At 41.1% G+C, this 120,672-nt stretch overlaps 1 protein-coding gene across 1 annotated transcript; it reads left to right on the top strand.

Moving 5' to 3' along the window:
- Window positions 1-31,663: 31,663 nt before the first annotated feature.
- On the top strand, window positions 31,664-93,348 carry adgrl2b.1 (adhesion G protein-coupled receptor L2b, tandem duplicate 1). Its single transcript, XM_070919321.1, has 22 exons — window positions 31,664-31,739; window positions 46,078-46,291; window positions 50,160-50,269; window positions 52,476-52,490; window positions 53,670-54,470; window positions 63,496-63,795; window positions 65,535-65,635; window positions 67,211-67,396; window positions 70,283-70,321; window positions 73,321-73,504; window positions 75,081-75,203; window positions 75,802-76,007; window positions 76,544-76,717; window positions 78,229-78,438; window positions 79,712-79,932; window positions 80,725-80,791; window positions 83,514-83,605; window positions 84,996-85,164; window positions 86,300-86,428; window positions 87,340-87,436; window positions 88,486-88,611; window positions 92,229-93,348. The coding sequence occupies exons 1-22, from the start codon at window positions 31,664-31,666 to the stop codon at window positions 93,089-93,091; spliced, it is 4,503 nt and encodes a 1,500-aa protein (XP_070775422.1). The 3' UTR covers window positions 93,092-93,348.
- The last annotated feature ends 27,324 nt before the right edge of the window (window positions 93,349-120,672 follow it).

A 120,672-nucleotide genomic window follows, 5' to 3' on the forward strand; every position in this document is an offset into this window, starting at 1 on the left:
AATGCACACAGCAATCAAATACATTTTATTATTATTATTATTATTAATTTTATTATCATTGACTCCGAAAATTGATCAAATTGCTGTGAGCCTTCAAAAGTATAGGCAGTAATCAGAAGCACCCCCTCGGTCTGACTGCACAAAAGGAGTGAAATTAAGACCAGACCAGACTGTGGACGAGGCTTAATCCACAGCAGATTCTCCCCTCAGCTTGAATAAAGCTTTGCAGCGTGGCTCTCCACTATGTCTGCTTGCTCTGGTAACAAGCCTCTTCTGTGACCGGGGAGAAAAAATTCATAAGCAAGGCAAAGGTAGGGATAACCTCCCTCCCTTCCTCTTCAAATAGAGGCATGCTGAGCTTCACTGGAGAGGGTGGCGGTAAGGGCGGGGGGCACTGGGGAGCATTCAAGCCCCTCTCCCCCACACTCCTCAGTTTTTAACCAGGCTTTTCCACGACCCAGTGTGCACGCAAGGCAAGCCAAAATAGATAATGAGGAATGTCAGCCTAGAAACAGAAAATCACCTCTACCAAGACCAAGCTGTTCCAGAGGACTGGATTGCATTCCACAGCAACTCTGAGTGATTTATTACTACAAAAAAAAAAAAAACAAGTCCCCCAAAAAGACATCTAGCTACGCAGCTGGTTAATGCCAACTGGTTGTGACTTGTGATGAGTAATGACATCCCTTTGAGTCAGTAGCTTTGTTCTGTCGTGTCTGGATGATGGATCATTCTTTTAAATCCGTTTTCAAGATGTGCAGATTGTTCTTTTCATAATCATTATTTTTTTTTAAAAACGGAGCCGAGAACTATGAGAAGTAATTTTCCCCCTCCGCCAGGTCAGTTGTGTTATCACGATCCTGCGGAGCACGAGTAGAAGCCGTAGATGTCCGCTCTTCACTGTGCTCATCAACAGTAGATGCAGGGTCCATACAAACCCAATTAAGAATCAATTTGAGCCAGTGTCAGACAGTCTGGCGCCTGGAGAGGGGTAAATGCTTTTAATATGAACATTTTATCGTTGTCTCACAGTCTTCCATCGTCTAACAGTCTGGCATGTGTAAAGTATCTGTCATGAAGCCTTATGCTGGAGTACTACCACAGTAGTGCATCCACAGACCTCCACACATGGCAGGCACATGAAAAGAAAGGTAGAAAAACTGATATGTGAAACAATCCCACTTGAAAGGCACAAATCACGAAATGCTCCAGAACAATGAGATTTTGACAGTAGCCGTGATTGGCATATTTATTCTTCCTGCTGTTCAGTCTCAATTTAGTCCCAAGACAAATGTCATGGCATGAAATGCGCTCTTGAATCCCGTCAAACATGTTTGAAATGGGCCCAGATTGATGTGGTTGCCATGAATGCTTTGAAAAATTGACACCTTTGCCTCTCTTATCTTGCAAATAGCCTGAGTAACTCCCTCCTACGTCACATCTATCACAGCTCAACCGTCAGCACGACTAACGGAGTTGAGTATGTATATGAATGTGAATATCTTAGCATTTGTTTATTATTGTCATAGCTCCTTGGAAGGTCTTTAATGCAAGTGTAATTACACCAATTTCAAGTAAAAAATAGCACGTTTTATGCCAGCACAACTAACCAACTAAATAGAAATGCATAAAGGCACTATATCAGGCCAAACAACCATGTTCACTACTGTGTGTTTTCCCGGCAGATATATGCCATTTATAATGGAGCTATCAAATCAATATCATACTATACCTCTGCCTCTACTCCCACCAGGTACCACACTGTACCTGTATTTTCCATCAATTTGTAGCATTTCAGATAACAAGAGCCTGCACTTAGAGCATGCTGCCTGAAACCGGTGCTACAACAGCCTCTTTCCGCTGCTCTCTCTCTCCACGCTGACATACCTGTGGCTGTGAAATGCCGTGATTATCATTTGAGGCAACGGCGTGAAGAGATGATGGCTTCTAATGGCTGAGTGGCAGTCAAGAAATGAGTCATGTTTTCTGAACATATTCACCTGAGCATGAAGGTAATTTTTACACAAAGGCTCTCAAAGTCATAGATGGCAGTGATGCTTTTCATGCTGCACAATTAGGTTCACTTATTGATTGGCTGCATGTGTTTTTGACAGTTGTGACAATGTAAAAAATATATTTTTTTTGTTCCATTGTCTACTATATTGTTTATTGATATTTTGGATCAAAATGTTGGCCATGTGAAAGGGCCTTGATGACCTACTGATAACACCCTCTGGAGAACCGACATCCAGGCTAGCTCGTGATCTACAAGCGTTTGATAAATAGGACTTCTGTTATTGGTCCTTCTGGAAAGCTAAAACACAATACTGTGGTTTTCTGTCCATATTCCAAACTTAATGGGTATGCACTACTTTAGTGCATAGAAAAATGTAAACACCTACACAACTACAGCTCCCATGAGGCTTTGAAAGTCTAACGCTGCATGCACGCAATTTTCACCCATTTGGCTAATACTATCATGTTACATATTAGTAGCAGTTACAAACAAACAGTGTACACCTTAATTATCTATACTGACTAAATTAGAGTTAATGTTGGATTTTATTTTAATGGTTATTTTAAAATAACTGCTAGCAGTGGTCGCTATCAGAAATTCCCAATATCTCTGACTCGGAATTACAACTAGGAGGTGATTTTTCCCACTGTAACTCAGTCTGAATGATCTGTGGGATGAAAGGTAGCAATGGGATAGATCACCGATCACACATTAGACAACTGAAGACAGTCGTATCATTGCAGAGATGGTCGTGTAATGGTTAAAAAATACTGTGCATTGATAATATAGGGCTATATTCATTTCATTTGGGTTTAATTACCTTGAACAGCAGGCTTTGTCTGACCTGAGGCAACCATATTTGTTTGCTTTTTCAGGCATTCAACACATTATTAAGAGCCAAGTTGAACATCTGAGTTTTCAGAATAAAATAAGATTTCCAATCGTCATTACGCATGAAATGCAGTCCAATTATAACTTTGATGTTTACATGAACAAAGCTTATTGACAAACTCCCCAATTGTAGCATATGACTCATATGCCAAACTTATCCCACACCCATAAAGGCGTCTGTGTTGACACCTTTATGGACCTCTGTTCATGTTAAACTTGGGTGGAGCAATGCTGGGAATTAGGTGACTTTACTGAACTACTAAATAAAGATGGTAAAGGTGTAATTTGTACTGCCTCAACAGGTGCAAGACAACAAACAGGACAGTGAGGGAGATGTCAATCAAACAGTTTGTCCACACCCACCACACAGTCCTGGGTAAATGTCATATCAGGGGTTACTTTAAACACCTACAAAGCTTGGCTGAAAACATTTTTACTATCCAGTACAGTAGCAGTTAAAAAAACACATTATGAGAAATATATTAGGTAAGTGGAACAGAAGCTCACTTGGAAAGAGGGAAGGACTATATTTGAAGTCTCAACCCTCTTTAAAGATTGCTTGTGTTCCACTAGCATCTATTGCTCCATGCATTTTGGCATAAAGGGTTTATTTCACCCAATTTTCCGTGTGTGCTGCTTTGCAAATTAATGACTTCCAACCAACCCTTGAGAGGATAATATCTTCCTGTTTGGTGGATTTATTATTTATTGCGTCTGAGTTTGTGTCAGGTTTAAACTGTATGGTATGCGTCTGAGCTCCAGGTACTAAAAATAGAGGCACTCCCAGAGCTCCTACTTGAGTGACAGGATTCCTTTCAGTGGCATGTAAAGATGACCCATTTCCTCTTTTCCTAAAAAGTTAACCATACTGTATGATGTCATTTAAATAAAGTTGCTACTTTATTCAACTACAGTTTTTTCTGTCAGACATGTTATTTGAAAGTTGTTTTTAATATTATATAGTGTATTCTCTCTGTATGTTTTTAAAGAAAGGTTTGGCTTGGCAAGTGAAAAGTTCAACAGTGTGAATGTAACTTTACTATCAGCTACCGTTGAAAGGAATCATTAGATGCTGTAAATCTTTTTTTTTTTTTTTCTTCCTGTCCTTTTCTCTCTGCCTTTTCACACTGGAACAATAAGCATCTGTTTCCATTTTTCAATGTTTCAGCCTCTTTGTGGAAGAGGGTAGACTCGCTGCGCAACAACAGAGCAACAATACTTATAACTACACGCTAAGATAAACAATCACCATTGGAAACTAAATTAAAACAAATGTTCCCAAGTGCTTTACCAAATGCTTTAAAATGCTCATGTATAGATTGAGATGTTTTGTTCAGATAAGCTTGTTTTTGGGCTGAGGCACACTTGATATTTTTGGAGCAAATCACACAGTTGGAAGGCAGTGACTCCGGTACATTACATTTATTTGTTCGCTGCTTTTCACCGTATAAGAGCATTTTTACAGACGTCCCAAGGACAGAGGAAAGGCAAAGTTCTGTGAGCCAAAAAGATCTAGTGAGGAGACAAGTCTGGATCCATGTTGCTTGTCAGATTTTATCTATTGTAGAGAGTTGAATTCGCTTTCTATGCTTGATCTAACTTCTGTCAGCTGAGTCTGCAGTCGACACAAGTCTCATGAGGGGAAAAAAGGAGGGCTACATAACTTCCAGAAGGGAGAATATACTGTATGGTTTGGAAATTCCAAGCCACCTCCCAAGCAACTTTAAAGGTCCAAATTAATAATTGAGTAGGCCTACCCTATTTATACTATGACCAACAGTATGTAGCTTCCAAATTAGCTGGTGTTTAGCTATTTGCATTTTTGCCAGGAAAAGATTGATATAGAGTAATATAGGACCTATTTTTCCATCCACAGGATGTTTTGTATGTTGGATGTCTGCTACTATAGGCTCAGAAATTATCTAGAGGCTTCACACTTCAAACTTAGCCTAGTTGTAATTTAAGTGTTTACTGGAAATTTACAAATCACTAAATTAAAAGTAGTTGCATCTCACAAACTAGTTCTTACATAGAGATGAGTTTTTAGTAAATATTTACACCCCGTAACTTAACTTAAAAGTGTAACTGTTAGCTAAAACGTTAGCTTGCTAATATACGACCCATTTAGAGTGAGTAAGTAAAAAAGGCAATATGAAATATGGTCAAAATACCTGACCTACCACTTTTGTTTATTAACAATGTAAACTGGGACATTTTAGATTACTTTTAGCTAAAATAACAATATACCTGAAATAACAAAACATTATGCTAAATAGGTCAGGCTAACTGTCAGGTACGTTAGCAAGTAACGTTACTTATTTATTTATTTTCCACTTGCATGAATACTACTAACTCAGAAACACATATTTCTCCATGGATGCATGTATAAATAAAACAAAGTAATGCTTACATTTACAATACATTGGCCTTTAAGTTTACTGTATTGCTTGTCCCCTAAAACTGTTATTTTTGGAAATTATGTTGTTGATTGCGAGGTGCTAGCTAGCTAATAGCTAACATATTCCTTACCTTCTAATTGTGCAACCTGATTTAGTATATAATTGTGAAACTAATTAGTAGTTACTAAGAACTTAGGAAAGACTTTACACACAATCTAAGTAATGGATTTACAAATAGTTGGTGCAAACCAATACTTCTGGTCTCTATTGAATTAAGTCATTGTCTTATCATGAATGTGGTAGAGTTCACTTGTGGTTGAGCCTTATAATTGAGCTTGTTCCGTCATGGGAACCGCTATTATATGACCATCAAGATCATGATAATTCCCACCCTTTTTCATGCTGCCCTATGATTACAAAACTATAGAAAGCTACTCTACACAAGCTGGGAAATGAATGACGCAAAGAATTAGCTTCCTCTCAATGCTGAGGAAAGAGAGTCTTTCTGTCTCCGTAGAACAAAAGCATTTATCAAATCCCTAAAAGAATCCTCAAAAAACTCAATTTAAATCCTTTGATTTTTCTTTTTTCAATAAATGGCTTTTTCCCTTTAAGGTTTGAGATCGCCTTTGAATTTGCGGCTTTTGATCTTAATGAGTAAAACCACTTAATAATGACTCGAGACATATTTACCGCAGCATTCCCAGCTAGCCTCTTATTTACCGCTTGAATGTTTGTTGAAACACCCCACATTATTACATGCGGTTTTTGCCCATAATGTGAGCAGCACATTTGGAGGGGGGAACACACACAATGCAAAATCAAAGACAACATGTAGAGGTGAAGGGACTTGAATTCTGAAACTGTGTCTCTCTGTGGGGTCTTCACGGCTACAAAAATACCACAAAAACTCTACCACCAAAAAATTTTAATTATCACTCCCATAATCCAGTGTAACATCTGATGTTTGGATTCACAAGAAGTGGAGTTGACTTTGTATTTTAAGGCATGTGTGGGCTGCTGTTTTCTCGTGTTTCTGGAGCTAATTTTCAAGTAAAAGAACCAGCAACATGGGTACCATTTGAAAGCAATGGGTGTGCCATTATGTGGATATTGTTATAAATCAACAACTAAATGACTAAGAAAACGAATACAAATCTGTAGTCACACAACAACACAACATAACCACAATGTATTCGTACAAATTTTGTATGTGATGCTGAACATTGTACAGTAGAAGGATGTTTATTTCTGTCTTACTTTAAGCTATAATGCAGAGAGTGATGTAGGTGATGTAATGTGTATGTATGTATGGATGGTATTTATTCTCCCCAATGTTGATTAACACAAAGAGAGAAAGGAAAAGCTATGTGGAAGTTAAGCTATGGGGAAAAGTGATAGTATAGAGAAGTATACAGAAAAAAGGGAGCATGTTGTTTTGCCGCTGCTATAATTTCAACGTGGCTCAAGTTGGAGGTTCATAAAGACCTATAATTTACAGCATGGAGTCTGTTCATATGATAATGTCTGATCTCTCGCAATGAAACTTATTTACACTCTTTAGATGAGTCAGCAGCAAAACAGAAACTCGCTTTTAGTTCTTTTGTGCTATTACTCAGGGTTTTGATTGCACACTGAACGCAGGCAAGAATGACAGGCTGCAGCAAAAAAAAAGCAAAGTCTAGCACTTTCTGACAACTTCATCAGTCCTCAAAAAAAAAACAGAGAAAAAAAAGAAGAAAAAACAGAGACAAGGGCCGGCTGTGTGTATTTACATATATACTGTATTGACCACAATGAATAAAACACCAGCAAGCCAGGCTCTCCTGGGTCAGTTCAAATGAAATAGAGAGTTTACACTTTCAGTAGTAGGCCATACACAAACATTGTTTCTCTAAATAAGAATATGTGCCAGTGGATCAGCATCTTTACATCTGTTTTCTTTTACTCTGCTATTCTTTATTATGTAAAACTACGCCTCAGAAAACATGCGAGCTCTGCACTAATCCCCTCACTTTCCACCTGGTGAATTTGACCCAAATTCACATTTCCCCTGTGCGGCCAGGGGACTGTTTTTTATTGAAGCCACGTGTAACGGAGACCACTGACCTGGGTATGTACTTTGGCTCATGAGAGGAAAAGAAGAGAAGTGATATTTAGGACATTAATAGTTCCAAACTTGGCGATCGAGTGTTTGTTCTTAGACAGACTTTTCTCTGGAAAATATGTCCTTCGCATGAATTTGCACCACTGAGGTAGTTCTTTTATTACAATGCTGAAAAGTAAGGATCTAAAAATAGGAGTAGTGTTGGGGAAGAATGAAAGCTCCTACTAACAGTATAATATCATGTTCAAAAGAAAGCTGCATGGGGTTGAACTTTAGAAACCTGAGGAAAATGTTACCATAAACCTGCTTCCAGCTGGGCCGATCATTCTCCCTCCAGTACATCGATTGTTGAGAAATGACAACAGAAACTTCACATGATATTTAGAAGAAAAATGACAGAGCTCTGACAGCATATTAAAAATTGCTTGTTGCCTCTGCAGAAAGGTGGCTGTGCGGAGACACCTCTGCTCACAAAGAGGACACAGCTGCATATACAGCACAGGTAGACATTACACATCTCATGAACCATTAGTGTGCTGTGTTGCTTGGGCTGTGGCTGTAATGGTTTCTAATGATAGCCTTAGTGTGTTGACTGAATAAATCAGAACATTTTGAAATATGGTTATTTTATTCTTTTTTTTTTTGCTCCTGTTTTTGCAAGACAGAAAGATATGTAGCCTGCAGCTGTCATATCCAAAGCAGTCAACAAATCATGACTAAATAATTGGGGATCAGCCGTGCACAAACATGCGGTTGTCCAGTTTGTCATTAAGATTATATCATATTTGTTCGCAAATGGCAATTTAATGCTAATGTTTTGCAGCTTACAGTAAAATCCTAATGGGCTTTCAGCTTTGAAGTGTAATTTCATCGACAAAGCCGAATCATTTCCAGTCAGCTCAGTTTTAGTTTCATGTTTTTGGGGTGCCAAGTCAGTTACAATTCTTGTCTCCATTCACGACCGTAAAATCAGGATTCAATCTCCCCTCCTCGCCATTGTAACCAACAGAGGAGGCATGGTGTGCTTTAAAAATGAAGGCAGGGCTAATGCTACACAATTCCTATTTGTATTATAGGTAATTTCTTCAGCATCTGTGGCAATACATTTCACATAAATATATGCATAATGGTATTCTTCCATCCAGTAAACACAATGACCAAAGATACAGAACTGTAGTCCATACAATATTCCTATGAAGACTCTCACTGTGCCTGGAGGACAATATATTGGCCCTGTAGCACTCTGTGGTATTTCTATCTCCTATTACAATAGTATTCTTACAATATTCCAATAGGACATTATGCAGTTTATAGGAATGTTTGTTTTCTGACCCACCAAGCCTTTGTTTGAAGAATAAATATCAGCCACTCAACATACTCCAGCTGCAATTCAGTTGATATGATGCAGGCTTTTTAAAAACATATCCATTATCTTGTGCAAAAGAGTCACCTGAAAAACAACCTGAATTCGGAGAATATGTGCTTTTTTTTCATTTGGACTCTGATATGATGTCAAATTTCCCGAAAAATTACATTTATTTGCAGTAAATTGCATCTTTGCATGTGAAATTAAGGGACTATACAAATGGTGTACACTTAACATCAAAGCTGACCAGTTTGTAAACCATGCTACTGTATTTTAGAAATATCAATGTATTAATTCAACCATTCCTGGCAGCCCTTGATTTCTATTCATTTCCATACAGTTAACAGAAATCAGTTAACAAACTCCTGAAGCTTACTTGAGTCGTGTAATGCATCACAGTCAACATTAAGACTGCAAAAATATCTTTTTATGTTACATTGTTGAGTGGTAATTAATTTTCATGGCGGATTGATTTAAAAGTCTGCACTGCATTACCTTACAAAAATAATACAAAATTGTCAAAAGGGAATACAAAATTGTTGTTGAATGTGATGAATTACAGATCCAAGCTAGGTTCAAGTGTTTGTTAATTGATTTTCATACTGTACAGAAATGAATGGAAACCAATGGCTGCCCAGAACATTAGTGAAAAATACAAACAAGCATTGGAAAATTGTCAGCAAAGATTTAAAGTATACATGATTTGTATATTTGTGCAAATAAAACTTGCAGGCACACTGGTATGGTCATATAGTAGTCATATATATACATAAATAATGGGACTATAGTTGTGAGAATTGTAAAAAATCCTTTTACACAAGAAGAGAAAAGTACACCTTGAATTTGATGCAAAAATACAAATTGTTTATTTCTTCATATTTAAAAAGCTGCATGTGTCGAAAATGCTCACGTCCTTTGAATTCACAAGATTTTATTTTGTAAGGGACTGTAAATTAAATTAAATGTATGTAAATATTTCCATGGGATTTCAGTGAAGCATTGTAACGTCTTGAGGTCTAAATCCTGTTTCAGATGCTTTTCCATGTCGACAAGAATAACATTCAAAGGGAGGCGGTGAACACTGCAATTTCATGCCATGAGCATATGGATGGATACTGAATGTTTGCACACAACGTCCATCAGCATCTGCTTTGAGGAACTGATTGAATCACTGTGTAGTGGTAGTGGTGTTTGGATGAATATGACTACTGAACTTGTTTTAGGTTTTTTGCATTTTTACAAATATAGTAACGCTGTACATATTACATACCTGCTTGCTGGTTATTACATACCTGCTTGCTGGTTATATTGGTCCATTAAAATTTCCTGAAGCCCAAAGGGACGTCCTCAGATAGCTTGCTTTGTGTGACCAACAGCCCCACACCCAAAGATATTGTGTTAATCATCACATTAAGACAAAGAAAAGCAGCAAATCCTTACAAGTGAGACACTGCAACAACAACAACTTAAAGGATTAATCAAAATCATTTCATTAATCCTTTCAACTCTACTGTACATTCACTCATCTTTATATATACATAGGCTATATATACTCTTTGCTGCTGTTTGCACCTGATCAGATGCTAAACTGGTACTAATTTAGTTTTTTTTTGCTCTCTGGTAATATGACCCTATTATATGAAGTCCTCCTTGTTAAACAAAGTCTAATGCTTCTCATAAAAGGTGAATTTCTTATCACCTTGGTGCATTCTGCATGTACTACTTTATTCATAAAGTATTTGGAGCCAATTAAAACAAGTCTTATTTCAGCCTCATTATTTTGTGTTTCTATCATAAAATACTAATTATCCAGGTGCAGTAGAGTACCTACTGCCTACAATACTGAAAATGTGTATGTTATTTATATGAGCTGCTTTCAGTAACGTGCTTATTGGTAATGAATGGCCTTGCACTTCTGTGCTCTCTTCTGCTGATTAAACAGCTGGGGATTCTGATTAAAACACGGTGCTTTGTGGACTTTTTGGAGAAAATACAGCAGAAACTTGTTTGTGCTTTCACACGTGCGAAAAATCTGAGCACACATTAGATAAGGGTGTGATATTAGCCTTGATGCGGGCTGTCATAATTAACATTAGGATCCGGTCCGTGCCCTGCCAGGGATCCGCTCCAGGTTTTGCGTGCTGCCCTCCACAGCCAGCTGCTGCAGAGCAGGAGACCGGTGCGCCGTTTCTCCTCGCCTTGTTTGCCTCCAGTCCGGCTGTAGCTCCGACTGTCTGCGCGGCGTGTGGATGAGGCGCAGAGGGAACAACCGGCTGCGCACCGAAAGCCAGACTAAAGAAGTCATATCATCCCTCTCCGGGCTGTATCTGTGAACGAGGCCGCTGGAGACTTTCAGACAGACTTGACAGTGTGGAAGACGTGCTCGGAGTTTCATTTTGTAGCGAGACTGGGGCGCATCTCGTCTCCTTGAAGTGATCCTTTTTTGTGTGTGCAGTCTAACCGTAGCGCTCCCGTCGGAAGGAGCCTGAGCGCACGCACTTAGAGGAGGGGGGAGGAGGTGAAGTGACGATCATTACTTTTGAACAGACCTCTCGCCATGGAGCTATTCGTCCGGTCCCGGACTTATTGGCTTGAAGAAGAACAGATACCTGCCACAGGAAACCCCACCATCTGTCCGCTGTGAGGAAAGTGGAGCATGCAGCCGAGCCCCAGCCGTCTTTGTGCGACCCGCTGCTTAGTTTCTGGGGGCCTCTTCTGAAAAAAAGGAGAGGAGGGGGGATCCTGGTGTTGATCCGAAATTCACACTCCATGCCGGGATCCATATTTTGGCACGGCGCACCACTGTAAGTAGCCTTTAAAAGCGGATGTTTGGAGTCTTTCAGGGGAGATGCTGGGTTATGCCTCGGTGAATCAATACCGTTTATTTACACTCGCTGGATATGATAAGGCAAATGTCAGAGAACGGGCCCACGGGTTCCTCCAGTAGTTTAAAACTGTTGTGATGAGATCAATACACAGCCCATAGTATAAGGTGTTATTTTCTAGCGTCTGGAGCGTCCAGACTTTTAATTAATATGAAGTTGCTTGGCCACAAGGATCACCTCAGTGTGGATCTCAGTTTATATATCTCTATATAATTTAAATTGAAAGCCCACTGTAGTACATGATTTGTATCATGTATTTACAAATACTGCTATTCACATGTATTATATTCATTTCATGGTTGCAATTGGGATTCTTTGTTTATATGAGATGTACACTATGACAAAGAAAGTCCTGGATATGAATGAGAAGCCTATAAGAACCAAAAGGGAGTTGGTTTATAAGATATTCAGTGATGATAATGAGCGTGATAACATGGTGAAAAAACAGAGCTCACACAAACATCTCCACCCAGTCCAGGACACCAGGAGCTAAGTAGTTGGATGTCAGTTGCTGTCTCCATTTACTTCTCCATTTTGCGGCTATAAAATAAGATCATTTCACAGAGCATGTATAATTCACAGACCTGAGCCAGCCATGTGTGATGATGGGACGCACTCTCACACACACACACACACACATTTATACACACACACATAGACACAGAGTTTTTACAGGCTTAGGGAACCATATCTCATTCTCACGTGAAGCTTTTAGAGATAGGGCCGCATAGACCTCTGCAAGAAACCCCAGAAGAGCACGGCTGTGGTGGACTGAAATATCAAGGTTAAATAACATTTACACATAATCCATACTGTCAATTCCAAATCAGGATAGTGGTGCAACATTATATAAGCCATACTGACAAGTTAGGGAACTGAGAGCTTCCCCAGCATATACTTATATAACAGCGTTCATGTGGTAGAGGTATAGATGATGACTTTAGTTGTAAATTCAGTTGTTTTTGGGGGGGGAAATAAAAGCAAACCCAAGCTTAGGCCGTTCAGTTTTGAAGTAAGAAAACTGCAACATTATGTAAGCCATATGTACAGTGTGAGAAATTGACTTGCTAGCATACAAATTCCAGCATATTTTAACCGTGGCGGAGAAGTTTCTCTGTCGTGCCAGCCATTTTGGGCTAGACAAGAGAAGGTCTGGGACGATGTTGAATGTGGCTGCTTGATGCTGACATGCCCGTCAGTGATTCCTGAAGATGAGAAGGTCATTTTATTCCCGTGCCAATAGGCCATGGCGGGATGTTTTACTGGTGAATGTAGACGTTGCACTATGAAAATCCTGCGTCTCAGCTCAGGCTAAGTCTGTTTCTTGAAACAAATGCTGGGACGGTGGATTGTAGGAATTCAAAGAGAGAGGGGGGAACAAATGTCCTGTTGCCCCCCCCCCCCCCCCCATCCCCACCCTCTCTACCTTCACTCCCTCTCTCACCCGCCCCAGACATGCTGGTTTGGTCCATTTGTCTGTGTTGTCTTGGGAGGAAGTGCCATCTCATCTCACATTGCACAAATGGTTTCAATGCATGCTAGTGTGAATTCTAGCGGCTTTTTGTAACTGCCAATTTCCATATCAAAGTGTCTGCATTTCAATAGGGAGAACTTGAGCTACCAGCCCCCTTCCTCTAAGCAGTTTTGTTCTGATAGAGTGTTGCTGCTGCTGCTGCTGCTGGTGGTGGTGGTGGAGGCTACTGACAGGATTGCTGGACACTGCAGTTGGTTGTGTGTGTGTGTGTGTGAGAAGCAAGTGTTAGTGTTGGAAACAGATTTAGTGTGGATTGGGAGAATTTTGTTGGCCGTAATCTCTCACCGAAAGCCATGTATTTAGTGGACATTTTGGACGGCACTCAAAGACGTGGTCATGTTAAAAAGATTTTGTCTGTTAAAATATTTCCCTTCAGTGTTTCTCCACGCGAGCATTAAAACATCAACAAAGGCCTGTATTTTATTTTCAAGGAGAAAGAGAACTCGCCGTGTCCACTGTGAGAAAAAATAAGGCATAAATAACTTGAGAAAAATCTGTTTACATATTTTGACTGACCGCAGCAGTCTACATCTAAAAAGCCCCAAAATATATTTGCTTTCAAGTGCTTTCTTGCTAAATAAATGGTTTAATTCCACATTCAGTGAGAGTAGATGTAAAGACGCAGAGCAGTCAAGCTTTGTGACAGACTCTGAGTACCTAGTGGTGTCTGATTGTCTTTCTGTCGCAGAGATAATATTTATTTCCCATTCTGTGCAGCTGTTGTTTGTCATTGAAAGAATGCGGCAAGACACTGTTTATTTTGAAGCCCCCCCCCCCCACCTTTGTCTTGTGATACATGGCCTAATGTCTACAATTTTAGGTAAGTTTGATAGGAAAATAAACACTCATTTTGACCAAGCACAAAGAGACACACAAAAAAGCCCTTTCTTGCCTTTGTGCATGCCCTTACTTTGGAAGCAGGATCAACATAGGTTAATAGTGAAAGAAAGTGCAGTGTGTGAGATGTTATTACACAGAGACAGGGAATGTAAATGCCATTGGGGGCGCAGTAGGGGTCGGTGGCCCCTTCATGGTCATCCCGCTCCTGGGTAATAACATGAGCCAACTGCTCCCCAACCTGCCCGGAGAAGAGACCTTGCTCCTTCCTCTCCTTCCTTTGTTCGGACAAAATAGCATCACAAAACCCAGGGAAGAGGCAAGAGTGGGAGTTTTGTACCCAGAGAGCAGGAAGGAGAATATAAAAAGAAAAAAAAAAGAGGGCTTCACCTGCCATCTTCACTCATGGCAGGCGGGTTTGACAGCTGTCTTGTTCAATTCCTCTGACACGCTTCTGTGAAAAGTTAGACAAACAAATGGACAGAGAAAGGGGAAAGAGGGAGTGATGAGTAATGGTGGATGAGACAGTTTTGATTTTATTGGCCTTAGAGGAGAAATACTCTTTACATCGGTTACATATAATCAATTTGTGATGTTCAGTGCATTTTCTGCAGAATTGTGTTGTTCTTTTTTCCCCTGCTGCACTGACTGTACAGCACTTCTTCTCCTGTTAGTGATTTCCTATGTTTCCTACGCTGACTTCTGACAAAGCCCGAGAACAGGGCCTTCTGCATTGTATATGTGTAGGAGGGGAGAGGGCAGGGTAGCAATAGCGAGTGAAGTAAGTTTGTCGAAGCAAGAAAAAGTGAGCGAGTGGAAGCCATGCTGTGGTGTGATGAGCGAGGCCGGGTTGTTCAAATTATTGAAAAGCTGCTGAAGAGGAGGGGAACATGTATCCTGCTCTGTTGAGGCTGCTATCGGTGGAGAAATTGGCATCAGTGCTCCTTCTAAGATGGATTTCTTCCTGGGTGGGCGTTGCTGCAAAATGGTCTTGAGTCTAGAAAGTAGTCTCTGATTCTGAGGGGCTGACACCGAATCTGACATTTACCGGTGAGGCTGTGAAGAGCCCCCCCCCCCCCCCTTAAAAAAATGTTTGAAACGACATCGAAGCTGCACTCTAGTTGTTCACATTTGGCCTGTTAGCCAGAGGAGGAAGAAAAATACACCTCAGAGGAGTGGGTTTTAAAAAAAAAAAAGAAAAGAAAAAGAAGCAAAGGGCATTGTGTTTATTTAACAAAGTGCTTCGGGGTGAGTTTCTCATTTAACTGCGTAAGCCCATCGTAGCTATTTTGCGGCCTGCCTCAAAAATAAAGAGACAGATGACTGGAACGAATGATTATGCGTTAGGGTAGTTAACCCGATGGATGGATATACGGTCTCGCTCCTTTTCACTGACAAAATACATCTGAGGGAAGGAAAACTCTCTCCCATACTACCACCTCCTGTGTTTAAAATGACAGTTAACTTTCCCCCACTGGTTTAAAATGGATGTTTAATGATCAACAGAGGCTTGGAGCTTAGGTCTAGCAGTCACGCTGGCTCTGTATGCACTCATCGCCGAGCCTCTGCTAAGAAACCTCCTCTGTGTTGTTAGAAGACGCCCCGCTCAAAAGGAGGCTGGTTCTTGAGTGATGGATCATTAGAGGTCTCTTTGGGGTGTGTGTGTTAACCCTTTACTGTGTGTGCAGATCTCTGCCAGTTGGGGAGCCGTTGGCGGCGTGTGATGGATGTGTCCCGGGTCTTTAGGCTCCATATATCAGAAGATTAGCACTGACCTGTGAGTTGTCTGGGCCGCCCTCGGAGCGTCTTCTCCAACACTGACTGGCATTAGCATACGAGGACACTGCTCTATCTCAGGGGGATACAAAGATATAGTGTGCTTTATTTGGTCCTGTCATAGTATAGGTCACAGGAAGTGTGCAGATTAAAGGCTGAGGGCTTTGTCTCGGTATTAGGTGTATCTGACAGGTCATCTGTCTTCAGCCGAGGAAATGCTCCTCTCTTCCTCAAATTCCTAAATAGTATCATATAATTATCCTAGAAATTGAGGTTCAGGCCATGCTTCAGTGCAGAAAAAAACCTCTCCCCGTCCTCCTTCATGGTATTCATGAATCACATAAAAATGTAAATCACTCGGCTGATGTGGTGTAACATTGTTATTGCTCTTTTTGCCTTGAAAAGAAAGAAATTGTAACAGGTATGCACCCAAACCCATGTTTTATTTTCCAAATGAGTAATCTGCAGGGACTCCGCCTGTGAAAGACAGCTCAAATTCTTCTATTAAATGCCTTCATAAGAACAGCAGGCTTACATTTGCTTCCTGAGAAACTGGAGTATTGAAAGGCTAAATTAAATATTTTTTCAAGTTTTACAGCAGATTCTCCCAAGTGATCATAAAATCCTTCTGCATTTCTCATGCAGTGCAATTTCTGTTCAGCACTTACATGTCACCTCCCACTGCACTGCTGGCATTTGTTGTTGTTGTTGTTGTGTCTTTATGTATAAAAAGAATACTTTTAATGCCAATTCTCAGAGAGCCGTTTCCACGTTGAAAAAGAGGCCTGCGATCACCTTTAGTCTGACACGTCTTTGTCTGCCATGTCTAATGGCTATTTGATGCCTACTTGGTGTCACTTGGTGTCTTGTGATGAAGCCAATGTGTTTTCAAGGTGAGGAGATATTGTCAAAACCCTTGAACGTTCCCTTGGCTTTGATTGGCAGGTGTTGTCAGCGAAGATGAGAAGCGGTGGGAGTCACACAGTAAAGAGAATCCATTACCTAGGATGGCAAGGCGTGCTTTCACAATGTGTCAGTGCAGTCAGCCATCTTGCTCTCTCTGTGTCGGTGGAATAGTCCCTCCTCGGCGCAACGATGGAGCAGCTTTCAAGTTGAATTTTGGTGGCTGCCATAAGTAATGTCATTGATGTTTCATACTTGGGGTTTTCATACGATGATGAATTATCATGTAAAACCAAAAAACATTTAAGCGCTCATCAGCTGTGGTGTCTAATCCGTTTTATGATTGCTGGCAGTCAACATTAAAAACCAAAGTGTTGCAACGTAAATGGCATCCTGGCACCAAAAAAAAAAGCAATAAAGAACTCAAATTCAGCTGAGCCATTTCTTCTTCTGGAGTTGTGCTGATTTCCTCCATTTCAAAAGCCTCATTAAAACAGAGAGAGAGAGAGAGAGAGAGAGAGAGGCTTGTTGTTGATCAGCCAAGCAAATCAGATCTTAATATTTGAAGAGTGGAGTTGTGATTGCTAATCACTCCACTGCTGAGTTTTAATTAGGAGACTCATAAGCACTATGTCATTCCTCAGCAGAGCATAGTCAAGCATCAGATGCACTTAAGAGAACAGTCAGGGCTACAGAAACAAGCAGGGTTTTCTTTTGGTACTATAGATTAATGAATATTTTATTTTATGTACTTTGCATTGATTAAAAATATTGCTGCAGCATAATTGTGTTTCATGGGAGCTGATGTGCTTTACACATTATCTTAAATCATACCTTGACCTTATTAAGGGATAAAAAGGGACTTATTTTGAGCACAGCGGCCATGCATGGACACTTTCTGCAAGTGCTTATCAGCGAAGAAAGCCTGAATCTAATCTTGAACTATTTTCTTGGAGATGGCGCTATAGATTGGACTGAGCTTACTTTCAATGGGTAGGTTTCTGTGCTGTGCTCCGAAGACCTTTGTTAGGACATTTTAATTACAGCAGAGCTGGATGTAATTGATCTAGGCTTAGAGGGATTTCACTGTCAATGAGAATGAGCCTGGACGTTAATACAGCCGAGCAAATGCTTCCACCTCTGTGCTGCACTCACACACTCACACACACACAGGGCCGGTGGAGACGAGAGGAGATGTGTCTTCTCCTTGACTTTCCCTTAATTTGGCGAGGCGTCTGTCTTTTATGTGTAATGGTTAAATCAGCCTCGCAGGGCTGGGCTGACACAGCGGTGCAGACATGTCTTCCTCTGCCTCCACATACATCGTTGCCACCTGGAGTGTCCTCTTACGGAGCACTTTCTTCATGGTTCCGTGTTGTCACCCACAATCTTTAAAATTTTATAAGGCTGTTAGATAATGCTTCCCGATGAGGGTGAATTATTGATGGTCTTGTTTGTATGAGTGGGACAGGGCAGGCTTTTAACTCTCTGAGCTGCTGGGTCTCTTATCCTGTAACTAAGGGACACCGCACAAACACCCAAAGGAATGATGTACTGGAGGAGAAGAAGAAAAAAAAAACGGAGGCAGGGGGCTGAAAATAAAATAAAAGAAGCATGCATCCTTTACACTACTGTTGGACTAAGCCACAACACAAGGGAAACTTGGCAGCCGAGAAAAGCATTGCATCTACAGAAGCCTTTTCTCTGTTTTTGAAGCGTTGAGGATGGTATGGCGGCGGTGTAGTTGTTGCTTATATTTGTTGGATTATATGGGAGCGCACACACGCGCACACACACACACACACACACACACACACACACACACACACACAGCACTCTGGCTCTGCTTTTTTGTTTTGTGGATACAAATGTTTCAAGTTAGGTACGTTTGTTAACACAGGATGCTCAGATTGGGAGGCAAAGCTGTCAGGTGAAGTTATTTTTTTGGAGTTTCAGTGGCCACTAGAGCTGAAATGATTAGTTAATTAATCGATTAGTCTGATAAGCATTCTGATAATTGTTCAGGAAAACAATCATCAATCTGCATCCGATATCTGGCTTCTGGATGGACTTTCTGCTTTTTCTCTATTTTATATCACTGTGAACTGAATATCTTTGGAGAACTTGTGGCAGGCGTTTTTCTCTATTTTCTGATGTTTTATAGAAAAAAATACAAAAAAGGGTAAATTGATAATGAAAATAATCGTAAGCTGCGGCCTTATAGCAGCTATTAACTAACCGGGTGATGCAGAGCAGTCACAGTTCAAGTAGTTTCATTCGACTATTTAATCAAAGGCAAATTCTTTCAGAGCTTCAAAATGGACAATTTTATTATATGAAGTCTTTGTATCGTTACATCCTTGGTCTGAGGCAACATACACAGTATTTCTGAACATTTACAAACCACACAGCCAAGAGTCTTATCTGCTTTTTAAAAAGTGAGACGGGGGTCTGAGCTGCTGCTTTGACTGTGAAACATACTGCAAACACAGAATTTTTGTCTGAACATACACACATAACTGCATTTCAGTGAAATCAGTCCTTAACCGCTAAATGTACACCCGTACACCCTGACAGCTGTCCTGATTCTTATAGCACGCACTTTCATCATTGTTCCAATTCATTCTCTCTGCACTTGTATGGCCCTTTGCATTACAAAGGAGCGAGCAGAACAAACTCGTTGAAAAGCGTATAATTTTGCATGCTGAATTCAGCGGTATTGTCCTTTAAGCTTCATTTTAGGTTCCATTTTAACGTTTATTTAGAGATGTGGACATTTTTCTGTCAAAAATCGTTACATTTGACCCTGTCAACACTATGTCTTTTTGTCAAAATCTCACAGATTGGGTGCATTTAAGACATGAAGTCTGGCCAATGTTGCATTCCAACTTGTCTAGTTGTTTAGAGGTTATGTTGTGTAATTATGTTGTATTTTTGTCCATTCTCAGTTGTTAAAGCCCAGGTTACATATGTCGTCAGGTTTTTTTGTCTTCTGCAGGGATGAGTCGAACTGCTTTAAAGGAAGAGATATTTTAAGCCCACCAGTAAACCTGCAGTGGTCCATTTTGTGAAATGAAAATTAAGTGGTTTACAGCTGAATCAGTGGTAGTGATTCTTAAATAATAACCCTGAGACTGTCACGGCAAAGACAGGAAGAGAACAAGAAAGTCATTATGTACAAAGAAACAAGAAAAACAAGTCAGACCGGTTCCCATTTCCCACTGGAAATGCTGCAGATTGATGCTTGTGTCTTGGTTTCCAAAGGAACAGACAGAGTGGGTGGACAAATTAATAGAAACCAATACTGAGAAAAAAAACACTTTGAATTGAAGAAAAGCACAAAACCCATCCAGGCCTACAGCGCGTGTGTGCATATTAAGTCCATGGCTCATTTCCAAGTCAATACAGCCAAATGGTAGAGCTGGGCAATATGGCTAAAAGATATTAGCTTGATATTTTAAGCCTTGTTGAAATACTGTATCTCTACAAAAGGATTTTCCTAAGTAGAGCAGTAATTCAGAATAATCTGCCCGCAATAAATGCTATTAGATTTCAACAAGGCAGTGCAAGCATGTTTTCATTCAAGATTATAAAGCATTTTTAATAACGTTTTGACAAATTGAATTAAAATTTAAAGTCAAAATAATCAGGTTCTGTGCCCAAGCCGGTCCCTCCAGGATCTTGGACAGTGTTTTTATGAGTATCACAGCCCAAAACACTTGAAGCAGAACATGGAGCTCATCTGTGAACTTAATGTTATTTTCCTGCTTCCTCTCAAACATTCATAAAATACTTTTAATGTTCCCCAACTCCCAAATCAGAGCACACATGCTGACATGTCATCAAGCATACCTTACATTCTCTTTCACTCTTCTTTTATTGAAATTTACTTTGAAACTTTTTAAACTGAAATTAAGCACCTATCAGTTCCAAACAGAGATTGCGTGAATTGCAGGTCCATCAGCCACAAAAGCTAAAAATGATTTAAGGTGTAATTGGAAACCGTATACAAAAATTCTGGCCACATGGTGCTGGGTATTGTTATTCTTAAAAACTGACTAAATGAATTAGTTAACTTGGCAAACATTATTGAAGCTGCAACATTTTTACTTTAACAATGGATCAAATGACTACATGTAATGTGAAAGAGGTCTACGTAGTGACGTAGCGTTTTAGTGTCTTTCAGCTCGTTTTGGTTCTACGGCCCACAAATCTACTGTTTTGATTCACTCTCACTGTTCTCTTCGCATTTTGGATATTTTCAGTAAAAAACGTATAAAAAATAATTCACTGTTGACTACCTGCTCAGCACCAAACGGCAGACGGACACATTTAGAAACTAGCTGATGAACATAGCGTTTAGCAGCTAAAGAGCCAGATATTTCCCTCAGGAGCTGGTAGAGACCAAAAATAGAGCTAAAATTCAAATGTCTGCTGGGTGTGCTAACATGTTCGCTATAACTTTATAAGGTGATAATATGTAAATGTTTTGTTTACGGCTTCGGTATGTATAAATGTATTAATGCTGCTCTAAATCACAAATGAAAAATGAAACAATGAAAGAAAAGTATGAATCTGAGGACGCTTTCAAGGCCAACTTATAGGTGCTACAGACACATTTCGAGTGTGGATACACTGTAGTCACCTACTAGGATAGCTGGTAAACACAATAAAACCTCAGAATCATCATATATTTATCTAACACTTCAGCTAAATGTAATTGCCTTTTAGGTAGGTATTGATGATGATGCTGCCCTTTAGAAAACACATATTCGCCCAAGGCCAAGCCACAAACATGCTGTAGGTCAGCTGGTATAAGAAATAAAAACTGAAAAAATAAGATGATAAACATTTCTTGCACTTTTTCCTGCAGAAAGCAGCCATGAGATGTCTGCTGTCAACTGTTAAAACATGGAGGGTCTATAATAGCATTGGCAGCCATCTCGTGGGACTCATTAGGACCGACGATTACTCCGCACTGTTGTGTAATGGCCAAGGTATATGAGGCAATTTTACAGAACTACTGTAGCTGCACCATGTTTCGCAGTGGTTTCATGAATTAAATCAAATTCCTGGTATGGTTTCCCCCCGTCACCAGATCTAAACATCATTTAACATCTAGAGAAATCCTGCAGAGCAGAGTGTGGAGTCAATTCCCACCTCCTGGTTCAGCTCTCACACAAGCAGAGACTTTACTCTTTAAAGACAATGACACACTTCAGGACTTAAAGGACTTGTAGTCCGACCTACCTCTTGTTAGGATCTTGATATTTGTATATTAATAGGTTTTCACTCACTGTAGCTCTTCCACATTGATCTTTAGGTTTTTTCCTTTAAAGGTATTTGGCGTAATTAACCTTTTGATTTACTATTTCATATGCGTTTGTCATGTGCTGTGTGGAAAGTAGGTCTTAATAATAATAATCAATATTATCATACTGTAAATGAACTTTAGTGAATTCTGTTGTGGGATATTGTGATACCGTTTTAACAATATTGTTTTGTCCAAATTAACGATTCCAATCAAGTTCTAATTTAAAACTAACACAAGGAGTATTGGATGTATTGCTTTACAGATGAGTTTTGCCTAATGTAATATATAATATAACATAATATTGTAACGCAGTTAATTGACGTTAACAGAAATTTGATCATTTTAGGGCTGCAGTGAACGATTATTTATTAGTGAATCTTCCGCTATTTTCTCGATTAACTGTTTAATCATTTGGTCTAAAAAATGTTACAAAAACAGAATCCAAGTTTGTTTTGTCCGACCAACAGTCCGAAACCCAAAAATAATCAGTTGACAATGATATACAGAGAAAGACAAGGGAGACGTTTGGCATTTTGCTTTAAAAAGATGAATCAATAATCAAAATAGTTGCCTATCAATGTTCTGTCAATCGACAGATCGGTTCATCGATGAACTGATTGAAGTCTAGAGTATTTTTCATATCGTTTTGAATTATTTCGCACTCATCATGTCAGGATATACACAAGTTTAGTCGGTAGCTTAAATGGATGGTGTGTTATTCTTGAATTGTGAATGTATTTTCATATCGGAAATATATTTGTGATATTGATTTCAGTCCTAGTTTAAAATGATTTGAGCCTTTGTGACTGTGTCGTGTGTGTTTTACAACTTCACACAAATAACAACAAATTGTTGATGGTCTCGTGTACAAGCGTAACACCCGAGCAAAACTTCTGTATTGTCACTGTGCCTCTGAGTGCACATTACAGCCCCGAATTAAGGCAAATGAATGCATGTCAGTCACTAAAGACACTGAATGAATAGAGACCACACAAACCGCCTCACAGTTAGAATGCAGCCCATGTGCTGACCGTGCATAGGTAATGCAAAGCAGACGAGAACGTGCTTTAAGTTGGACAAAACTTTCAACTGTAAAATGAATCCACTGCAGGAGGACGATGAAACCAGGAGGATGGATGGATGGATGGATCAGCGTGTGTCTAGCGAGCCATGAAGTTGTCGTTGTGGCAAAACAGTCGCTGCATTAAATTGTTTCCAGCTGAAAGAAGAAGCCATATAACTTTAAATAGCTTCTAAAAGCATGATGTGTAAATCAGGATGCCAGGAGAGACACATCAGCTTGTTTGAGGGATGTAAAATGTCTGGTAAACAGTTAATGTCTCACTATATGATACTGACAGCTGTGTGGCTGGAATACAAGGAGGGAGTGAAGATGCTTTTACTGGCACATCTGAGTTCCTTGTAGTAGGTGTTACTTGAGTTTTATCCAAAGCTAACTTGAGTGGGAACAACTTTGTTCTGTAACGACTGAATGAAATGAGCCAGTGAGACTTTTCTTGATGACAATGTAGGCGTAAACTCCAGGGCATCATTTCCAATACTTTGCAAAATTCAGTCTTTTGTAAGACCCACTTTTATAGTTTCAGTTCGATTTATGCACTAAAATCTCTCTAAAGAGTCTGACTCTGGCTGTCCACCTGCCAAGATGAGATAAGAGAGGCTTTGTGACTTTTTCACCTCTCAGGCTTCATGCAGGCGTCCTTCTTACTCTCTGATTAGTGGATGATGTACCTGTAGGTCAGGTACTACTCAAGGCTTTAAAATGTTCCAGAACTAATAATAAATCTACAATATTCTCAAAATAGATTCTAGGATTGAAAATCAGTTTAAGATGAGACAGAAAGACAGACAGAAGTACTTAGTAAAGGTGCAAATAAAATATCTATCCGTCTTATCTGTCATGTTAAAGTGGTGGGGCTGCAACTAACGATTATTTTCATTTTTGATTAATCTGCAGACTATTTTATTGATTAATCGATAATCACTCGGCCTATAAAACGTCAAATAATAATCACAATTTCCTTGAGCCCATGGTGACGTCCTCAAATGGCCAACAGTCCACAACCCAAAGATATTCAGTTCACTAGAATGTAAGACAAGAAAAAAGCAGCAAATCCTCAATTTAGAAAGTTGTAATCAGCACTTTTTGGGCATTTTTATATGAAAAAAACCTAAATAGTTAATAGATTATGAAAATAGTAAATTTTCTGTCAAACAGCTTATCGTTTCAGCTCTAGTATGGGGTCTCTATCAACCGAAACTAAACGATTTTCAGTGCTGTTAGTTTATTAATAATGCCGCAATTTACATAGCATGTATAATTTTTTAAAGAATACCATTAATTGTAAAAGTTCAATAACCAATTTCGTAATAATGTGTTATTTGCTAGATTGATGTAAATGTATAAATACAGGAAACAGCACCTTCATGTGTCCCTCCCCCCTCCCACTCCTGAAACCAAATCTACACCCTCACATGCAAAAATTGTTTTTCACCGACTACTTGCTCCCCTCAAGGATTAATGGTGTTTGCTCAATTTGCATATATTTCTTAGTAAAAACTAACTGCTCTTCGCTTTTGGCAACAAACGTGTCACTTTGTCATTGTACCACTTTGTCATAAGCCCCATTTGGATGGGATTAGATTTTATGGGGGGGGGGTTGTAATCGAAAATGGAGCATGTCTGTACATTTTTAGCCCCATCTGAATCTTGCCATGTCAGTAACTTGTGCGGATTTTTTAGCGGCCGGCCAAATCTGGGACCTCCCGCGCCGGCAGAAATAACCTCTGATAAAACCTCAGCTAGTCCAAAATGACAACCCCGAGATAGTTTGCAAATATTGTGTCACTTCCTTTGGGGGAGAGAAGGACTCTGCACGCTCCTCTGGCTTTTACCCCAGACTGAGATCACTCCGGTCCAGATGCAACAGTTCTCCTCCTCTTTGTTTAAACAAGTTGCTGTCAGATGCGGAAATGATGTTTGGTTATTATGATACATTTTTTGGTGGTGCGATGGCAGCACATGAATGGAGTCCTGCAGCACTGGAGACTGATTACGCAGATCTCTCCTCGCCTGCATGTTGTTCATTAACACTGCAGATGTTATGCATTAGCAGTTACTTTACATACAGTTCGCTGACAACTAATGCAGTCCGAATGGAGCTATAGTGTGTGCAGATTTAACATTGTGTCAATGCATTTTCCCTCCAGAAGGTGTGAACATCAACACATCACCTCTCGGAAATGTGTTGAATGAATTTGTTGTGTGTGTGTGTGTGTGTGTTGCTCGTGCTGTGAGTTTAGGTGGGGGTGACGTTGCCAGGCCAATCATGGTTTCCCCTTGTAAAAATGTGTTTTAATAGTGGAGCGAGCTGGAGGTGAGCAGTGTGTGTGGGTGTGTTGGTGTGGATAAAGAAAGCATGCAGGGGAGTGCTAGAATTATGTGTGGAGGAGGCGAGAAGTGAGCCTGTCAGTGCATTTATGAAGAGACTGATTGAAAGGAGAAACCTCTCTTTTTTTCCATGCCAGTGTCAAGCTGCTCTCTGCTCTTCTCAGCTGACCCTACTGCTTAACCAACTGCTCGGAGGTCAGCCTTTTCATTTCAGTGCGGAGCAGGAATGGCTATTGAGCTCAGAGTAACCTGTAGCCAGCTATTACAAAATGAAGCAGACAATTTAGTCTTTTTTTTTCTCACACATTTTTACATTTCTAGTTCAGAATACATATTCGTCTGAATAAGCCTGAGTAACCTCAACAAAACGTTCAGGGGGAGAATCTAAAAATCAGCTTTTCTGCAGCAAGCAATTGGTTTATGTATGTCGAGATTAATATAGTAAGTAATATTTACACAGTTTGTAATAATGTCAGTCAGAGCTGAAACAAAAGTCGAATAATCGAGTAGTCGAACAAAACAAAAAAAAATAATAATAAAAAAGAAAGAACTCAACTATTTTGATAATAATTTAAGTAATTTTTAAAGCAAAAATAGTAAAAATTCACTAGTTCCAGTTTCTCAAATGTGAATATTTTCTGGTTTTATTAGTCTATAATGACACTAAAGTGAATATTTTTGGGTTTTGGGCGGTTGGCCGATTTAAAGACTGTGGACTCGGGGAACCTGTTATAGACATTTTTCACAATGTTCTTACGTTATTTAGACGAAATAATCAGTAGATTAAATGATAATGAAAATAATCATCAAAATGGAGCGATGCAACATCATTTTCTGTCACTTCCCTAACCACATCTGTATTCTTGCGATAATGAAAATAATAGTAAGCTGCAGCCCTGAAGTCAATATTGCTGTTGATGGATGAAATACACAGAGATAATAATAGTAGTGAGTTTTTCAGGCATTTTTTCATTATTCCGTTAACAGGTGATTTTAAGTGTGAACCTTGACGTAAACATCCATTTTTACCCTTTTTTTCCAAGCATCTGGCCCCCCCTGCACAGCTCCCCGTTCGAAGACTACACACCGCCCTCTCTTCATTTTGCTCGACACTAACCTGGTTGTTCAGTCTGGCTCTTCTTTGTTCTCTTCACTTTACTAAGCTTCTTCGCTCACCCCTCTCTGTTTCACCATGTCCATCTGCCCGCTGGCACTCTATCTTATCTACTGCCTCAATCATTTGGCCAAGAGCCGCTGAACACACCAACTGTTGTGCTCTCTCAATAAAATAGTGAAGCATTGCACCTTTCAGTGGTTTTCCATTGGGGCTTTTTGAACTGCGCTGAAGAACATTTCAACTTAAAAGCATGTTTTTCTTTCAGATGTCTCCTTTTAATGCAGAGCCATTTGCCCCCCCCCCCCCCAAAAAAAACATAAAAGCTGCAGTTTAAGTGCCTTGAATTAGAGTTTTGCATATATAAATGTAACAGGAACCCAGACCTAAACAGAAGACGTAAGATGTTCTGTGATCAATTAACCATCATAAAAACACCTGTTGACATATAAATTATTTATAGGCACTGAACCAAGCTGTGATTATGATGGAATAAGTAGCACACACTGTCTCAGAGGAACTGATTCGAAGCTACTTTTTCCTAAAAATGAGAGTGAGAGCCCACATTCCCAGGAGCATTCAAGCAAACTAGAGCTGAGATGATTAGTCGATTAATCGATTAGTCAGTCAGTAGAAAATGAATTATATATTATCAATCATTCCTGTCATTTTTTGAAAGCAAAAATGTCGAACATTCAGTGGTTACAGCCTTCACTCCGGGTTCCATATGTGAATATTTTTAATATTTTTAATAATAAACAACATCTTTGGGTTTTGGGCTGTTGGTCGGACAGAAGACTTTGAAGACTTCACCTTGGAAACGGTTATAGACATTTTTCACCTTTTTCTTACATATTTTAGACCAAACAATTAATTAAGAAAATAATCGGTAGATTAATTGATGATGAGAATAATCATTAGTTGCAGCCCTACAGCAAACCATGCAACCAACACAAAATGGAGCACAGCAACATCATTTTCTGTCACTTTTTTTTGTGTTACTGTGAAATATTTCTTCAAAAAGTATAAAAAGGGTTAGGATATTGTGTTGCTCTTAAAAGTTAAAACTGCTCTTACACCGTCTCAAGGCTCAAGTTAATCAATTGGTCTATAAGATGTTCAAATGTATATGTTCAACGTCCAACCAACAGTCCAAAACCCCCAAATATTCAGTTTACTATCAGTTTACTATCAAACCAGCAAATATTCACACTTGAGAAGCTATAACCAGTGGATTTTTTACATTTTGCTTAGAAAATGACTGAACTTTCTGACGAATTAGTCAACAAATCATTTCACATTTAGTCGAGACATTTGAGAAATCTTTATTGTCTTAGTGTATGCAGTCCTGTAAACCACAGTTTACAACCTGTTTATCTGAATAGTATATCTCATCAGCTCTGTGTTGAGAAAACACTCCCTGCAGAATGAGCTCGGTGTCGGCCCATCTCTGTTTCTGGCAGTTGATGGCAAGTTCTCTACATCGCTGGTGGAGCCAAGGAAATGACATCATGTCCCTGCAGGGGTTGAAAGCGCAGCCCTGACAGGACTGTCATGACAAAAGAGTTCCTTGGGAACATCAGGGTGCACCGAGGACAGAAAAAAAAGTGTCTGGAGGCTGTGTTTTCTTAGTTCCTGTAGTTCCCGTCTCCCACTTCTACCCCATCAACCATTTTCTGATGTTTGAAATTCCCCTCTCAAATGTGTGCCTTTTTTTTTTTTTTTCCCTGAATGTAGGGCATGGGGGCGGGGCCGAAAGTTCTCCAAATTAGTAGTTATTCAAAGAGTGGAAGACGAATCATTGTGTTGGCAAGACCCAGCTCAACAGAGCCACATCTCTATTTCACTTGTAGGTTTTCAGCTTACACTTGGACTTGCGCATTAGTTTTGTTCCAGTCTTACTTGATATGTATGTATGCGCTCTTTATCTCTCTCTTCTCGGCGTTGACAATTGAAAATAAATTAACATTCCTGGGCTTTATTTTTGTCTTCTCTAAGCCTGTGGAGAAAACTTGGAGGCGAACCCAGGAGGTCAGGCCACACTCACAGGCTGTCAATCCTCCGCGGTGACCCTACCGCCCCTTTCTTTCTCCCCCTTCCATTCTTCTCCTCCTCTGCTCTCCCTCTCCCATCCATTTAGTCCCTCCCGGCTTAGAAACTCCCAAACTCCCCCCTTCTCTCACTCTCTCTTTCATTGGACGCCTCTCCAGCTTGAGTGAGGCAGACACAAGCTTTGTCAAAGGAGACTCACATTCATTCAGCCGGCTGTTGCACAGAGCCTTGTATTTCATGTGAAGACATGTGGGCTGTCTCCTTCTATCCATTTATTTTAATTATGTTTTAATTGCTTGCCGTCCTCTTTTAAATGCTTGCTTATTATTTCTATCAGGCCAATGTGAAAAATTGGCCGTGGACTGTGATTTTCTCCATTATCTTAACTGATGATAGATTTCTCTCCTCGGGTTTCCACTGTGTATGTATAGGAGACAAAAGAAAAACAGATGTCGTGAATGTTTGCATATCATTTTTCATTTCATTGGTGGATTTTTTTTGTCTTGTTCCCAGAAAGATATACTGTTAACAGAGTGAGAAAACCTGAGGGAATACATATACTTGTATTTTTTTTTTAGGAAGAGGAGCTCAAGGTGCTGATGAAAATGAATAACTTTTATTCAGTCAGTGGTCTTCTGGTGTATATTATATGTTTGAGCTCATTAGATTCAGTGTAGGTGGTGACAGTTAGTCATAACTGTGTACCTTCTTTTTTTTTTTTACGTATCTGCCTCAGTGGAACATGATGATCATTATGAGAAAATCGCTGGCCGAGAAACAAGTAACCTCAATTCCCAGGCTTCGGGAGGGGGGTTGTGTAGATAATTCCTCATCACAATCTCTGAGGGGTTAACGATGCCTCACTTACCTCTTAAAATCATTTTCTGCTTGAGAACATCTTAGCCCCCCCCCCCATAACCATCACCCCCTCACCGTCCCCTGATGTGAAATTATGATACGTCTGTCAGTACTTGTGTAAAGCATCTTAATGTTAATCGCCTAATCCTTTTATCTCAAGTCCGGACCGATTCAGTGCAGAAATCCCACCAAACAAAACAGTGTTTTTAGGAAGATGAGCATGGCTGTGTCCTCCACCAGCTTAAGGGAGAAAGGAGGTTTGTTACTCAGCGGGGCGACGGCCGGTCAGGAGAAAGAACCCCGGGGTGGTGAGGGCAAGTCTGCATCCGTGAGGCCAGGCAGGCTCTCGCCCCCTGGTGTCTGGAGGGGCTGAGTGGCTCAGCGGGCCCAGCAGGCCAGAAGGGCAGGGGGATGTCCCCCCAACAGTTTCCAATCTCCTCCTGTCAACCACCATTATGGTTTCCCCGTGGCCCCAGGCCTCATATTTGCAGAAGATAAATGGCTGAGGAAGAAGTCACGTGTGTCTCTGGAGATTTGGTGTTCTGCCCAACATTGAACTGGTGGCAGTCTTGTTAGAAGACGTGAGAGCATAGGCAGCCTCAGTAGACTTGTGGTGCGAGACTTTCCGTGCAGGAGAGCTTGTACCTTCCATTTCGGTCTTATCTGATCTGGTTGGGCGCCACTGGCAGATAAACAACTGGAAGACAAATAAAACCACAATTCCTATAAAAACCACCCAAGTTTAACTGATAAATTATAAGTTAGCTGTATGTGTGTTTCCTTGGCTCAGACTGTGCTGCACAACTGCTCGGCCAGGGTGACCTCAAAGGAAAATAAACACTGTCAGGCTGCGTCAGGCTAGGTGCAGATCCAGTGGGCTTTTTTTTTTTCAGCTATTTTCCCCCGACCAGGCATTGGTCATGTATAGAATGAATCCAATAGTGACTTAAATTATTACTCAGTATGCTAATGTGAAAGCGTCTCATGTTTTGTGGGTTTTCGTGTTGCCAAAAATATCCGAGCGCATTAGCGAGGCCCGGAGAGCGATCAGAGCTGACTGCTCTGCTGCTCAAATTTAGGTTCATTATAAAATAATCAGGGTGGTTGACGGGTGGCTCTGGAGGAGCAGCATTCAGAAACGGGAAACATTCGCTCTCTACTGCATAGCGACCGCTACCAAGTGACTGACCCTGTTTATGATGTGGATATGTGTGTGTGTGTGTGTGTGTGTGCATTAGGGAGATGCTGGATGGCAACCACATGGAAATAAACAAGATACAATATGTCAGCGTGTGTGTGTGCTCGTGTGGGTGTGTGGATGCTATCTCTGCATGTGTGTCCACGTCAGCAGGAGTGTGCATGTCCTTGGCTATACGTTTGTGCAGGCATGCATACGTGAGTGTGTTTGTGTGTGTGTGTGTGGCATTTCACATATGACACAACACATCCCTCCTCGGTGTTTGACTTTGGTAAGCGGCTTATCTGTCTGGTGTGTTAGTCTGTCTCAGGCTCTAACCTTTTGCTGCTTCTGCGGACAAAGGACTGTTTTTGCCACCCCTTGATAAGGAAGGAGACAAATGTAGCTCACAAAGCAGCTGTGTCTCTAATGGCGTCCTGTGTGAACGTGTTGCCGGAGCGACAAGCTCTCTCCCGTGGGGATCTGGGAGTAAATGGGGAAGGTGGAACAGGGAAGAATGAGGCAGTGTAAACATTCAGTTGTAACACGCCGCAGAGTGCTGAATTAAGTGGCGAGCACCAGGCACGCTATCTGCTTTGTTTTCACGTCTGTGCCCTCATAAACATTTGAGAACAAAGTTTTGATATTTCTGTGAAACTTGGGGTTCTTTTGTTTATTCAGTCAAAAGACAGTCATGAATTTTGTTTTCATGGAGTTCAGATTTGTGTTTGACTACATTTCAAAAGCAACTTACACATGGATTCTTTTATTGCAATGTACATTCCAGATACGCCACAAATGGCACGCCCAAAAGCTGTGATGACGCCAACGATTGAACGTCCATGTCCTCCATTTTTATGCTGTTTCTTCTCCTTTTCTTCCAGATGAGAAGATGACTGGTGATGCTTCTCCGAGAACTACTGATCGTTGACATCGCTCCAGCTTTCTGCTCTCCCACTGCAACACACTGAACCACTATTATTAGCCATCAGGCTCCTGGATCGTTTGCATACGGCACACAATGGCCTCTGCACTGTGGAGGTGTCCAGTGTTTCGCTGCCTCTTGCTCCTTCTCTTTTGCTTTCACTGTTCACAAGGTGAGTTACCATGAAGTTACGTGGCTGAGAGTAGTGTTAATGTGATTCTGGTCAACCTTTCAAGAAACCACTTATTATTCAGCTTATGAATGTGTTGAATTTATTAGCACACATTGTTCAGTGTGTGCTAATAGTTCCTCTTCAGTGGCTTTACCCTTGGAGTTTGAAAGCACTGAACTCGTTGAATATTCCTGGCAGCCCATGGACACTTTCACCAATACACTTCTTCGCTTCCAGAAAAACACTCAAACGGCGTGTCAGAGACCGCCCCCCTTAAGGTTCATAGCTGCACCTTTTCCACACGATGAGCTTGATAACAGATTGTGTGAGTGTGCTTTGAGGCACTGGAGCCGCAGAGAATAGAGGCATTTTTTATTTGCGTCTGAATCAGATCGTTCTGTGCAGCCAGTACACCTGAAACCATCAAAAGCAGGGTGCTTGATTCAGCGCCATACTCTGGGAACTGGGAAAGTATGTGTCAGTGTTTTTAATTGTCTGCAATGACATCCCAAGGCTCATTTTTGGTTCCTTCCCTCACTTTTGATGAATACATTTGGCTGTAATTACAAGTATTGTCACAAAACACTCCCGTCTGTTACGTGCCCATCAAAACCACTGATGTTGGTATGTCTGCTTAATGATGATCATTACAATTTTTTCCCCTTTCAGTCCCATTGTACTGGGAAAATAAAGTAACCCAAAATCACATGCTTGTGTGCCAAGCATTGATTACAGATAGATGTTGAAGCACATTATTTTGGGGGCTTCCTTTTCAATTTTTTTCTCTCTCTTTTTGTTTTGTTCTATGGTAGATTTCTCTTCCAGTTATATTTTAGGTCTGGCCGTGGTGTACAATTTGTTAACAAAGACATATTGCTATGGAGCAGGCTATCCAATCAGTCTTTCAAGCAGAGAGGCTTTTTTTTTTGGTAGATTAGCAATTTTAGATAATATGGAAGAGTCTTACTGAGGCATTTGAAGAATTGCCCTCTGATTTGGCCTGGCTTTGAAACTGAGTTGAATAGCTCCGTTGAATTTCTTAAAGAGGAATACTGCTTTGGTATGCAGAAAGTCCAGGTTTTGGGTTTCAGTTGATGTGAGGGCTCTCAAGTCTAAGAATGCATATTTGCCCATCCATCAATAAAGGAATGTGTGTGTGTGTGTGTGTGTGTGTGTGTGTGTGTGTGTGGCTCTCTCTGAAAACAATATCTGATTCTATCCACATGCCACTCACCTTCAGCCTGTCCAGCCCTGAGGGCCTGCATCGCAGCGCTTATGATCTACGTTTCCATCAGAGTCCCTGCAACAAAAACTCCACTTGATAATTGCCTCCTGTTCCTCACCAGGAGAGTCTATAATCAGGTTATCGTCTTCACCCAAAACATTCCTCACGCTTTGAAATGCTGAAAAGAAAGCGATTTCTCTCTCTCCTGTTATTGACTTCCCCGGCCAGAAGGAAGAATAAACACTGGTCGGCCCTCTGTTTTGACAAACCTCATCAATGTGTGCAAAATCAAATGGAATCAGCCGCTACCAGGGAAACTGCAGCAAATGCATATTGTCGAGAATAGATTACTTGAGCATTTTCTATAAAGTGGCATTCATTTAAAGTTGTAATCCTTAATGCGGCTGTAATCAATATTATAAATGACAGTGTGACAATGTGAAAGGGATCGCTCGTAGTGATGAACCTACAGAGAATTATCTTTTGAATCTGCAGCTCCCTTCTGCTTTATGGAACTAGATAGCAACTTTAGCGACTTTGCGACTAAAGCGATTGTTTAACTGTCCGCCCATAACTTTACTGTGGTTCACTGCCACCGCGCTCATAGCGTTGTTTTAGGCTGCAACAGCAACTAGCTGGTGAACGTGGTAGAGCATTTAGCATCTATGGTAGATAATTTCCTCAGGAGTTGGTGTCAAAAACAGGGCTAAAAAAGAACTATCAACTCGAAAGATGATGATATGTCAAAGTATGGATAAGGTTTCAGATCTGGTTGATTTGGCGACAGCAACGAACTCTCTTTGAGCAGCTACAGAAACACAGTTAAATAAAGTCAATAAGTGGCCTTTTTCCATCTGATTTCATGGTGCAAAAGGCGCAAGTAGTTTTTCCTTCAACGACAGAGCACAGTAAAGTTGGATACCTTGCTGAGGAGTTACAGGTGTGCAGCCTTTTACTGCGGACCATTGTGGCTGCTCCTTCTCCTTCCATTACTCTCAGCAAACTTAAAAATGATGCGCTGACAAAAAAATGCAGAAAATGACAGTTTTCTTGTTTTGTAGAGACATTTTTGATGAACGCAGTTGGCGCTAACCTCTGTGACAAATACATTGCGTTTCCTGTGACTGCTTTACAATAAAAGCCTCCTCGTGTTTCACCAGTTGAATCCTTTTAATGTATTAAGGGAGGACATATTCGGTGGATTACGTTCATGCTTTGATTTCTTGTGAATTTCTTGGCAATTTTAATCCAACAAGGGAATGGCGGACCCCACCACTAACAATGAAAACTAATATATAGAGAGATAATTACAGAATGTAAGATAAAATACTGACCATACTATCAAACATGGGGTTTGATTGCATAAAATCTTAAAGATTATAACTTTAAATAATGTCAAAGCTTTATCTTTTTAATATTTTTAATGATGCAGAGAAAACATTGCACTGATTCTCCATAAATGCTATTTATGATCGAATTTGTATTCCAGTTCTTCCACAGCCTTGTGCCATTATATAACAGATCTATAAATGACGCTCCTGCTAGAGAAAACTAGGTCATGCAGGTATCAGATTTGTTTTAGATGTTTCAGACCGCCCAGTCTACGGATATGAAAGAAGACGACCAGATTCAAAGGGAGCAGCCACAAAGGTGGGGCAAGTGCACGGGCACATACCTGCTGTGAGTGAATGAGAGCTGTTATCTGAGTCTTTAGAGTAAAGAAAGACAGATTTAGGGGGGATTATGTCGCGCACTCAGTGTCAACACTTTTAGTTGGCTGTTGTGTTTAAATGCCAAAAGGAGAGCAGGCACCTCTGCCTTCATATCTAAATACTGCACAAAAGGGAAATGTAAGATTAAGTGGTTTATGTTTGATAGCTGTGGCATATCTGCAGAGACGGGGATCAGAGTAAAGAGTGTTTGTTTAGGTTGTATAGTGTTCCAGCTTGATAAGAGTGAGCGAATGAGAGACGTTAATATGCAGTTTTTTCAATAATCAAGTCAGTCGACTCAAGAATCACGTATAAGGAAAATACAAAAAGGAGCAATAGATTCAAGGATTTCCTGCTCTTTTCTGTTGGTTTGAGCTGCTCTGAATAACACACTGTACATTTCTGTGTTTGGATTGTGAAATACTCCTCGGTTGTGTTTCTCCCCAAAAGGTTGTAAAGGTTAACAATACGTCGAAGCACAACATTTGTCTCAAGCAGTGCCATACATTGTGCTGATGGAAGACCCTCCCTCGTGCCACACTGGTATTTCCAGTCCTGGGGTTGACTGAATGGGGAAGCTATTGTGCTCTAACTCCTCTCTGGCCCCGGGCCATACACATCCAGCCTGTCATCCATTGATATGCTTGGCTTGCCATTTTATAATTCATGTTGAATGCTGCGGGTCCATGACAGGGCGATCATGAATTATCAGCTAAACCATGGGAGATTCACAGATGACTGGTCAATCTGTGTGGTGAGAACAAGTACAGAGGAAGGGAAAAAAAATGATATATCAGTCTTGCGTGGAAATTCTGCCCAACTGGAAGTATTTCAAAAAATAAGGCAGGGGTTTATCATCTGGGTTGAATGGACTTTCTTGCAGATTGGGAGCCATATGGAGACAGATAAATCATTGCGTTTGTTGTGTTTTTTTTAATTTCCAATACAGTTTTGTCAGCACTTTTGCCCCAGCATGTAGCAGAATGCAGCTTTCCAGTTTTTGTGCGGAGCACCAGATATATTTTTGTATAGCATTGCGTAACAATATGCTGTTTTAATAATAACTAGGAAGACCTGGAACGTTTTGAATCATAAGAGAACATGAAATTGAAATGAGCCAGAGTCACATGAATCTCCAGGATCGGTATTTCACTCAGAGGAAATGAAATACAATATCACCCTTGATAGGGTCATCCTGGATTTATTGCAACAGCGATTTCCTGAGTGCGCTTTTGGTGAAGCAAAAGCAGCAAGAAATGTTTCCATCCAATATGCGAATGCGAGAGCAAACTTCTTTTCCCTTTAGGAGAGAAGCGTGTGCTTTATTGTGTGTTTAGATGGGATTGTAAAAGTTGCTGTTATATAGCCAGCTGATGATCAAACACTTCATTCAATGGGCTAGGAGCTATAGTTTTCTGACAGTTTGATTTCATTTGTTAAGCATGCTTTAAATCTCACTCGCTCGCAGTATCTCGGAGCCGCTCAATTCACACCCCTTATGCTAACAAGTTGTATAAACATTGGACCAGATGCCTCCCGCACTCTGTCCTGTCTTAAATGCTGTCCACACTTGTTTTTTTCTCCAGGCGGTCTAATTCAAATAATAGATGAGTCCGGCTTACAAGCACAAAGTAGTTTCCCTCAGAATCTAAACTTTTGGATTTGCTCGGTGTAAGTCACTGCTTCACAGTTGTCATAACAAAGTAATGCATTTAATCTTGAGAGGAAGCAGAAGGGTTTCAAATAAAATCAAGTCTGCACTATAGAAAGCTGTGGAGTTTTTTCCTTTCTGTGTGTGTGGGGAGGTGTTTGCCAACAATATAAATCAGGTTTGGAACAGAGACAAAAGTATTTATGGAGGCAACAAGAACCTGTCGGGTTGTAGTGTGGTTCAGTGTTCACCCAATACTTTTAAATAGCTTGGAGGCATGTCAGAACTAATTTAATCTGAACAAAAAGCACAAGAGCTAAACAAACATGCAAAAACAAAAGCAGGCATATAACATTTAACACCAAAGGGACATTGTGCTAAAGCAATCAAAGCAGATTGTTGCTCTGACTAAATACCTGCGGCAGCAAATTTTCTTTTTTCAGCACAACCACTCCAGCTGTTTTTTAGTCACATACATTTTAAGCATTCATTTGTTAAAGAGAGCTTGATTTTGGAGACACATCACTTGTGTAAAAGAACACAAAGGCCATTTGAACAAAAAGCCCCTCGCTTTTAGAAAAAGAAAAAGAGAGCCAGGCTACAATTATATGTACTTGGTGTGAAAATTGTTAAAAAATGATGCATTTGTCTCTACCTGTCCTCCTCGCTCCGTAGCAGAAATGTCATAACAGCTCAGGTCTCATGTTTTTGTTACTGCTGGTTATGATTTACACAGTAAACGCTGGCGTTAAAACTACGTCAACAGTGGGGAAAGGATGGCAATCAATAAAAGAAATTATGATGGATTCTGTAAATGTGCTTTTGTGTGCTTTGTGTAAATCAAGTGTGTGTTTTAGTGTGTGCACAGATTTTCTGATGTGTTTGTCAGACAGAGATGGAGAAAAAAGGGACTGATGTGTAAATATAAGATGAATCTGGTTCGTTTCTTGTTCATTTCACTCACTTTTGCACGGCTTATGGTCATATATGATTCGAATCGGTGTAATAACGTGTGTTGGATCTCTCTCTGTGTGTCTGCCGGCTAGCTCTCACTACGGGCCATGAATGCAGCTCTGTTGCGTTCACTGTATTAGTAATCTCCTCAGGCTGAGAGGCTAGTGCCATAGAGCATGACCACACGTTTTTTTGTCCAGGAATTAAATGTCACCTCAGGGTGGGTCACCTGCAAACAAAAGGCCACCAGCCGATTTGCAGGTATAAACAGTCTAAGATAAGGAAGCCCTCTCCTGCCGCGCAGGAAATTGAATAAGTACGCAGCAAGAAAAAAGTCAGAGAAACAGCGAAGCACAAAGAACGTTTTTGTTTGCCTTACGCTATCGGTATTGACCCCCTCTTGTAGCGTATATCCCCATTGAGTGTGCGAGGCACAATGGCCTCGAAGATGAGGGGCAGGAAACTGTCTGTCATCAAGATCTCCCCATCTGTGAATCTCTTATCAGCGCTCCTGTTTTCTGCTCGCATTGACCGGAATGCTGCTGTAAGGGGAATGGGGCAAGGTCATCACGCTCGAGCCAATCAAAGTGGTCAGTGTTCCAGAGATAGCAGGGGGTTACTGCCAAGGAATGTGCCTGTATGGGTTTTTTTTTTTTACCGACTTTCCTGATAAATCTTTAAGAGACTCCAAACGGAGCTGTATAAAAGACCACAAAGGCTTCCCCTGTTGCACCGCATGTACAGCTGCTTCTGTAGTATGCATGGGAGAATCCAGAGGGACCGCTACGACCTGCAAAGCAAGGGTAACGTGCGCGATTGAGACAGCCAAAAGTGTCTTTATGGTAGCCTTGCTAGCGTGGCTACTACTGTAAAAGAAAGTAGAAAGTGCATTTTTAAAAATCTGCACAACAAAGTGAAAAACTTTTTTAAATTCTTAATTCTGTCACCTCTGTTTAGTTTTGACAAATTGTGTTTTGAACAATTAAAAAAAATTCAAATGTATGAGGATTACAATATTAACAAACATGAGACTTTCTTTTTAGCAAGCCAACTCCTCAAAACACATTTAAAGATCCCTTCAAAATAAATGATTTTTGAATCTGCTCCTACTAAAATGTGTTTATAAAAACTCATAAAACAAAAACCACAGCCAGTGTGGTCTATTATCTAACAGTGTAATAGCTCGCACAGCCAACAGTAGTCAGCTGGCAGTAAACATGCTAGCAGATTAGCTTGTTAGTGGTAATGCTAGCTCGGCTACCATTGTCACGGGACGCTCTCCTTGCAGATTGCAGCTGTCAGAGTGTGTGAGACTCTCCCCTGTATTCATATATCAACTCTTATTTTCCTGAAACATGGAGTGCCAGCGCAAATCAGTCTGACAGACTATTATTATTTATATTATTATTATATTTTATATTTTGTTGACCAGTCCTGGTGCAGCGTATGCAATCTGGAAAAGGGGCTATAGCAGGATAAACATTGTTAGCGGGAGCTCGGGAAGAGTCCCGAGGACATTCCTGATAAGAATCATCTATTAATCTAAGTCAGCAGATTCTGCCTTAATTGCATAAAAAAAAATAATTTTAATGTGCACTAGATAAAGAACATGTGTCAAAATGAAAGAGGCAAAACATACATGAAAGGGTTTTTTTTATTTTATTTGTGTGCACCAACTAAAGCCACAAAAATGTCCTGTGTTGGGATAAAACACAGAAACACAATTTCATGCCAAAACGAGTACCGAAATTGCTCTGCGCCACCTCATCTGCATATAAACACAACCTCAACTACACCACTCCGTCCACTTTAGCACAAGTGGGTTTGTTTAGAGACACGAAAGTACCAAAATGGACTTGTGCTGAATGAAAGTGATAGCACTGCCACGCTAAAAGCTACTGCAGGCTCTGACTCTGAATGAAGACGAAGCCTGTGTCTCTTATCAGAATTGTCTGTTCATTATCGTCTCAAGGCCCTGATCTGGTCTCTGTTTCTAGTCATCCTTGTAGTCCCTGGCTCATTATTCATGTAATCCGTGTTCCAGTTGCAGCTTCTCCTGACACCTTGTCTATGTGACGTACTGAGTAAGCCTCCTGGGCTCGGCTCTGTACAGCCACGGCTGGGTGGAGGAGTTTCGTGGGGGGGGGTTGATTAGGAGGGTGAGAGACTCTGCCCCAGCAAACAAGAACAGAGACACAAGCATGTGATGACAAACCCACATCCTCCTCTTTCCCCTCTACATCCCCATCCTGAGGGAGGCACCTGACTTATTCTGAGACGTTTTCTTGAGCGGAAAATCCAGCTGGGGTTTAAGTGCAGGGGTAAAATATGGGCTTTGAGGGGAGTTAAGCATCACTCAGGGTAGATCAAACCTGTGAAACAATACCTCTGCTGCACTTGGGAGGGTTTCTTTAACTCACCTCTTTCTGCGTGTTTCATCAACTCCCCTGCAAAAAGATATGCAACAATATGTTAGATATTGAACAAGCAATGAACTAATTCTGTCAAAATGGCACTCTCCCGGGATCATATAGGTTTTTTCATCTTCCAAGTCGAACATTTTTTTCCCCTTTCAAATGTTTAGCCTCTGTGACAGTTATTTGTATCTTAATGAAAGGGTTGTTTTCTCGGTGGACTATACAAGGTGTCGAATTATACTTTGCTTTAATCCGAGTGATGTGTCCATGGACCGAACAAAAGAAGGCATTACATCTGGTAATGTCTCTGCAACTGAATTATTTTTGTCAGTGTGATTTATATTAAGCTCTGACCCTCTTTGCATTTAGAGGATTGTATGTATTAGTAATGTAATGATGCTCTCCTCTCTCCTTGCTGGCTGTCTTTGATGTGCGCCCACAGGGTCAAGGATCATCCAACCAATCCACAGAGGAGAAAACCTTGATTCTTGCGGGCAAATTAAGACACAGTCATTATAGCCTCCACTTTCCAGCTTTTTTTTTCTTTAGTGCTCACTCCCTTGGGGGAAGTTCTTCATCTGCAGTCTTCTGCAGCTGAGCCGGCTGTTCTGCTGAACCAAAATAATCCACCGTGTCGACTGTGCATCAGTTGTGACAAAACTTAAACATTTTCTGTGTGTTGTGTAATTCCAGACTTGGGTTACTGCAACTTCAAAATAGATCGTTCTGTGCATGTCAAATATTTTGTGTACATTGTTGGGTTGTTAGATACTTTATAAAGAGGTTTGCACGTTTAAAGGAAAATTCTGGTATTTTTCAACCTGGTTCTTATTCTCATACTTGTGGATATTTTGACTGTTGGGTCATGGTAACTTTGCACTGGCTACCTCCTTTGTAGAGATATGGCAAACATGACTCTGGCAAAACAGATACCCCAGATACATTTGAATTCCACATAATTAATTTCAAATTATTTTTCGGCCAGACCCTTTGTGGAGTCTGCTCCGGTTGCCTAGCAACCTCGCGGTGAACGCTCTATAAAACCACAACGTGACGTTTTTACACTTCTGAGAGATATTGTTTTAATACTTTTTTAATTGGTGAACTTTAAAGTGCAGGTAGGCATATTTTGTTACCTTTGGACAGATCCAGGCTAGCTGTTTCACCCTTGTTTTCAGTCTTTTGCGCTAATTAAGCTAACTGACGAAGCCTGAAAGCTTTAGGAGGCTCGTGCAGCTAGCCCTGATAGAAGTTGCTTTGCCAGAGTTGCCTCTCCCGATTCTTTACATTGAAGGTGGTTTGTGCAAAACCTAGTAGTCAGAAGGGCCACAATTACAAGAATAAGACCCAGGTTGAAAACTGGATTTTCCCTTTTATATTCTTGCTGCTCACCTAAAAGAGAAAGCATTACACGTTTGTATCTAGAGTGATAGGATCTAGCTGTCTCTAAATGGACCCACCTGAGGAGTTAAGAGGCAGCAGCAGGGTCTGTCACGCTTAGCCTCAGCAATTTGACAAATCCTTACCCTTAAACCCTTTCAACGAGACATGCGTCAACATGTAGCATGTAATTCTCTCCTCCCACCGACTGTGTGTTGTTTTTTTAAGTCAAGAAAACATTCAAGAGATGCAGGCTAGAGAAAAAGGCCATGGCCATGAATACTAACAGTGGGTTTGGAATATGAAGTGGCAACACTGAATCCATGTATCACCAGAAAGAGAAAACAGATATGACTCAGAGCACTTCGTCTAACCACAAATGGACTCAGTCCTATATTGCCAGTTTCTATTTTAGAATACTTATATCGGAATCAAGAGTGTCTGATAGCAGTTGTCTGGGAAAGGCGGGTGTAGCCCCGGGGTTTGTGGTCTTGTCTGACACTGTCTTTAGAAACTATTCCCAGCAAGGTGGACTAGAGCGGGGACTAAAGTGTCATGGGAAATGGTGCCATATGTCCAACTAGATTTCCAGTGTTTCACCGCATTTCGACAGTTGAAATTAAATATGAGCCGTTGTGGCATAGTGAAGAGTTGTCGGGGTGTTGTCTGTATTTGAAAAGCAGGTGTTATTTTGCGAATCCCAAATCTCCTTTCTCATCTCCCACCTTGCTCCTGTGTGTCTCTCACTTCTGATGGGCGGTCATGTACTGCATTTGTGAACTTGTCTTGCACATTTTAGGCGGCAACACTGGATGCCTTACAAATTTAGGGATGTGGAAATGGAAATACTGAGTGCTGTCTTTGTGCAGCGTAAGCTGAATCAGTCCAAGTATTTAGTTTGTCGGTTTAGAGGCATGTGCATGGACATCGAAGTGTACTTTTGTTTTATTTAATACATAAATGGTTTACTGCAGTGGTCTCTTGAATTTTATTTTTTCCGAATTAATTTTATTCCTTGGCCAGAAATCAAAATGTTCCACTGAACAGATTATAAATACTGCAGTAAAGAACAAAGGAGCTGGAAGAAAAAGAGGCAAAATGTTCATGATGCTTTGTTCCCTAATATTAAGAATTCAAATATGTTTTTCATTACATTATGAATTCCCATTGAAAATCTTTACTCCACCAGAGCAAAACAAGCTGTATGACCACTCCGTCACTCCGGATATTGGATTATGGAGGCATCCCCCGCTGTTGGTGGAAAAGCTTGACTCTAAGATCTACTCTTTCTTCTAAAGATGTTGGCTACCAGTAATATCAGGAATAAAACAACTTAAAAAGACAAACAATCTTGAAGTACTCCTGCTGTGACCACGGTGGGGGCACTCTTATTTGACTAAAGGCTACACCCTCCTTTATGCTGCAGAGAAAGCGTCCCTGTCAAACCCAAGCCCAGAACAATGGGGGCCAGCCTTGGGGAAACAGGGCCATTTGCATGCAGCTGTTTGCCGTTTCCAGGACCACAAAGGCCAATCAAAGGAACCTTAATGGAGGATGACAAGCGTCAACCAACGCCTTTGCTCTCTGTCTGTGCCAGCCCTCGCCACTCTGTCTACCCTCCAAAAATGGCCCAGTTTTTTTTTTGTTTTTTTTTTGACTGATCAAACATTCCTCCAGTTCTTTCTCCCACCGTCTGATGTCTTGACACAATGGACTTTGTAGGGTTAAAGGTTGGTTACGACTGCGCTCTTGAGAGCTAACACAACACACAGAACAGCAAAAGATGAACCTCAACATGTGTGTTTATGGTCTGTCACTCGTAGTCGCCAAATGGCATTATCTCGACACCAAACCTCCATTATCTTTTCGTTTCATCTCCAGGGTTTTAAAAGCCGCCGAGTGTAACTCTGCGGATGGTTTCAGATGCACCCATCTGAGCCACAGTGCCACTTCCAATTTCAAGGGTGTTGATAGAAAACAAAATATGTATTATGTGGTAGGGGATTGTCGCCAGTGAATTATAGGCTGTCAACTGGAGAAGAAGAAAAACTCCCAGAATGCAACATATTGAGAAGCGTTCCCGGCCCATGCTTTGCTCTCTAGAGCTCAATAGATGGCTTAGCAGGCAGGTCAGGGGGAGGAATCTGAAAAGCTACTTTCCTCACAGTCACTCGCTGACCAGAATGCATGATAAGGCTTCATGTCAACAAGGCCAGGAATAGGGATCACAGCCAATTATAGCTAAGTCAAAGTGGTTACCATGGTAATTTGACTAAATGTTCTATATAAGGCATTATTCAGTTCCCTCACTGATTGAGTAATTTAACCTTAATCTGAGGTACAGATACAGAGAGAGCAGCCCACTGGCTTTCTTCTTCTAAAACACACACGCAGGGATCGTGTTATGGATTTTTTCCTGCAGTTTTCTTGACGCCGTTTTCCCTGCAGCTGATGCCCTTCTGTCGCAGTCTTCCAGTTCTGCAAAGTTGAGCAGTCAAACAAAGCACAGAACGTGAGATGAAAAGCTTTTCATGCCTCCCTAAGACATTGACATTTGTGCACACAAAACAATCCTCCCCTCTTTCCAAAATCTCGCAAAACTTGTTTAAAAACCCAGAAAATCAACAGCGAAGAATACCTACATCCAGAAAACCTTTTGTTGTCGCAAGGTTTTTCCTTCTTAGCTGTGCTCAAATCCTTAGATCTTAAGCAACATCAAGTTAAGTCGACCAAAAATACATTCCCTTGAATTCAGCCCTCCTTCCTCATAAAGAGAGAAAAATTCTCCTTTATATGTATTTTAACTTTTCAGACAGATTTGTCATTACTCGCCCAATTACAAGTTGACAAGACTGTCATTAATGAGACAGAGACTATCTGCAGTTTGGAGAAGAAGCAATTTGTTCTTTAGGCCGCCAGTACAGTCTCGATACTCCCCCTAATTGATGTAGTGTTAGCCTATGACCAGAGAGATCCATACAGGCGAGGGAGGAGGAGGCCGGCAGGGCACAAGCCTAATCAATCGCAGGGCCACTGTTGACAGCAGCATGCCATCATGCCATAGTGGTCTGATAGATGGGAAGAGTTGCCAGCGGACAGCCAGAGAAAGGAGGTTTTACGAAGGCAGATGGTTTGTGCATGTGTGTCCGTGAGGGTGTGTTAGCCGAAAGACGGTCTCTCCGCTCAGAATTTTTAAAACCCCATGAAATGCATTCTTCCTGTCTGCTGTCTGTAGCTGCCGTGATAAACCCGTCACTCCTTCCATGAGGAATGGCAGGCGGGACGATCATTAGTCTTTGCAGTAAAGCCGGCGACTCCACTCTGTGTTTTATCATTCACCATTCTGGACAGGTTTTCTGAAAGGTTTGGGTAATTGTAGTGGTTATTGGAATAGATGGAGTGACCCCACAGCCCTCCACTTATGGTCCGGCTACACTGACGTCTCCTAACGAGGTGATAAACAGTCCAGCTAAGCAGAATCTACTGGCCATTAGATAGATCATGGTATTATAATGAAATGTCTTGTGGCCGAATGCCAGCGAATTTATATCATTAGTTTCATATTTTGTTATAGTGCTACTACTATGAGTGTGTGCAGAAGTTTCTCCTAATATGCAATGACTTCAACATTATAATCTCAGCAGTGGATGTTTCACAGATGTCTGCGTTTCTTTTTCTGTTTGCTGGTGTGACGTGCAGACTGACATACAATATCATTATAACCGAGCCAGGCACAGCAGGCTGACATGACTAGCAGACATGTGGGTCGGGGGTTTCAGGGTAGGAATTTCAAGCCGGAATCACTTCAACTTTGAGCAGTTCAAACAATGCTAATTGCGTCAGGCCCTGACTGTCAAAAGTGTGAGGATAATTAGAGTGAGGGGGCAAAGTGAACCCGGGGTGGTAAGTGTTAGTACATGACAATACTCGGGAGCCAATCGGAGCATGGAAAAGGTAACTGGCTGAAAGGAGGGCTAATTAGGAGAGAGCAGTGCAGAAAATACAAATGGTAGCTGCCCCCTCAGGGACCCACTATTGCTACAACAGAGATTATTGACAGTTCATGCAGGGCTCCGCTTGCACTTCTTAAATGGAATACATTTGCATGTTCCCCTCAGATTTTACCTAATTGTTTTCTCTGAATTGCAGACAGTTGTATTTCTTTTTTTAACTTAATTTTAACCTCATATATAAGCGATTTTTCTTTCTTCCCTTATTTTTTTATTGCTTTTTTCTCTCTTTGCAAATCTGCATATTTGTAGTTCCACCCTACTTGTGACATGACATTTTATTACTTAGAAAAAAGCAAATACTGAGGAATGACCTATTTCATTGTAATTTGCTGAAGGGGGGGCGGGCGGCGGATTTGAGTGAAATGGTTAATTTTCCCCCAAAGTAGAGCTATTTGGCTGCGCTCCCATCTGCTGTGTTCCATGTATAGATTTTTCCTCCTGTGTGGACTCCAGACTCTTCGATCGCCGACACTGTAAAATGGATTATATTACACTCCATTCTGCCGGGATTCTAGCTTTTTTTCCCCCTCTATCTTCCTTTACAGAGCAAGTAAAGCAAAAGAAACAAATGATGGGGCTTGTACGACTGTAAAACAAACTATTCGCACTCCAGATAGGTTTGGCTCTGTGCTGGATGTTCTCTAGGTGGAGGCCTTTCCTGATGCTCTGTAGCCTTTGTGTTTGCTCAAGAATTTATGAGGTTAGCATTGGTCTCCAATGACTTCGATTTGATGTCTTAGCCAACATCCAAGACCACAGAGAGATGGAGAGATGAATTGTTTCGTCTTCCCTCCATTCCTGTATCGCGTGTAATGGCCCGTCTGTTTAAAACTGTGGTAAACATTGGACTGCTGTTGCCTATTTATTTTAGCGCCAGTGGATTTTTACCGCATGATGTGTGGTCTTATTGTATTGAAGCAGTGATCCTTTTCTCTCATTAATTTTATTATTTGTCTAAAGTTTCTCCTCTGTCTTCTCTCTGTCAGGGTTCAGCCGTGCGGCGTTGCCTTTCGGGCTGGTCAGGAGGGAGCTCTCGTGTGAAGGATATGCAATTGATCTCCGCTGCCCGGGGAGTGATGTCATTATGATCGAGACGGCCAACTACGGGCGGACCGATGACAAGATCTGTGACGCTGACCCGTTCCAGATGGAGAACGTCAACTGCTACCTCCCCGATGCCTACAAGATTATATCACAAAGGTAAAGCTCCGGGGAGAGGAGGGATCTTATTTCACAAACATAACCAGGAGCTGGGGAGGCAAAATATGGACCTCTTTTTCTTTTTGTCTTTTTTTCTCTCTGTGCTTGCATTTCTGCACACAAAAGAAATGTTGAAATTGTCACCTTGCTCGTACAGCCACCTACATACATACCAGACAATTAATTAAAACATCTCACACCTTTTTAAATTTCTTTTTTATGCCTTCCTTCATTTACCCAAAACATGGAGGTGGCATTTTTGAAATTCAGAAAAGTGGGGCGCAGATTAATTCTTGACAGGCAGGAATTGACATCCGTGCGGCAGAGCTCTTCACACCAGCTGCGCGTTGTTGCTGCTGTTTGAGTCATAATCAGCGTAGCTCAGAGAGACTGCGAGTCACATGAACACCCTCTTAATTCCCTATCTGCAACATTGGGCTTGCTTTGTTCAAACACTTGTACTGCATTGAAGTGGCTTTGCCTCAGGTAGTGAGCAGTGCCCATCATCATGCCTTTTATCCTGGTTACCCTCTCGCAGGATGCTGCTTTGCTGTCAAACGACAGCACAGGAACACTTCAGCTCGACTGCGGCTTACCCCTGGAGGTGTGTGTATTTTTAAAGGGCACCGGATGAACTATTCATAAATAGTAACCAGCACAGTTCATCTTCTAATGCACTGCTCTGTCCTAACCTGGCTCCCCTTAAGCTAGCTTCTGAGCATCATCGCCCACCATCTTACACCTCCGGGTTTTTCCCCTGATTCATTCACTTCTGTATTTACTCCCATGAGATGCAACACTACAGAATAGCTCAGGAATAGATCAAATCCGCCTGTCTTACTCAGTCTTTCTAAATTTACAGCCCAGTCCCAGTACTCTCATACAATAACACGCCGCTGACAGTGAGTGTCCTGCTACATTGTGCACCACATCTGTTGACAAGTCAGACTCTCACTTTGCTGGAGCTGCACTTCAAACTTATCTCCAGATTCCCTGGAGGCAGTGTGCGAGCGAAGGCTTTGAGAAGACTGTGCACTGCAAGCCCTTAACCAGAATTATTCTAATGATTCAGATCAGAGGAAATGGGCTCCTGACCGTAATTAAGGTTGATGTGATAACCAGGGATGTTAAAGCAGTCACAAAGCTTTGGGAGACTCTAATCAGTCCTCCTTCAGTCTGCAGCAAACTGAAACAAGGAGAGAGATATTTAAACTACGTCACATTAAGACACAATGTGCTGCCAATATCAGGAAGATTAACAAAAGGCAATAGCACCACAGACAGATAAACAAACGTATTAAACAAGATTGGGGAGACAGAAACAGTGGGAAGTCTGCCGCGCAGGGTGGCAGTTTTGTTGGTTTGGAAATTGCGACAAAAAGTATTCATCAGCGGCCCGTTTCAGCACAACAAAAACAACTAGACAGGAATCAAATGGCTTGATTTTCAACAACATCTACATCAAAGTGTTTTGTCAAGAAAAATGTTTGGTTTGTTGACAAAAAACAAAAAGTGGCTGCATGAAAAATGTATGAAAGAACTGATGGAAACTCAGGTTACTGGTCCTTTTTAATATTCAGGCGATCATTCCCTCAGAGGTGTGCTATAAATGGACAGTATGTCTGACCTCTCTCTCTCGCTCTCTCTCTCTCTCTCTCTCTCTCTCTCTCTCTCTCTCTCTCTCTCTCTCTCTCTCTCTCTCTCTGCCAGCCATGCTGCCTCCACCTCTCTGTTTTCTACTAGTGTAAGGTACTAAAACCTTAAGATAATCTGAGTAAGGCAGTTTTGCTGACTCGCATTACCTTATTGGCCTCCTATTCTCCGACCCAATGAAACTAACAGAATAAATCTTTTTACCCGGTCAGAGGTGCAGCTCGTAGATAGAAAGCAAGCAGGATTCAAACACTTGAGTACCATGAGATTGTGCTCAGTGCAATAGAGATTACATGCAGTGATTTCAGTGACAGTTTAAAACAGAGGAAGCGTGTCAAAATGCTTAGCAACAACAGCTCCGTTTTCTCCAGAGCAGGCGCATCAAAAAGAAAAAAGAGCACAATATATACCAGAGTGAAATCTTGGGTGTTGTGAAAAGGGTCACAAACCCACAGGGAACACCAGTTGTTCAACACCAGCATCAGCAACTAGCTAGTGAACATAGTGGAACATTTAGCAGTTAAACAGGCGGATATTTCCCTCAGGAGTTGGTGGAGAACAAAAACAGAGCTAAAAGAGAGTGAATATTGCACTTCCATTCATCAGAAACACGACTCCAAATGAGTGCTAATGTTGCTCCGTGTCTCCTGTATGTGTAAATAGGCATGTATGCAAACACTCAGCTTAAAAGGTGATAATATGTCAGTGTTGTGTTTACAGCTTGTTGCACTACCCCCGTGTGGGAAAACAAAACATTAATGCGTTTTTAAGTAAAAGAAATGAAATGCTGTCACTTATATGTAGTGGGGGAGAGTCCATTATTTTCCTCTAAAATAAAGTGGTATAGAAGCACAAATTAGCATAAAATTAAATACACAAGTATCTCAAAATTGTACATAAGTATAGTACTTGACTAAATGTACTTTCTACTCTTCTGAACTGGTGTCAGTCAGACTTATACACTCTAAACACTGAATTAAATAGAGTATCTCAGGGTACATTTGAAGTGTTTCTGCTGTCAGTCAGTTCCCATTTTGATGCAGTGACCCTTCTCCTTCGCAGCAGCTCTCACCGCAGAGACGCCATAATAACGAATCTCTTAAGTGCAGCTGGCACCATATTGTCAGTTGTCCCGTGATGTTTAAACCATCAGTGATGAAGCTGATGCTATTTGTTAACTTTATAATGGATTTTTTGCACATTTTTTATATGATATATAATGCTTCATAATCCATTAGTTTCAAGTGAAGGGTTTTTTTTTTGTTGTGGAAATGCATTTTCAAGTGCAGCTCGACTCTTTCTGGTTAACATACATACATTTACCTTTTTATTCATTACTTTAACATCCTGCATAGTTAGAAGCGCACATTCCCATTTTGCAGCAACAGAAAAACCTCTTGAATTACTAATGGTCTTTTGAAAGTCATGTCCAATGTTGAATGTATGTCCAACTTGCAACACTGCTACTGACCTTCTGAAATATTTATCTCAAGCTTGCAAATTGTTGAATGTCCTATTTTGGTGTCATTTATTTCTTGTTTGCCTGCTTACTGCTGACATTATTCTCAATCCCTCGGCCTCAAGAGAGCTTGATTGAAGTGGAGCCAATTTCACCCTATACAGTATTTTACGCAAACTCAGTCCTCTGCTGTTTTTCTTTTCTCTCTCCCTCTTTACTTGAACTTCTTTAGCACCCAGAAACATCTGCAAACACACATCAGACTGTTAATTCACTGAGGGACACAATTTCAGACTGGAGGGCAAATGACCCCCTCATAGAAACGACACATTCACGTCGTGTTTTGTTGCGTACATGCAACTCACTAGAGGCCGCCATTCCAGTCCGCTGCACGTCACCGCCACCTGTCGAGTGTGTTTTAATCAATGTCTTCCCTTTCAATAGCGGTATGAAGACGCTGTTAAAGGAAATGCCATCGCTAATTCCTAACATGCCTCTCGCTGCTCTCTCACTCTGTTATTCATTACTGCATTCATTCACATTCATTTACTCTTCCTTAATGCTTTCATCCCTCTCTCTCTGTTTGCCAAGGTTTAAACTATAATACGTATGTGTCGTGGCCGGGATTTCGTCAATTTCTTTGTAGCCGTAACGATGAACTTTCCACTCCCTCTTTGTTATTAATGTTGTCTTTGCCGAGTGCTCTTGGTGTGGGTAGTCATGATGAAATCTCTGGTCAATCTTTTTTTTTTCTAGGTGCAACAACCGTACGCAGTGTGTGGTTGTCACTGGCTCTGATGTCTTTCCTGATCCATGCCCTGGCACCTACAAGTACTTAGAGGTCCAGTATGAGTGTGTTCCCTATAGTAAGTATCGCCATCCAAATCTCATACTGAACTCTTATTGTGTTGCTTTTAAAGTGTCTGTAGATTAGACAGATGTAACTGTAACTACAGTCTCTTTTCAGTAGCAAATATGTGTTTGTTTTACAGATGATACTTCAACTGGAAACTGGAGACTAGCATTGATAATGATAATTAAGTGTTGCAGTCAATCAAGGGTCAGTTTTGGTTTTATCTGTCCAGGTTTTGAGATATCTGTTTTTAGTGTCGGGTTTTTATAGCTGCTTCCATTTTGGATCTGGCTCCCAGTTGGCAAAATAACGGCTCAAAGGCCAAAGAATCTCTTATTGGACCTTATTGGACATGTTAATTAATGTTAATTCTGTAATGGCTTAAATGAAGTTCCTGGCTGCGGTCTGGTTAATGTGCTGTCTGCCAGCCGGTGTACTCAGCCAAAGATTGTTTGTGAGGGAAAAGATCACCGCATGGCCCTGAGTAGACTGGAAGAAGAACCACTTTTATACGCAAATCATACAAATATTTTAAGCTCATCAATTTAATAGTTGTGTTATAACAATGTAGTGATCTTCGTGTCTTTTCAGCTCGTAGCATCAGAACATTAATTGGCTGCCACTAAAATGTTAATGATTTCTGCTTCCTCCCCAGTACAACAGAAGTAAATTGTATCTGTGGTTTGTAGTTTGTGGTGCTCACAACATTGAAAAATTAAATTTAAACAGCAAAATCTTCATCAGAAACAGTGCCTCTGGATAACAGACAGAACTGTGTGAAAAGTTTTGATTGGAACAACTTCCTACTTAAGAAACAGACCCTACAAAAATGTTTTCTTTTCACTGCTGTGAGCACCACAAACCAAATTCCAGTCACCTCTATTGTATTTGGGTGGTGGAAGAAATCACCAAAGCTATCTGCATGACTAGATACCACGAGGGGGTAACTGAGAAAATATGTGTTCTTGTAATTTGGGTGAACTGACCCTTTTAAATGGCTTTAATAACCGTGACTTTAGATTCAGTGTCTTTTGCTGAGATAATAAAGGAGAGATTAAAAAGAAATGGGTACATTATAGGTCTCACAGTAGTTCATTATGTTCACTAATGTTCTGTGGAAACATATTACAGAGGATAGTAGAGTAAAACAGCATAAGTGACACAAATCCTGAAAGTCTGAGATGATTCTGCATCTTCTGCACCAAATTCCTGTATTCAGTCATGGATCGGCTTTAGTGTTTCGCCGTGAAAATGGTTTAATTAAATGTACTGTAGAGGTGGTTAAATTTGGCACTATTTGAAACTCTGTCTATGGTATCTGATTTGAGTTAATCTACCTTAAAAGGGTGTTTTAGAGTAGTTTATATGAGGAGCTTTAGGCTTCATCCCTGCCTGTGAAAGTACTTAGTATTTAAATTGATGAATTGTAAACATTTTCTTTTTCTTCTTTCAAACAGACCTCCCTTTCACCTCCTGCCCCCCCCCCCCCCCCCCAACTAACCTCTTTGCTCTCATTTTGTTTCTGGACGTCCAATCTTTCACATATTGCCCCCCCCCCCCCCCTGCCCAGCATATGCAGCTTCGACAGTCCACTAAAGAAACTCCATATTAGGCCGACTGTTCATCAGTCATCTCATGTGCTGTTGCTCTCTTTGGCTCATTTAAGAGTTTGGTCTGTAACATTAGCACCGTGTCATGTTTTATGTGTGTGGGCGAGCACGTTTGGAATCGAGTTTTGATTTGTGTTTATAAAGTTTTGAACAAGTTCCACCCTCAGTCAATACATGCCAAAAATAACTCTTGTGCTGTTTCTCTAAGAATGTTATCCATCTAAATATGACCAGGAGATCTTTTTTTTCTCTTCTGCCACTTAGGAGAAGCATTTTTAGAGGGATTTATTCTGCTTTTACCGTGGCCAATGCATTATTTTGTTGGCAGTTAAAGACGGTAGGAATGAAAGTTTAATGTGCTGGAAAGCATGGCACGTAGCTTGTCTCCGGCCATAACTTGTCTGTTTTTATATCCTAGGATGAGAGGCCGTTTCACTAACAAACAACCTTTTTTTTTCCCCAAGCTCTTCTTCCCAAAGCAGTCCTGCAGTTCATCTCATGGTCATATCCTTCGACTAATTCTTCTCTTTGTACCTGGTAGTTGACTCATGATAACCTTTCTCTCCCTTTTGCACTCTTTTTTGCTTTCTTTTCCAATGCCTGAAATAGAAGTGGAGCAAAAAGGTAAATGAGTGGTCTAGTCCCCCCCCCCAACCCCTCTGGCTCCTTGTTCTGTGGTGTTGAGTACAGCTCCCCTCACGTCTCCTCCTCCCCCTCCTGATTGCCTCTCCTGTCAAATGCTAAACCCATAGGAGGATTGTTTGCACCCATGGAGTCCAAATGAATTTCTAAACAGAATTTCAAAAGACATCCACAGTCATCGAATGTAGTTTTTTTCTCTCAATGTGAAAGAAAACACCAACTGTTGGGTGTTGATTTGTTCCAGGGACTCTTGCGTAACACTGTGTTAACCCTTGAAGAATGAGTAGCTGTGTATATATATATTCTTATTTGGCAGTCTTAGTTTGCTTGGCCCAACTCCTGCTGCACCCATAGCACGTGATGTGAAATAGCAGTGATGGCTGAGTGAGATTGGCACTAAAAAAAAAAAAGGTTTGAAAGGAAAACAAGAATTCACTATGTCCCTTTTTATCCAGAACCAATTAATTTAAAACCGTCTAAATGGTAACCTTGCCATGGCCTCTCTCATCCATCAGTGGTTACTCTTGTCTTTTTGCCACAGAAGTAGTGAAAATCCTTTACCACTGTTGTTCGATCTATTCCCCAACCTCCACTTTCATTTTACCTCTGCTTTGCTGCCGCCACCACCATTGACACAACCTGTTGTTCACTCTTATCACAAGATGTGAAGTCTGTTCCCTTTTATCATTTTTGGTTTATGACCTCAGTCATGTGAGTATGCATGTGCAGTGTGTCCATATACCCAGCTGTTCATGTGGCATTTGACGTCAGAGACAGGCTGGTATTTAAAAAAAAAAAAAAAAAAGAAAAGCGTGTGACCTCTACTTCTCCCATTTCCCCGTCTTTCATTTGCAGGATTTTTTGTTTCCTTTTTTGTTCACATTTTGTTTCGTTTTGTCCCTGTTAGGATGTAGCGGCAGACCCTTGAGATGCAAGTTCTCTCAACCTCACATTTCTCATTCTGATTTTCTTTTCTTTCCCTATTCATTGGCAATAGTACAAAAGCAATAGTTAAAAGATTCCTCCAAATTCACAGTCCCTGATCTTTTTGTCCTGCACTTGAGTTGTACAGCAGCGAGAATGATGCGTGTCAAATGTGTTGCATGTGTTTGAAATATTTTGCCTCACTGTATTTTGTTTCACTCTCTTCTCTGTCACTAGTTTTCATTTGTCCTGGGACTCTGAAGGGTGTAGGAGACGCCACCTTCCTGTATGAGGCGGAGCAGCAAGCAGGGTCATGGTGCAAAGACCCGCTGCAGGCCGGCGACAAAGTCTTCTTCATGCCCTGGACGCCGTACCGCACTGACACCCTCATCGAGTACGCCTCTCTGGAGGACTTCAAAAATGGTCGCCAGACGACCACCTATAAACTGCCGCACCGTGTTGACGGAACAGGCTTCGTGGCCTATGACGGTGCCATCTTCTTTAACAAGGAACGCACTCGCAACATTGTAAAGTTTGACCTGCGCACTCGCATCAAAAGCGGCGAGGCTATTGTTAATAATGCCAACTATCATGACACTTCACCTTACCGCTGGGGTGGCAAGACTGACATTGACCTTGCAGTAGATGAGAGGGGCTTATGGGTAATCTACGCCACAGAGCAGAACAATGGGCGCATTGTGGTGAGCCAGCTCAACCCATACACTCTCCGGTTTGAGGCCACATGGGAGACAGCGTACGACAAGCGCTCTGCCTCCAACGCCTTTATGGTGTGCGGTGTGCTGCATGTGGTGCGCTCGACCTACGAGGAAAACGAGAGTGAGGCCAGCAGGAGCCAAATTGACTACATCTACAATACCAAGCTGAGCCAGGGCGAGTACACTGACATCCTCTTCCCCAACCAGTACCAGTACATCACCGCAGTGGATTACAACCCCAGGGACAACCAGCTATACGTGTGGAATAACTTTTACATCCTGCGCTACGACCTGGACTTCGGGCCACCGGATCCTGCCGAAGGTGAGAGCTGCTCCATCTTTTGATTAGTTCATTGTCTTTGTGTAATTCTTCTATTGTCTGGTTGCAGCATGGCTTGTCACAGATGGCTGCCTTTTAATTTTGGATGCAATTCAGGTGTGATAAAGAAAAAGAGGGTTGTGTTAGTCTTGGGGAAAGGGCTCATTTGCAGACAGAAATTACAGATTCATACCTTGGAATGAGGGATAGCTCCCAGTCGGATCACGCCGTTTCAAAAACCCGAGTCTTTATTACCATGAGGCAAGTTGAGGCACTCACTCCAGCTGAAGCTTGGACCCTATCAAATTCTTTAATCTCAGGCCTCATCCAAAACCATTATGAATATATATATATATATATATATATATATATATATATATATAATTCTGGGAATACATTTAAGGAGTATTGTGCACAGTATGACAGAGGTTATCCTCTCCTCCTTACCTTGGGATTTCAAGTTGTGTTGCCATGACTACCCTCATCAACTTCACAAGAGCCATTTTTTTTGCAACCGATCAGGAGACAATTGACATCCTATTGTGGCATAATATTTCTAAAACCACCAGGCTTGAGTTATGTGCCACATGGTGAATCCAGGTTGAAGAAAGGCTAGAAAGAGAGATCAATTACAGTGAAGGATCTTGTCAGGCGGTTAGAGGGCTTAAATTAATCTGTAAAGTGCCAAGAGGCGACATACGTGTCATCAGACAGGGACCTCACATTAAAACCGATGATGGGCTTAATTACCTGACTGCAGCCACCGTACCCCTTAGAGCCGGGCTAAGTCTCCTGTATGACGTGGGGAAACAAGGAGCTTGACCCGACTTCACGTTATGTTAGAGGCTCAGGTTGCCCTCGAGCGCTGGTCTGGATTAGTTTATGATTTTTAACTTCTGGATATTCAAGAGGTGTTGTCAGGGGGGAAATCTGATTCTTGACCTGAGCTGTTGAATAGGGGCGGAGGGTGGCGTTGATGTCTCAATGGTGGCTGTGTGCTCCTGAACTCTGGCCTCTTGTCAACACGTCTGTTTGTTTTTCCTGCCGTTCCTTGGAATCTCCCCTAGCATGATAACTCGACACCCAAGGGGGGCTCCAAGTTTCTGTCTGTTTTACTGAACAACCAAAGCCTCAGTTAACTATATGTTAAAAGAGATATGAAAAATACTCAAACGTTAATGAGTTCTCCATGCATGCAAACTGCCCGCTCAACTCTTCACGTCCTGATGTATGTAAATGTAATTAACAACTGAATTATCATAATTACCCTCCTTGTCTCAAAAGAGGCTCAGGGAGAAGAGGAAAGTAGCCGTCACAGAGCATTTTCAATGAAGGGTTTAATGTGCTCTCTCAGCTACTGTAATGCCTCGGTAAACATAAATGCCACATAGGCTTAGTGTTGCCACTTGCTGCAGGAACAGTGCATTTAATCAAGGAACCCAAAAGAACATAGTTGTTGATTTCACTCATTATTCTAAGTACCCGTTTCCTGCCACTGTTTTGTTATTGGGACCCAATCAGAAACGCGTCCTTGCAGCAGAACTTGTCACTGTGGATCATTAAGTGTGTTTTATGGGAACATTTTGAGACGTTGTGAGCTCAAGAAGGAGAACGGAGGCATCTCGAGATGCCACGGCCAGCAGCAGCACGCCAGGCTTTGCGAATGGCACTTGAAAATAATTGGTTCTTGTTTATTAGGTTTTTTTTCAGATCTACACCTTTAACTTCTTTACTGTGTAGCTATTAGGATTTATTGCTGCCCATGATATGGCGTTGAATTAAACAACCTATTCTGCAGGGTAATCTAATGGTGCTGAAATAATGTCTCTCTCTCTGAAACTGAGGGGCACTTGAGGCGTAAAGGAAATTAATTGTGCCCATTAAGATTCATCGACCACAGAGTGAAGTTACCTCGAACACCAAACCTGGTGTATTTCTCTCCTTTGTACAACTCATGTAACACAATGAGCGTCTGTGTCCTTTTCTGTCAGATGCATCAACCTTGGCTGTAATGCTCATCCTGGAGAGGCGCTGAAGTGCTGGCAGGATTAGAGGTTTATATTAAGGGAGTTATAGCAAAGTGATCAAAGCAGAAAATAATTGACCTTAGCAACTTGTCTGTATTTCCTTTACCTTATGTAGAGTGTTTGTAACGCTGCAGGTTTCTTAATTCTGGCCCTGGTTGAAGTGATTAGCTAAGATCATTCCCCATATTGATCTTTCCGCTTATTGTTCCAAACAATTCACACTCATTTAAGGAAAATGTCTATGCTCTGCTAATGCATTGTGAACACAAAACAGCCGTGATCAATAGTTAGAGAGTCCACCTCCTCAGAGGTCTCTCTAAAAGAGGTGCATGCCAATAAAAAGCACGCCCAAGCGCCCGACGTTACAAAACTTAGAGGGACACCGGTAATGTATTCTCTGTGATGTGCAGAGGCATTAACTGATTTCAGTCCAATGAATTCAAAAAACCAATCAGAAGAGCCGGTAATTGCCGAGAGCATTTCAAACTAACAAGGAGAGAAAGGAGAAAATTAATTTGTCTTTGAGGTAGCATTGATCTGAGGCATTAAAGACGAGTGGCACAAAATGAATGGCTTTGTCCGAAAGGCTTTGCCACTTGGCGTAATCTGGTAGCGGTGAGCACAAGTGGGCTCCTCGATGAATTGAAATGTCAAGAAAAAACACTATTTCATATCCTGCATGCCACATGATAGATATCTATCAACACACTTTTTTTTTTTTTTTTTTGCTCAGCCATTTTGTGGCTAAACCCAGCTGTGCACCTCGCTGCACTTTGGTTTGCCTTTATATCCCTGAACGACGCCTCCAGGTGAGCCTTCAAGGCGGAGGACATTTATAGATGTATCATGCACTAAGCCTGTGTTCCACCCTCTGAAGCATGATGCTCGACAACAGAAATGGAGGCTGAAGAACAGGAGTCAGGAGATTTGCAAGAGCTGTAATTGTTCTGCTTCTTGCCATGCATCAACACTATGGAGCTTATGGAAGGAAACTGTTTAAGTGGACGTTACAGGCGTAGACGACAGAGAGTGTATTTTGCTCTGAGTGTATTTCTGTCTTCACATATATCTTCCTGTCCGCATGTGTGTGTCTTTATCGTGAGCTGCTCTGCCACCTTCCTCTGACTCAGACCGTATAGTTGTGACTGCGCTATACGTCTGCTCCTGCACAGTACTCAGTTTCAGGCCTCATAAATTACCCCGCACCGACACAGGATATGTCCGACAGAGCTTTTTCTGTCTACTGCTCCTTACAGAACAAGCACCAATAAGGCAGTGAGCCCTGCAACGATTTCTCCACGGCTTGTTTTTCATTTTTTAGCAGAAAAATTGACATATTCCGCAACATTGGATAAGGAACTGCACATGATTTGTCTTGTGGGCCTTTACCTTCCATGCCAAGCCGTGTGCTCCCGTCACGTAGGCTTGAATGAAGCAGAACAGCATGAGTGCATATAAACAGCCTAATGTAAAATTCATGTCTTGTGGGATTTGTTTCTCTGTCATTAATTACCAGCACTGGCTTTAGGTAAAAAAAAAAGGCCAACTGTAGCTCTCACACACTTCTTATCCTCTCAGACAGTCTTGTTATTGAGTCTAAGATGAAATGCACAAATAAAGACATGGATATATGAAGACACACACACATGTCTTACTGATTGTGGTATATTAGCGTGGCAACATTGGTTTGTTTAAAGTTCGACATTTTGGGAAATACTTTTATTCGCTTTCTTGGGTAGAGTTAGATAAGAGGATCACTACCACCCACATGTCTGTACTATAAATATGAAGCTACCACCAGCAGCTGGTTAGCATAGCCTAGCGCAAAGCCTAGAAACAGGGGGAAACGACTAGCCAAAATCCACCTACCATAACCTAAAGCTCACTAATTAACTGGGGCAGTGCTGGGCAGTATTGTATTACTTAGTTATGTGTTACAGTAATGTGTTTATTTTTTTCAGTAACGTGTAGTGTACAAGATGACAGTTTGCATGTTGTGTGCTTTAGCTGGCTTGCTAACTTTGTTCAGAGTTGGAGGGAACGTGAACCCCGCGGCCTCACTGTGTGCAGTCACCAGAGCTAACAAACAAGACAACGTGTTAATTAGCTTTAGATGTTCTGGATTTTGTTATCTTTGTACAGCCAGGCTAGTTGTTTCCCCCTGTTTCCAGTCTTTATGCTAAGATAATCTAACCACCTGCATGGCTATAGCCTTATATATACTGTACCATATATTTACCATGCTCTTTTCTTGTTCTTGCATCTGTTCATGTTCACAGTGCAATGAAAAGAAAAAGAAAAACAATACCACATCTGCCACATGTTTATTTCTTTTTCATTTGGATCGACAATAGGAAGTTTGCACAACATTTCATACGGTTTAGAAATGCATTCCTGCTAATTGAAACAGGGTTCTCCATCTTCCAGCAGCATGCATCTGAATCGGGTTCTTCTCCGTTCGAGGACAACAAACTTCCTAGGGGGAAAAAGAGGCGACTGGAGCACACTGATTGATTTTGCAGTCTTTAATAGTGCAAACAGACCCTGCTAATGTCGGGATTATTTTTAACTGAGCTCTGCCTATTCGATATTTCCTTTCAACTATATGTGTCTATTTGTTATTGTACTGGAAGGATTAGCCTTGCAAGTCATTCATCTTCAAAATATAAGCCAATTGATTTGGCTGCAAGTTGTCTAATAGCGGGTATTAGGCGGCTTATGATCCATTTATCCTGGCATTTGTGTGGACAGGTAAATAGTTTTTATTGCTCTGACAGTATGTGTGTAATTTGAGCTAGAAAATGGTCTTTTAGTGCTGTGGTGTAAGCTGCCAAAGCAAGGACAAACAAAATATCTAGGCCTCCGATCATCTGATTATGGTTTAATATTTTTTGTCATCTTCCTCGCAGATACATAAATGACTCTGGGGGGCTATAAAGTGATGAAACTAATTCTGGTTCATCTCTGATGTTTTGATTGATGGTCTTCCATAATGGTTTTCCTTCCTCTTTGCTCTGTTTTAATTTACACACTCTGTTTAGGCTCCGGTGACAGCCATTTTTCAAGTGTTCAGTCTCAAACTCTTCCATTATTTACAAGAGGTATTATTCAGCATATGGCAACAGTATGCCTTTGGTGTCAGATTGCCCATAAAGAGCAACTTCACTGCCTCTTGAGAGAAATGGGAGCTAATTGGTGCAGCCCTCTCTTGGTTGAGTGCTGTCAGAGGACACAGAGCTCTTACTGGACAGGAATTTGCTCTTCGCAATCAAAAGAAAATTGTAGCACGCCTGGTGAAGAGACATCAAAATAAGCCCACAAATGCATCGACATCTGACAAGCACATTTCTTGATGTAGTATTGAATAGATATGTTGTATATTTGATGTTCTTGATGTTCTTCACAATCACACTCTGATGAACCAAGACATGCTGACTGAAAACATTCACAAAGATTGTATCTTGTCTTTGATTAAAAAATCACTCAGTCGACATCTGAGTGCCCCCCCTAATTAAAACGATGTGATTTCGTGATTCTGCCTGAAAGAGTGAACACGAGAGAGACAATGACCAAGTGTCTCATGGCATGAAATAACTCAAAGCAAATTTGATGCTTTTTTCATAAACTAGAATAGAACATGGCGTCTAAATGTTCCTACGGCTTTATCTCCTTTGGATTTTGTGAGTGATTAAGGGAATTAGGGATGCTACTAAAGATTATTTTCAGTTTGATTTAATTCATATATTAATAAATACCCACATCCCAGAAGCCCCAGGTGATGTCTTCAAATTGGTTATTTTGTCCAATAAGCCGTCCCAAATCCAAAGATTACATTTACAAAGAAATAAACAGAGCAAAGCAGTAAATCCTCACCTTATTGTTGAAGCTAGAACCAGAGAATATTTAGTATTCTTCCTTGAAAAATGAAAGTAGAAATCAAAATAGCTGTTAATTTTCTGGTGATCGACTAATCGTTTCAGCTCAGAGGGAACACCAGTTCATTTTAAATGAACAAAATGATATTTCAGGACGGATAAACATTTGGAAATGCACTTATGTAACAAACATAAACATGATGGAAATTGTTGTTTAGAAATGTTTTTTTGACACAGAATAGAGCTGGAATGATAAGTTGATTGATTGGCAACAATTTGGCTTAAACGCTTAATTGTTAAAATTCTCAATCAATTCAATTCAATTCAATTCAATTTTATTTATATAGCGCCAAATCACAACAAAGTCATCTCGACACTTTACAAAATAGAGCAGGTCTAGACCGACTCTTTATAATGTTATTACAGAGACCCAACAGTTCCCACCATGAGCAAGCACTTTGGCGACAGTGGCAAGGAAAAACTTCCTTTTAAGAGGCAGAAACCTCGAGCAGAACCAGACTCTAGGTGGGCGGTCATCTGCTTTGACCGGTTGGGTTTTAGGGAGAGAGAGAGAGAGAGAGAGAGAGAGAGAGAGAGAGAGAGAGAGATAGACATAGAGACACAGATAGACAGACAGACAGACAGACAGACAGATAACAGACAATCACCTGCTTACTATGATCAATGTGGTTCAACACAAACGGTTTTGATTATTTCACAGGAGAAACATCTGTCTTTCTTTTTTTTTTCTCTCTTACTGGTTTGAAGTGGGCGGGGCTCATTTAGAAAATGCGGATGTCACATACTTCCGTGCACCAATCAGGATTGAACAACATTTGAATCAGAATCTGATGACAGTTGGCGGGTTGTTTGGTTACTTTCAATCAAATCTGATCAAACCACACTCACATAGTCCTGATGAAGCAGATCAGCTGCGCCTTTGGCCGTTAAACTCTTAATAAATATCATCTCAAGCTGTTGCGTAACTTTCATGGTTGCTTATTTAGTCCTGAATATTTAGAGTTCACACTATTTTGCGACATGTTATAAACTAAATGATTAATCAAGAAAATGAAAATAGTCATTCGTTGAGGCAGACAGATGTACTTCTTTCTTTTTCCCAGTTGTTTGCAGCATCTCTAAATTGATGAATGACTAATGATAATATATGCTATTAAAAAGCAATTGCAAGATGACGAATAAAGGTTAAAAAGTGCAAAATATTTCTCGATACTGATGATAATTTGTGCTGAAATGTGGGCGGTATGGGGCTTTGGACTCAATATGGTCTCAGGAGCAGGTTAATCAGGTGATGCAAGCATGCTGTTACAGGCAGATGCATATTAGGGTTTATATCAGCCTGTGGAAAAGCACAAGTTTGCTCAGGTATGGAGAGGTTTAATATTCTGAAACCCAATTACGCTTGCCCTTGTATTGCATTATATGCGTATATTGAATCAACTGAGTCAGCCTATGAATCATCTCACTTTTACTGAGTCAATAAAAAATCTTCACTGGCAATACATAATATATTTGAAACACTTTTTTTTAAATGTGGCATTGTTATGCTATTATGTTATATAGAGTTATTTATCCGTTTAGGAAAAAACAAAAGTTGTTTATCAAATTAAAAATAGGAAGACTGTTTTCTCCGCTAAGAACTATAATAAGACATTTCTAATCATCTCAGGTCCTTTTCTTGGGCTGTCTCTTACCTGGTTTCTTTGGAGTAATTCTGAACACCCTCATAGCTGTGGTGCTAACTGAAGGCTTCATGATCGCCTGCTATGCTAGCCGGTACTTTTGCAGCCATGCTGGCCTTGCCAACCTGTGAACGTCTGGGTGACAGACACACAATGACTGAATGAGTGTAAGGTAATTAGCCAGGGCTCCTGCCAGTGGAAAAGGTCCCTGAGTAAAATGTCACAATTCAGCCTCACTGTAGGGTGGTTTGGGGTTTATTTTTCTATAGCAAGCATCACAGGAACACGGTTCCCTCCCTGCTGTGGCCTCCTGACCACATCGCTAGATAGCAGCTTTGTAATAAACTCAGATATTTCACTGGAATGAAAAAGCAAAGATCCCCCTGACTGGCTGATTAGTGTGAAACGTGAAATGTGGGCTTTGTCACCATTCTCTCTCAGGAAATGGAGATATGTGTCTGACGATCGAGTGTCAGATAGCATGATATTGCATTTTCCCAGAAGCACCCAGGGAACCTGAAGACAGCACTGTAGTGCCTTTCACGACGGCAGACCTCATTGTGGGAAGTTGCTTTTATCTCCAAATACAATCGGGCGGTTGTGGGTATAAATGTATGATCGTTCATGCAGTATATCCATGTAGACAAATGCGCACATACACACAAACGTTCACTGTTTTGTTTTTTATTCATATCATATTGGCTATTCATATACTATATAAAATTTATAGATTTCCCATTTCTGCTCTCATTTCCCAGTTATCTCCAGGCTCCCTGCAGAAGATATCCATCTGTGCACATGCAGTGGTCTTAAGCAGGAACACACCTGAGCAATGGAGCAAACACAAGCGCGCTTACACACAATGTGCATGTGCACATTCACACTTAGATTTGCTTTGCAGGGTAGGCGTGGATTGAATACAGTGGAATCGCATTATTGCTGATGTATGGTCTTTGCTCGGAGCAATGCAGTTCTGCTTCTGCTCACCAGCTTTATCAAAGTGAGAGAGATGAACTAGGCAGAAAAAAAGTAAAATGCAGGCAGGCTTTGTCTTCATTGTTGACATTTAATCAGCCCAAGGTACTGATTCTGTTGAGAGGAAATCACTGTTATGTCAAAGGATGCCACGTTTTGTCTTATTTATGGGGTTAAGTCAAAAATAGCAAGACATGGATAATGTAGTGTCATGTTGGCAGGTTTGCCTTGATTTTGTTTGGTGGAGGAGCAGAAAGGAGGTGTGGTTACGAGTGAAAGCAGCACAAGGGTTTTTATTTCCAGGAATTATGGGAAGCAGTAACTCCAGCAATACCAACAAGCCAGACTCAAAACAGTTGCAGTTCTCCCACTGCTAGAAACAGTGGGAGTTCAAGGCGAGGACATTTATGACTCAAGCTCTAACAGCTCCACTCTTCTCTTATTCTAGCGCCAACCATTGAAGATTTCTCCGTCTCGTCATCCATGCCCAAGACCACCTCGGTTGTCACCACCACCGCTGTGTCCACAGTGAAGGGGCAGGGCGACACCACTGTAGCAGGAGCAGATCCAAGAGATGGGAGGGACCCGTTTGAGGACAGTCGTGGCTCAAGCACAGCAGAGCCCACCGTCCCCGAGATGCCTCCAACACCCAGACGCTTCTGCGAGGCGACCAGGAGGAGAGCCATCGACTGGCCCCAGACCCACACTGGAAACACTGTGGAGAGGCCCTGCCCCAAAGGGACCAGAGGTAGGCCCACCACCTGGTGTAACTGTGTTAGTGTTTGACCCACTGTTCAGTACTATATAGAACATTCATAGACTGCTAATACTTACTTAATTTCAGAGCTATAAACATATTCAGGAATAGACTATTGACTTTATGCAGACTGGTTGTACGCGAAAATGCCTCAGCTGCGCTTAAACCCGCCCCATATTAGACAAAGAGTTCTGATTGGCCCAACCTGGATCAGGCCGGATGGAAATCTGTCGGAACGGGAGGAGGGGGGACAGACACATTTGCCAGAGCAAATAAAACATGAGCTTGAAGAAGAAATATTGTATAAGCACACATTTTAAATGGCCACACTCAGAGAATGCCTGTTATGATATCATATTGTAATAAACACATAATAAAACACAAATACCAACACATTAAACATGACTATTATAACAGTAAGATGACCAGCTGATCCCAGAGCTCTGTGGGAGAAATGATCTAATTAGCGCCGCTACGTAAATAGCAGTTGATGTTTGTCAGACTGCTGTTAGAAGAAAGTCATTTTCTTCCAGCTCTGGCAGTCCTTCACGTTTTACTGCTCAGATATTTGCACTTTTTGTCAGAAGCAGCAGATGTCAATGGACATATTGCCTCTTCCAGTATAGTGTCATCTTGTGTAAGTTCAGCTATTTTTAATCATCTTGATTATTCAACACCAAACTCTGTAGGGGGTTAACATGGACAGTGTTTTCTTTCTTTTTCCATTAACAATCAAGTATTTCAAAGAGAGTCTCCGGATCACACTTCCAGCATACAAATGAACACGAACAAAGCTTCAAAGATCCTGACAAAATATGCTAAAATGGCTCTGTTACTTTATTTGTGCCATCTTTGCTAAGTCTGTGACATTTCAGCCAGGGGGCATGTCAAATTTGAAACTATAATCTTGCATGATTAGAGCCCTTCACTGTCCTGGAAATAGGCAACACGATTCGTTTTTAAAATAATGGCATTATACATTATTCCTGTTTGTGTGTAATTTTGAAATCCATTTCTTCTTGCAATGAGAGAGCATGGGCAAAAAACTTCCAAAGTCTAATGTCTACTAATTGCCTTAGTTACATTCAGACAGTATATTCACAGTTGTTTCTCGCTTTGGAAGTGTTGCAAGTCAGCAGTGAGGGGAGCATTGTGCTGATGGTCGTTATACCAGTTCAGCTGACAGTGATACTCACACAGGAATCTCTCACAAGTTACCTTAACACCCCATCACAGAGAGTGACAGAACTGTCAAAATATAAAGCAGGGCTATTGGAGGATGAAAGCAGAAAAGAGACAATGTTTTGACTGTTGGGGTGAAAAGGGAATGAGTCTGTGATTACATATGTTGTCACTGTTGTCAGTGATGAGGCATTCATTAGGACTAATCTTGCATCGCATGGGAGCATATAAAATGATTACAATTCTGAAATGTTTACAGACAATTACAAACCAGAGTCCATTGTTTTTTTCTGTCAGTTTTGCCCAAGCTATGTAGAAACCTGTGTTCCTACATAGTGTGCTTTAGTATCCCTTTTACAATTCTTTTTTTTTTCTGTAGACTGTACAAAGATCGCAGGCTTTCAAATTGTTTGGAAAAGGTTGATCCTGCTGAACAGTTAGTTTCCTGCACCAGAGAGGCTGTATGAATGAAGAAGCAGCAGGAGAAACTGTATCTGAGCAAGGTTTTTGGCTTCCCTCCAACTGTTGTGTTTATTGTGGTACTGCAGGCATCGCCTCCTTCCTCTGCACTGTGGCAGGGACCTGGTGCTCCAAAGGCCCAGACCTCAGCAACTGCACCTCCCACTGGGTGACTCAAGTGGCACAAAAGGTAAGAGATGAACTTGTCAATTCCAAAATTTAGCAGCAAACAAACATGTTACGTGGCTAAAATCAAACATCTAGTGGCACTTTTGTACCTTTTCGCTTGCTTGGTGTATTTTTCTTATACCAGCAAAGAAGCGGTCAAGGGTGCATATCATGAAAATGTCTTTTCAAGTGAAGCTAAAATACAGTGTGGTAGCAGAAAGAAACAAGCTATCTAACACATCAGGAGTAAATGCCAACTTCTGCAGTCAGTTACTGAGAATCAAAGAGCCAGAGCTTCTTTCTTCACTGCTTTGATGTTCAACAGTCATGCAGGTAGAAATCTAATGTAGCTGCACAGGTAACAGTTTCAGTAGCCTGAATGGACCTCAATGCAACACAAACACACAACATATTGCTTTCTAAGGAAGAGATGCCTTTTTTCTCTTGACCTGAAAAACACCTTCCATGTGCAGCCGGTTCAGACAGGGTTTCTGGGTGTTGGCAGTGGGCCTTTTGGGAAACATAGACTTGACTATCTGACGAACTGTGCACCAATCCCATACTACACTGCTAATTGTAAGCAGGTTTTTAGAAAAGCCTGGAAAACTCTTAATTATACAGGCATTGTCCACAGTAAATCCGCGTGATGTTTGAGTGTGAGGTTGACACTATTTTCCCAAAATGAAATGCACAAAGAACATAAAGAAGCTACTCACAGATGCAAAAACAGGAAACACATTCATGCTGGCACAATGGGAAGGATGGGAAAACCTCAAGTTATCCCAATTTAGGAATGTTCAGGCATTATTCCAAAGCACCCATTGCTAGCCTTGTAGTGATATGGGATTTTATTTAGATATAGTTGCCAGCAATGGTGTTTTTGCAGCCATTATGCCTCCGGTTTTTGACATTTATGTTGTCCTTTTTTCGCCAAGTTGGAGATATCACAGCTGTCAAAAATGTCTGGTATCTCTGACTCTGAATTACACCTTGGAGGCTGAATGGTATGAATGTTTTTCCTACTCGGCCACTTGTAATTATGGTCTGTATGATAAGACATGAACGCTGCATTAGCTTTCTGTTTGTGAGATTTAATTGGCAGTGGAATTCCGAAGTGGCATTTTGATTGATGTCTGTGCATGTATGGTTTCATTTCCTCTTAGTACAAAATGGAAAAGTACATTGATTTCTTGCAAAAGCATCATACCAAGAATATTTTTATATAGTATAGAGTATATAAAATTAGTATGTCGTATGAAATTGGGTCACAGCTCAGTCAAGGCAGGTTGAGGGAGGGTGGCTGCACAGAAAAAGTAGAACACGTTATCATTAATGCACTAGTACTGGTGTCTTTTTTCTTCAGCATGTGTGTTACAGTTATGCTACTATGGTCGCTGCTAAACATGCAATCCCCGTGTTTACATTCATTCTGCACATAATGACTTCCCTTTCTGTGTGAACAAGCACTGTCACAATGGATTATTACTCTGAGGTGTATGTGGGATACATTATTTCAGCTTCACATTGCAGAACCACATCAGGATGGTTGACGCTTCACTGACACTCCCCACCCCATTTTCTTCGTTGCTGTTTTTAGATTCGAAGTGGTGAAAATGCTGCTAATTTAGCCAATGAGCTGGCACGCCACACACAGGGCCCAGTGTTTGCCGGAGACGTCAGCTCTTCCGTGCGCCTGATGGAGCAGCTCGTGGATATCCTGGATGCTCAGCTGCAGGAGCTCAGGCCCAGCGAGAAGGACTCAGCTGGTCGCAGCTTCAACAAGGTACTGTGAAATTCCTGTCTGGCCTACACTTTGTCCCCCTTTTGGGCCAACTCTGTGTCAGCATGACTCAGGATATCCATTAGCACGACACCTACTAATACACAACAAACACAAACCTCCACATGCACTTGCTTACATGCTCAAACACACATTCTTGGACACACACAGTCTCAGGTGAGGGGGCTTGGAAGGCAGGTCTAGCCCTGAGGGGAAGCTCCTTCCTCTACAGCTCCCTGGTAATTACCGGCTTTGGAAGCACAGGCTCACCTGGCAGTTCTACCTTAAAGGAGCTAATGGCCATGAGGCCCCCACCGACACAAAGAATAACTCTTCATTGCTGACAAGTGTGGAACTGCTCTCCCCCGGAGCTTCTGCAAGCACTCGGCGAGAAAAGAGTAGGCCTAAGACGTACCTACATCTCTCAGCTGCTGGCAGTCCCATGGAGAGATGAGTGACAGTTTGAAAAATTACATTGTTATTCAGACTTTCTAGACGGCAGTTGCTGAGTAAACAAGGTGATTTGCACCAAAATGACGCCCGTCGTTTGTGCCCTAATGTTCAGACAGCTACATTGCCATTACGCATTTGAAGATAAGAGCCAACAGGTTTCTCACTGCGGGATCGATAGTGTTGCGGTGAGTTGTACATCACAACAACATCACCATGCGATTGGCTGATTACACGCAACAATGACAAAAGTTATGGGACCATACCGGTGGCTTTTATTGTCTTTACTAGAAACCACATACATTTTACATCACACCTTGATATTCTGCAAACCATGCTGCTGTGTTTTTGATTTCTTTATGGTTGTTTTTTTTTTTGTACAGTTCCAGGCAGCCGTTACTTTCCATTCATTTCCTATGAAAATCTATTATCAGAATCAGAATCAGAATCAGAAATACTTTATTGATCCCCGGGGGGAAATTGTACAAGCAGACTTACTTGAGTTGTGCAGTCCTTCATCAAGTCTGCATTAATGTTTGCCAAAATTATATTATTGCTGATTGTTAGTGCAGTTTAATTGCAGTTTGACTTGGAAAGTCTGCATTACTTTACAATAATGCAACTCTGACAAAACATAATGCAGACTCGACATTGATGTGTACATGCACAGAAGAAACCAGGTTACTTTGAAAGATCAGGCTACGTGTTTAAAGGCAGAATGAGTAGAATTTTCCTAAAAACAATGTATAGACTCATACAAAATAATCCCTCTCAATCATCACTCGAAGTGTGTGACGGTGTCTGTATCTGCAGAGGCCCTGCCCTCTGCATGTATTTTACTTATTTTGCGTAGCGACCAGGTGCCGGATCGTAAGCACGCATCCAAGAGGAAGCTTTGAGCCGGGGAGGAGGGGCCAACTTTGAATGTTGTGTTTACAAACCGCAACCGACAAATCCAACTCATTCGGCCTTTAAATACATTGTAGTAACCTGGTTACTGTAAAATCCACACATACCTGCAGTAAGTCAGTAATCAGATTTCTCCCCTACCTTATTTTGGAACCATATTGTTACAGACAGACAGCACAGTTTATCCTTATAGCACAAATTGTAGAAATAGTCAACTGTTCATCTATGGAAGCTGACTGATTTATACTTAAAGAGTAACTTAACACCCCCTGGAAACCTATATGCAGTGATGTACAGATGTACCCCAGGACCCTGTGACATCACTGTTGGGTGGTTACAGGTGCGACAGACATAAACACACTTCTGACCACAGCCAACCAGACTAGAGGTGAAACAGAGTTGAAACTTTCCATGAGAGAGGGCATTAAAACACAGCCTGTTGTTATTCTTTAAAGAGGCTTAAATGTGAACGAAACAAGGATACTTTACCAATCTGCAGTCTTTGTTGTCCACATGCATACTTGTAAAAAGATGATTAGAAACCCAGGTACCTTTATACATGGCCAAGAAATCTGCTTTCTCCACATCAGGAAATCAGGTTTTTCTAATCCCCTGCCGTGATTATGGAAACTGGTTTACTTGACATTTAAGAAGTCAGGCTACTGCAGAAAGCCGACTGCAACCTTATATGCATGTAAACGCACGTAAGACAACTCGAGCAAGTTTCAAGAGTCTGCCAAAGGATTTTCATGCCATACAGAAATGAATGAAAGCCAACGGGTGCTTGCAATGAATGGAAACTTACATCTGAAAATCTAAAAGTGCACAGCATGCATTAAACAGCAAAAATGTAAAGTTTACATGATTTGTGTTCAAAAAGCTAAAACTTACAAAACCACTGCTATGGTCCTTTAGGTTTCATGCAGCCTTTTCCCACAAATCAACAAGTAAATGCTGGTGTCCATTGGAGCAATCTTGTCCCGGTTGAAGAAACATCATTTGTGTTTCCTGTGTGTGTGTTTTCTGGATGCAAAGAGCATTTCATCTCTTTGTTTTCCAATTCTGTGCGAGAGCTGAAGTATGGGATTTTCTCTGGTTTGATTCAATTAGGAGGAGAAGGCAACTTATTTAATGCCCAGACACCAACAAAGGGGGGTTTAAGAAGAGCTAGTGCTATATTATTCTCTCCATGCCATGAAATACAAACGACCTCATCCTACATTGTTTATCTTCTCAATGTATTTTAAAGCATCACTAATGGGGAGCATCAGAATCTGGTCTCAGCATTTTTTCCTCCATACTGCTGCGCATTTCTCATCTCTTCCCCCCTCACTATTATGTGATCCATATTCATATATGATAAGCATTTAGAGCATCATTTTAAGGTTGTAGTTCATGGACCTGTGCCTTTTCTTCTTTTCATTAACTCTGTAATTTATGGTAAGTGGCATGATTTACTGCTTCCTGTTTTCTTACCACCTCTCTCTACGATCTGTCTTTTGTGCTTGGTCCTCTTGTTGTGTGGAAAAGCTTCAAAAAAGAGAGAAGACATGCAGGGCGTACATGAAGGTATAACTACTACTGTAGGCTTTCTGTGTTGCTTTTCCCCCCCCGATCCCTAACGCCTGACCAGCGGCATGCAGCACTGTCTGTCTCTATGTCCTTGATTGTCTTGTTACAGTATGTGCCTGCCTGGTGACCTGCTCGTACAAGATATGGCTGCTTCCTCATCTGCCTCGGCCGTCTGTTCTCCTGTCTTTCTGTCCATCTGAGGATGCCACCGTCAATATCGCTCCGTCTTTGTCCTGTTTTCCCCTCCTCTGTGTGCTATCACTTGTACATCTTTCTTTCATTTTTCTCTCTCCTCCCCCAGTCTTTCTCTCTCTCTCCATCTCTCTTGTCGGCTTTTCATACGTTGTGTGAATAATTGCCTTCCCACGGTCGTAATTGCACCTCCCTGTCAGCCAGAAGTGTGATCAAAGTGGCAGTGTGCTCAATTTTCACTTGCTTACATTGTACAATTTCTAGTCTCCCTTGTCCCCTTAGCAAGAAAAAAACCTCCTCTCCCGTTGCAGTTGTGTTTTATCTGTGAGATTAATTTCTGAGCCCCTTAATATGTTTGTGATCCATTCTGATTTTTCAGTCTGTCCCCCAGACATTTTGCTTTTCCTGTGCTGTGGCAGAGTTTATTTCCTCGGGTAGGTTGTGCTGAAAGACAAGGGCATGGTGTAAACACTCGGGAGGAGATGCCTTGCATGGCATAAAACAAATGATCTGATTTTGTATTTCTCAGGGCTCCCTAGAAGTTTGGGTTGTTTTTCCTCTAGGTCTCATTTTACTGAGTGAAAAGAGCGATGCATTTCCCTCGACTGATTTAGAAATGTCTCTTTAGTCGTGCTAGCGGCACGACTCTATGGATGGTAATGTCGGCCTCTCTGTCATACACCACTTTGGACTGACATATCTCAACAACATCCAACAATTGGATGGATCGATATGATGGTTTTTCTTTTTTTTTTACAGACATTCATGCATCCTAATGACTTTGGTGATCCTTTGACATTTCCTCTAGCGCCACCAAGAGGTTGACATTTGTGGTTTTAAAAGAGCGCTCCACCGATTTAGCATTACACTCCTATAACAACAATAACAGTGACATCACTTGAGGCAATTTATCAAACTTTGCGCAGCTCCCTCTGGAGCCACAAAAAGCTTTGTACAGCTTATTTCATATTTGCAGAAGTACTCTCCAAGACCTGTAAACAGACTTTGATGTGTAAAAACACAGACATTCATGTAAGGATGAGTTGTAACAACTTTGTCCAAACTGCTAAACTGTGTTTAGTACTAATTAGCGAATGTTAGCATGCTAACATGCTACACCAAGATGGTGAATATAGTAAACATTACACCTGCATGTTAGCATGCTGACATTAGCATTTAGCTCAAAGCACTGCCGTAAGTACAGCCTCACAGAGCTGCTAGCTTGTTTTGGTGTCACGGTTCATCATCTGCTGTTGCACTGCTTGAGATTTCGCTGGCATGTTCACCGAGCTCTCACCACGTGATTCGTTTTCCCCAAGTTATATCGAGCCATAGGGCCTACGCTGGTATCACCCCTGTGATTTGTAAAGTGACCTCCACCAAGGCGAGAATTAAAGAGGATCCAATCTGAACAGATTCTTTCTGTGCTGCACAAATTAGAGACAGCTCTGACTTTTTTTTTCCTTTTTGGATTTCATGGGTCCTTTGAGGATGGCTCACCAGGGGGGGAAGACCATTTAGTGTCTGTCTGGTTGTAATGGCCCCGACCCTGTAATAGCCACTACTCTCCCTATTACACACACACACACACACACACACACACACTCAACTCCCATCATAGTCACAGCTCACAAGCCTCTAGTTCCCTGCAAGGTCAGGGCCACAGAGATTGATTTCTGTGCTCGGCCCGTGATATAAAGACACGCTGAGAGCCCTGTGTCTGGATACAGTCATCATTGCTGTGGTTAATATGAGCTCAGTGGTTAAATGTTGCGGTTAATCATATATTGGTGCAGACTTTGGTTGATCCCCTTTCTTGTTATTCCAGGCAAACGGATAATCCGGTCTGTGGTCAATTAGTGTTTTGGATAATCACAGCTGTGACTAATTGGTACAGTGAGCAAGGGCTTGTTGTGGTTAATTACCGTTATTGTGGTGGGCCTTGCTGCGGTTAATGGCACCTATGGTTAAATTGTCACTCTGATTTATCACACCGAGGGTTGCTCTAGATTCTGGATCTTTCTACAACCGTCAGTGTTTGGTGGGATTTTTAGAAAGTTAGCGAGGTTGTGGTTGATTCTGTCATGCAGGAGTCATGAACTCACGCTGCCAGGGTCAAAGGAAACTCTTGTTTTATCAACATATGATACTTGTGTGGGTTTCGTGGAATGTTTTGCTAACTTACTGCTTATCAGAAAGCAGGAAATGAAAGGATTGCCATCGAAAACAAGCAGAAATTTCCCCCGTCTTGACTCAGACGGCCACTCTGTACATGGATTTCATGATAATGCCCTCTTTCCTCCAGGAGAATGGTATTCAAGGCCATTATGGTCAGATCCTGTTAGGGAAATAAGACTATTGTTTGTGGTAATAATTGTGCTTTTGGAAAATAGCTGCTTAAACCAGGAATTGAGAATGTAGCATTGTAGACAGATTAGTTCAGGGAAGGAAAAAAACATATTTCTTTTTCCCCTCAAGCATTTTTACATTATTCAATAAAGAAATTGGTCCAAAAGAGGCTTCCTCAGTTTAGGCCTATTTTTCGTAAACAGCATATTAAATAATAAATACTGCATTTTTTATCATCATTATTATTTTAGTTATCCTTGACTTCCTTGAACCCTCGTGTCTTCAGTCAGAGTGATCTTGATATTTCAGTTTCAGTTGTTGTTGCTGCTGTCACTGTTGGCCATGCATGCCCTTTTTTTACCATTTGCTGCCCAGTCCCTGCTCATTGTTATTAAACTGAAGTTATGATGGAAAGAAACAGCATGCTGACATTTCACTTGTCTCCATGAATACAGGCAATTGTGGACACTGTTGACAACCTCCTGAGGCCGGAAGCTCTGAAATCCTGGAAAGACATGAATTCCACAGAACAAAGTCACGCCGCCACAATGCTACTGGATACGCTGGAGGAAGGGGCGTTTGTCCTTGCAGAAAACCTGATCGAGCCGGCGATCGTTAAAGTACCTGCAGAGAATATCAGTAAGTTCCTCTCCAATAACTGTAAAAAAAGATAAAACTGCACATACACATCTGTCAGTCACAGCTTATGATGCTGATGGTTATATTTCCTTTTGGCTGTGCACCACCTCTCAGTAAAATTGTTTCAAACTGAGTGGTAAAATTGTCTTGATGGAATGATATTTTTTTTGGTACCTGGACAGCTATTCCTTGAGGAGAATATCATTTTAAAAATGGCCACATCTTGCTGACGTCACAATAAAAGATTTGGCTCACAAAAACCAAGCAAACGTGCCCTCTCAGGCAATTTATCAGCAACATGATCTCATTCATTTAAGTCACCTTTGTGCAGTGAACTGTCATATTTCTACTCATAGCTGCTCTTTGTTGCTATGGTTATGGTCTCCGACTCACCCTTTTTGTCTTATAAATCACTGATTTTTGATCTTTTTCATGCATAGTGAAGTCACCTCATTGAATGTGTGCTGCAAGATGAACTGTCCAGACCTCTGGGGGAAAACAAAGAAACCGATTGGATGTCATTGTTCCATTCACACACCACTCTATCTGTTCTTTCCAAGCCTTTCCCATTAAGTGGTAGTTAGCTAAGCTGATAAGGACTAGTTGCTCTGTCTCTACCAAAAGCACTGATTAATATATTGTGTAATATGCTGTATATTGGCTACTTAATCATTGCATTCAGGCAGTTTTTTATGAGCTTGTCAAGCTCTCGCTTATCTGCGCAATAGAGATAATATTCCAGTGGAGAAACATAAATTCTGCCATATGAAGAAACACACAACCCCAGAGAACAGCTTACCTGACCTCCCATGAAGACTTTGAAAAAAATGTGAAAATGATTGTTGCTCCTAATTAGCAGTTTGTCGAAGCCCAAATGGCTCCTCCAGGCGAGCATCAAGGGCAAGACGAGGGAAAAGGGGAGGGAGAGCAAAGTGGGAGCTAAAAACTAGACAGAGGGGGAGAGCAACCAGAGAACAATTCCTCATCTCCGTCTGTCAGAAGCCATCTATCTGAGGAAGTGAGGCCGTTTCTGATGGGAGGGAGTGTGCTGATACGTGTGTCCTCCTGACCCTTCAGTAATTTCACACATCAAAGGGAGCACCACCCGGCAGCTAGCATACCGGAGAGAGGGGCTGCAGGAATTTGGAGGATTTTCAGAGATTTGCTCGTCGAGCCCAGAGTTATCTGAACCCACAGGGGAAAGAAAAAGTAAAAGTAAAAGCTCAATGATATTTTTGATCCTATGAATATTTGACATTCATGCTGCAGTAGGCTGTGTGCTTGCATTTGCTCATCCTCAATCGCCGCCCTTGTTGTTATTTTTTCTTTTGCTCTTGCCTTGGAGGCTTTCACAATGCCAACCAACAGCTTAGTGTTTTTTTTTAAGTAAATGACACTCTATGGGGCCTTGCCAATAAGATTGGATTCTGTTACTGGTACAGTGAACCTCGAGTCTTTACACATACCCTGCTGGGCCTTAACGATAGAGCTGTATGAAACGCCATGTACTGCTTTTGAGTTGTTGCCTAGGAGTAATACACCTCTCCCATTCCCCTCACCTCCTACCATCTCTCAGTGTTGGATGTGTACGTGTTGAGCACCGATGGTCAAGTGCAAGACTTCAGGTTTCCTCAGACCAGCAAGGGTGGAGCGTCTCTACAGCTTTCCTCCAATACCGTCAAAGTCAACAGCAAAAATGGTGAGAAAAATACAAGTGCTGCAGAAATCATGGTTAAGTTTGAGCTTTTCTTAACCTTTATGGGTTGTTTAAGCAATGGTGACGTAAAATGACGACAATCATATCTGATATTTTTAAAGGAGAAGTTTGACATTTTGGGAAATACACTTATTTATGAGAAATATATTATAATATCTGTATGTTAACTATAGAGCTAAAGGCATGAATTATTATCTTAGCTTAGCATAAATAGCCTGGCTCTGTCCAAAGTTATAATATGGTTTTAAGGGAGCTACATGATCCTGTATTAATTGGTATCAGTTTTTGTGGCTTAAAATTAAGATCACAACTTTCATTTCACGATTTCATGATTCTGCTGCATGTCATTAAACACATCACTGAAATGAGACTGAAATTTTAAAGCCAAGCTAGCTGGCTCTAGCTTCATATTTAGCGTACATATTTTTCATTTTTCCCAAAATGTGGAACTATTCCATTATGGTTTGGTACATTCAGACAATATCAATGAATATATGTCTTTTCACTAAATAGACATTTGTACTTGTGCTTGTTTACGCTCCCCGTGTTTGTCTGATGATTTTATTATTGCCGGTTGCAGGTGTGGCCAAGCTGGTATTTGTGCTCTACAAACACCTGGGTCAGTTCCTCAGCACTGAGAACGCCACACTGAGGGGAGTGGGGGACCTGAACAAACGCAACCTCTCCCTCACCGTCAACTCCCACATCCTGTCAGCCTCTATAACCAAGGAGTCCAGCCGTGTGTTTGTGGCCGACCCCGTGATCTTCACACTGGAGCACCTGGATGTAAGCCTCCTCCTGAGACTCCCCCAGACCACACTGTAGAGCTGGGCTGCGAAAATACTGAAACGGCTGCACAGCCTTCTGCAGTGAAGGAAAAATACAGCGCTTTGATGTGTTATTGTGGTAGAAAAACTGTTGGAGTAAAGAGAAAGCATCTATAATCTGCATGTGTGTCATGGGTGGTGATTAGCACCAATCAGAGATGTATACTAGTAGAGAAGCAAGTCGAGCGTCTTCTGTGTCGTGCTTCGCCTTGTGCCTTGTAATTGCCATAGTAACCCTCCTCACATCTCAACACATTAAGATTCTGTTTTATTCCTTTATTCGGATCCCTTTCCTTCCAACAATCCCTTACATTTAAAGGATTTTAATTGGTAAAACAGACACACAGTCTACACATCGGGTACATTGACCTCCTGTTTCTTACAGTAGGAGATATGAAATATACACGTTGTGTCTGTGTACAATTATGCATATTGCAACGCATGTTCATATATGTTTCATCATTTTCTCTCTCTCTCTGTGTTTGTGTTCTGTAGAAGGAGCACTACTACAATCCCAACTGTTCCTTCTGGAATTACTCAGAGCGCAGCATGATGGGATACTGGTCCACTCAGGGCTGTAAACTGCTGGAAACCAACAAGAGCCACACCACTTGCTCCTGCAGTCACTTGACCAACTTCGCCATCCTCATGGCCCATCGGGGAAATGTGGTAAGTGGCCCTCTCCGTGTGGTTCGCACAAGCTATTTTTCTGTCTCAGTTAGTTGCTCTTCCGTCTCGCTGATAGATTTGTGCACACACGGCAAGAACAAGAATGGCATTTCAGTGGAGATAATTAGATTATTGCTGGAGGAGAAGGTAAGGGGGCGGGGGAGGAGGGGGGAAAGGAACCAGGCTGTCAGTTTAAAAGAGCGAGATTGTGGATCAGGATAGGAAGTGCCATACCGTTATCAGAAGTAATTATATTTTACCTATGGCCCGTGTCTAATCGTCCTCCATGCATATGTCCCTGAGAATCATGGGAAACGGTGTAACCTCAGCTTTAACTTATGTTTCCACCCCTCTTAAAAGTGGTGTAGGATCCATTTGGTCGGGAATGCAATTACAATCCAATTACATGATAAATAGCATGTGTAGCAAGGACCTAGCCAGTAATAAATGTGGAGGATAAGTTTGTGGTTGGTTTAATAATACGTCCCAACTCATGAACTCTGTCCCTGTCATCTGTCTTAACCTCAACCTTAACCACGGCTTGAAACCACAGCCCCGAGGCTAGGCTTAGCCTCACACCAATTCCCTGCACATCACCTCAACTGCAACTCCTGCCCTCAATAAAATTACAAATATCACAGGAGGAATTGCCTCACTTCCAGGCCACCATGTCCTTGAGTGATATTTTGTATGGTTCGGAGGCTGCTATTTTCACATTTGCCTGGTGCCCATCTTGAAACCTGCTTAGTTTTAGATTTTCTGAAACACAGCGTGATTTGACCCCAAAAAGGAGAACCCACATGTGGACGTCACATCACTCGGTCGCGGTTCTTTGTGGCCGTTTTTCAACTGATGTCACTTTCCGCAACATGGGGCCCCTAATGTGATCGAAGCATGTTCAGTTTGAGTGCCAAATGTCATCAGGTACGATCACATTAAATGATAGGCTCATCATTTTTTCTTGTCTGTCTTAAAAAAAATAGTCAGGTGCCCATATGAACAGTTGGAGTTAGACAAATCAAGTAGATATCTTCAAGTTAAAGTCTTTTCAGAACAAAATTCATTCTTTTTGTTGATATCTTTCCACTGCAGCTCAAAGGGGAAACTGTGTCTGTGAAAACACAAAGAGGGCTTTGGTAGTAAAAAGAACTTGGAAGATGTCTACTTGATTTGTCTAACTCAAACTTCTGAAGTGTCATATTAGCTTCAAATAAACTTTGGGAAGCATTTTTGCACAGAACAAGGACTGTGGATTTTGTCCCCCATCTCCTTCCATTGAAAGAGCGTTAGGAGGGGACCTTTTAATGGCTGGTATGATCAGGAGGAATGCTCACAGCTAGCAATCTTAGTGTACATGTAGGTACCTGAAATATAGGATACACTGGGGTTACCGTCAGGGCAGCATTTGCACTTCAATAAATATAGCTACAACTAGTATGTGCTTAAATGCCACCAATCATTAAGAAAAGTGCAGAGCTGAAGGTCAGCCTGTCACGTCTGTTTCTCTGCAGGGGGAGGGGAGCGTCCACGAGCTTCTTCTTACTGTCATCACACGGATGGGTATCGCCGTGTCTCTCGTCTGCCTCGCCATCAGCCTCTTCACCTTCTGCTTCTTCGGAGGTCTGCAAAGTGACCGCAACACCATCCACAAAAACCTCTGCCTCAACCTCTTCATTGGCGAGCTCGTCTACCTCGTGGGCATCAACATGACTGAGCCAAAGGTACCGTGGAAATTATACTGCAGAGGGTTTTAACTTGCTGATGAATGGGCTCATCTGCAGTGATTAACCTTTAAACCCTTGAATTTCTCCTTCAGTTTTCCTTTAAGTGGCAATAAATCCACATATATAATACCACATATCTACTCTGTACATTTGAAGATCTATGATGCTGATTCTGAAGAAATGAAGCTCAGGATGATGTTTTATTTTCTTTTTTTAATTGGCTGCACCATTTTATCAAATAGAAATGATAGCATGATTTTATACACAGTTCTCCCACATCATTTCTATCTTTGGAAACTTTGGGATTTTCATTGAAACAGAAAATAAGATTTGATCGTATTGACCAAAGCTTGGTCACAAAATGTGCATTTTAACGGTGGATTTTGTCTTCTTCTGCTTTTTTCTACTTACCCAGAATGAGAAAAATGTATGGATGCCTTTGTATGTATAATACTCCATGCTGTTTGTTGGGTAGTGATATTAGCTTAGCCTAGCTTAGCTAATTTATTGAATAGTTATGGGATCAGTACCATTAAGGATAAGAGGATACACATTCTCAAATTCTCAAGTGAGTGTTTGTAGGTCTAATGTTAACATTTTTACTAAATATCAATTTTCACAAATACTTTAAACTCATTCTTGAGTTGTTGGGGAAATTAGTGATGGAATAAATAGGTTTACAAAAAGTCTGACCAGACATCCATCTTTGATGTTTACACGCGCGTATTGTTATCTTTAAACATGCGTAAATACGATTTTTGGTCACTTGGAGCACAAGCAAGGCCAATATTTTATCTCTATGAACACTTGAGGAACATATCTGGCTCTGTAACTGCTAAAGGTTTCTCTATGTTCACCAGCTAGTAAATAAATTTGTCTGTGTGCCAGGCAGGTAGTGAACAGTAGGTTTAAAGAAAAAACGCTGCCTGCTGTGGCTGGAAACCAAAAGAAAAAGATAAAGTTGTGGTCTGTAAAACCAAAATATTGAGCTGTAAGATGCTAACAAGCTCAAGTGACCCCTTTCACATTACATGTAGTCATTTGATCCAATCAAAAATATTGATTAGAGCAGCTTTCAACAGAGCCGCTGCTTGATCCCACAGACATTGTAATCTAGCTAAGCTGGTCTAATGTCATTGAACTTTTAAACTCTGAACAAAAGCATTAAACAGTTTCTGTGAGTAGAAGTCCTTCTGAGTAACTGGGAAACGTCAGACTCAGCTAACCCCAAACTGTTTGTGTGTAACGTCTGCATGTGTCCTCCTGTCAGCTGGTGTGCTCCATCATCGCCGGCGTCCTCCACTTCTGCTTCCTGGCTGCGTTCGCCTGGATGTGTCTGGAGGGTGTGCAGCTGTACCTCATGCTGGTCGAGGTGTTCGAGAGCGAATTCTCGCGCAGGAAGTACTACTACGTCTCTGGGTACCTCATCCCGGCCGTGGTGGTAGGCATATCGGCAGCCATCGACTACAGAAGCTACGGCACACAGCGGGCGTAAGTGTGGCATCTTTGCAGAGATTCTTCTTTTGTGGGATAAAAACCAGGAACATTAGTCCTCCCTTCTCTCCATCAAGACAGACCCACACAGCGTGCATGCATGTGCTAATGATAGTAATATCACAAAGAGTAAGTCCACCTCTGCCCCCTGGCAAATTTACACCCTGTCACTGCTAAAAGAAGAGGCTGTGAGCACAGCCGCAACATTAATGAATGCGCTGGCTTGCTGCACTGGCTCGCTGGGTTTTTATTCTTTGCGTGTGGGTAATTGCCGCCCTTGTCAGTTAAAAGTTTATGCACTTCTCCACTGGTCTTCATCCAAGCAGCAAGCTTTATGATTTGTAAGACTGCAATTCTCCAATTTATTGGATTTAAGTAAATGGTCTTTTTCAAACTCCAACATTTTATTGCTGTAGTCTTCTTTTTATGTTTCCTGGTGATAAACACAGTCCGAGGTGCAATTCATTCTTGAATCCTGTCTACAATACACTGTTTACTGTTCAGAGTCTTAGGTACACTGTCCGACATCCCACATTTGTAGACATTTGCAGACTGTGAAGTCATGAGTCCAATAACCACTGGCTTTTAGACTGCAGCTTCTCATGGCAAGAGGCCAGGACTCCCTCAAGGTCGGGTTTTCTTCTCTGTGGTCAGAAGAGTCTCTATTCTGTATCTGTAGCCATCTGTCATCATCCGGCCAGCTCTGCTGGGCCCTGATCGATGAGACACAACTTTGTTTTGGCAATGAGATGATTTAATGAGCTGAGTATCACCTTTTGCACCCTGTAGATGCTGGCTGAGGGTTGATAACCATTTCATCTGGAGCTTCATCGGACCTGTAACCTTCATAATTGTGGTAAGTTGTAATTTTGTGCACGCGTGTGATAACTTTTTTTCTTTTCCTTTCAAAGAAAAGCTTTGAAAACTGTTCATAGATTTTCTCTCTCTATGTGTACTGGCAGCCTCTTAGCTCTGCTTTCACCAATCAATTTGCATGAAAGGAAAGTGGTCCCATTATAGCTGACACGAGGACATCATTGTCCACTCAGCTATGAAATCCTCTGAAATCAGAATTGGTGAGCGGTAACAACTTAAAGCTGTTTGGTCCTTGCTGTACATCTAGAGAAATCTCCCCTCCCGCAATCAGGAGGAGAAATCGTCTCAGGCATGAAGGTCATTTTCTCAGTGGGAAAACAAGGGTGATGGTGGTGGGGGTGAACATGGAAGTAATGAGTGGGTGGGCCAGACAACCATTACCACAGCTCATAGCCCTGCTGAGGATCATGACACGTCCCCAGCCAATCCCAGCACACGGACATCTCCATCTTCACCTTTTAATATTTCATGTGGTGCACTGGGTGTTGCACAATGCACACACACACACACACACACACACACACAACACACGCACCTTCATGCACACAGGAATGAATGCATGCACATTGAACAAACACACACTGTGTATCCATATTTGCACATATGGTAACACACGTGTAAATCTGTCCAGAGGCTGTAAATACATGTAAAACCGAGAGAAGTGCTGCGTCGGCAGGGACGGGGTTTTTTTGGCGCTGTATTTGGAAGAGAAGTGAGAGACCTGAATATTGTACAGGACGGTCCCTCGGTGACCAGGCATGAGGGGGGAGTCCATATGTAATATGTAGTGTGCCTCAGCTTTCTGCAGAGTGCCTCCCTGCCTCCTCGCCTCGCTTTGCTGTCCGTCTGTCTGTCTGTCCCATCGGATCCGTGTCATCTCTTGCGGCTGCGTAAAATGCATCTCCAGCCACTCGACTCATGCGGACGCAAGTGGCTGGGAGACAAAACTCGGTATTACTCTAAGCTGTGATCTAAAAGCCTCTTTCTGTCTTCTTAGCCACTCCTTTTTCTTCCATCTTCCCGTGTTGGTTTCCATCTGCTTTCCACTCACACTCTCTTTGTTTCCATTTAAAGACCCCCTTTTTTTCTGTTGCCCTGTAGTGTTTCAGAATGCATCCATATGGGATGATAATGACGATCTTTCTGCTTATTTTGTGAATGAAGAATTGAAAGTGAAGTATTTGATAAACTGAGAACGCTACACTGAGATCATTATTGCTTTGTTTTCCCGCCAGCTCATGCTTTCTGTCGGTTATTTTCCTTTATGTGCAGTAGATTGGTCACGCTTTCAAAATGCACGCTCGGAGCAGATGTGGGATAGAAGTTTTTAATAACATACAAATCCGGATATATACTTATTTTTCATTGGATATACAGAAGTGCATTTCAAAGGTTTAATATGGCATCGGGCCAAATTGAAGCACATCTCCTCCCTTTCCCTCGGTGGCCATGGGCCCTCCGGTGCTTACAGAGAGACATCCTGAAAGCATGGAAACCTTTCTGGATGTATGGCTTGAATCACTTAAATGTTTTTCCTGGCTTCAGTGAAAAATTGTTTCTAAAATATGGCACTGGGCTCCGTTCTTTTCCTCTCTGTGTTTTTCTGGAGCTTTTGTCCGCGGTACATCAGATGTGTTTGGACTTCATCAGATATACATTCTCATATTCAGGGATTTGCACTCTGGGATTGACTATAATGTCAAACAAGAGAGGGAAGAGAAACTTGCAGTGCAGCTTATGTTGAAGGCCAGAGCTGTGTGAAGTAGACCAAAGCGTTAACCTCCCACTGTTGTTTTTCTCTTTGGAAGCCAGCGTACTTTATGATCTACACTGAGGCATTACATTTTCTTACTCCTCTCGGTAAAGGTATGCTTGTGTTGACGCCAAAACCACCGCAGATTAAGCAATACTCTAAATCAATGTGAAATACAACTACGTGGGGTTAGCAACCAGTGGTGGAATGTAACTGAGTACATTTACTCAAGTAAGCACAAATTTGACCGCACTAGTACTTTACTTTAGTATTTTCTTTTCATGCCACTTTATACTTCTACTCCACTACATTTATTTGACAGCCTACAAAGAGTTTTGCATACAAAACACATGAAGAGCTCATAAAATATGATCCTTTGTTATTGATTAAACTACCCAACAGTATATACAAGTAGAGCCGACACAATCTGTTGATGAATCAATTAGTTGAAAATTAATTGACAACTATTCCAGACATTTCAAGGTTCCAGCCTCTTAAATGTGAGGATTTGCTGCTTTTCCTTTCCATTATTTTAATAATTTCAGTTTTTTCTTAATGATTTTGAGGTTCGGGCTGTTGGTTGGACCAAACGTGTGAAGGTGTCGCTTTGAGCTCTTTTGGGTTTATTGTGATGAGCATTTCTCACAATACACTCAACCAACTACAACAGTAATATGTTGCTTTCACATTAATGAATGACTAATAATAACGTAATGATATAATATATAATAGTATAACAGTCAGAGGGGACATTTTTCTGCATTGAGTGCTTCTACTTTTAATACTTTAAGTACATTTCCCTGATTATGCTGACACTTGTAATGGAGTATTTATTCAGTGTGGTATTAGTACTTTTACATAAGTAAAGGATCTGAATGCTTCCTCCAACAGGAATTGGATACTTTTCTGAGTGCAGTCTGTTAACCGTGATATGCGTCTGTTTTGACAGGTCAATGTCATCTTCCTGGTGGTGACGATGTTCAAGATGGTGAAGCACTCCACCTCCATGAAACCCGACTCGTCCAGGCTGGGGGGTATCAGGTGAGGGGTGTTGCTCTGGGAGATTAGGTGGCCTCACTGTGGTTGCTTGCTCCCTCGACTGTGTGTGTGTGTGTGTGTGTGTGTGTGTGTCTGTGTGTGTGAAAAGAAAAATAATATTCACCATTACTGCTTTTGCCTCCCTCCTGAGATTTCAAAAGCTGCATTTGACCGACATGTTTATTTGATTTTCTCGTCTCTTAAACCCGACCATGCCAATATTTTTTTCCCTTTCAGATTTTATTTCGGTCCGTATAGATAGTGCCTTTTTAGTTCATTTTATGATTTTAGTATTTGCACTAGACGGGGTTATATTGCCTTTTTTTATTTCTTCATAACTGCATTTCTGACCTTTGGTGTCTTTTTGCTCCTGTGCTGGCATAGTTTACAGACTTCCTTGGAAGATGGATTCAACTATATGCCTCGTAGATTTAAAGAACCAAACCCCTCCATCTGTCCTCTTCCAGCGAGGCTGCATTTGCTTGATAAAAAGTCCCTGTACATTTCTGTGCCTGGATTCTTGTTCAACAATATGTTTGAGGGCAGGCCAACACATGTTATGTGGGCGCTTGATTTTTTATTCAGCCACTCTGATTTTGGTCCAAACTGGGGGAAAAAAAGGCTTTCAGGTTTGTTTTTAGCACACAGGAAACCTGCATGTGTGGATGCTGGATTTCACACATTATCTTAAGAAGTCAAAACTCATTAACTGTCATTAATTAGGGTCTACCTCAAATCCGCAATGTGTTGAGTTTCTGTGTCAAATGTGGTAACTGGTATTAAAAAAAGTGAAATAATTGGTTGCATTTTGTGTGATTATTCTGACAAAAACAAATAGTATTCTCGTATAAAGAGCACCAAAAAATTGGACAGCAACTCTAATCAGCGCTGCCTGTGTTTTTTTCTGTGGATCCTCTCTCGGTGACTCGCTGTTGTCCCATTTCTTCTCTCCTCTCCGTGCCTGCCGTATCTCTCCCGGGGTGGCTCACTTCTCTCTTGTATATCAATAACGACCAGCCATCGTCATTGAAAGTGACTGTGAAGTTATCTTATTTCCTCTAGGCTTTCCTGGAAGCCGCCAAGGAAAAAACGTGCTGCGTTTGCAGTCTCTTCAGTCAACAACTCCAAAGAAGACCAAGGAATTATTTCTTTGACTCAGTGTCAAATACAAAAGGCACATTCATTCCTAAACTTTGTATCATCAGCATTTATACACTCTTGGATGCCGCCGCCGCTAGTGCGACTTGTCTAAAAAGGACAAATAGCAAATGAGGGTATTTTTTCCTAACAAGCTGCTGTCCAGGAACAGAGAAACGTCAAACCAAGCAAAGATGAAATCTACTGCAATTTTGCTGTTTTAGTAGTTAACGTCACTCTTCTTTCTCTTTCGCAGGTCGTGGGTGTTGGGAGCGTTTGCCCTACTTTGTCTGTTGGGGCTCACGTGGTCCTTTGGCTTGTTCTTCCTCAATGAATCCTCCATTGTGATGGCTTACCTCTTCACCATCTTCAACACCCTGCAAGGGATGTTCATCTTCATCTTCCACTGCCTCCTCCAGAAAAAGGTATGATTTCGTCCTCCGTCACTCTTCTGAGATTGTTGTTGATCAATTCTAATCAATTAAACATGTAATTTGCTTCTTCCAGTTGATTAAATGTGAGGATTTGCGGTTTTTATCTGTTTTATTTATCTGTAAATTGAATATTCTTTGGACTAAAAACAAGAAATATGAAGACATCACCTTGGAAATAGTGTTTTATTTTATTTTTTTACAATTTTACTCACATTTCATAGACTATACAAATAATGAATTAAAGAAAAAGAAAGAATAATTACTCAATAATAATTACTTATAATTACTCATTAAAGCGACTTTTCAAGCAAAAATACCAAAAATCTGCTTGTTTCAGCTTCTCAGATGTGAGAATTTGTTGCCTTTCTTTGTCATATATTATAATAAATTGAGGTTTTAGACTGTTGGTCTAACGAAGCAAGACATTTTGAAGATGTCACCTACGGCCTTGTCTGACATTTTATAGGCAAAACAAATTGAGGAAATGATCTTCAGATTAATTGATAATGAAAATGATCATTAGTGGCTGAATTACTTTCATACAATTCCAATTTGGCACTTCCAAGATTTGTTTCTTTCCAAATCTGTCTAATCCAATGCAGGTGTGAATTTGTTAATATTTCTATTGTGACATTTTGAGATTTTGCACGAGGCATTTTATACATTCTCACTTGGCGAAACCGATATCAAAGGGCGTCCTCTCTACAATATTTCAACGTGTTATCACAGTGTTTGTTTGTTATCCTTGTCCTCACCGATATGGCATTTAAACTGCTGTCAGCTCGGTGGCATTTGATAAAGATTTGGGATTTGCATCAGTCATGGTGATGCAGTAACCACTGCCACAGCCTGTCGCCTCTCAGCTGAACCTGTCGGCCGGCTGAAGCCTTTCTGTGTGGAGTTTGTATGTTCTCCCGATGCAGTTTCGGTTAATTGCCGACTCTAAATTGCCAATAGGTGTGATTGTGAATGGTTATCTGTCTTGATGTGTCAGCCCAGTGATTGGCTGGCAACCTGTCCAGAGACCCTCAAGGCGGTATAACTAATGGATGGATGGGTCTCTCATGGGGGGACTATGTAGTTGTCTGTGTGCTCAGTCCTGTCCTGATCTTTCGTTCCTATGCAGGTCCGCAAAGAGTACAGCAAATGTTTCCGTCAGTCCCAGTGCTGCGGCACGCTTCCGCCCGAGGGCCCCCACAGTTCAGCCAAGACAGCCACGTCTCGATCCACGGCCCGCTACTCATCTGCAACACAGGTACATGCCTGGAACAGAGATGTCAGGGTTTGGGATTTATAACCTATGTGTGAAAAGGTTTGTATGTAAAGGAACTCCAGTTAATTATATGTCCGTGGATTTTGTTTTTATGTTTTGTGGACCTTTTTATATATAGTATAAGTAAAGTATATATTTGGGACCCATTTTTAAAGATTTATGCCATAAGGGACAAACGGGCTTGAGGCTGAGAGCCACAGAGAGGCTGTGGAAGTGAGACAGTATTGAGAGGCGGACTAACACAGGGTTGGTTCTGGTCTTTTTATAGAATTTGCTGACAATAAGGAAAGTATAGGATATCACCAGCCTTATCCTTAAGTAGAGACTCAAACTTCTCACCTTATTTCCAACCTTTCACTTGAGTTTTATCATTGTGAAGTGGTGCCTCTTGATTCTACACCGTTTGAACATTGTAATAGAAATTTCTGTGCAGTACTTTATTTCACTTTGTAATGTTAAACACAAGCTGTTAGACCGCCAAGGTTATACTGTATGTCAATTCTCAGATGAGTCTGACATATTTTAACAATGAAATGTTATAGTACAGTGTAGCTAGCATGAGTATTTAAAGTTTTCTTTTTAAATGTTAATTTATACCTTTTATCATGGCTGGGAGAGACAAACTATTTGAAAAGATAGGGCCAATATCTCAAATTACAAGTTGTACGATTCTTGGAGTATCCATTTTTGGTATCGGTTGAATCAATAGCTCGTGCTTTTTTTTCTTTTCTTTTTTTTACCGTAGCGCTCATCAAGCAGTGAGTTAGTTGAATCTATTATACAAATGTAGGTTTGAATCACATAGCCACTCAATACTCAGGGCCGGAAGCAGAAGAAATAACAGCGGCACCATGTTGAGTCCTGATCAATGGCCGCTTTCTGTCTCCACCCAGAGCCGCATCAGGCGGATGTGGAACGACACTGTGAGGAAGCAGTCGGAGTCCTCCTTCATCTCAGGAGACATAAACAGCACATCGACACTCAACCAGGGTAAGCGACCGCTTCTTCCACCGCCACCAGGCGAGACACGTACACCATTCTCTTTGTGACGACGCACAATAAACACTTCAGTGGATGCAGCTTACAAAAGAGGAAGATAAGTCCCCATTTAATGTTGCACTTCTCTTACTGTTAAGCAATAACAGTGTTAAATGCAGTCTGTTCACAGCATTCCTCCTGCACTTTCCTGCTTCACTGGGATCATGTGAAAGGACAGGAATAGAGACAGAAAGGAAGTGTGATATTTCGTGTGGTGTAAAATGTTACAGATGAGGACTTGAGTTCAAATCCTGACTGGAGACAATCACGGTGCGGCAGCCTCCTCGCTCATCTTCACCCCCAGAGTGATTGTCAGGATGAAGGTCGGGGTTTGGGGAGATGAGCAAAGTCAGGCTGAGGTCAGAGCAGGTTTTTGGGAGGGATCCCGGCATCGTGAAGCTCAGGCTCCAGAGTGTGCCAGAGCAGATTTGGCTGTTGTTATGAATTAGATTTTTATTTTTAAAAAACACACACGAGCCAGATGCCGCAGAGTTTCTCAGCGATCCGTCCAAATGACTGAGGATAGTTATTACATTGTTGACGATTTACACAAGCATGCTGACGATGATAGGGATACTGTATTATTCATGGCAGGCCACTTAGACATGTTTTGTCTGGTGTTTCGACTGGATGAGTTTGTTTAGATGAATTTGTTTCACATAAACACTGGAGCTGATTGTGTTGCTATGCTTTGGTCAACTCTTGTCGTGACGATATTGTTTGTCAGTTACATCAGCCGACTGTTTGGATAATGTCCTGCTTTGACCAGCGTTTCTATGGCTGCTTTGTCCATAATAGAAGGCAGGTCATAAATCTTTTGTGGTGTCAGATTTTGGATGGCGAATGTCAAGTGTTTGTTTATGTGGACAGCTACACAGTGCACCACCACAGACATTCGAGTACAGTACCTCGAGCTCTTTTTCCTCAACTGTTTTTTCTCCCTCCTGATTTTTCTCCCTCTCTCTCTCCCTCTCTCTCTCTTTCTCTTCCTGTTATTTCAGGGATGACTGGCAACTACCTCCTAACTAACCCTCTCCTCCGAACCCACGACACTAACCCTTATAACAACCTGCTGGCAGAAACTGTGGTCTGCAACACCCCCTCTCCACCGGCCTTTCACTCCCCAGGTGCACATCCACCCTCCACCTTTATTCTTACGTAGAGTTTTGTGTTTGTTTTAAAGCAAAACTTTGGAAAATACACATATTCGCTTTCTGGGAGCGAGTTAGATGAAAGGATCTATGCCACTCTCATGCCTGTCCGTTAAATATAAGGCTACCAGTTGGCTTAGCTTAGCACAAAGACTGGAAACGGGGAAACAGCTACCAGTTTATATCACGTTTGTTTAATCCATACAAAAAAATGACAATTTGCTGGTGGACTATTTCTTGGCTCTGAGCAGTTGCTTGGCAACCAACGGAGTCTCAAAGAAGTTGTTGGTCATGACCAAGAAATAATTCAGCACATACTCGTACTGTTAAATGTTTTTACATGTCAGTTTTTGTACGGATTACACAAAGGAGAAATAACATGCAGGTAGATGAATTTCGAGCCAGGCTAGCCGTTTCCCCCTGTTTCCAGTCTTTGTGCTAAGCTAAGCTAACCGGCAGCTGGCTGTAGCTTCATATTAAACGAACAGATATGAGAGTTAGATGAGAGATCTTTCTCATCTAACTCTCTCTTTTTAAGTGTGTTAGATTTATTAAAAACATGAAAAATCTTGAGGTTGTGCCTCTGACACAGCATGCATTGAAAATGTTGAGAATAATTACCCTAGATTTTACCGTTTGTTCTTCTTCACTCACACCTTCTCTGTATTTCCAGTAGTTCTTATCTGCGCGAGTTTCTCCTTTGTAAACACAGGAGGAGATAAACTCAAGAGACGTCAATGCTATCTTATCTCGTCTCCCGAGCAGTCATGTGGAAATTCCTCTCTGTTGAATATGAGCTGCACACGTTGGTCCGAATCATTTCTGCTGTTACCTCCTATTCATGGATGATACAGTGTCTTAATGTTAAAATCTTTACATTTCATTTACTTAGTTAGAGCGATTTAACTCATGTCAGTGTTTATGATGACCTAGTTCCTCACTGGCAGAGCAAAAGACACCCAATCAAAGAGGAAAAAAAAAAAAAACTGAAGCTCATGACGCAATGCGGGCAGAGTCATAGCCCTCAGATATTCACAGGCATTTGATGATAAAAGAGAATATAGAAAAACGGGCAGTATGGCATTGTGTAAGTGTGTATGGAGAGGGTTTGCAGTAACATATAGCTTTAACCTGCTGCAGTCATCAAGGTCTTGTTTTGAGCTCACTCACTGCACAATGAGAGCACTTCACACTCAGAGATAATGAAGCAGGGTCGGGACCAAACAATGTTGGCACAGAAAATCAAAGATGTTTTGTGAATGTTTTATTTTTTATTTCTGTGTGTGTGTGAGCTCTACAGCAACCGAGCAGCTCAGACACCGAAGTCAGTGTGTGTGTGTCTGTGTGTGTGTGTGTGTGTGTGTGTGTGTGTCTGTGCAGGCAGCTTGTGCTTTATGTTAACATTGGAGCGCCAGAGAGACAGATAGAAAGTGGCGATAATAAATAAGCAGGTCATTTTAATGTCGGCACAAATATCTCCCTCACCTGTAGAACCCCCCCCGGCCCGAGCCGAACCGAACCGCTGTATTTAGCCGTGTTCAAACACAGGAGCAACAGTAGATCAGGAAGATGTGACAAAAACTCAAAGATTTAACACATGGAAACTAGTTTGAGGGTAGCAGGCAACAGTATGACACACAAATGTCAAAACCCGGTGTGAAGATCACCAACCAAGTATGAAATACACACCGAGAGACTGTCAAGTTTAACATAAAGCGTCTTCAAAATGTCTGTCTGCTATAGTCATTACATTTAGCTCCTGCAAAAGGATGAGCGTGTCTTCCATTATAGGTGTATTAATACTAAGTAATACTCTGCAGATGTTCATGCGATGCAGTAAAATCGGTGAGGGGAACATCTTGGATGAATCTCTGCTGGAACGGTTCCCAGAGTGCAGCTGTCGTCGTGTCCAGTTGAATTCTGTTCACATCATTTCCCCTGCTCCCAGTAGACAATACCTGTCTGCAATAAAATCACTGCCGGCGCATAAACAAATGCAAATTTGGAAGTAGGTTCTATTCAGAGAAGTGTCTAATAATCCCCCCTCCCTCGTTTTTTGCCCTTTTGCTCTCTGTGCTCCTTTCACCCTTTAGAAAGTCTTTGATGTTGTTTTTAGAGCTTTTTTTCAGTTGTTGTCATCCATTTTCTGACACACTCGTTTGAAACTGAAGACTACAGTTTCCCCTTTTTTTGAGTGCAATGACTGCCTGTGATGACCCCCCCCCCCCCCACACACGCACACACACACACACACACACACACACACTCACACTCACTCACACACTCCTCGCCCTACAAAATGTCAGCCTTTCACTTACAGGCTCACAGTGTACCCAGTAAATAAAATCCTCATATCAAATCCAACTGGCCCTTTTCACTTTCATCCTGCTACTTGAGCTTAGTCATAGGGCTGCGCAAAATTAGAGTACTCTGCTGTGTGTGTGTGTGTGTGTGTGTGTGTGTGTGTGTGTGTGTGTGTGTGTGTGTGTGTGTTGTTCACATAAAAGTGATAGATGTACACTTCTAAAACATATAAAAATATAATGCGTAATTCAGAAAGACATCATTTCACCAGGAAATGTTCCTTCTTCACTGTAGACTTTAAAAAAAAAGAAAGACTGCGCTTGCTGCTGAACCCTTTCACCTGCTGAGTCCAGGATTCAGTTGTCCTTGGTTTGTCCTTTAGCTCTCTCAAACTGTTAAACACATAATTTCGCTGTCATTCTCCATCCACCTACAACAATTTGGGCAAAGCATCACATGGGCTAAATTATAGTTAATTGCAAGGACATAAAAAAAACCTGAGTTGGATTGACTGAATCCAGGCTGGATGTTACAAGCTTCCACTTTTGTCTTATTTCAGTGATTTTGTTGTTTCTGCTGCAATTGAAAAAAAGCATCTGTTTTACTTTTTTTGCACATCAGCTGTTCTTAGGCCAGATAGCCTGAGCAGACACACTTGATGTGAGTGGTGGCAAAGTGAGTCATTGCACCGTGCCTGTCTGTCGTGGTGTGTGGGGGTTGTTGCTGTGCTTGTGGGGCCCCCAGTGCAGAGAGGTGGCTGACCATCTGTGTTCGACATTACTCTTTCGTCTTGCCTTCTTTTAACAGGTGGAATGTTTTATTCATCGTTAATGTCACAACACTTCCTCATCAGCTTGTATTTATTTATTTATTTCTTAAACTCTCATCCTATCCTGTTGCTGTTTGTATGCCGCTGTGTTGTTAACCTGGTCATCAGCTTCTTTATAGCGTGTTGCCGTGCTATATATATCTTTTTTCTTTTTCGTTTTTTAAGTCCTTGTTCATCCTTTGTTCTCATTTCTCCCAATATTGTTCAGGATAATCTCTTAGATTGGCTTTAATGATATTCAGCCATGATGAGGATGGACATGATGGGGAGCTAATTGGGTTCTCCTTTGAATTTTAAAACTTTTTGTATTTGCATAAAATTAAAATTAACCCAGAGATCAAAGAGCACAAGAGTGAAGTGTCCTGAGCAGTATCATGTGGATGGTGTGGTGGAGACTGTTTTGTTCTATCAAAAGAGGAAAAAGTTAAACCTCATGCACTCTTTTTGCCTTTCCCTGCAGGACAGCACTCTCTGAGCAACAGCAGGGACATCAGTGCCATGGACACCCTCCCCCTCAATGGCAATTTCAACAACAGCTACTCTCTCCGAGACGACGACTATGAGGCCGTGGGCGTTAGAGCCCCGGGTGAACTGGGGGGCCTCAACCTGGACGATGCCGCCTTTGAGAAGATGATCATATCTGAGATTGTCCACAACAACCTGAGGCCCCGCGGGGCCCCCAAAGGTCGCGACGCCCAGAGGGAGCGGGACAGAGCTTTGCCTCCCCAGACCAGAGTGACAGTGGACCGAGGCGGGGGTGGGAGCGGCAGCGAGGATGACGCCATCGTGGCAGATCACGCCGAGGCATCATCCCCCCAGAGAGGAAGTGGAAGAGGAGGCCACGCCACCCTGGAGCTGCTCCTGCACCCCCACCACAAGGAGGCGCTGGAGGCCCCCCTGCTGCCCCAGAGGACTCACTCCCTGCTCTACAGCGCCCAGAAGGCCCCGAGGCGCCTGGAGGGGCAGGGCGGCCATGGCTCTGAGACTGTTACTGCAGTCGAGGACATGGGATCCCATTCACCCAACAATAATAGAGACTCCCTTTACACCAGCATGCCAAACTTGAGAGACTCACCCTCGCCCTCGACTTCGCCGTACCCCCCCGAGGAGGAGGAGGAGCTCTCCCCCTCACCCCGAAGCGAGAGCGAGGATGCGTATCATAAAAGCATGCCAGAGCTAGGTGACGCGCCACAGCCCATGTCCTACTACCACATAAACCGAGGCACCAGCGACGGGTGCATCATCCCACCCAACAATGAAGGCTGCGCACAGGAGGGAGAGGCGCCCAGCGACGGACAAATGCAGCTCATTACCAGCCTCTGAGCCGGCCTTCTTTGTTTGCACAGGTTTTAACAGATGGGTCCCTTCGGTTGATGTCAAGAGAGCCGGCAAGTCTGGCTCCACACTCCACATGCCCTTCCTGTTAGGACAGGAAGTGAAATGTTGTTGGGTGGGAAAAGGAATGAACAAATGACTTTTGCACACAGATCTCATTAACACACAAAACACGTCCATCCGAGGCCCGGCAAATGTGGACTGTGAGAGCTCTGCTGTTGGACTAAAGAGGTGCAGAGAATAACACACAGGCCGCTGTGTCAGAGACAAGTCTGGCATTTCTGTTGTTCTGTACTGTCGAAGAATAAGGGATAAAAAAAATACTCCAAGCAAAGAACTATGAAACTCCTGTCATATTCCTGGGAGACTTTGCAGAACCAGGGTCTTTTTAGTCATGAAGTACAGAACTAGAACTAGTGTGGCTCCACTACACAGTCAGGACTGTAAAGTTAAGAAACCACTAATTCAGACTCAGGCCTTATATTTTCTCTATTGCACATTTAACTGTTGTCAAAGTAACAGCTAAAGAAAATATATTTTGCTGTACCACTAGTGTAAAAAGTGAAAAAAAAAAAAAAAGAAACGGCAACCATTCAGTAGTTATGCCCTTTCAATGTTAATACGATTCTTCAGACAAGGTTAATCAAAATGGTGGAAATGTGCTTTTTCCTCTCACACTTGACTCGTCGTAGTATGTTTGAATATGAAAAAAAAAATGTTTTGAGAGATATCAGTCCATATGAAATCATGCTCACGTCTCTGCTTGTGAAGTGCTTTTGCTTTCATGAATGATGAGTTTTTGCCAGTAGTATATTTGTTAACACCAGGCCATGCACAGATTTGGAGTGAATTGGAAACGTGTAATTTATTTTACTTGAAAGAAATTGTCAGGTTTCAAGGCTTATGTTTGTGTCAATGCGATAGTGCAGTTTTTGCGGACATGTTTCATCTTTGACACTAATTAATTTATTAACTGAACTATTCAGAAAAAAAGGAGAAAAAAAAAGAACATGGTTGGAAAGTGTGAAAAGTTGTTGCAGCACTGATTAGGTTCATTTTATTTCTTTTGTAAGAGCCCATCATCAGCTGATATTTAATTCAACTCCTGTTTGATATCAAATAAATGTGAAATTTTTTCTTGTTCGCAGATGTCTGGCTACTTCTTCATGTTTTGCATAATAAAATCTGCAATCTGCAAGGCTGGGGATATTCCACATTTTTGTTGTTGTCAACAAATCCCGTGTAAAGAACTAAACTAACAAAGTGTTGGAGTGTCCGTCCCGACTTTCCAAGCCTGTCTGGGTCGTCCAGCCCAAAATCTGTTCCTAATGAAGACATTTAGCTTTAATAATTGGTCACCAATATATACTTTCATTGTTTAAGCAAAAATTGTTTAGCAAAATGGTTTCCTTAAACAGGACACTGTTTATTTGTCCTTGTTATTTGTCCTACATTTCACTTCTGTATGAAAGCAACAAGAAATGCACAAACTGCTGTGAGAACATGAACCATAGATTTGTGTTTTGAGAATCATGATTGTCATTCGACGATTGTGCCAAAGCAACTGAGAAAAACTATAAATAGTTTGTGGACAACAATGGAGCTCTATGGCACAGAGGAATAAGCTGTGTCAAGCTTTGGCTACATACTTGTTTGTAGGATTAATTCATTATTAGTTTTGTTCTTTTCGTGGGATTTCTCAACAGTAACTAAAATATAGGAGTATCTCCAGTCTTATCCTTTAGCTGCCGCTGTAAGAATACACTATGACAGTAATTACGCAAGTTTAACAAGATGTACCATCATCATTTCATCATCAGTGTCGGTGTCTAAATCATTCCATGTGTTGAAGTGTTGCACATCATCCGAAGAGGAGACGCATCATAGATTTAGAAGATTTAGCGTTTGAATGTGTCTTTCATCTGTGGCTTTCCAGGAGTATCCCGCTCCAACTGACCACACACACACACACACACACACACACTAGTACATGCAGTTGCTGTAGGATCTGGGTGGTGCTCTTTATTAGTTGGAGCTGGGTGCCAGTTTGCTGTCAAGACACTGACACGGAGGCCAAGGCAAAGCTCTGAGTCCACTATGGCTGTCTGCCTTGTTGTTTGAACATCAGCCTCTCGGTTTACACAGAGCCGTCCAAAAGCACTGGGAAGACACCGGACTGGTCTGTAAATTATACGGAAACTTGGCTTCCGTTCAGTTATAAATTCAAGTGAAATGCAAAGTCGATGACGTCGCTTATTGCCGACATTGTCTGCAAAAGCTTCTTTATTATAAACGCTGTGAGAATCAACATGGCAGCCGGCTTCACGTGACGCTAACCCTTCAGGCTGTGTGTGTGATGTCACTTCAAGGAGGGGAAGTTTCCCCCGTCTGCACTTTCATAACAGACAAAATCGTGATGAATGAATGTGCTGAGATCCCTCTGCAGAACGTAAGGATCGGTTTTGCATGATGCATATATATTGGTTCATTATCACTAAGTCACCTGTGCTCTGTATTAACTCTCTCACCCTATTATCTTAAAGAACATTGGATTCTGAAATTGAACAATATATAGACGATTACGTCCTTTCCCATATAAGACTAGGAGGGGGGGTGGAGGGTTCTTGATACAAAGCTCAGCATAACCCGTGCTCTCCTCATCCTGCTATGATGATTTCTGGCCATTCATCCTCTTCAAAGATACTCCCTCCATCTTTGACTTCACATTGAGTCGCTGACATTACCATCTGTGATTATCAGATTATGTTATGATGCAGCATTGTGATGCAGTGATGCAAATGAAAAAGAAAAAAAAAGTTGTCAAAGTTTGTTGGAGATGAAAGTGCTTCATTTATCGACTCATCTTTTATCTGCGCGCAGTCAAAGCCCAGCTTCCATGGGGCAGTGGCAAATGAAGGCGCAATAAGGCTCAGTCCGAGAAGACATTACCGTGTTTTCATTTGAATCTGTTTGATGTTCCACCCTCTGGTGATTTGGACATTATTTCATGTCCATCATCAAAAAGACATCAAACAAGATGCTGAATTCAAAATCAGATCACAGAGCCTGGGCCAAAATGGGGCGTGTGTGTGTGTGTGTGTGTGTGTGTGTGTGTGTGTGTGTGTGTGTGCGCAGACTACATGTATCCTATATATACACTTCTAGGTGTGTGTTCCCTTGAGGTATACATATTATTTTCCTCATGAATTATCCTAAACTTTTTTTCTGGAAACTGGAATGAATATTATGTTTACAGAATCGACTTTTTGACCTGCTCCACTAATGTCTTGCTAAAAAAAACAACCCATAACATTATTATTATTAAAATGAAAAGGCGTTCTTGCAGACAGTGTTTATATTCTTGGATACCAATCTTTTTTCTTTAGCTAGAGCAGGAACTATGCATAATTACATTAGCACAGCCACAATGCAGAAGGAGTATTATATTTCCTCAGGGCCTCTGTAAATGTACAGCTTACATTCCTCTACATTTCACTCTGCAGCAGGAAGATAAAGAACATCTGAATCGCTCCTGCTCTGCTGCCACCGTCCCACCGTACAACACTGCACCGCCTTGGCTGTCTCTGCCTTCCTGTTTGCATTTAAAGCCTCTAGTGAAGACGGAGAACTCCTGCCTGCAGAAACAGCAAAACAAGGCGAAATCAGGTTCCCTCACATTTTTTATAGCTGTGGCACACAAAGGATGTAGCACTTAGAGACTGTGTTATAGGGTGGATGCAAATGTGTGAGCATGTGTGTTGAGGTAAAGCTGCACATACCAAAACAGTAACCACAAGATGTGGCTGCGCTGTTCAAATTAGCATTTGTGTTTTTGTTGCATAATCTCCAGATACAATTATTGCAATTAAACTGTGCTGCATTTTTTTTAATTTCAGCCTTATGGCATTTCTAGTTTGTTGTTTTATTGCTTGTTAGGATTATCACCACAACTAGCCCCCTCCAACAGAGGGCTGTTTAAAAAGAAAAATGGGCTTCCTCCTCGACTTCCACAAAGAAGCCTATTATGAGAGATTAAGACTTTAGGCTTAAAATATGCTCAAGAGTCCTCTTTGAGTCCGGCTGAGAAAGGCTTGATATAATTTCTTGTGTGTGTGTGTCAGAGAGAGAGGAAATGAAAGAGAGAAAAAGAAAGTGTTTCGGATCGAGAGTCAAAGAGGCCGAAGAGGAGAAAGTGAGAGGAAGAGACGCAGAGCAGCAGCAGAAGATGTCAGAAACAATCCGAGTCTGAGCCCTGCAGTTGTAAAACTGTCACACCTCGTAGGAAACACCAGCAGTGACCTCAGAAGGTAGCCTGTCACGCCCGTTACACAGTAAACACTCAACAGAGGCCCATGTTTTTGTGGGTTGTCTCTGTTAAAATAATAGCAATGCATTCCCCCCGAGATACAAACATAACATATGACTGCTATTAGTCAAAAGCTCAAGAGAGGAATTTTCCCATATTTAAGCAATCGGTCCCACAGTTTTTGGGCCATTTGAGACAAAAACGTAATGATTGCAATTTTAAAAATGCAGGACAGCAAGGAAAGAAAAACTGTGAATAAATTCCCGTCAACGATATCCGACATGACGTCAAACATGTGAAAAACACACTTAAACATAAAATATGGTCATTTCTTTACTGTATGTCCCACTTCAAAGTGCCTTTTGAAATGCCAATTCATGGAGACAGGATTGTCAAAAACAACTCTGACAGAAAAACCTTTGATAAATAAGAAAGAGATTTTTTTTTTTAATCTCGTACCTGAAACTCGTGTAGTACAGAAGATTAATATTTCAAGAAAAAGCCCAGTTCTTGTTTTTTTTCATTGGTGTTTTTCAGAGTGATGATTACAGGTCATTGTATCAGATGTTTTCCATATTATCTCTGACACTGTATAGCCATTATTTACATGAAAACCCACCATTATACAAACACAAATGTACCTGTTTTGCATTTCCAATTTATCGCAAACAAGGAGAACAGAAAAGACACAAAACATCGAATTGAGGTTCTGCTGATTTGATTCTTTTTCTAAAACACTAAATAAATTATTTAAAGTGCAAAACTGAAAACTGAATGTTTTAATAGGTTTGTTGCAGAAGTAGCGCATAAGTCATTTTCTGACTGACACTGTGGCTTTTTTTGGTGTTGCTGCCGACTTCACTGTTGGATGAGATGAGAACATTTATAACACTCAACTGCGGGGTGTCTTTGACTAATGCTTTATTTAAAAGGCTTTTATTCACAGCTAATTTACTTACAGTTGTTATAATCACTCACCCAGGATGTACCGAGCCTCGTCTGAATGTGAAATACGGTGGTACAGTAGCATGTGGAGATAATTATGTAGCTAAGATAATCAATGTCATGCTTGAAGTCGCATTCAAAAGATGCCCAAAGCAATGTTTTCTTGGGCCATTGGTTTGAAAATCAAAGTGACGGGTTGAATAAAGTGAATAAAGGTTTGGCTTCAGCTTGTTGGTCTGTGATGAAACTGAGCTACTGCACACAGTGACATGTTCTATTGTTGCTTTCTTGTAGTCACTAAATGACCTTTACTGCAGACTACATCAACAAAGGTTCATATTTCATCCAAATGTTTGGTTTAAAAGTTAAGAGAGCCGCACATGTTCCAAACCACCCATAAACATACAAAAACAAAAGGAAAAGTAGAACAAAATAACTCAAATGTTCCATTATGACGTTTGTAATGGAAATGTTTTGCTATCTAAACAATTTTTTGTTTAGATAGCAAATTTTTTTTTTTTTTTTTTTTTTTTAAATCAAAACTTTTCTTAATAGAAATGGTCGTCTTTGGACTCACACAGAATATGCTTTACTTTGATGCTCTGGAAAAATCCCTGACACTTTTATAGAGGTGGAGATCAAATTTCAGAAAGAAGCTCCTCAGCTGTTTCAAGTCCCTGCTATCAGCGAGCCCTGAAGCAATGCAGCTTCCAAAAAAAGGGTCCGGCTGTGGACCTCAAGTCTGGGGACCTCAGGTCTGTGAGCCAATGGGAAGAGAGTATGGTCCCCCAGAAGTGAGATGCAACATTTCCTCTTCTGCCAGAAAAGAATGAAAGCGAATACTACTACTTTTACGGTTCATTTAACTCCTTTTTGGCTCAGAACGAGAGGGTTCTCTATTAAAATCAAAGAAAGCCACACAGAGTGACATGTTCAAGTATTATCAGATTTAACTCACTAAATCTTCAGTCATTAATACAAAGACGTTTGTACCTAACATTAGCATTTTAACATTAGCAAGGTGTGAAAAAGTAGAGCTTGATATTAAATCTGTTTGATCTGAAGAAATGTTTTTTATTTCTATATTTTGTGTTTATGTTTAGAAGGCTGTTGGAGTTTAGGCTCACATAATTCACTAAAATGAAACACAGACACTAACAACAAGAGCGGTTTATGTTTTCAGTTTTATTCCAGAGGTTATATTATATATTATTATATTACAATCTGTTTCACATAGTTCTATAGGGCTAATAAAGGTTAATATTGCCTGCATGTAATGTTACAACCAGGTTTTAGTTTTTAGGTCGTCTAGCACACACAACATGAAATCAAGTTTTTTTTTGTTTTTAGCTAGTTTTTTACCTGACAACAAAATTTTTAGTTAATGCTTCTTAAAGTCTTGAGCAGAGCAATGTGATCGTTTTCAAGTCTGGTAAAATAAAACAAAAAAAAAGAGAGCTATTGGAAGTGACGCACCTCCTCATCAGGGGACCCTACTCTCGTTTCATTGGCTCGCAGACAGACGTGAGGTTCACAGTTGGACCTTCTTGATCTTTCCTGCAACTGCTCCACAGTTTTTTTCCTGTTGTGAATGACTGTATGTGAATCAGAGTGCTGGTAAAAAGCGTGCATGCTCACACAGACCTGCTAGATTTTCTGGATAGAAAAGATTTTGTAACAATGCAAAATAAATAATAAATACAAGGGCAAATATCTGCTTCTGTGTTGTTCAAAGGCAATCCCTAAGACAGAAAGTAAGAAAGAAAAAACACTAAGAAGTTAACAGCAGAAAAAACACAATATTGTATGTAAAGTCACTCTGAGCCACAGTTCTATGTTCTCTGTTCTGTGAGAGATCAAACTAAAAGAGCTCTAGGCGGCCCGAAAAATCTCCAAGTCTTCACCCCACACCTCCGTACGTCTTTCACGTTCCAGTCTATGGAGAGCAACAACAACAACACCTGTTCCTGCCCCCGTGGTCACATCCAGGGGCGACAACTTCAGTCAGACCAACATATATATACAGTATATATGTACATTTATTTAAATCATTTACCATCCTTTAAGGTTAAGGTCATGAACAGCACTATTAAAATAAAGTGCTAATGCTGCTGATCTGGGAAATGAGGCTGTGCCTGTACTAACTTCTATTAGTATTCAAATCCCCACACACAGACAAAACACTAAGTATTTCTCTGTATTTTCAGTATTAACTCTCTAGCCAGCAGCTGCATGTTGGATGTGTTAGACAATAAGCACTCTGGTGCACAGAATTGCGGTGTGTGTGTTTCGACCAACGACACGTGATAACCTGGCCAGTTTAGTGACCACCCTTCCCTCAAGGTGATTACACACTTGGTCACATCGCACTTTTTCCCCCCATAAATAAACTTCTTGTGGAGGTACATTTTAGGAAATCTTCAACCTCGGCAGAGCAAAAAAGGAGGGTGTTTTCAGTAATAAAGTGCATAAAAGAAAATCCCCCACTGCTCTCAGGGCCTGTGTTGTGTGCCCTTGGTGCCTTTCCTTAACACTTTGCTTTTTCTACATCGAGAAAGGTCTTGACTCAAGATTCCTTCAAGAGTGCTGAGAATGTGAATGCTTCGTAAAGTGACGTTAACTGAATGAAACGTTGTGGAAGAAAAGTAAACAACACTGGCAAGAATATTTCTCTTTGGGTTTATACCCATAAAGATGAAGATAAATATACAGTATGTGACCTTGAGTGTGAGCTGTTTTCTCTGAGGTCTAAGAAGAAATTAACCTCCTCTAACAATTCCAAATCAAAATATGGCTTTCTGCCTTTTACAGCAAAATATAGGAAATATTATATATAATGTGCAAAATATAACGGAGTACTTGCTGTTAGCAAGGCTCCATAGGGGTGGAAATGTCCAACACTTTGGTACAGAATATCTGGACTACTTTTGGATTAATTTCTGTGAACTTTTGTCCAGACGTGGTGATCCCCTGCGTTTTCACATATCCAGTGAAATGTCTCAACATCTACTAAATGGATTGGCACAAAATTTTGTACAGATATTTATGGTTCTCAGACGATGAATTCTTCTGACTTTGATGCCACCATGAGGTTTACGTTTGTGGTCTTGAGTTAAATGTCAAGACAATTATTGAGCACAGATGTTCTAAACCCCCCACGATGAACTGTAACAAATGATGATCCCTGGAACTGCTGATCCTGTAGCTGTTTAGTGCTTATTAGCAAATGTTAGCATGCTAACACTCTTAGCTGTAGTTTGTGTTTAGTGCTAATTAGCAAATGCTATGTAAGATGGTGTACATGGTAAATATTATATGTCCTTAACATCAGCATATTAGCATTGTCATTGTGTGCATTTTAGCATGCTGACATTAGCACTTAGCCAAAAGCCCCATTGTCTCTAAGGACAGCCTTGCAGAGCTGCTAGCATTGCACTGTAGTCTACAAGTCTTATTAGTGTATGATTTTTTAAACACGTCTGCTTACTCTCTTATTTCAAGGGTGTTAGACTGTAAATGTTCAACATTGAAATTAAATAATGGTAGTTTCGTAAAGATGAAATAATAAAAAAACATTCTTGTTATATAAAAGCTCCCTGGGCAACACTTCTATCTATAAGCAGTATATACACATTTAATCAATGCTTTAAAACACACTATAATATAGTTGTCAGCAGATAGAAGTGTTTATTAATGTATTTGTCTACTGTGACTCCTGTGGGCACCCATAAGTGGAGGCTGTGTATTTCAGATAATAAACATAGTAAGACACAGTTATAAAATGTGTCTTCACAGGAAACGTTAATTGCTGACACTGTTCATTATTTAACACTCATAGTGTTATTCTTGCATGTTTCCTTGATGACTTGGGATCTATATTTTTCCTATCTAAGATGCCCTTTAAAGTATATCTGTTTCTTCTCTTTCCACATCCAAACAACCCCCCCCCCCCCAAAAAAAAAGAGATTGAGTAGTGCAAAAGGATTGTTCTTGACCCTCTCTTGATTTTCAAACAGCATTTCTTGTCTTCCCTGGTGACTTTCCGGGGGGAACTGTCGTTTAATGCACCGTTAAAAGGCTGCAGCTGGAAAAGTGAACAGGAACATTTTTTAACAACCTCACAAAGCCCCTAAAGCCTAAACCCAGAGCTGCCTCTGACCACCTCACGCAAAAGAGGAAGCAGTCCCTCAAACCGCAGACTCCAAATGTTGCATGTCAATCTTCCATGTTGGGCAGATGCGATGGTCAATTCGCTTTCATTTTTCTGACCGAGCCTATCAAGTATTGATTTTGAAAGCATCTCCTGACCACGGTTGAATTGTAATAAACATAATTCAAATTTGGACATGGGTAGTGTGAGATATAGTGGAGACCTTGAAGGCATCCAGGAGAAATGGGGAGGACAGGGCTTGTGCTGTAGCTTATTTCCAGAGGGGGGAAAGAGGGATCTGTCCTGGATGTACTGGGCATATATTTCCTGGAGGAACAGCAAATCTTGAAGGAGAAGTCATAGTCAGAAAAGATTCATTTCATCATCAAGAGAATATACAGCCAGGCTGCGTCTGCAAGTTGTACTATTCGATAATGTATGTGTCTGAAAAAATCAGTTTCCTTGGAAAGAAATGAGTTATACTACTCGTCCTTGGGTATCATAGCCCATACAATTTGTCTCTAGGACATCGGCCCATAGAATTAAGGACAAAGAGGAAATATTGAGAGAGAGTGAATGAAACATGCGCACACATGCGCAACTTAATAAGAAAAATTGTCCAAGTATGTGAGTCATCAAAGCAGACAACTGGGTAAACGGCACAACAAGGGGTGCCAACGCTCATATTAGATCCCGGGCCCTGGGGCATCATTGTGTGTTATGAGTTCAGCATTAATTGCTGCCTTTGGGAACGTTTGTTCTTGACGTAATTACTTGTCAGAGGGAACCCTGACTCCAGATGAAGCATGAGCTGCGGAGGAGCATGCTTTGTGACAAATAATTCAGGGTTTTAACAAGACAAAGCTGATTCCCAACACTATAAAGAGAAAATGTATCCCTCTGTTACTGGTGCTTGTACAGTAATTGCAGCTCTGGCAGAGACTAAGCCAAAAAGATCTTGTTCAATATTAATGTCGTTTCTGCAATACAGAGCTGAAACAATTAATGGATTAATCGATTACAACAGCAAAACAATCGGCAACTATTTTGTTTTTGAGCAAAAATGCTGAAAACTGTATAGTTGCTGCTTCTCATTTGTGGGGATTTGCTGCTTTTCCTTCTTTCTTTTGATACTAAATTGAACATCTTTCGGTTTCAGACTGTTGGTCAGACAGAACAAGACATCTGAAGATGTCACTTTGGGATTTGTGTCATTTGTGATGTGCATTTTTCACTATTTTCTGCCATTTAGTAGACCCAAATGAGTAATCGAGCAATCAAAAAAAAAAAACAGGATATGGATAGATAATGTTAATAAATTGCCGCCCTACTTTATTTTTACATCGCATGCTGTGTATTTAATGCATCGCTCTGCCTAAAACTGACCTAAAATTGAACATGAGCAAGTTTTTGATCTCAGATTTCAGTGTCACTTTTCACATTTATTGCTCTGCTTGACCGTTTGACATGCATGCACACCCACATCAACACTCGGGAACAGGCACTCATGCACATGCACACACCAAACACACACACACATACACGCATGCCCTGTTGGACTTCGAAGCCTTGTGACCGTCATGTCCATCTTTTCAAACACTGTCCAGACAGGAGAAAAACCTTGGCCATCAGCTCTCCTCTCTGAACCTGTCCATCACTGTCACTCTGGATCAGTGGTGCAGAACTCATCCTTCCTCTCCCGCTGGTCCCCGCTGGACTGGACTTGCTCAGTCTAGCTCCTCATATCGCTGTCAGGAGTCCCAACTGACAGCCTGCTGCTGCAGCTGATTCCAGTTTGTTGGCCCTGCTATGGGGCGATGCCAACAATCTGTGCTGTGGCAGTGGGTGGCCGTCTGGTAAGGAAAAGCTTTGATAGGTACAATGATGGTGTTATTGATATGGGCATCTTAACACCCCAAAAGCACTATCATATGCATGAAATAGCAGCGTGCTGGAATGGCAATCCCTGACTTTGACGTGAGAATGCTCAAATCCTGCAGTTCACAGGGAGAGATGACGATGTGGGTTGAACACGCACAAGTCTCAACAGCTTGACCAGACCGGATGTCCCACCAGTCCTGCGTCTGTGCATGAGACACAGGCCTTTTCTTTCTCTCTCTGCACCACATGTGTGAATTCTATCGTAATGGCTGGGGTTTCCAGAGAACTCTGGATCTTTCAAACAAACCACAACAGGCGGTAAACCCAGCTTCTCAGCCTCCCACAGAGACAGGGACAGTCAGTGGAGAAGTGAGAGTGGGGATTGGAATTTAATTACAGCCTTAAAGCCCTCAGAGTCCAATATGAGAGAGAGGGATGAGACATAAATCTACAGGGGTGCCTTTGTTTGTACGGTGGCTACAACAAGAAAATCATTCAAAACCCACTGCGGTGACACTTAAGTCTGTAGAACAGCGGTTCAAAGTTTGACGGACGAACAACTGGGCTTTCAAAGACTGACATAGTCACTCAATCATTCATCCCAGCTTTCTTTAATTAAAGTGTCCATTCTTGTTCTATTATGGAAAACTGCGCCTCAATAACAGACTGGAAGTAACAAAGACAAATATAGATTTGATTACACTCCCTGGGCAATATGCCAATCAGTATATTTGACTGTGTATTAAAATTATGATTGAATTTCAACAGCTGACAGAAAAATGAGATTTTAACTGTCCAGCCAAAGGACGCTGGGGAGTCCACTGATTAACTATTGAGAAGGTTTACTAAACTAACTGTGTCTCGCAATACATCACTTTAGGAGCCAAGATTCATGGCTAAAATCAATCTGTCTTTTTCCACATTGCTGACCATAAACACAATTCCCCTGTGTCTAAGTGAAAGAACATGGATGTACTATTACAAGGGAACCTATGGCCTTATGATTGGATTCAAAGCTGCTTTGGCCGACACATCAAGGGGAATTTTCTGGGCTGCAGATTGGCCAGACTGGCGGCAGAGCATAGAATCTGCAGAGTGAGTTAGAAGTCACAGGCCTGCTCCCAATCCATTGTATTTCAGCCAGGGTGGGGCACTGAGGATGAAAACCAGATTGGGTGCTCCACATACTGTTCCGCATACGGCATGGAGAGTAATGCCCGAAGGACGCTTTCTGTCTCTTTCTCCTTTGCTTCACATTTGTAACAGAGATGCAGTGAGGAAGTGTTGATTCAGGACTTAACTGGACACTGCTCTGATAGGTGTGACAGGGAACACTGAAGGGTTACATTCACAACGGCGTGGCTGGCAGTGTAACTCAGAGACAGAGAGAAAAATCAGGCTTGTGGCTCTGCGAGAGGCTGTCAGGGGGTGGGGCACCCTCTAGTGCAGAAATCCAGATGTAGGTCACTGCCAAAGAATTCCAAAATCCTGATGTTCTGGCCAACTGGGAGGCTACAAAACCTTCTCCATGTAAATAACGTCAGCAAATCACCCCCTACAATCCCTTCCATAAAGAATCTGGAGACATTTAAGCTGAGACAGCCATGAGAATACAAACCGCATGTCTTCTTCTGTTAGGGTTTCTTAAATCACCTCAGCTCTGCTTAAACAAAATATTAGGGTGCAATTTGACAGGGACACGTCAGGCAATGGATGTGGGGGTATGACGTTCGTAGTGCTTATATAGGAAAGAAGTTAGTTGTCCAACCTGTCAGTCATGATTGCTTTTGGCATCAATATCATGCTAATATACCTTTTCAAACTGACTAGGTTTGCTCAACAAATTGCTACAAAATATTGCAGTCATTTTGTTTGTCCGGACAAAAGTCTTTAGGCATCTATTTGAGGAACTGAATGAGAGTTGTGTGCTGAACTTTCCACTGATATAATTGGCCTTGTTCCAGTGACAGAAAGGTCTCAATCCTCAGCGTTTGAACTAAGAGGATGAGCCTGGAATGAGAAACTATGCCATGCATACACTGGGAAAGCTACATGGAAGCTCTGCGGCTAAGAAAGCATATGTGAATTCTTTGTGCACAACCAAAAAAAGATGGATTCTCCTCACAAAAACAGCCAGGAAAAAAACGAATACCAGTAAAATCATGGGTCTCTAGAGGGCCACCGATTCCACCCGTTTTGATTTGTGTAATCGCAGCCATGCGAGTGTCATCATTCCCTCATTTCAGTTCGAGGTTCATTCCACCATCTTTATATCCATTTTTCTGACACATGGGATCTCTTTCCCCCAGGAGCTGTGAGGTGTTACCCACCAGATGTTTTATTCTCAGTCCACTCATGGAGACGTTTCGAATTGGAGACATTTGGCTTTTAAAGATCTTGTTGAAATGTAGCTATGTGTGTGCTGGTTGTGAGAAACATGGAAGTGTTCAAAACCAGGAGAGTGATCCACATAAATATCTATGTCGCACTGTGGACTTAATAGTTACTTTGGGCTGCCACCTTCTAGCTTAACATTTACTCCCCATAAAATCACAGCAGAGTGACGTCTGGACTTCATGCAGAAAACCACTGTTGTACTTCAAATGTCAGGGTGGTTTTCACTACCTAACTGCACTAAAACTGCTCTCCAACAGAGTAATGCAATAATGTATTCACTCACTCGCCATCTAAAGCGAAATCTGAAATAAAGAACCCCTTTAGCCATTCATTTGCCAGTTCTTTTCTCAGTTTATTGATTAATTATTTGGTCTATAAAATGCCAGAAAATAGTGGACAATGCCCGTCACAATTTCCCAGAACCCAAGTTGATACATTGAAATGTCGTGTTTTGTCCATAACCCAAACATATTCAGTTTACTCTCACATTTAAGGAGTTTAGAACAAGACAAGTTTGGGCTTTTATGCTCAAGAATTACTTGATGCATTAATTAGACTCACTAATCAAATACGTTATTGTTTCAGCTGTAATATAATGGTTTACCCAAATAACCCAAATAAGAATATTTTTTCTCTCTTGACATTTAGAATTGTTTTGGTAGAAAGTAGTTAACAATTAAAACTTTTCTTAGTGAGGTCTGTGGATTATTTAAGGTAATGGGACACTGCTACTGGAAAGAGATGTGCTGCTTTTTAATAATTTAAATGTAATGTTTTAATACTGTGAGCACTACAAGTCTCTAAACCTTGAAAGTAAAACCAAAACATGGCTATATGGAAGTGAAAAAATATGTTTTTGTTTTTGTAAGTTTGTTCGGGTGAACTGGCCCTTTAAGTATAGATGACACATATTTGTTATGATTATCAAAATGGAGCAAAAAACATAGGTTGTATCACCAGTCTATATAAATACCATTTTACAAGCTACTTGAGGTAATTATGGGGAGAGAGACTTCTGCTATGTTTGCATAACATTACGGCTATGCACCCCTTTTTCCCCTCCTTGACGAAAATACCCTGTGAACTCAGCTCTAAACAAAGTGTAGAGGCTGGCAGTACACACATGACATGTATGTACTGTGACATGTCAACATGACTGGTTGTATTTATCCCGGCACAGGTTGCGACTGACCAGCCACGCATGACTGTTGTACCAGTCACTAAGGTTAATTAACTATCTGGAAACTATTTCGGCCCTGCCAAGTTTGTGTCACTTCAGGTATGTCTCAATTTAATGTCTTCCGCTCTAAGTATAGGTGGCTGGCACAGGCTCAGAGTGCTTTTCTGTTGTGCGGAATTATAATGACAGGACAGAGAATGCAATGGTGTGGGCACCGGCTCAAAAAGGTTTCACTCACAGGTTACCCAGAGGAACTGTGTGTTTTTTCAAAAAATGCCAGGACAACCATTAAAATGATAAAGACCCTCATTTCTTTTACATTAGTGTTTTAATCCAACATACATAAATACTGCCCTACAAAGGCAAAATGCACTATCAACATATTTGTTCAAATTTCAGTTCTGACTTTTAATTTTGACATCTGCTTTACTATATTAAAAAAACATATTATATCATAGAAATGTGTCATTTCTATGAAAACAGCTTCAAAACAGAGCTTAAAAACCACATTAAGAACAGCTCAAGCAAGAGCGCTATAAGCTAGCTGGTGAGGTAGCCACAGCTAGTTTAAGCTAAATTTACTCATTTTCCATATCCATCTGTAATTGAAAAATAGCCATTTTAATGAAATTAAGTGATTTTCTTAAACAAACTAGCTCAAATGGACAAGAAAGCTAAAGAGCATGTTTTGTTTCTGCAGGTCTGTAGGTTCTATGTCAATCACTTGTAGGTAATCAGCCTAAGAAGACATAACATGAAGCCAGTTCAACTTTCTATATGTTACCAGTTGGCTAGCCAGCCTTAAAATATGAAGCCTTTCTCAACTTCACTGCTTATGCAGGTACTGCTCTCTGCCTTTGTAGCTCATACTATAGCTTGTGCTTGTAAAAGAAGTTGGGGTATTATCGGGAGAAAAGTCGGGATATTTGTTCTCTTTTGTAAAGCAGAAATCCCAGGAATAATTATTGTAGCTTCTAGATGGTCTCAAAGCAAAAGAACAGACATATTAAACTGCTCTTTGGTGTCTATATTCATGCCTTGGCCTTATTTGTTTGGCGCATTAGCATAATCAAATATTGCATGAAACACAGTTGTCATATTGCTGCATTGCTTGTACCTGCGATGTGTTGATGTTATTTCTTTTGTTGAGACACAGTTATTGCAGCACAATTCATTGGGGGACATCAAAGCCTCTGTTCTCTATGTAAAACAGTGGAAAGGCTCTCGGCAGCTTCGTATCTGTAGCTGTAGTCAATTGCCACTTCAGGATGGATCTGGTATTTCTGCCACACAACAAAATGTATGAACATGTCATACTGTCAAATGTATCTACAGATACAGTGATGCTCTGCAAACATGAATTTATCATAAGTACATTAAATGAAGAGAAATGCATTAAAATCTCTGCGAGAAAAGCTTGTGATATGTAACCTGACATCTTATCTGTGTGTGTGTGTGTGTGTGTGTGTGTGTGCGTGTTTCTGAATAGTGAAAAGGCAATTTGATATTGCATGTATAATGTGAATGTGGGATTTCATTTTTCACCTTGGTATGAAATTATTAATTAACTGCATTTACTATTCACACCTTTCACCTCTACAATTACATGAAACATTCAAATGCAATAGGCGTGTTCTGCATTCAACATTAGGGATAATATGATCTTTAAAGTGAAAGGATTGATTAAAGAAACAAGCCAACCTACTGCATTTATGCAGTGTGTTGTGAAGGTAAGAGTCCCTAACATCTTGAAATAACAGAGGCCATGATGAGCTTAAAATCAAGGAAACAGCACTTTATTTTTGCTTTCTGCAAAATCATTTAATGTTTAAGTGTGAGTGTGTGTGTGTGTGAGTGTGTGTGTGAGAACAGAGTTAGGGAGGCAGATAAATTCTGGTACATGGGTGGAACTGGATTATTGCCAACAAGTTCAAATTGAAGACTATTTTTGCATTGTTCACGTTGAGTGATTGCTGAGTGTGACGCATTAGTTATGCTGACTGCAGAGCTATAAATAATATTTTACTGTGGTGAGGATGTGTGTGTCTGTTAGCATGACATCTGGGTTTTAATTCTGGGGGAAAAAATCCCATATCTGCATGATCCTACTAACGCAAGCCATCTGAAGAGAATACAGATGAGAGATGCTCCCTCCATTCTCCCACAACCTCCTTCAACAACAGTGCACGGCAACACACAGTGACCTTGGCTGATTAAATATTCCTCTTTGGTTTGTATTCTGAAAAGCCCAGCCTTCAGTATCTGTCTATAGTGTGCATGTAGTGAGCACCTACAAAGGTGCTGGACTGTGAAAAGGAATTTGAAATGAAATATTTTAATAGCAGAGTGGTTGATACTGCTTTCTGCAGGGGCTTGTTTGTGGATTGATATGTATGCATATGATGGTGGGGATATGCATGCATGTGTGCAGATCAATCTGATTTCATTGAATGTGGCCTGTGGGATTTATTATCATCACTCATTTTAATGAGGTAGTAGGTGATAGGACAACAAGATCACTAAGAGTAATGTTCCACAGGGAGAGTGAAAAGACCGCCACCAGATGGTTCAGCTGGGAATGACTGGAATACCAAACAGGCTTTACAAACAGAATGCTTTTACTTGCAAGGTTAGCTAGCATAATTCCTGCCATGTTTACAGAAATAGACTTGAAACAGCCTATTAGAGGGTTTGAGGCAAAAGAAAGAGAGCAAAACGGATGATGTAGCACACTCCAGTCCACGCCACATACTCAGGAAACACATCGTGATTTATATACAGTATGAAGGAACATAACTCTTTCACATGATCGCCACAGTGGACTAATATCTCCAGGAAAATAATGTTGTTTAGGGGTCTCTGTTGTGGGCATGCTAAATGTCTGCATCATAACATTTCACATTGCAGTGCTGAAGATATACAATATCATGTGGGCCAGACTGATCCCTGGTTTAATTTCATAGCAAATTGTTGGCTCTTTGAAGCCTTCAGTTACCACATGGTGACACTGGAAATGGTCTATTTAATACCTGTTATATTGTCACTAGACCCACCAGTCCTTCAGCTGCCTCAAGCCCTCTGTGAGATTGCAGACGAACAAAGGGAATATGAATTAAGTCTGTAACTGAGCTGGCCCCTGGCATACTGAATTCTAAATTTGGCAATGCTTTATGAGCCTTTCATATGATTTGGGTCTGATAATTCTTGGTCTTAATTACAATGGTAACAGGCGGACCTGGGCTACAAAAAGATGTTGGAACATAGGAAGCAGAGCTATCAGGAGAGTTTAAAAAAAGTGAGAAAAGCTGAGAATACCACTCCCACATTCTGGATTTATAAAAGGGAAAGTTGGAGTCAAGATGAATCCTGAAAGACCAGAAAGCAGTCCTGGAATTGGCAATGTCTTGAGAAGTATGTGTGAGAAGCCTGTGCAGACTTCTCAGTTCTGATTTTAAGCTATTTAACAACCCCATTCCCTGCTGAACACTGGCACACTAAGGCCAAAACTGTCTCTCATGTCCAATGCAAAATTTAGAGCTACTTGAAAACTGTAATAATGTGAATGCAGTTTAAATCCAGACATAGTCACATCTTATTACAGCCGACACAGTGCATGAACTGCAGGTTCGCAATGGCTCAATATTTAGAGCAGAGGCAGCAGTCGGTGAATCTGTTTGAAATACACAACCGCAGTCTGCTGTGCTGATGCCAAAAAGTCTCAGAAAACTAAGTAGTGGGACAACAGAACAATACAAACGTTATGAACTGAACTGTCACAAATGTAGAAACGCTGTTGATAAGACTAATAGCAAAAATAATATGAGGCCATGCTGAAGATACAAATAAGCATTAGCTGGCTGACAGAGTAACTCATGCACTACTGAGAATAAATACAGAGTTAAGTCAAAAACTTCCCAAGATTAACCTGATAAGACTTCAATCATCTTCACAGTCATTTTCCATTCAACCTATCTCTGGAAACTTCTACACAAACCAGCCAACAAACCACTTAACCTGAAGCTCAGTTTAATTGCACATTAAGATACCATAGAATTGTCTGGTAACACCGTGAGAAGCAGTCAGCTAGCTTTTATCCAGATTCAAGGACACTTAGTACAGCAAAATATTGCTATGAGTCACAAGACTGAAAAGCTTTTGCAAACCAAGCAAGAGCGCGGCCAAAAAGAAAAAAGGGACCCAAAAAACTTCAAACAGATTGATGAAACATCATCAAAATGAGAGTTCCCCCTCAGCGTGCTCATCCCTGCTCTCACAGACATTATAGGCACTCTGAAAGCTGCTGTCTGTGGAATTGACAAGCAGTGCCAGGTCAGGTGTTTGATCTCGGTCGTAATCATTACGATGCTTTTAATTGATACAGGTTTGTCCCCCACTGCTGCAGGTCCAGGTGAAACATTTGATCCACGCTCCCTGCCGTAAAAACCTGTCCCTGGGAGGTGCTTCTGTCTACCTGTCACCTCTGTCTCTGGGGCAAAATCAAACATCTAAGACAGCAGAGTCAGAAGCAGAGTCTGTGGCTATTACACGACCGTACCTGTGTTTTTGCACACAGCCCATTTACAATGAATTATGTATATTCTATGCAACTGCCAAGCATTCCCAAAGCGTACCACAGCTTTTTAGAGTGATCAATGTGTTTTTCATGCCTTCTAGGCATTAAATTGTTTACTGTTTAATGTCAGTTCAGTTTGGAAATGAACTTGCAGAGGTTTGAGATAGAGCTTCAGATAGTTAATCTATTACAGCAAATATTTTTACATTATTTATGAATTATTGCATTCATAGTAACATGCCATGGTAATACAACCGAAACTATGGATTCCTTTGAAGCATATACGCAGGTGGTGCATTCATATGCTGGCAGGAATTTGTGATTCAAACCTGGACGACACACGTTTTGCAAAAATAAACATACTCCTGCCATTTCCCGTGTACAAGTTCTCAGTACTTGAGGTGTTTCTACTTGTAGGCTGCTACTAAATAGTTAGAATAACTCAAATGCAGAAGACAAACTGCCCTCAGGGGATTGATAAAGTGCAACTTCGTATTAGCTTTTTTTTTTGGTTTTACACTACTACATTACTAAAGTTCGACATGTCCCATCAACACAGCTTTCATATCACTGAAGACCGACACCCTACCTCATTCATATACATATGATATTTGGCATGTGTCAAAAAACATGAGGACAAACAGGCTAACAACTCAAACATTTTTAAATTGCATAAAACATTTTTGGATATAAAATGGCCCAAACGTGTATAATACAACTCACATGCAAATTGAGGCAACATGGACATCCAACTGGAGTTCCTGGAGGCCTGATGAATGAGAGTTTGGTATTCAATCACCATTAAGCTCTGCTTTTGTCCACAAACTGCTGTGAAAAATATTTGTATTCTTAGCTTATGAGGTCTTTGAATTTCCTTGAATTATTTTCCAGCACTAGTTTATATCAGCTCTCTGCCTTTCAGTTCTGGCAATCACTGCACAGTCATTCTGCCTGAGCTCTTTGCTGTAAACAGCTGCAGTTTATACAGAGGGGTTGATGAGAGCACTGAGACTCAACCACACAGTACTGCTGTGGACTGGAACCAAAACAGGAACTGACATTGTCTACAAACTACGAGCTGCAGAGTTGGATCTTATTTCTAAAATCTCAATTTCAAACAATTGCAGGTTTGATGTAATTCTAATTCACTTCACTTGATGAAAATATGAATTTGGTAGCTTCATGCATTAAGACATTTGCTGTTAAGCAGCTGACATCCGAGCAAGTCTTGGTCATCCTATTGGCTTCCTATCAGCACTTCCATCAAAACATTTTCAAAACAATCCAAACCTTTCAAGTGCATTACCACACAACCATTAACATAACCTTGACTAAGAACAATGATGCCTGAATGTCCATTATGATGGATTACCCTTTTCAAGAAAAGTCTCTGATGTTGATTTTCATACCATACTGAAATGAACTGAAACCAGTAGCTGTCTGGGAGGTAGAAAAAATGCATTCATCATTCTAAAAACATATGTGCACAAGTCAAGGGGGTCAAAGGTCAAAGGCTGAAAAGTCAAGGAGGCTTGACTTCTGAGATGTATGGTGAGGTGTCACTGGATTTCTACAGCCGGCATTTTAACTTATGTGAGAAAGTGGGTCAAAACTTCGACTCTGCTGTGACCGCGCAGTGTGGTTACGCCCTTTCATGTAAAACCATACATGAGTCATGACAAGTCGTTTGTCATGACGATCTTATATAGTCTAAACCCAGCGCCATAAATGATTATGACCAGTGTCATGTCTTATCAGTGCTGGCATTATATAGGCTTTACAGCACGACGGCTCAGGTTTAATATTATCATAGGTCATTTACTGCGCTGTTTGCATTGCTTTGAAGGATTTATGTCCGGCCTACTCACTGTCCAGTATTCATATGAAAGGGGCTTATGTCGGTCCCAGAAGTGGAAAGATTGGGGATGGAAACAGTTGAGTTGAGGGTAACACTCAGTGCTCAGTTGGGGCGGGGGAGGCAGAAATTTAAAAGAGCTTTACTGCTGTAGCTTTCACTCTGGCTTTGATTGTCTTTGCTTTGATCTGGTTTGGGGCGGCCATGTTGTGCAGTGTTATCCTCCCATAATCTCTGCCATCTCTGAAACGCTGCAGTGGAAAAGACACTGACTGGGTTTCTCTGTGTCTGCACTGCCTTAGCCAATATTTTCACCCCTCACAGTAAGCATGAATCACCTTATCTATGAATAAAAACTGGAGAAACATCTTCTGAAGGAACGCTGAATACATCCCAAAAAGAAAAAACACATGGTTCAGTCTGTCGAGGAAGAGAACAACACAATTCTTTGAAATGGAATATACAAGTATGACTCTGGCAAGGTGACCTGGACCACTTTCTTGCCATCCTTTGCACTTCGACTTCCTCATGCATGCCCTGTTTTGTTAATGAATCAACCCTCCTCTTAATCAAATGCAACATTACCTTCCCTTCAGCAACTAAAACAGTGTACTACAGAAAAAGCTGCTATGTGCTGTTTTCTGGGGGGGGGGGGGGGGGGGGGGGGGGGGTGCTAGCACTAAAGCACGACTTCAAAGGGATATTGTGCATCTATCCCAAATTAGCTGCCTGTGCAACTGTCTGAGCACTTTGAGACCATCCTCTGTTGGTAAAAAATGAATACATTATCTTGTGGTTGTGAAATTACAGGCATTTATGTTGTAGTGCACCACTGAGCCTGCCAAAGGACAAAAAACTTGGATGTACCCTGCATGAAGCCACAAAGGAGACCTGGTACAGTGAATAGAGACTGAATAGAGACAAGCCCTTATGGTTTTCAGATCAACATTCCTAGACAGACATACTGTGTGTATACATATACATATATATATACATATATATATATATGATACTTCTTGATGCCCAGAGCTCACACACTAACTAACACAGCATGAGGGCACCGAGCTGCTAATAAAAGCATCAACACTTCATGGCTACAAAACAAAAATGGGAAGTGAAGATAAGGCGTGTTCTGCATACTTCAGCTCATGTTTCCTCCATTTTTCCCCCTTTTCTGTCAAGTTTTGAACATCTTATTAAAGCCGATAAAAACATTTAACTACATGTTAGTTACAAAATCAGACTCAAGGCCTTTGCAACAGGTCATTGGAGCCTCTTGTCCGGGATCCAAAGTACATATTCAACAGAAATATATTCACTGGGAGAGCTGTCATGCGTGTTGACACACACTTGGAAGACCTTCTGCAGTTTGCACATGATTTGTATCACCTGCATATCATTAAACCATGAGCATTTGCTAGCAGTGTGAGCTACAACAAAGACAGGACCTACATCACTCGGAAATATCTGATCGGTCTGCAGCTGAGGACATTACAACACAGTCCTCTGCTGTTTTTTCATCTTAATTACATAAACAAATGCATGATTAAAAGTTGTACTGAAGCTCTACGCCAGCTGTTTGAGGCAGGCTGACACAGCTGTATACATGTGTCTTTGCACACTAAATCAAATGTCCCATTGTGCTCATCTGGAGTGAATTAGGCTCGGGGAGGGAGGGGGACCTAGAGGCTTTGATATACAGAGGAGGAAATGGGTAATGTCCTGGAACCACATGGAACATCCTAATAGGAGCTGGTGACTGATAAGAAGGAGATAACCAAATCATCTCTGCCTGTCTGCAACCTGTAACCTTTTCTTTCTTTCTTAAACTGGCTCAAAACCTGGAATAGTGCTGATTTTAACACATTAAGTTAGTTAGTTAGCTTGCTTTAAGTTAATCACCAAAGCTGTAATAAATCGTGTAATGTTTAGTAGTAAAAGCCTTCATGCAGGTGGTGCCAACCCCACCATGCATGCCACACCCACAAAGACAACCAGAAAAAGACAGATTTTTAAGCAGTCCAAGTCAAATAACTGTACTCTTCAGTCTCAGTAATCTTAAAATGATAGAAGTAAGCTTGCCATTGCAATGCTGTTTTGCAAGAGGAAGGAAATTTAGGGATCCAGTGACAACCAGAAGCTGGAGAGCTGCAAATATCACACAGCCCGCTCTCTATAAATTCAGTTGATGTGCTGTGGAGGAAGGCACTCAAGCCCCAACCACTGGAGTGGAGTTGGTCGGTAGCCAACAGAGGAAATCTGTGGTTGTACTCGGCAGCTCCTGTGTGAATGTGTAGCAGGGTGTGTCTGAAATACAGCCACCCTACCCAATATTTCAATTGCCTGGACAAATGAAAGCTTAAAATAGTTTTAAAGTTATAATGTGTTTTACAGGGACCATCTTCGTAAACAAGTGAACCTAGATGCCTGGTTACAGCAAATTAATCATCATTATAATTATCATTTGTGTTGTTAAAACTAGATGAATGTGTCAGGCTGAAATAATGCAGCACAGCTCTAAACAGACCAAATTTGAAAACAGGAAAGATATGGCTTTTCATTCATTCATTTAAGGGCATAAATCATTCCCTTTGAAGCGCAGCCGAGCCTGTTTGCAAGGAACATAAGAAAGCCAATATGGAGAGCAGCTGGTCAGCTGGGATGAACATGACATGCTGTTTGTCGGGAAGAAAATAGAAAAAAATATATAAATGTGGAGATAAAAGAGTGAAAAAAGATGAGCATCACATTCAATAACCAAAATATCTCCTCATAGGCTAGCAAGCATTTTCTGTGAAAAACAACATGAAGCACTGTACTTTTTTTGATGAGTGAAAAACTCTTGGACAACTATGGATACCCAAAATATCAGACACATCACAGCTCTAACAGGACACGCTGTGCTACCACATGTTTGTCACAAAAAGAGCAAGTTAGTTACAAGAGAAAGCCCTGTTTGTAAATCTAAAATTCAGACAGTAAACAAACAGCAGCAGACTTGCATGAACCAAATGCAATATAATGAGAGACACTGATCCGAGAACGAGAAACTGACCACAATTAACTTAAATCAAGAAATGAAATCAAGTCCCTGTGACTGCGGTCAAGGCTGAAACATCACTGCACACAGAACTGACTCAGGTCTTTGTTTATGTAACAGAGATCTGCTGCCCTCTTGTGTAGTATAAGTATAAATTCAACACAATTTGATTCTTTGCAACCTCAGGAGGGCACATAGTAACATTAGACTACAACATTTTACATCAAGTGGTGGAGGAAGTATTCAGATCCTTTACTCAAGTAAAAGTAAAAATACCACACTGTAAAAGTACTCCATTACAAGTAAAAGTCCTGCATTGAAAATGTCACTTAAGTAAAAGTATGTGAGTATTATCAGCAAAATGTACTTGTTAAAGTATCAAAAGTGCTCAAATGTAGAAATTCGCCCCCTGTGGAATAGTTTTGTGTGTAAAATCTTAATCTGAAAAGTAACCAGTAACCATTGGAGGCAAAAGTACAATAATTCCCTCTGAATTGTAGTTAAATAGAACTATGAAGTAGCATAAAATGGAAATACTCAAGTTGAGTACCTCAGATGTGTACTGCTGTATTTCTAGAGAACTAGAGAGCTGAAACACTTAGTCACTTAGTAGATTAGCTGATCAACTATTGAAAAACTATTTTTTATAATCAATTAATCATTTAAGTCTTTTGTGTAAAGTAAATTAAAGTAAATAAGTAAGCAAGCAGAAATACCAAACATTCTCTGGTGCGAGCTTCTTAAATATGAGGAGTTTCTGATTTTTTCTGTTTTATATCATTGTAAATTGACTATGTTTAGGTTTTTGCTCGTTGATCGTACAGAACAAGACATATGAAGATGTCACTATGGACATTTTAGAGAACAAAGATTAATCGATGAATTAAGGAAATAATTGATTAATAAATAATTTTTAGTAAAGTGCATTTAACACTTGTGATGGCCCCTTGCAACAAGAATCCATAAATAAGCCTATCTGAGGAACAGTGTAGTGACAAACCCACAGAGGAGACCAGGCTGTGCAGTAAGCCTACAATCAAACAGGAAACAGCACCAATCATCAGACACCTTATCAAAATATGACAGCTGGCTGAGTGTGTCAGTGAAGGAGGGAACCTCCCATCCCACATGTTGATGATAATTAGAGCCCTGATATCTGCATAGGGCTGAGCAGTAAGCTACCACCACAGATATAGTAACCTATACTCTACATTACCCTTTGTTGGCTTAACGCTTAGGCTTCTCCCTGGTTATCCAATCATTTCTGAACTTGCTGTTGATCTTAACAACTCTGGGCTGATGGGACATCTGACCATCCAGGCTTAAAACAGTGCAGTGGGCAATGGAAGTATTCAGTATAGTATATTTATTTGTAAAGTAAAAGTAAAAATACTCAATTAAAAGTCTTGCATTCACAAAGTGACTTAAATATTATAATGAGAATGTACTTAAAGTTTCAAAAGTAGAGTGTTACATTATCATATATTGCGGGATATTTTACTATTACTATATTATTATTATACTAGTATTACTTATTACTGCTGGTGGAGGTGGAGCTACTTTTATAATAATAATAATAATAATAATAATAATAACAACAACTTTTATTTATAAACATTTATCAAAACCAGAGATTACAATGTGCTTGAGAAGGAAAACAAGTAAAAATAAAAAACACATGTCCAAAGTCATATGAGAAAAGTAAAAAGTTTGATCAATTCATACACAGAAACATACATGCAGCGGTGGAAGAAGTACTAATATATTTTACTTAAGTAAAAGTAGCAATACCTCTCAAGTCAAAGTCTTATGTTCAAGATTTCACTTACAGAACAGACGTTGTAACAGCAAAATGTACAGTACATAAAGTAAAAGTACTTGTTGAGCAGAATGGTCCCTTTCAGAGAGTTATATTGTTATATGTTGTAATACTGAAATATTACTATTGATGCTTCAACACGAGGAACATTCTAATGTGACAGCTGGTGGAGTTGTAGCACATTTATCTACTTTATATACTGTTGGATAGTACAATCTATAGCACAGTATCATATTTAATAAATTGATTATATATTTTCTTTGTAAAATCTTAATCTGTAAAGAAGAAAAGACACTAAAGCCCTCAAAATAAATGTACGGTTTCCCCTCTTGGACTAACCAAAGAAGTACTCGGTTACAGCTGAACATTCTGTTGCTAGTAGCAACCCATACTGGCACAGTTCCATGGCAGTTATAGCTTAACTGACATTGTTATCTGGCCTGTCAGATCTGCGATCAAGCAAATATTGACAGGCATCCACTATCAAGATGTCCTTGTTTATTATCGCTGTCTGTGACTGTTTATCATTTGAGATGTTAGTTTTTCAGATGACTGCTAACATAGCTAGCCATTATACTGACGTTAGCTGTGTGAGGGTAATCTGTTGCTAATAGCTACAACATTCTAAGTAACTGTTCATTTACTGCTGGGCATGATGATGTTATGTATTTTATCTTTTTACTTAACCTACTCTTGTGGACTCCTTGCTTTGTACATGTTTATTAGATTAATTAGTGTGTTCTAATCAGTGCACTTCCAACTAGGACTTACTTGACAAGCTGTTTCACTGTGATTGCACCTTATATGATTACATGTGGCAAATAAACTTGATTGATTGACTTGCCTGATTGATACTTGGTTTCTTCCTGGGATGAGGGAGAATGTAACGTTAACTAATCATTAACAGTTATGCTATACTTTGTTTACTTTAATTCATTTGGACAATACCTTAGTCTAACTCGTTTATTATATGTCCTCTTTTCTTGAGGACATATAATAACTGTCATTATAATAACGGTCACTGGATTAGTTGTGTTTTATCCAATAGTTTCACAATTGCTTTCAGTAAAGACTTCATAGGCCAACTGCTGCCTTCAACCTTTATTAGAAGCTCGCAGCATAGCTGTGATCCTACATGCATTATAAGGGCAGAAGAAGTAGCATCAAATGGAAATATTCAACTAAAGCACCAACACCTCAAAATTGCACCTCATTACTTGATGAAAATGGATGTAGTTACTCTCCACCACAACATAACTACCTGTAGGACTCATTGAGGTTGCTACATTGAATTTGAATGCTGCAGGCACCCAGTTATTACATCATGTTGCAAATGTATGCAATTATGTAATTTTGACTGCATGCAGTTGAATGTGGTCAAATTTTGAGAAAGTGAATGGTAGTTAGAGGAGCAGACTGAGAC

This window comes from Enoplosus armatus, chromosome 14, assembly GCF_043641665.1.
Source record: "Enoplosus armatus isolate fEnoArm2 chromosome 14, fEnoArm2.hap1, whole genome shotgun sequence".
Taxonomy (NCBI): Eukaryota; Metazoa; Chordata; class Actinopteri; order Centrarchiformes; family Enoplosidae; genus Enoplosus; species Enoplosus armatus.

What these genes read in the sequence shown, in the direction of transcription:
- adgrl2b.1 (XM_070919321.1), top strand. Translation starts at nt 31,664, where the DNA reads ATGGCCTCTGCACTGTGGAGGTGTCCAGTGTTTCGCTGCCTCTTGCTC. An exon ending in TCAACATGACTGAGCCAAAG is followed by an intron (nt 78,439 to 79,711) that starts GTACCGTGGAAA and finishes TCCTCCTGTCAG; the next exon opens with CTGGTGTGCTCCATCATCGC. An exon ending in ACCGGCCTTTCACTCCCCAG is followed by an intron (nt 88,612 to 92,228) that starts GTGCACATCCAC and finishes CTTTCCCTGCAG; the next exon opens with GACAGCACTCTCTGAGCAAC.